At 33.5% G+C, this 144,179-nt stretch overlaps 4 protein-coding genes across 8 annotated transcripts; 2 read left to right on the plus strand and 2 right to left on the minus strand.

Annotated features, from left to right (window-relative positions):
- Nucleotides 1–4,397: 4,397 nt before the first annotated feature.
- On the plus strand, nucleotides 4,398–33,416 carry MS3_00004023 (uncharacterized protein; the record flags this gene model as incomplete). The annotated part of the gene is made up of 8 exons (XM_035733216.2): nucleotides 4,398–4,484; nucleotides 15,130–15,236; nucleotides 17,189–17,282; nucleotides 18,543–18,670; nucleotides 22,908–23,035; nucleotides 25,203–25,663; nucleotides 30,881–30,999; nucleotides 31,906–33,416. The coding sequence occupies 8 exons, from the start codon at nucleotides 4,398–4,400 to the stop codon at nucleotides 32,930–32,932; spliced, it is 2,151 nt and encodes a 716-aa protein (XP_035588393.1). The 3' UTR covers nucleotides 32,933–33,416.
- Nucleotides 25,414–85,973, minus strand: MS3_00004034 (uncharacterized protein). 5 transcript variants are annotated; one of them, XM_051211921.1, is made up of 14 exons: nucleotides 85,629–85,973; nucleotides 71,295–71,369; nucleotides 67,743–67,841; nucleotides 60,177–60,275; nucleotides 57,572–57,724; nucleotides 54,362–54,430; nucleotides 52,791–52,870; nucleotides 50,820–50,919; nucleotides 48,049–48,427; nucleotides 45,630–45,682; nucleotides 43,557–43,648; nucleotides 42,305–42,398; nucleotides 39,628–39,722; nucleotides 25,414–25,907 (listed from the first exon to the last, which is right to left on the minus strand). In XM_051211921.1, exons 1-13 carry the CDS (start codon nucleotides 85,746–85,748, stop codon nucleotides 39,717–39,719), a joined length of 1,419 nt encoding a protein of 472 aa, XP_051073295.1. In that variant the 5' UTR covers nucleotides 85,749–85,973; the 3' UTR covers nucleotides 25,414–25,907; nucleotides 39,628–39,716. The 5 variants fall into 5 exon arrangements, with proteins under 5 accessions (XP_051073295.1, XP_051073296.1, XP_051073294.1 ...); XM_051211922.1 differs by having other exon boundaries at nucleotides 39,628–39,727; XM_051211919.1 differs by lacking the exon at nucleotides 25,414–25,907 and having other exon boundaries at nucleotides 38,745–39,727.
- Nucleotides 33,683–37,930, plus strand: MS3_00004045 (uncharacterized protein). The gene has a single exon (XM_051211936.1). The coding sequence runs from the start codon at nucleotides 34,719–34,721 to the stop codon at nucleotides 35,307–35,309; it is 591 nt and encodes a 196-aa protein (XP_051073299.1). The 5' UTR covers nucleotides 33,683–34,718; the 3' UTR covers nucleotides 35,310–37,930.
- Nucleotides 85,974–99,313: 13,340 nt separating the features above from the next.
- On the minus strand, nucleotides 99,314–107,269 carry ATP6V1D (V-type proton ATPase subunit D). The gene is made up of 7 exons (XM_035733215.2): nucleotides 106,839–107,269; nucleotides 106,670–106,787; nucleotides 106,487–106,637; nucleotides 106,410–106,454; nucleotides 104,337–104,507; nucleotides 103,020–103,098; nucleotides 99,314–99,749 (listed from the first exon to the last, which is right to left on the minus strand). Exons 1-7 carry the CDS (start codon nucleotides 106,880–106,882, stop codon nucleotides 99,605–99,607), a joined length of 753 nt encoding a protein of 250 aa, XP_035588392.2. The 5' UTR covers nucleotides 106,883–107,269; the 3' UTR covers nucleotides 99,314–99,604.
- Between the last annotated feature and the right edge of the window lie 36,910 nt (nucleotides 107,270–144,179).

Below are 144,179 nucleotides of genomic sequence, written 5' to 3' on the forward strand. Positions count from 1 at the left end.
TAATCGTGTGTCCAAAAGAGATTGGTACAACTTTTTCTACTATGGTCTTAATGTCTCAAAATGTTTTTCTTCATACTCTTCTTTCTTTACAGCCGTCTACTCCCCCTTCCATCTTCTCCCTAAACCTTCTACCCCCAACTGGTTTATTTCTGTTTTTATGATCCTCCTGAATACATTTCGTCTCAATTTCAACATTTTATCTCATCATGCTATGCCACCCTTTGCCAATGATAATTTCCCTATCTATCTTTATGATGAATATTTAAGCCCCTAACAATCAAACGATTATTAGTTTCCCTGGTTAAAAGTATTTTTAATACCTTTGTTTATTCTACGTCAATGTTACCATATCTAACAGAAGTTTGATATCGTGATTCTTGTAATTATCATACTGAAAAATAAGTATATATGTTTGCGATTGTACAGCTTTGAGAATGAATTCGCTGAAAAGAGAACTCTTAGCCGAACCAATCTTTCTTATTTAATTGATAATGGAATATTATAGAATGTAATTTGTGTATTTCCTTGAATGAAATGCTTTCTAACTGAACACATCTTTTTCAATTGTTGTCAAACATTGAGCTATTTAATTAAAGTTCAGACGGCTTTTGTTTTAACGATAAGTAGCTAAATCAGTCTGTAATCATATTTTGCTTATGTCCAAAAATAATTTACGAAAAAAAAGAAACCGAGGAAACTCGTTTCATCTAAGGTGTAATTAGTGTTTTCACATTATACTAAATTAACTGTTTGATTAGTCGGAATAAATCTATAAACTGCAACTGTAGTAGTTTATTAATGAAATGAATTTCAAAACGTTTAGTAAAAGGTGATGTTTTACTGTAGATTAAGAAAGATAGTTATTTAAACCATTGATAGGAATGTAGTGGCTTTGCCTCATTAATCAACCATCTCGATAACCCTTATAATATAAATCTCAATGGTGTTTGAAATCAGAAGTTAATAAGAAGCGGTAACTACAGTTTATTAGCGGATAGCTCAGATCACAGAGCCATAAGCACACCAAGTGAATTTGAAACAGAGAGGCGAATATGTATATGTGAGCAAATACAGAGGCGAATTTATAGTCAAATTGCATAAGGGCACAGTGAGGCAAAACAAAGGCTAATAATAGGATTCTCGTACACATATACATGGAGAAGAGAATGCATCATCGAGCGATATTTAAGCCACTAACATTTTCGCTAGTCTGTCATGTGATCAAGCTACACGTTTATACAGATATGATAGTGATCATAATAGTACACAGAAATACGCAAATTGTTACTATTGTTATAGCATTGTCTGTTAAGTAAGTTAATAAAAGGACTTAACCAAAATTAACCATAATCGAAACTGGTTGTAGGATAGTTGCTATAGGAATATCATCCCAATTTGTTTGATGAGTATCTATCACCTTTGAAGTTTAAATTTATGAAATTTAGAAAGAAAATTGATTAACTAGATTCGTTATTACCTGTAGAATACAGTTAATGATCTATCTCAAGAAGCCCTAAATAACTAACCGTTGAATATTATGAGAATAAAACAATGAAGCCTTTAGTGACTATCGTTAGGACGTAATAAATAATTTATTACTGTCAATTAATGCAATTAAATCTATTGATATTGTAAATTGTATACATGTATTTAGTTATTGATCAGATTAGTAAATCATATAGAAATGAAGTGTAATTTTGAATTAGTACTCATTACTGTTTGGAATTGATTTTGTGATGTCGGTAAATTCTTATCTTCAGTCTTACTTACTTCCTTATATCAAGCCGTATCAGTACTTGTTCAGTTATATAGAATCAATGAATTAGTTGTGTCCATATTTGTTATAAGTAACAGTTTAGTGCTAGTACTAAACAATTAACTATATACGTATTTTGTTTAATTAAAAAAGTGGTCGAAGAAGTATATGATGAATATCACACAATTTCGGACAAGTAGTAATGCAGTCTTTCGTACATAAATCTGAACAAGGATAGATGTAGAACCTTTTGGAATATTATAAAAAGTCTCTCTAACATTCAAGCGTTTTAAGCTTATGAAACCAATTATTAGTAGTGATATTACAACAGTTATTACTGATATACTGTACTGTTTGTTCAAAAATACTGAAATACTCTGGTACCTTGATTTGTTTCTACACTAGTAACTAAAAATAAAGGCTACCTTCCGTAATTAAAATTTTTAAGGCATCAATCACTGTTTTACAATTAGAACTTGTTAGAACCCGAGTTATGCACAGTAGATTAATTATTGCTTGATATGATGGAAAGAAAAGTCAGTTTTCGATTGATTTGCTCATTATGAGTTTTATTCAATATTACATCCGTTTTGGTTCAACGTGAGGATCATTCAGTGTAGTATTTGGTTGTTTTACCAGTATGATATTTTCTTCTGTATAATATGAGTGTATTTTAGACTAGATTGGATTCGTCGTCGTCAGAGTGTTTTGGGGTTAGTAAATCTTCACTTATACCAGTCTTATGTTCTTACTTTCGCATCTTGGGAATTGCCGAGGTCCTTCGTTCCGAGTATAAGTGATCAGCGTTTTTCCAGCACAGCAATCAGCGACGACCAAATATAACAGAACTATATAGTACATGCAAATAAATTTACTTTAAACAGTTTCGTATTCAGAATTCTGTTTTATTGCTACTCATTAGATTTATGTAGCTGGAATTTTTTTTCACAATATATAGTTAGTGATACAGCTTTGTTGTCACTAATAAAGCAATTGAAATGTATATTCTTTCAACTTCTTATCATATGATAATACACATTAGACTAAATAAACTCAGAAAGATAACATGTTAACTTAGGATAGATTTCATTATGGACCGATAATCAGTTGATGAATCCCAGGAGTTAGGTATCAGAGACCCGTTGTACTTTAGGTTGATCAAGGACATCTAAAACGTCTAGCGTCTTATGACTGAGGTTGATCAACAGAAAACCTTAGACGTAGGTTACATTATAATGAATACTCATCAGCAAGACACCTGGAATTTTTGGAAAATCATTGCTCTCCATAGGATTTGTTACCTAGTTTTACAGTCTGTAACTCTGTCAGTGAGTGAATTGAACTTCAACTGAACTCCTACAAACGATCAACATTACACTAGATTGAACATTCAACTTTCATATCTTCCTATGAGCATAATATCACATTAAAATCATTGAGTTGAATTTCAATGCTTTAAATAAATAGCTTTACTAATCACTATGTTATTTATAATAATAAGTGAAATATACTTGGTATTGTTTTACTTGAATCTTCCCATTGATGTTTTAGAACTGAAATTGATCAGTCTCTTATTGGCATATGTGCATACTGTGCGTATGCCTCGATATTGCCTTAATTTACAAGCATTATAAGCAAAGATGGATAGTGGCTAGCAGTGGAGTGAACATCAACTGTGAGATGCAGGTACATCCAGCTGACGAGTCCCAAACAGGACGAAACACGCGTCCTGGATTCCATTGCTAAGCACTATCCATCTTTGCTTATAATAAGTGAGATAGTTGACTTATCCAGAAATTCATTTCACTATTCATTGTTCAATCATCAGTTTGTTTGTAAATAAATATTTATTTATCATACAAAAAATGAATAAATTTTTATCAATGTTCATTATAAATTCGGACATTAAAATTCATCATTATAATTGGTTTACTGATGACTGTAAACAGAATAAAATAAATGTGTGCATGCTTGTGTATGTACTTCTATATATGTGTACATATACACATAATTATGTGTACTGTATCTATATTGTAGGTAGATGAATAGTAAGTGAATTCAATAGTTGTCCATGCTGAGATGTATGATCTTTTGAAAATCCATCAATGTGCCTTTATATATATATATATATATAATCTGTAATTCACCTAAACAAATAAACAACTTACATTCGTAATTGGCTATCTGTACCATCGATGGTTGACTATATTTAATATTATTATTTGTATTATTATTATTATTACTATTACTATTCATAGTTATTCGTGTTTTTCATATGACAATTAGAACCAAATTCATAAAATCATCTCAGTTACAAAAATATTCTCCAATGTATTTCAATGATTAAAATGTACTAAATTTTTCTTCAGATATTCTCTTCGACATAATAATTTTATATAAAGTTAACCAATATCTTCAATAAATGTTAATCCAATATAGATGGACTAATTTCTTTCTTTATATTCAATGAAATCTTATTACTTCAAGACAAAACATACATCATTGAATACAAATAGTAAAATACAATTATTGATTACATATTTGTATGACTATTAGAATGTAATCAAAATGTTCACTGGGGAAAAGGAAAAATAAACTAAAAATAATTTTTTTTTAAAAAATTATGTTTTAATGTATAAAAATGTCAGATTTCAAATTTTCAAGTTATTTTCATCTATTTGTATTATATTTTATTATTCAAGCATATTGTATAGAATCTAATTCCCAAGTGAGTTCTGAGATGAGTTGTTCATGATATGTTAATCAATGTTTTAAGATTATACTGTGCTAATTGATTGATTAATTAATTAATTAATTGATTGATTGATTGGTAATAAAGCCCAATTCATTTCATTTTTAATTAGAAACTAACAAGATGTTATAATTGAATTTTAGGATTATTATTAATTACAATAGTAATAGGGAGATGTTCCATAAAATCAATGTGCTTTTTTTAAAAGTTTATAAATAAGGATTTGAACAAGATAACATGTATTTCATTTGGGTTCTAAGTAGTCAATTGCATTCTATGTAATATTTCAAAATTTCAAGAGTACATTTTGACATACTTGTAAAATGTAAATTCGATTGAAAATCATCACAAAAATATATTAACATAGTGTAGTAAACATTCAAATAAAATTAAAATGGTTTAAAGATCCCCGTCATATTAAAAGACTAGTATTTGAACGAAGAATATTCTTTTCGATAAATTCTCTTCAGGTTCTACAATTATATATCCAAATTAGTAATCCGAAAAATGGTCAAGGTAAAGGCAAAGTACATCGTTTAGAGCATGTGAATTTAGGATTGTGATAAACAATGTACTTTGCCTTTACCTTGGCCATTTTTCGGATTACTAATTTGGATATATAATTGTAGAACCTGAAGAGAATTTATCGAAAAGAATATTCTTCGTTCAAATACTAGTCTTTTAAAATTAAAATGGTTTAATAAAACGTTGTACGTATGTGAAAGATGCGAAAATTGATTCTAGAACATTGAGTATAATAGATGCATAAAGTAATGAGGACGAAATTAAGTAATTATGCAATGATGTGTTAGAATATAAGTTCATTCAGTAATGATTTTCATCACTAATTGAAGTCTATAGCAGAAAACCGACAAGTATAAGCGAGAAATGAACAATATTCACACTTAATAGGGTAATTCAATGAGTTCATAAGGGTCGATTGAAATTAGGCACCACTAGTCTACAGGTTAAGCGTTTGTGCTGAGGGTTCTGGGTTTGATTCCCGTTAGCGCGATTGTGGACTTAGATCAATGAGAAATCCCTTATTAGAACGAAACAGTTTTTCAATATTTTCATGTTGTTATCAGTTGTCTAACTAAGGTTATTATATAGTTTCACTAGATTTTTCAGGAGCGTTTATCCATAGCTTCACACGCAACTAAAACGTGAAACATTCAGTTCAGGTAGTGGCAATATTACATTTCAACTAATGGTTGAAATTACGATATTCCTTTTTAGATCTCAATCGATTCGTAGGTTCATTGAAGCTTTAGTCATGCTGAGATTTAACCTCTGCTTGCTTATCTAAAAACAGCTTATATTTTCATGAAATCAATTCTGACAATGTTGATTTAAATTTATTATCCAAGATCATGTGATGCCTGTTTTTTAATTGTCCTTGTTCTTCCTGTCTTATGTTTTTACTTCGATCTTTCGTTTCTTAATTAAACATTTTGACAACTTAATGTGTTATCAGAATGTTTCACGAGTATGACACAGTTCTGTATCTAAATCTATCCTGAATCAGTTTTATTTATTATAAAATTTCTTACAAGATATTGTTGCTAAGTGAGAAACTAATGAACATCTTATATGATTTTGATTTTTACTTTTCATAAGTCAAAAGCATGACTGTATTAACTAAGTTTATTGAATTCTAATATTTGAATAATAAATAATATTGTACTGGTGAATAAAATCTGGTGTCATATAAATTATCTGACATTTTAAGTCAATAGTATGAATAGTGATATCATAAGGCACTAATTTGGAATGGTTACTTCTACTGGTTCAAACCATATTGTTTAGAGTTTTGAATATTTAATTATCATATGATATGACACTTTGATCCCTATTGGTTGGTCACCGAATAGTAATCAGTGTTAGTTCCTTTAGGTGATAATAACTTCGGTTCAGGGTTTCTAGCTGATCGACTATAAACAATTAATGTAAAAATATAGTGCATATTTTGACAATTTAATTTGACTGGTGATCAATACAATTCCATATTCATTATGAATTAAACATCGGTTAACGCTTAAAACTAATCACTATAAGTGTATGTATTGTTACTCAAGGAGGTCAATCACGATACTAATTTGTTAGTGGTCACGTTTTTGACAGTGGTGTTAACTGATGCAGATTTCAATTCCTTTCAAATTTCAAATATTCTCTGTTGATTACTGTCAACTAGAACGTACATTAGATCGAGCGCCTCATGTCAATTGCTTCTAAACACCAAATATCAAATGTTAGAATTTATTTGATATATGTTAATCTTCTTTTCTAATTTAGCCTCATCAGTTTTCAATCATCATTTATAAGCCTGATATTTAAGATAATAATAAACTATATGAACCGTAGATAATATAAAAATGTGACGATTCACTATTATCATCAAATACACTTTTACTATGATGATTTTAGTTCATCACATCTATCCTGCTTAACCTCTCCTAATTCGACTTGGCTGATTGACCTTTTTCGTAAAGTCTATAGATAAGTATCTTTTATTATTAATTTAGTACTTTTTATAAAACTAATAGTCACCGTAATCATATTAATACAGTGTTTCATTTCATTACATAATTCCATTGTTAAGTATAAGCGTTGAATGGAATCGTATAGTATTAAGATTAAACTATTTAGCTTTGAAATCTTTATTGTACAATACTGTATCTTGATACCACTGCAATTTGAACAGTGTCCAAATTAGACATGAGTATAGGTTGCGTATATGAATCACGAATATCGACTGTAAATGCTTGATTGAAAAGCAAATACTTTCGTATTAATATCAGTAATATCACGCGGTAAAATTCATCAATTACCTACATTATTCATTCAAAAATTATATATTAGATGAAGTATAAATTACTTTGATAAAACTACAGAAACAAAATTAAAATTATCCCAATTTTTTAATATGAAACTGTTCTGATTTGCTTCGTAAATTAATATAGTGCGTTTGATCCCATATGCAGTTGTAGGTATCGACTACTGTGAAAAGTCACAAAATAAGACTAAATACCTCCTCAGTTTTATTTTGTTTTCAAGTGGGACAATCTTCACAAACTCTCTGTTTCAACGAATACGTAACATTTTCCATACACTAGTTCCCTAATATATTTGAACCTATTCGATTTCATTGCATTTAAAATTCACATAATTCATTTTGCATACTTTAAAATTTTCCATACATTTGAGTACGTTAGGTTTTTAGCTGTATTCATTCCAACCTATTTGGTCAATAAGATTAGATTTTAAAAACAAATATCACTCAATGAAAATCCATGATAGACGTGCCAGGTAGTTTAGGGCAGTCTCTGGAGAACTCTGAAATTAAGTGTTGTACTGGTTGACACTTATCAGGAGTGTATAACTTTTATTTTGACGGAAATGATGCACGTTGTGGGATTCAAATCCACAGTCGAATTAGGAGTGGTTAAATAGGATAGATGTGATAAACTAAAATCATCATAGTTGAAGTTTATATGATGATATCAGTGAATCTTCACATTTTTATTAGTTTATATGAATCATTATAAGCAATGATGGATAGTGACTAGCAGTGGAATCCAGGACGCAAGTTTCGTCCTGTTTTGGATTCGTCAGTTGGATGTACCTGCACCTCAGGGATGATGTCCACTCTGAGACTCAAACCCAATGCCGTTCGCCTCGAACACCATCGCGTCACTCACTTGGTTGCTGAGTCATGATAGCCACCTGTTGGTGCAATGGGGCGAAGTTTTAAATCCACTTGGTATTGTTTACTTGTTTCTTCCCATTGTTATTTAGGACTGCAATTGATCAATCTCTTGTTGGGAAGATACAAGTAAACAACACCAAGTGAGTTTACTTGAACCGTAGATCTCAAATGTCAGGCTTTCAAATGATGTTTAAAAACTGATGAGGCTAAATTAGAAAAGAAGATTAACATATATCAAATAAATTCTAACATTTGATATTTGGTGTTTAGAAGCAATTGACATGAGGCGCTCGATCTAATGTACGTTCTAGTTGACAGTAATCAACAGAGAATATTTGAAATTTGAAAGGAATTGAAATCTGCATCAGTTAACACCACTGTCAAAAACGTGACCACTAACAAATTAGTATCGTGATTGACCTCCTTGAGTAACAATACATACACTTATAGTGATTAGTTTTAAGCGTTAACCGATGTTTAATTCATAATGAATATGGAATTGTATTGATCACCAGTCAAATTAAATTGTCAAAATATGCACTATATTTTTACATTAAGTGTTTATAGTTAATCAATTGGGAACCCTAGACCTCGTATTTATGTTAATTGGCACCTATCAACATTTAGTATCTACAATCATAATGAAACTGACACTACGTTGTAGTATCCAGAATTGATGAGCGACAAATACTAGGCAGTTATGACATTGATTACTATTCAGTGGTTAATCAGTATAGTTCATAGTTTATTGTAAAAAAATCATTTTAGTTTCTAGTCATGAATTCATCTTTATGAGACGGTATTCATTTGAACCAGAAATTTGACACCATAATTAATGAATCTATATAGTTAACTGAAGGAATTTTGTAGAGATTTAAGTAATTTTAATAGTTGAAATCATGAGTCGATTGAAGCTAAACCACCATGCAAAACCTGTAAGCACTGAACAACCGTTTCGTCCTAGTATGGGGCTCATCAGCAGTACGCATCCATGATCCCGGCCCTCGCGATGTTTCGTGGATTAGTTGAAGTTAGACATATCTCGGGGACTTCAACTGATTCATAATTTCAACTATATAGTTAACTGTTTATAGATTGCATTACTATGGAACGAATTGAGATCGTATTTAAACTAACACTATTATTTATTTAAACTATTCGTAAACTATATTAATTACAAATGATTATTTAAATAAAACAGGTCAAGATACAATATGAAGTTTCATTAAAACAATATATGTTTATTTTAATTTTATACACGGTCAAAATATTCAATAACAGGAAATTGGAACATTAAATAAAATGAACTTCATAATAAGCATTATTAAATATTGATGAAATTCAGTGTAAGGTATTAATACATTCATAAGTTTATATATCATATTGAATATCAATAAATGAATGGTTCATTATTATTTTTTTTCTTGGCATTGTTTTTTTTGTTGTTGTTGTTGTTGTTGGTTTAATCACAAATTGACAAGAAATGAAAAACAGTTTCCATGTGACTAAACATTATAAATGCATTAAAAAGTCATCACCGATCATTAATTAAGCTCGAAATTGTGATGTTTTTCAAAAAAAAACTAAATGATCAATCAGTCAGCTATAACGTAGAACTAGGCACATATATGCATTGGTTCAAGTTGCCATACCTCATTAGCACAGCAAGATAAACACCGGATTCATGGTAATTACTTCAGTGGTAGTAATATATAAAAGAAAGATTGCATATAACGACATAATACAGGAAGAAAGATGCAAAGTAGTTTTGGTCTCACGGTTTTAGGGAAGACAGAAAGTGCATACACCTACGCTACTGTGATCGATTTTCAGCCATGTCACCCAGAGTCTCCAGCCATTGATTATGATAGTCACGCTGACGGCAACCAAGTAGTATGCATTTACCAACATGGCTAAGACTAGAAGTTAGTGATTTCAAACACTGATGCCACGTTTTGGTTCGGTAGCCGTTAACTTTCTTCCGACCATCCCCAACAACAGTTAGCATTGCGTGTCGTGGTGATCAGTGTTCACTCATACGTAACACGTGGCCCAACCATCTTAGTCGATGAAGATTCGCAACTTCATCACCTGATTTACCATCATTCCCTAACACCCTACGTCTAACCTCACTATTACTTACCCGGTGATCCCAGAAGATGCGAACAATATTTCTAAGATATCTATGATCAAATACTAGCAACTTACGAGTATCCTCTACCCTTAATGGCCACGTTTCACAGCCGTAAATTAGAACAGAATGGACTGCTGAGTACTGTACTCGTCCCTTAATTGATAGACGGATGGTGACGTAAGTTGGCAAAAGCCAAACGAGCTTTCAGAATCCGTGCTGACATTTCGTCAGACACCAACCCATTAGGGTTGATCAGACTTCCAGGATAAGTGAAGTTGTCAACGCGTTCGACTACTTCACTCGCTATCTTTAGTTCAGGTGTTGACACAAACCAGTCCTGAAGCAACAACTTTCATTTATATGGGAGAAATGCAGAGGTGTACATACGAACGTAGTACAAACATCAAACCATATTTAAAAAGTAGGACCTGGAAAAATCTAACGAGTGCCTTGACACTAATTTATTTAGAGATTTCTCGTGACTTAATATGTGTATGCTTATTATTTAAGCTCACCTTTGCTGTGAACTCAAAGTAAAACTACATGTTAGTAAATATAAATCTATATTTCAGTAGTACTATAATATTTAAGTATTAATAAGCCTATTGATGAAGGAAAATTATGTTCGATCTGCTAAGACAAAGAACTGGGATGTCAGGAGGAAGAACATTTGGATAAATGCTACATAATTATGTGGTCTGCTGAAGATATTCTACCTTCCTTGGGTAAAATTAACACAACCAACTCAGTATTTAGACACATATTCTATGTCAGGTTATGAGAGACAGTATTCAAGCTACTAACATTCAACCTTAATAAGCTGCTAAACGTTGAGTCCTGTGAATTAAAGTTCCAAGTAGATAGAAGTGAGAGGTTAGAAAGAAGGTTATAAATGAGGTGTACTCGATAATATCAGTGAAAAAAGTATATAACAAAATTAAACTTACAATGGGTAATGTAGTTTTGGTTTTATTTGTTTGCAGTGTTTCCTGAAGGGATTTTGTATATTTTGAAGGCGGTTTATTCGTCAATGAGTTAGTTTTAGTCAGAGAACTGTTGTCAAGCTGGTGATCACTAGACAGTTGTTTTGTTCTTTTAAAATCTATTATTAGTACACATCCCAAACCACATGCATAGAATCATATCAAGCTGTCACATCAACCATTATATCATTTGAAATTTCATTATCTGTTTTAATTAAACTTCAGTCAGTTTGTTATATAATGAATAATCTTCATTCGATTTGTCACCATTGTATTATTGTGTCACTTGTTGACCCACTTACCAAATTTTCTCATGTTTGCTATAAGACTAGAAGATCCTGAGTGGTCGTAAGAGACGAGATGAGATAACTATTAGAAACTCCTTGGTTTTTTAAAGTTTTGTAGTTGAATTATACTGATATTTATCAACATATGAACACATAGTGAGAAATCACACTTGTATAATCTCCGCGATTAAAATTTAAGTAATACCACACTTACATCCATCAGACTGTTCTGAACTTCTTTAGGGGAAATAGTTGAAGTCAACTGACTAATTGCCGGATGAAACGTTGGAATTATTTCAATTTCTATGATTATATAACTATTATTTTCACATTAAGGAGGAAGAATGTATGTGTAAAATCTCAGCGAATGAATTTGAAATAAATCCAACTTTTCACCTGGCTTTAAATCCATTCGCTGAGATTTTATAAATATGTTCTTCCTCATTGATGTCTTATATCAACTCGACGCCCTAATACTGTGAAACTATTCAATCAAATTTAGACGAAAGATTTATATATTATTTTTACATCTAATTTTTCATAGCTGATGTTAGTTTACGAATAACTACAATAACTCTACTAAATTATCTTTTAACATAATATCATAACCGTATGACATTGACAATATCAAAAACTCTTGATGACTAATATTCCCTTTAGATTCATCGTTTGTCAGTAAGTTGTATTCAAATTTTAAATGCTCAAATTTTGTAAGTTTGTTTTACTTCTCTTATTGATGTTACCTGTTTGCTACGTTTACTCAAAATCGATACATTTGTAGTGTCGGTTATTATGTTAAGCCCATATACCTTATTATAGCTTTCGGACAGCCCATTCTATTCATCCTACTTGAGTCACATTCTGACCTTGTTAATTATTCGGTATCAATCTTGACTGTTTTTATATGAGCGCGTAGGTGTGTGTACATTTTTTATCCCATTACTCATCATGTGTCTGTAACTTACTTTTGTGCAACTATAAATATTGATTAACGCTTCGTTAAATGGGTGTTGGCTTACTAGCCATCTCCACTGCGCGTCGTTTTGCTTCGTTCTATTCCATTCACTTTATATGCAAAATATATGTATTCAAAATCCATTCTCGTTATTTGACTTATCTAAATCTGTTATGGACTAATGCGATTAAAGTCGATGATTATATACGAGGATAGGCGACATATATATTTTGATAACAAACATTCTTACGATCTAATTGGAGTCAGATCAACGGGCCACTAAAGTGGAGAGCCCTTTCGACAACATCGTACGATTTAAATGATGACAAAATTAACGGGCCTCCACACATTCTACGACTATAATCATGTACTATAAAGATTTTCATATTAAATGAAACTTATTTTTACTCATTTATACATGTATACTTTTTCTTACCAAGTAGAACATAGACAAAATATGTATTTATAATCAGCTGTTAGTTTCCTAAAACAACTTATGGTGAAATGTTTATAATTCATATTTAAATCATAACTTTATTTTTATCCTACAATAATTTATAGAAATGATAAATAATTTCTTCATATTTTGTTGAAATTAACAAGTATAACTTTGAGTTCTGACTGATAGCTTTGCCACTTTCTTTTTATACTTAAAGTATATTTAGTATCAGAAGGTGTTGTGTGGATATTATAGTGATTTCAATAGTTGAGATCATGAGTCAGTTGAAGCTAGATCACCATGGAAAACTTGGAAGCACTGGACGGTTGTCCAGTGGTCTAGCTTCAATTGATTCATGATCTCAACTACTAAAGTATATTTTTTTCAATTTTTAAGAAAATCTAGTCTCATCTATTTATTTAGAAGCTAACCTAGTTTCATAAAGTTCATTCACTAACTATAAATCATTATCTCTGAGCTTTCAGATATTTAGACATGTAGATTCATATATTGACAGTTCAGTAAATTATGTACATGCTGTAAACAAAGGCATTTTTATATGTCAGTCATGAAATTTTGGTGAGTAACCGTTTTAAGTTAATCTAATAACAATAATAACTATTACTATGGTAAAATGGGTTTAATTGATTTAACCACTGTTCGTTTGTATATATTTTTGTATAATTTATACATCATGCATTGTTTATTTTCATTCACTTAACTAGTTAGATACACAGTATTATCATATCTAATTAAATGTACATTTATTTTATTATGCAATTGTTTTGTCGCAAATAGTGGCCATGGTAAAATAACTGATATGACGTATAGATAATTGTTATCCACATATTTTCATAATTATGTAATAATGATAGGTCATAGTAATGATGACAATTATTTGATCAGAATTGAGTCACAAAGTTTGTGACTTTATTATCAATACGCAAACAAACGATATTTATGTCTAAGCCTTTCGAAATATTGGTATATATTTGATACATACAGATGTATATAATTTAAAATCTAGTCTCATTACATCAAAATATTAGTTAGAAAGTCATTAAATATTAGCATCTATTCTCTTTTTTAAAACATCATATCAGTAGTGATTCATAAGGTTTCGTTAAGCGTACTCTTCATACATCAGAATTTTGGCACAAACATCATTTTTAACTTCGCTATCCGTCAGTAAGACTTTTACTCTCACTAAACTGATCCTATGGTATAAGTGAACCTTTCAACTAGTATATGATATTGTGAGTTCGAAGAATTCGGATTGTTATTACGAAGTAGGATAAATAAACCGATGAGATTGCGACAACTATTTAACGATTGAATGATTTTTATAGATTATTTAAAAATATCCACTCAGTACTGATGTCTTGGAAATGTCAGAATTTTCATTTAAATAACTAAACTGTAACTATTATTTAAATAAACCTAATTTCCAATTAAATGCATTTACTTCCGATTGGAAGATATTGTGTGCAATCGACAAACTTTATTAAATATACTATAAATTTCATTATTTCTACAAAAACTGAACCAATGTAAACGGTTATTAGGCAATCGTTGATACTTCTTACTTAAGAAAGTAACCTAATTATTTTAATGTGAACTTATACTTTTAGGGTACGATTGAAAGTTTACTGTAAGTGAAATTTATAACAGTGAAAAGATTACATATATATCATTTTTGAAATGATTTTATTTTGCCATTGAACTGGGAGTTATTCGTTTACTTTTCTGATTCCTGTCCATTTGTGATATAGAGAGATATTTATCTACTATCATGAGTGGCAAACTGCCTTGTCCCCGAATCGAACATTCTCATATTGCCAAGGACATCTAATGCGACTATGGGAAATTCACTTAATCCTGTATGTCATGTGTTACTTACAGTGGGTAGTTTGAAACGAGGATAAAACAACAGTTCAGTGCTGTTTGATGTTTGGTATATAGTGAATGTTTCGTTTGAATTGCACAAAACGTCTATAAATCATATTGGAAAATGAGTTTTATTTATATTGAATTCTTTTAAGTAGTTTATAGTTTTAATATTGAAAGAATAGTTAACCAATGTTTTCACTTTTTTCTTTTTTATATATTAACAGTTTCGAGCGAATGTTACACTGAAATTGGGTCTTAGCACTGATTTCAGCACAGAATGCGATGATACTGTTTACAAAGTTGTGATATGCGCTGGAGAATTTACCAATCAGTAAGTCTGTTAAAAATGTTTATTCTCTCAGTTGTGTTATTTGTTAAACTTATAGCTCTTGTTATGGACAAGAATATTTGATCGTACAGTTTGATAAACAATAAACTTTGCTACATTTTAAAATACTTCATTAGATTTTGTAAGATTATGATGTCCAGAAAGAGAAAAACAATGTGAGTTAAAAGGGTAGTTTAAGATTTACTGGAGAATTCGAAATAATGTTGTTTATTATACTTATTTAATCAAGATGTTACTGATCAATTTATATAACTTATTCCTTCTGTAGTTACTAGTCTTGTTTGAAATAGGAGAGAGGTAGGTGAAACAGTATGACTAAGAAAAACTCCAAGTAGAAATTAACTACTAAAAGCAATTTATTGTCATCCTATTCTTCCATTTTTTATACTTGTATCTCAGTGTTGATATTTACATATAGGATCGAACCCAGTACGTCTAAGCCACAACCGAAATTCAGAAAAGAATACCAATGATGGGATAATTCAAAATCTTATAGGGGACGAGAGTATAAGACTTTTTGATTGAGGTCATGAACCGATTGACGTTAGACAACCATTGGAAAACTGGAAGCACCGCTGAGCCGGCATCCAACGGTGTTAATGTCTCACTTCAACCAATCCACGGAATCGCGCGACCATCTTCCATTGTACTGAGGTAGATACCTGTCTCTACCCGACACCGATTAGGTCCACTGGTCACTGGAACTTCGAGAAATTCCTAACGAAGCCAGTCACTAGTGTGGAGATTATTAAGTTTTTGATTGAAACCATGAGCCGATTGATGTTATACCACCATTGAAAACCTGAAAGTACTGGACGGCGGTTTTGTCCTATTGTGAAACTCCTCAGCAATGTGCATCCAGTTGTTAATAAAATACGTGTTTCGGTGCATTATCATCATGAGCTAAAACAAATAATCGTTTTAGCTAATTAGTTATTAAGGTTATTAAAACCAAACAGGAATATGATTCATCAAATAAATGGCATCATTTAAACATAATGATTAGAGTTTGCCTGAAGTAAGTTTATAAATTTTTCTATATATACGATATTATAGTACATGAATGTTTCTCAAATCCTTCGACATAACGATTATCATCTATTTCATTGTGAGTTTAAAGCTAATTCAAATACTTGCAGATAATAATTTTAGACATGAGAACTATTGAAAGACATAAAGCACTGAACAAGTGTGCCATCCTAGTTTGGAATTTGTCAGCAGTGGATATTCATTGGGTGATGAATCAGTGACTTCAAGGTATAAAGTACAACACAAAGCTTGGAAGTTTTTGGTTCGACTCCGTGTGCTGATGAGATCGTTCGTACTAGAATTAAATGGTCATCCAACAGTTTTCTAGCTGAAATCAGTCCACGATAGAAACTATCTTAACAATGGAAAATTTCCTCCTTATTATTCTCAATAGATCTATAGTTTAGTTTTGAATACAGTCATATAGAGAACACTCATTTTCTAGTTCATTATCCACGTTCTGATGAAATGATGCATTACGTCAGTGTAAGGTTGTTTGGATAGATTATTTTGTTAAGTTTGATAAGATGTATATATTCTTTTTTATGAAAGAATAAATATGTTGGACAGATGGATATAATTCAATTCTTTCCCTTGAAATAAAATCCATCACTTTCAAGGTTAAAACTCTAAACTACCCAGTGATTTAGATAAAATCTTGTACTCAGAACTACGTAAGTTATAATATTTATCATTACTGAGGTCAGTTGAATATACCTGAATATAATTCAACATTTAACTTTAAGAAAACATACCCGATTAAATATACCTAATAAGTCTAATGATGATAATAAATGGTTATTCTATTAAACCAAATACGTCAATTGTTTTTTGATGCATGACAAGATAATTCGTAAAATGTATTAAATATAATGTCTAAAACACTATTCAATTCTTTTATACAGATGTCAACTAACTGGCCCGATTTCTCGTTTTACTCAAGCAACTTGTGCATTTCAAGGACCACCAGAGTCAATAAGTTTCTTAGTCTCATCTGTAGTAAGTTACTTTTTAATGAAAATAAAATAAAGAATTTTTATAGTGTTTAATTCTTTTACATAAATTACTTTTAAACTATCCGAAAAATGTAATAGTGTTGTTAGTGCAGTCGACGGAAAGGAGCGGTGGGATGTGCGATTGCTGGGCGGACATTGGATGTAGATGGAGCTATGAAGGTCAGCGCGCCACAGACTCGACATTTTGACGGAGAGCATGACACAGACTATAGGAAAGAAGAAAGTAACACTGCAAGCAGAATCATCGCAAGAATGACTGTTTAGAGGGGGGAAGAGTGTGGTGTGTGCTACTTATGTCAACATCAGTAGTATATAGTGATAGTCTGGATTAGAATGTCTGGCAGCAGAAGGTCGAGAAGGAAAGAACGGAAACAGAAAATAATTAGTATGTAAATGCAGGAACAATGAAGTCTGAGACGACTGAGTGGTATTTGCAAAGGAAACAGTCAAGTTTGAGACAATCGATTGATATTTTGTAAATTATGTATTCACTGTATGGTTCTCAAGTTTTAGTAAGTTGTTCAGTAATTTCGCGTTTGATTACTTCCGATTGTCCCCCACTTATGTTCTCTTTCATTACAATATTTGGAATATTTTACCTGTAATGACCCAAACTAATATTTCTGAAGATATTAATGACAAGTAAAATCTTCCACGAAACCTAGATTGAGGGTTTTCATTCATAGACTTCAAATATGGCAGCATCAAACAAAATAACGTACAATTTCAATTGATATAAACCACTCGCTTTCACAACTTCAACAGTAAGTGACGCACAAATCAAATATTACTTTGTAAATGGTAGGTTAAATATACAACATTAAAATAGTTATCCAAGAACGTCAGTTTAATGTAATGTACTGTGTTGTGTTCTTGGGATCTTTCCTTTTATTTTGTGTATGCTGAAACCTACTGCTGCAAAGGCTGCTGCTACACTGACTGTCTTCATTTGGATTTGTTACTGCATATAGGATAGGAGAGCTAGATCATCTGAGAAGTACAAATCCTGAGATGGCAGACAATATGTTTAGTTCAGGTGGGTGATCGTGATGGAGTTTTGTTCTCTGAGTTGGATGGTTTTCTCTAAACCAATCTATGATCTAACTTCTCTACACGACTTTTCAGTTTAGTCCGTCATAAGAGTTCTATGTAATATAATTCTAATTTGTAAATAATAAAGTTGAACTTAGTTGTTGTACTCCTGTTTATTTCATTTTCACAATTGATTTCAATTTCTACTTAGGAGAATCCAATTGAATTAAAGGTTACAGTGCAAAAAGTCGGTGAACAGGAAATTCAGCAACTTCGTAATACAGAATTTCGTTTAGCAGAAGAAAGTGAATTATCTGTCACATCATCAGATCTTTCATTGTAAGTTTTTCTTTATAATTTAGTAAAAGTATAAGCTGATGGATTTTCTAATCAGTTTAAAGCTTTTAACCCTAATTATATTAATCATGGACTTCTGTCAAAATGAAAGAGATTTGGAAGCTAGAGAATACTAAACGGGCATTTTGAATTGTTAATGATGAACGATGTTAACCACACAAGGCATTACATCTAAGGATTTATCATATCACTGTCCGAGTCTGATACTGATAAATACGCTTCCAACCAGCTAATATGTGAGAACCAATAGTGAGTTGAATGTATTTACTGGCTAATCGAAATCGACAACATATATGCACAAATAACTCATAAATATATATCTTTCACAGAAAATCAGGCCAAGTTTCCCACCAATAGTGCATATTTGTTTCCTTAGTAAGTTAAGCAAAACCCATTAGCAGCTCTCACTTTTTATTTGGACCTGAAGTGATTTGTCTGACTGTGGCTAGTAACATACAAACAGATTACACTTTTCAAATAATAGTTTGTCAGTCACTACTTATAATAATAGTACTGAGTAAGAAAACATTTACTAATAATTACTGTCAGCTGTTAATATAGCCAGGTAAACGTATTCGGTTATTCAAATATTTATAGCATTGACCGATGAAAATGACATTTCTATTGTGTATTAAAACTTTACAGTAGTAACTATAGTAGGTCATAAGGTCATGAAATTATAAATAAATATAATCAATGAACTCCCTAGTCGTAGTTCCTAATGTGATTTAATGAGGTAGTTAAAGCTTGACAATTAAATTATTATAGTCGAACAGTTCACAACTATTTAATTAGTAAGCTATTTAGTCTTTTGAGTATTGATATGATTTAATTTGAATGTTTTATAAGGCTTATAATATTTTGTACATTAATGTTTAATAAACACTGGAATGAATAAAAACAATATAAGTATATTGACACAAATAGATTTCAACAGTTGAGATCATGAGTAAACTGAAACTGGAGTTCTAGTGAGAAGCAGTGACCAGTGGAGTTCAACAGGGTCAGTTGTGAGATAGCAACTCACTGAAGACAATGGTGGATGTGTCGCTCAATTTCGTGGATTAGTTGAAGTTAGACATTAACACCGTTAAATGCCAGCTCAGTGGTCTAGTTGGTTAGGCGTTTGGTGCGAGACTGATAGGTCCTGGGTTCGAATCTCTCGGGGTACGTGGTCGTGGGTGCGCAGTGCCGAGGAGCCCCATACTAGGACCAAATGGCCGTCCAGTGCTTCCAAGTTTTCCATGGTGATCTACCTTCAATTGACTCATGATCTCAACTGTTGAAATTATTATGATATCCACAAAAACCCCTTCTGATACAAATAGATTAACCATTTTATGAGGATGCCACAAAGATTATCATAGGAGTATACATCTTATCCAGTTTTTTAAGTAACGATTTTGGAAAGGGTATTTGAAACCCAAATAAATAAATAAGTTTTCTCTCTAGTTGTATTGGAGACCGTTTTGTACAAAAGAATTGTATATATATAAACAATAAAAGTAATGACTAGTGTTCATAATAATAAGTGTAAATAAACCGTCAATTAATTGTTTATCTTTATATGGATAACGACTCTAAAATGATTAATTAGTTTTCGAACAATCAAAATAATATCCATTATAGATGGTTTGTAAAAACTCGTTCAATCTAAAGAAATAATTTAGGCCATGCACTGATTTCAGTGTTTAAGAGACATCGAAAATCCCAGAACATATTAGGTATCAGTTTAGTGGTTGTGGAGATTGTTAAATTTTTGATTGAAATCATAAGTCAATTGAAGCTAGACCACCATGGAAAACCTGGTCTAGTTGGTTAAGCGCCTGGCGCGAGACTGATAGGTCCTGGGTTCGGATCTCGCGGGGTGCGGGATCGTGGATATGCACTGCTGAGGAGTCCCATACTAGAACGAAACGGCCGTCTAGTGCTTCCAGGTTTTCACTGGTGGTCTAGCTTCAATTGACTCATGATTTCAATCAAAAACATATTAGGTAGTTGTGAAACTTTAGTCTAGAACTTTCAAGGACTACGCACTTATGATAATGCAACAGATTGAAACCTTGCTCTTGAAGTCTTATAGTGAATACAATAAATCTAGATTACTAATGTGAACTGTAACAGTCGATATCTTTAACTTTAGTTGGTCGGCGGCCTATGCTCCATTGGGAGTAACAGGCGTAAGTAAGTAAGTAAGTAAGTAAGTAAGTAAGTAAGTAAGTAAGTAAGCAAGTAGCAAGTAAGCAAGTAAGCAAGTAAGCAAGCAAGCAAGTAAGCAAGCAAGTAAAGGCAAGTAAGCAAGAAGCAAGTGGCAAGCAAGTGCAAGCAAGCAAGCAAGCAAGCAGTAGGCAAGTGCAAGTGAGCAAGGCATGAGCAAGCGCGGCAAGCAGCGGCAAGTAAGCAAGCGCAAGAAGTGAGCAAGGAGTGAAGTGCAAGGCAAGTGGCAAGCAAGTGAAGCAAGTGCAAGTGAGCAAGCAAGTGCAAGAAGCAAGCAAGTGATGAGCAAGCAAGTAAGCAAGTAAGAAGTGAAGTGAAGCAAGCAAGCAAGGAGTAGTGAGAAGTAGAGTAAGGAAGCAAGTAGCAAGCAAGTAAGGAAGTGTAAGCAAGTAGTAAGCAAGGCAAGTAAGCAAGTGAGCAAGCAAGGCAAGCAAGCAAGTGAAGGAGGCAAGTGAGTGAAGCAAGCAAGAAAGCAAGTAAGTAAGAAGTAGTAAAGTGAAGTAAGTAAGAGTAAGAGTAGTAATAAGTAAGTAGAAGTAAGTAGTAAGTAAGTAAGTAAGTAAAGTAAGTAAGTAAGTAAGTAGTAAGTAAGTAAGTAAGAAGTAAGGATGAAGAGTAAGTAAGTAAGTAAGTAAGTAAGTAAGTAAGTAAAGTAAGTAGTGAGTGTAAAGTGAGTAGTGAGTGAAGTGTAGTAAGTAGGTAGTAGTAGTGAGTAGTAGTGAGTGAGTAAGAAGGTAAGTGAGTGAGTAGTGAGTGAGGTAGTGAGTGAAGTGAGTGAGTGGGTGAGTGAGTGAGTGAGTGAGTAAGGAAAGAGTGTAAGGGTGAGTGAGTAAGAGTAAGTGAAGAGAGTAAGTAAGTAAGTAAGTAGTAGTGAAGTGAAGTGATGATGGTGAAAGTAGTAAGTGAAGTGTAAGTGTAGTGAAGTGAAGTAGTAGAGTGAGTAAGTGAGAGTGAGTAGTAGAGTGTAGTAGAGTAGTTAGTAGTGGTAGTGAATGTGATGGTAGTAGTGAGTGAGTAGTAGTAGTGTAGTAGTAAGTAGAGTGAAAGGAGTAGTAAGTGAAGTGAGTGAGTGAGTGAGTGAAGTGAGTGAGTGGTGGTGAGTGAGTAAGTAAGTGAGTGAGTAAGTAGTAAGTAGAGGTGAGTGAGTGAGTAGTAAGTGAGTGAGTGAGTGAAAGTGAGTGAGTGAGTGAGTGTAGGTAAGTGAGTAAGTAAGTGAGTAAGTGAGTGAAATGGTGAAGTGAGTAGAGTAAGTAAAGTGAGTGGTGGGGTAAGTGAGTGAGTAAGTGAAGTGAGTGAGTAAGTAGTGAAGTAAGTGAGTAAGTAAGTAAGTAAGTAGTAGTAAGTAAGTGAAAAAGTAAGTAAGTAAGTAAGTGAAGTAAAGTAAGTGAGTAAGTAAGTAAGTAAGTAAGTAAGTAAGTAAGTAAAGTAAGGTATGCTGTATATTACAATTATCGTCCACATACAGTTGAGGCATAGTAAGTTCTAACGTAGTTTTCAGTTTCTAGTGTTACACAATGACATTAATAAACTGGTGTAGAGACTTTGGTAAATTGTTTTTGAAAACGTTATATAATCTGATAAGAGTACGCAGAAGGAAGATCTGTGGGCTTTTACATTTTTTCTAATCCAATTTCTTGAACGTATATATATATATATATGTATATATATATATATATATATATATATATATATATATATATATATATATATATATATATATATATATATATATATACGTACCTGTCTCGTTTTGATAATTTTGTTGATTTTTACTGTTGGTACATCATGCACAATGTTTATTGTTCAGATTTCGGCAACTATATATTTCATTAAAGTAGGGACATTAATCTAAACGTTTTGTTCAATAGATGCTCATAGTTTACAGTGTTAAAATGTCAACGGTCTATTTTATTATTTAGGTATGAATATTCACTTTGCAAAATGGTATGTATTCAAAACTTTTTACTTGTTATTGTTTCTTTGTTATTAAAAACTAATACAGGATAGTTCGTTTTCATGTCACATATTCATGTCTACCAAATTATTTCGGGAAGTTATGCAACAAATTCTGTAATGTTGAAGCTATAGAATATCGATGTGATCATCTAGGGAATATGTTATGTAAACCAGGTTAGTTACATTTTATCTATGATATAGAAAATCCAATCTATGTTTTTCCTAATAGTACTGTTATTGAAAATATTCTTTGTATATATACATGAAAACAATCCCATTTTAAAAATGTGTATTAAATGTATTGAAATCATTCAACAGTAGTGTATACACAATTTGACTTGAAAGTTATGGTTTCAATTAATAGGGTAGTATGAGTATGCACTATGACGAAGTTATGCAATCAAATCAAGTAGCTAACCAAAGAAAGACTGAAACTTTCTGAAATAATCTATGTAATGTCAAAGTTGTAGTGTGAACATTTTAAATCACTTAATATAAGTTAGTGTACATTTCTAATATGATTTCATATTCATAATGAATCTGTCTTTTCTACACAGACAACTTAAGTCATTATTTTGTTAAATAATTTTTAGGTCAGTATGAAATAGTGCTCTTAGTTAATTATCAACTATAGTAGCTTACTAAGCATCTTTGCTCGAAGTTCCGATATGATTTATTGTTTCATATATTTTATGATGTAGTAAAGTTGTACATTTCTTTGCACAGACATAACGTGGAGAATACGGAGAAATCATCAAAGACGTGATGACATCAAGGTTTTGAATGTTTCTTGACAGACCACTGAGGAGATTTGTACATGACACAAGTGAGGTATATGCTTCTCATCATGGGCATGGTGACAATGAATCACAATCAATCGATTCAGTTTGTTGCCTACAACAATGCAGATAAACATTGGCGCACAGAGAAATATAAAATTCTCTTCCTTAATAATTTTTTATCATAAAAGGATTTAGAAAATAATAATTGCATTAACATCGTTGGATGCCGGCTCAATGGTCTAGTGGTTAAGCACTCGCGCTCGAGACTGATCGGTCCTGGGTTCGTGGGGTCGTGGGTGCGCACTGCTAAGGAGTCACACAATACTCTAGTGCTACCAGGTTTTCCATGTTGGTCTAGATTCAAATGGCTCATGAATTCGATTATTAAATTTCCATAATATCCACAAAACGTTTTCTCTGATTATATTCCTATAATCGCCAAATTCAATATTTAAAACATTGTCTGACCTTCATCACCGTAGACACGAAAATATGAAGTATTTTAGCTACCCGATAGTATAAAATAAGTTAACAGATGAGAATTTTGAACTTCTATTAGAGAGACAATCGCTTATTGGAATAGAAATATCTATTTATGTAAGGTATGAATCATTATATCAAATGTGAAAGTAATTCAAAAGAATAATGCAATAAGTGTATAAATTGATACTAATTTTAAACAGTTGAATATTGAAGAGTTAACATCTATGAGGATAAAGGATTTTTAAAGTAGAGTAAAGCGTAAAAATTCCTAAATAACCTATTGTTAAAGCAGTCACATCGAGATTTATTGATATACATAGTTCCCTTTATTATTTTGAAGAGAGCAAGAACAAAGATTGATGCAGAATAATATGAACTCATTTTATTTCGTTAGGCTCTCATCAGCTTCTTACAACCTATAATATTTTAAAATCAGCCTGGTTACAGATATTGACATGCTTATATATGTGAGGGTGATTAAAGATGAACATCTGTATCATGATGTAGCGAAGATTTCAATAAAGTTCAATAAGGTCAGTAAAAATTGTTTGTTTCGAATAAATAAAGTTTGGAAAGTAAAGTTCCAGAACACTGAAATAATGACTAGAACTCATGGGATTAAAAAACTCATTAAATGATTATGTAATGAAGTAACCATTATTATTAATCTATTTTCAGTTACTTCATTACATAATCATCTAATGAGTTTTTTAATCCCATGAGTTCTAGTCATTATTTCAGTGTTCTGGAACTTTCCCTCCCAAACTTTATTTATTCGAAATAAAATTTTATGACATCATTAACTCGATCGGAATCTTCGTTAGATCATGATACATATATACATTCTTAATCACCCACTTATGTATAAGGATGTCAATATCTGTAATCAGGCTGATTTTAAAATATTATAGGTTGTAAGCAGCTGATGAGATCCTAACGATATTTATTGATCAATTCCAGATAGAGTTATGATGTTAATTTCTGAACAGTCTCAACATTCAACTCCTCAAAGATAAAACTATCTTTTAACTTTTTTGTTTTGTTTCAAATACACTTTCTTTTTCTTCTAATTTTAGGTTACTACATGGATCAAAAATTTCAAATATGTCGTTTAGATCAATGTATTCATCATAAAAATTATTGTTTAAATAATGGATTATGTATGAATAATCCAAATGTAGATACTATTAACTTACCATTATGTATATGTTCATCTAATTATAAAGGTTTACGTTGTGAATTAAAAAATCCAGTTATTAGTAGTATATTATCAGAAAACTCAAATAATTCAATTCATCATAATAATTTATTAAATATGAATACAACTATGAATAATATAGAATATAAAACTAAAAATCAAAAATCAAAATTAATAATTCATTCTAATAATCAATCAATAATTTCAACACCATTTATTCAATATCCTTTCAATTCTATAACTACTAATAAATCATTAATCAGTAGTACAATATCACCAATTGTATCTTATTCAGAAATAGTTATACCAATAAACAATTCAAAAACTATTCATGAACAGGTTTGTATTTATTATTTATCAATATTATATCATTCATTTGCTATTCATTATTAATAATAAAGAAAAATGTCAAAGAAGTACCATTTTGAAGTTTGATTGTTGAAGTTAGTTAGTTAGTTACGATGACTTTGAATATTAAATGTATAAGAATTTGATGAGAATGTGTTATCATGATTAATGGAAGCATTATCATCTTGTAATGATGAATTATGACTTTTTTGAATATGATAAACAATAAGTGTTTCTGAAAGGATAAAAAAGAATATAATCAATATTCGTATGTAAAGAGATGCTAGTTTCATGAAAATAAAATAGTATCAAACATTACTGAAGTAGTTTGTTTTGTGCACTTCAAAGAATAATCGTAATGAAACTAATCAAAATATCATATTGTTAAAGATTGTGTAGTGAACAGAACACGAGTGTGGACAATCAAATGTGTTTAGCATAAAATTACAGGACTTGTTAATAAAATCTAACAATCATAAAGTAAATGCTTCATTTGCAAACTGCCCATCAATTGTCTCAAAATGACTCAGACTTCATTGTTCTTGTATTTTCATACAAATTGCATCCTGTTTCGATTCTTTACTGTTCGATCCTCTTGTCTCTCTGCTGCCAGACCTTCTGTTCACGACTAACATCCTATACTACTTATGTCAATATAAGTAGCACACACCACAACTGTATTATAATTTTGACGGAATTTTGTCCTTTGAGCTGGATGGTTTGGTCATTGTTCTTCTGAATGACATTATCAACATAAATTTGAAGTCTATTCGATGAATGATGAAAGCTTCACAATCAAACTATCTAGCTCAAAGAACAAAACTCTATCAAAATCATCCATATGAGCTACGAATCTTCACTATAACACAATGATTATTAACTTATTATATATTAACTTAATAAGAATCACTTGTTACTAGAAGGTAAAAAGTATTTTTCTTTTTCAATAAGCTATAATACGAATGTTCAAACTATAATTATATAAATATGTTATTCGATCGTGAATATTGTTATATTTAAATCATCAATGCTGATGGTAGAATTTTGATGAAGAAATATAACCTAGCTATAAATTTTAATCATTCAGTACCTAAATGAGGGTTGATTTTTCTTGAATATATTGTTACAAACATTGTGTATCACATATAATAGGTACAGGATTATAAGGCTTTTGAGAATAAGAACTACTAGGAAGTGAACTACTCTTTCAGAGATAATACTTTAACCATTGAGTTTTCATCGACAGTATGTAAACATTTTTCTGTACACAAAAAGTTTGTTATCTGTATTCTATAACAGTATGCTTAGATTGTTATTTGATACTCAGCTGCCTGTTTGCTATCGTAGTATAAATAAACAATGAACAATTTAACTTTTTTATTGAAATCTCAATGGTATCTTTTTTTGAACCAAGTTAATTAAATGAAGTAATGTAAGTGAGTCAGTGAGTTACAATGTACGACCAGGCACATATATGCATCGTTCCAAGTTGCCACACTTCATTAGCACAATATAAGTCAGTGTCAAAGTACAAATCATGTACTTGGCTTTTAGCCATACTTCATACAACAGATTAAACAATAACACTCAGTTATTGAAAATGAATTAGATAAAGTATTATGTTGAATGATTTATAGTTTAATTATGAAAGCATTACTAATTTAGAATTATTTACAAATAAACACTGATTGTTATCTGAGTCATAAGTTTTACTGAAAAACAAATCTAAATTATACATAATAATAAAACATATGAACGGTTATAAAATAAATAACATTGATCATCTATAAAGAACAATCAAATTATAACTTTCAATCCAATGAATTCTTCATAAAGTGTAATTTCATAATATAATACAGGTATAATGATAGTCAATTCTTGTAGAGTGATATACTAATTACAATTTGTTACTACCTGAATGATTTCATATTAGTGAATTTCACTTAATAATGTTTCTGTATATACTAATACTAAGTAAACATGATTTTCATATTCTCATCCCTTTTTCATAGGTATTATGAAAGTATATATACATATATATGCTTATATGGTTAAATCTCTCTCTCTCACTCTCTAATAAATAGGTTCCATACAGTTTCCATGTGATACATTAACGATCGATAGTAGACAATGTTTATGATGTAGCCGATTTGTGTTTAAAATAAATAAATATTCAAGATGAGAATGTTTATTGAAAATAAGTATACTGTTGTGGTTCCATGTATTATCATTCTAATTTAATATAGTTTGTAAAGATGATATTTAGTATGAATAATGAAAAGGTGTAATTAAATTATAGGTAATTTGTTATTAACTATTTGACCATATTAATTGTGTAAGTTCAATTAAACTATCAAATCACAAGTACATGTAAATGAGCATGTATGTAAATACATTTAAACCATTGAGATTAGTTACTAGTCTATTCATGATTCAAATAATAAATATATAGACATAAGCAATGTGATGTTCTACCCACTAGAAAAACAGATTTACAGTTGTGACAATTATATTTAATCTAATTATAAATTTACAGATATCATAAACCAACTCAAGTTAGATATCCATTAAAAAACCTGGAAGCACTGAATGACCGTTTCATTTTAGCATGGGACCACTCACAAATGCGCATCCACGGCAGCACACATGTTGAGTGTGGAACAATCACCCAATGAAAACATTCAAAAATAACTAAATCGAACAGTTAGTTGATTTACGTGTAAATACCATTCAGATGTTGATGTATTGGATTACGCATCAATGATTCATTCGAAAGGATCATAGATGTGCAAACCTGAGGAGTCCCTTACTGGGACGGGACAGTTTTCCACTGCTATCCGGTTTTCAAGTGATTTCTAATTAGGCTTGCTTCGTAATATACATAAAATTCAATAACCTTCAATAAACCTTGATAGTGATAATCATGAAGTATTGTGAAGCATTTGTTTACATATTCTAATTCCATATACATATAATTTAAACACGAATTAAAACAACAGTAGACCGAGTGAATAAATTATTTCTTCACTATTTACATAAAGTGATAAAGTTAAACTGGTCATCCTAACAAAATTATGAGTATAGATTAATTATTAGAAACTTAACTAGAAATATTTCGTTTTAGATAGAATCGATACTCCTATTTTAGAGTTTAGTCATATTATTCAACATTAAACTGAGTGCATAACTAAATGAAGTTTGTGTGATGTATAAAGTTAGTTTTAGTCTTATTATCTTTAACTTTCTGATCTTAATTTTCTATGTAGCTTTATGTTTCTTGTTCGTTTAAGTACATTTTTTTTATAGAAATATGCTGCCTAGTTTCATAGTTTTCTGCTGACCGGATTCTGTTGACAAAACGCTAAGATGACGTTTGTCATATTCTAAATACCAAGTTAGAGTAAACCGTTTGATCATTATACACGAAATTCGTTTTATGTTATCATTTAAACAAAATAACAAAAGGGTAACAGATTAAACAGATCTAAAGTGAATGTTAATTTGATACATTTACTCTCAGATAATTTTTGAACGAAGTAAATCAAACTTTGCAGTAAAAATAATGAATTGATTCTATCTTAAATTTTATGTTTTCAGTGGAAAACAATCTACATTTATAACGAATAATAAGACTATAGTTAAAAAGTTAAAACATTTTATTTAATGAAGTTATTTTGAGAGCACAGAGCAACATAAGTCTTGTGAGTAATGGATATTTCAGAAACTTTTATATAAAATATTCACAGTTCAATTCATGTTTCGATCTAAGCTAGACCACCATTGAAAACCTGGAAGTACTGGATGACCGTTCCGTTCTATTATGGGACTCCTTAACAGTGCACATCCACGATTCCTCACATGGGACTCGAATCCTGGGCCTTCAGTAAGAGTTTGCTGAAAATCCCAGACCTCTAACCATAAAACAGAAGTTTGTCATCTTCCTTTATTTGTTCGTGAAAGATGATAATCTATAAATAATTAGATAGAGAATAAAGGCTATAATTTCAAAGTCGCTTTTCACAAGTAGCACAACAAGCAATCATAAATACATCGGTAACTTTATGAAGTAAACATCAATCACATTTACCAATTTATTTATACTTTTAGAGTCCCATATATAAATAGAACTAGAAAGAAGACAGCTGAATCACGAGATTGGAAAGGAACAAAAATCTTGACAAGTGTAATGACCAGTCACTGGTTGTTTACGAATATGATGTTAATATAATTAAGACTTATCTAAACATTCAATAGGGCAGCGTAATGAAAGAATTCACCTAGGAAGTTTGTTGTTCTACAAAATGTTTGTCTACCGTTTTATCGCTTACCCAACTTTTTTCCACTTTGTTCAGTTTAATTTAAATTGTAATGTTTTATGATACAGTTAGTTATTTATTTGCAAGCTTAATCTCACTGATTATATAATCCTATAGTACGTTACTTTTAATTATAGTGTGTTATATCATTTTTATTTTACACCACTCACAGCTTTCTTCGTAGTTCTATCATTAAACGTAAGGAAAACTTATTTCTAGTCTTATCAATCATTATATATCTAAGTTACTTGTTGCTAATAAAATTTCTTGAAACGGATTTAATTCCATTTTTACCCCTCGAACCTTATTTTTTCTTTTTCTATTCAAAGTTCATGAAGTCTTGCAGACAAATATTACATCAGAGCACATAATTAAATTTTTTCATTAATTTGGTTGGTTCAATTTTCAAAAATCAGAAAGAAAAATGAAACAACTACTCAAAGTAAAAATTATGTTAATTGGTTGAATTGTATGTTACCTCATGAATCAAGATTTTCATGTTACTACTATTTCTGCGCACTGCTGAGGAGTCATACACTAGGACGAAACGGCCGTTCACAGCCTCCAGGTTTCAAATGGTGATCTAGCTTAGATTGACTCATGAATTTAACTATTAAAATAAAATGTGTCTACCGCAGGCATCGTGTAAACTACACACAATTTTATGTGCGTGTTTTAGTGATTAGGATTAGTCTTCTTTTCATAATCCAGCAAAAGTTTAGCTTTTAAGCTAAAAACATGGTCATTGACAATTAGTTTAGTCATAACTGTACTCAATTCTTAGATATCTCACTAATACATAGCTTGTATTATGTCATATTTTGATATTGATGAATGAGACTGATTATCTTTTTAAGTGAATTGCCTTCCACTTTCTCTTTTATTTCACTAGAACTGGAGAAAACTTATCATCATATCTTCTATTGGTTTAATTCTCATCATAACTATAAGTACAGGATGTATTGGATTAGTTTTATGCTTAATACGTCGTAAACCTAAAATGGATAAAAAGTAAGTAATCGTTAAGTTATTTGCATGGAAGATAAACTTATTAAAAAATGATTTTATCTTCACGAACCCTAAAATGTAGACTAGCGTAAACTTCTTGAAAGCGTTTCACTAGAATCCGTATTGTTTATCATATGTCAAAGAAATTATTCAGTTTCAGAGCTTAACGATATAATGACTACATCGTTCTGGATTAGAGTATCGTTTTAGGAGCAGTATATATAATGGGGGAAAGTGTATAAAAGACTAGATAACAAAAATTAAGGCCAGAACATACGTGTAAAAATCCAGACTAAATAGAGTGGTGTTAGATAATCAAGGATTAAATAACTATGATAAGTTAAATATATAAACTTGTACCGTGGGATTGAGTCGCGTTTGACTATGAACATCACTACAAGGAGGTTGCGTACCAAATATCAGAAGGCAATTGAAGGTTGTATCTAAGTATATTTGTTGGTGACCTCGTGGTATCGAAAGAATACTGAGATCGTATCAAACGAGTCCAAGCGGATTTACTGAGCAAACGTAAGTTCGTGCAAGGTCACAACCAACGGAAGGAAGAATGGAAGAATAATGGATGTCTTTAGTACAGTTAAACAAACAAGTACAGTAAAACAATCACTGGTACAAGTGGTTATAATATAATTGTTCCCATTAAACCAATCGCGTTCTCCTGATAAAAGTAGGTCACTACAAACTATTCAGAAGAATAAACTTAAGTAAACATTTATATGAAAGCCAAGAAGACTCTATTGTTATAATCGTGAAAAAGTTATGAAATATGGATAATTATTTTGTACACATATGCTTTAAATTTCATGAACAACATTATTTCTTAAACGGTGTAAAATCTTCTTTGTTACCATCTTAATGATTAATGTTTATTTTCTTAATTTTCTATGATAGATCTAATATTTCCAGTATAATTACACATGATTCAAGTTGTAATTATAAATCGGCTAGACAATGGACATCAGTTGATCAATCACCGACTGATCAAAATTATTACGATGGTTCTGATTGTAGAATAATTCCAGGAAATACAAATAATGATATTATTGAAACAGGTGCTGCTTATCCAACACCATTTAACGAATCCTTATTACAGACAAGCACAAATCTAGATAGAAATTATGGTTTGTATGACTTTTCATCTACACATAAATATTATCAAAATCAATATCCGGGACCATATCGTCAAGAAAAACAACATGAACAACAGCGCGAGCAACAACTTTATCGACATTCTTCTATTGGTACAACAGGATATCGTAGTGAATTGTTAAATGAAAATGGGTTTACTACAATTCCAAAAGATTTATATCTATCTAATCGTTATATGACATGGAACCCTACAGCAAAACAACCACCATGTTATGTAACATCAGTGAAACAATTATCATTGGACAAAAGAAATTATGCTGAAAATTTTGAAGAAGATTATAATGGTCGATCAATGATTAACTTAAACTCTTATCGTTCAAATGACCCATATAAAATAAATGAACATTCAAGATTTCCTGTAAATTTGGATAATTCTATTATTACAAATAATACTGATATTAATAATGATAATACTTCTAGATATCTGCAACCTTCATATAACCCTTTGTTATCATCAATTCATGATAGTTACATAACCAGTGGATATTTTGATCAGTTATCTAATATGGAAAATGATTACACTAACCAAAATGATAATTGTGCAATAAATGATAATAATAATAATAATAATTATCTATTATATAAAACAGTGCAAGATACAATTAATTTAAATTCTAATAATTACAATCAAATTCATATAAATTCATCCAATAAATTACCTACTATCTCAATTACATCATCATTATCAACGAAAGCTTCACCTCTAGTACAAGCTGTTCCACTTTCCCCAGCTCCACCTACACAATTTTCCGACTTAAATTATTATTAAATATTATTGGTATGACAAATGAACACAATGTTTAATGTTATAAAATGTGAAATGAATGAAATTGTACATGATAACTGTATTTATTATAATGTTATATGTCAATCAATGAGTTACATCATTTTACTACTTAGCAACTTATTGATTATTTCATTTGTTCTAACTTACGTAATCATTTTTTTTTTGTATTTTTTAAGTTGATCATATTTCTGTTCAAAAAGTTCACCGGATAGTTATTTGAACATTCATAATAATTTTGTGTATATCAGTCAACATTAGTTAGGGATATTTAATATGAAGTACTTAATACATCACAATGCTTAATAATATATGTGTTAACAATAGAATTCAATAAAAGAGTTTCTGGGTTTTTTTTTCTTATCTAAGATTCGTCATTTGAATATACTTCTTTGACAATATTGTTCTTATCTATGGGAACTTATTTAGTAAACATCAATAAAAATTTTCTATAGAATTTTAAACAAATATCGTTTAGTGATGTGATGATAGGATTTTTGGTCACAAAGTCGAAATGACTTAGCTTAAAGGTTATTTGTTATATATACCATCTTAAAACAAAATTCAGTTTATAAACTCCCATAAAAATGTAAGCAATGATGGATAGTAGCTAGCAGTGGAATCAGGATGCGTGTTTCGTCCTATTTGGGACTCGTCAGCTGGAGTCCCAAATAGGACGAAACACGCATCCTGGATTCCACTGCTAGCTACTATCCATCATTGCTTACAATTAGCCTGTGAATTAAGGTAATATCGAGGCATATGCACAGTATGCACATATGCCAATAACAGACTGATCAATTAGTTTTAAACCTCAATGGGAACATACAAGCAAAACAATACCAAGTGAATTACCATAAAAATGGTCGGTAAATATATCGCATGTATGTGTGATTCTAAAGATAGATTCCCACAAGAAGAGACAATAAATGAAGGATCATTGAAAACAAGAAAAAAAGCAGGAAAAATGTTTCTTTCTGGTTTACCACTCGTCAACCGTGTGAATTCATAAAGTTATATAGGATCTAACCATGATTATTTAGATCTTTATTTGAGTAAAATCTTTTCAGATCACTCAACCAGAATTATATCATTTGTCTTTCCAAGTGTTGTTAGTTTTTCATCAGGGACGATCATTTAATGTCGGCAAATATATCATTACTGACATACATAGTTAATTTCATAGACTATGGTTTCTCACTAAAACTTTTAAAAATTCATTTTGGTATTTGTCAGTAGTGAATATAGAGTTACTATCTACTTGAACGTTTACACTTTTATACTAGCTTTTAGATATTTGTCTTCAATGCCCATCCCTATTTTTACTCTGAATAAGTGATTTATTCAATAATTTATTGAATATAGCTAAGTAATAATGATGATCTTCTGAAGAATAAATTCACATATGATTAATAAAGCAAAAATGTGGTTAATGAAGATTCTTCTTTCATAACCTTACCAGGATTACAGATCTGAATTGTTGAGTATGTCTAATTGGTTTGCATACGAGTAAATATTGTCTTAACATAATTCATTATTGCTAGCTGTTCTATTTAATTCCTTTAATATTTACTTACGCCTGTTACTCCGAATAGAGTATAGACCGCCGATCAGTATTCTCCAACCCACTCTGTTCTAAGATTTTCTTTCTAGTTCTATCCAATTGTTGTTCATTTTACTCATATCTATCTTCATTTTCCGGCGTAATGTGGTCTTTAGTCCTACTCTTTTCCTTTGGCCTTCATGATTCCATGTGAGGGCTTGTCTTGTGATGCAGTTGTGTGCTTCCCTCAGTGTGTGTCCTATCCACTTCCAGCGACTCTTCCAGATTTCTTCCTCAGCCGGAATCTGGTTTGTTCTTTCCCATAGTAGGTTGCTGCTGATAGTGTCTGGCGAACGGACCCGAAATATTTTGTGTAGACAACTGTTAATAAACACCTGTATTTTCTGGATGATGGCTTTCGTAGTTCTCCAAGTTTCCGCCCCATACAGAAGAACTGTCTTGACATTTGTATTGAAAATTCCGACTTTGATGTTGGCAGTTGACAGTTGTTTTGAGTTACAGATGTTCTTCAGTTATAGAGATGCTGCTCTTGCTTTGCCGACCCGCCCCTTCACATCTGCATCAGATCCATCGTGTTCATCAGTGATACTGCCCAAATATGTAAAGGTCTTTACATCTTCCAAATCTCCGTCAAGTAAGAATTGGTTGGTACATGTTTTGTTGTATCGAAGAATCATGCTTTTCCCTTTGTGTGTGTTGAGACCTACTGCTGCTGAGGCTGCTGCTACACTGGTCGTCTTCTCCTGCATTTGTTGTTACGTGTGTGATAAGAAAAGCCCGATCATTTGCGAAGTCTAGATCATCCTGCTACATCCTATCTGTCCACTATATCTCATGCTTCCCCCAGATGATGACGTATTCATGATCCAATCGATCACCGGGAGAAAGAGAAAGGGTGAGAGTAAGCGACCTTGCCTGACACCGGTCTTTACCACGAACGAGTCTGTCAGCTGTCCTCTATGCACGATTTTGCAGTTTAATCCATCATAATTCTTTTAATAAGCTTACATTAATTGTCTATTTTGCTTAATATGAAAATGAGTACAGATATAAACTGTACACAGAGTGTTTAATGCTAAAATCATGGATCTTACAAATTGTGAAAATCTATTTATTTTTCAAATTCATTTGATTTCTTGTCACAAACAGTTTACAATCTCTAAAATGGGCATGAAAACTACCTCTAAAGCAATAGATACAAAATTATTTGTTATTAACAAAGGTACTAAAGATCTATATAATATGGTACCAAAATATTCATGCTTCAAGGTTTGATGAAGTTCAGTCTTACACTAAAAAGTTTATATCAAAACTAATTTCAACGTATTCCATGTAATTCATACAATCAAACGAAAAGCGTTGAATTCACTCATTTTCCACAATATAAGTCAACCTAGCTTGATATTATTTAGTTGAGTTTTGTTCTGAAGGTTAATTTAATATGAAGAAATAATATCTACTAAAGAAGCTTGAAATACGGTAAAACAGTGGATTAGTGAGCCGTTCTAGTAAAGTGTATATTCATGATTTTATAAATGGCCTAATTAAGAATTCCAGGTCTCATGTCTAGCAAGATTCAATAATCCCCATTTTTTAATCATTTCCGAGATAAAATGTGTATACCAAGGAAAGTGTATTGGAATCAAACTCATCTACACGGAATACACATTTAAACAACAATCGCAGAAGTTGGTGTGGACTATTGGTCTACTAACTATAAAATCCAGAGGCTCAAAGTTCGACTTTTCATAAGGTTTTTGTTGTGGAAATATTAAAGTAAAGAGTATAAGGATGGCTTCAACGGAAAACGATATTTATATAATATGAATTCATTAAGAATTCAGGAAATAGCTACTATCTTTGAAATATATAATGTTTATAAAACTCCTCCTTAAAGAAGAGTACTTGGGCCATCAAAATAAAAGTCATCTAGGAGTTACTACTGAACCACAGTTTCCAGCTTATAATTTAGTCAACACATGCAGCTCTAAAAACTCACTGATAGAATTTATTTTCAACTAGAATTCTTCCTAAATTTCTTCCATGTATACAAATTTAGTTATATACCTTACTAAAACAAAGTGGGTTCCATCTAAGAGGAATCTTTTAACAGCCAGTTACAAACTCTTGAACGTTTTGTTGTAATATAGACTGATATGTTGTTGGTAAGCATAGTTTATCAAACCCATTTACAGGTTTTCGAAAGAATCATAAACCGAATAACATCAGTTTATCAACACCAAGCTTATGCTTGTAGAAAAAGCAAAGTAGTTTTAGAGATTAAACTACCTTATATGTAAGGTAATGATCTAATTCGAAGGAGAACCTAGTAGACGTAATAAACTGGAAATGACCGACCTTCTAGAAGCTGGCTAGGTTCTCTACGTATCAGCTAATTAGATTCAAAAATGTAATGCTAGAACAGTAGGAAATGTTTCCTTAAGAATATATATTTCTTATCCAGTCATTTAATTGTTTTAAATTAAATATATTTTTTGAAACTAAATTTCATTACAGTATTATTAGATCGTCACTAAGTTTCAGATAGAAGTTTGTGCTGATGATGTCGTTCAGAAGAACGATGAAAGCTCCATGACCAAACCATCCAGCTCAGAGAACAAAACTCCACCAAAAAGAAGTTAACCTTAATTTTGATGTTAACTGCAACATAGGCTACCGTCGGTTATTTAAAATTATAATAAATAATGAATATCTCAAGTTACACTCTCCTAATGTATGGATTTATATGTCAATCTGATAGTTCACATTTTGAAGTTTTGCACCAAAAGTTAAATAAGTCGTTTACCGCATGTCGAAGCATTTAATTTCAATTTAAAATAATGAAAAAAACATAGATACAAGGTATCAGTTCCTAGTACTTTAATCACACACTATTTCTTCCCATACAATGATAATAGATGCCTATCTAACCAATTGACTATGATAACAGTGGCCCATATGAATATTTGGACAACTTACTTTCTAACTGTGCAAACAATACAATTAACCTACCTATTTTAGATTTGTATGAGAAGGAGTTTCGTGGATATTATAGTAATTTTAATTGTCGAGATCATGAGTTAATGAAAGCTAAACCACCATGGAAAACTTGAAAGCACTGGATGGCTGTTTTATCCTATTGTGGGACTCCTCAGCAATGCCTATCCACCATTCCGCCTCGCGAGATTTGAACCCAGGAACTATTGGTCTCGCGCGCGAACACTTAACCTGCAGACCACTGAGCCGGTATCTAACGGTGTTAATACCTACCTTCAACTAACTCACGAAATTGAGGAATCTCACAAGAAGACGAAATGGCCGTACAATGCTCCCACGTTTTCCATGATGGTTTAGCTTCAATCGGCTCATGATCTCAACTGTTAAAATTATTTTAGATTTATTTGAACAAATAAACTTTGGATGCTAAATGTATGTGCTTATAAAAGACTGAAAAATTATTGCAAAACTAAGTTTTGGCAAACTCGAACCGAAAAACTACAGTTCTTGATATTTTTTCCTAATTATCTATCATTTGATAAACAGGGACAAATACATTGTAATTCAACTATCTTATACACGATAGATTGGTAAATACCTTTAGTATTTGAAGTGGTAGAAAAGTTTAATAAGCGTCTAAAGTATGTATCAAACTATATCTTCAATGATTATATTTTAAGTTCATGCTTATATTGAACACTCAGTGCTGAACATTCTATGCTTTTAAAGAGTTTATAATACTGAATATAACTAGTATTATTATTTTCATTCATGCTATTATTTTATTATTATTATTATTTAACAGAATGTCGAAGAAACACCAAAACAGATCCTGAGGCAACTTTAACTGTCCCTAATATCAATAATAAGGAATATATATTTGATAATGTATGTAAATAGAAAATGTTCACGTTTCTTACAAGCCCAATCTTACTTTAGAATCTTTGTAAGTGAATATAAACAAAAAGATTATCTTGATCGTCTCAAATAAATCAATCATTTAATAGACGGTTACTAATAAAATTAATATCCCAATGAGTTGAAAAATTGATCTATATATATATATATATATATATATATATATATATATATATATATATATATATGTGCAAAGATGGATAGTGGCTAGCAGTGGAATCTAAGATGCGCGTTTCGTCTTATTTTGAACTCGTCAGCTAGATGTACCTACATCTCAAAGTTGATATTCACTCTGGAACTTGAACCAAATACCGTTCGCTCCTAACGTCATCACGTTATCGACTTGGCTATTAAGTCCTGATAGCCACTGCTAGCCACTATCCATTTTTGCTTATAATGCTTGTGAATTAAGATAATATCGAGGTAATACGCACAGTATCCACATATGCTAATAAGAGACTGGTCAACTGCAGTCGTAAACATCAATGGGAAGATTCAAGTAAACAATACCAAGTGAATGTATATATTGATTTGTCTACAATATTGATAAACTTTGTTCAGAAAACTAATGATTCGACTATCTAACACTACAATCAAATATGATAACCTATTTGTTAAGATATATTCATATAATTTAATTAGATTCTCTATTAGAACTTTCTTTGATTTTACTCATTTCATTTCATTAAAATTATTCAAGAAGAACTAGGATCTTTGTGAAATTTTTGAACAAAATAAAACATATAATTTTATATTTTCTGTTTGAAAGAAGAATAAAAATATACATTCGTTTATTTTTAATTTTTTTATCATTGGGATTACTGATACCTGAATACGTCAAATGAACAAACATTAACAAATACTTGCATATTTTTCTCTTCAATCAGGTTCATATTAACCTGTTTTGATAATTACTCCATAAAATCCTAAAGATATAAATTAATGTTTTTATAGTATTAAGAATATCATCTAGTTGTAATAACATATTGTATATCATTCATTATGAATGAAGATGTTCAATGTTAAATGTGAATAGTTTGTTTTGCCATTATTCTAAACATAATTCAAATATTAGCTAATGAGTTCAATGACTGTACAAAATTATTAATAATATAATAATCATCATCATAAACACATTTACAATCATAATATTGTCTATATAAACTAAACATAGTTAATAATGGAAGAAAAATTTAATCACCATCTTTAATTAATCTGTCAAATATTTGTACTCCAGGAAATGTATAAGGTAATGCTATATCAATACCATCCATTACTCGTTGAGTACTTCTATAGCTAAACTTAAAATTGAATAAAAAAACAAAACAAATAAATGATATTATCAGGAGTTTTGTGGAGATTTTAGAAATTTCACTGGTTGAAATCATGAGTCATTTGAAGCTAGACCACCATGGAAAACCTGGAAGCAATGGATGGCCGTTTCATCCTAGTATGGGACTCCTCAGCAGTGCGCATCCATGATCCCGCACCCAGCGAGATTCGAACACAGGACCTATTAGTCTCGCGCGCGAGCGCTAAACCATTAGAGCACTGAGTTGGCATCCAGCGGTGTTAATGTCTAACTTCAACCAATCCACGAAGTTGCTCCACTGCATACCATTGTCTTCAGTGAGCTGATATCTCACAATAGACCTGGTTAAATATTAAAATTGATCGTGGATGCGCACCACTGAGGAGTCCCACACTAGGACGAAACGGCCGTCCAGTGCTTCCAGGTTTTCCATGGTGGTCTAGTTTCAATTGACTCATGATTTCAACTAGTGAAATAGAAGATACTTTCTTAGATTTTTATCGAAAAACAAACAAACAAGACATTGTAATAAAATAAAAACATTTTGTATTGCTGATATGAATTATAAGTATGAAAATGAATATTTTGAAATCAGTTAGACTTGACAAATAAAACAAATCCTGATAAATAAGTATCTGATATGTTGATATGAGTAAACTAAGATTTGTTATTCCTTACATCACCGACTGATTTCAACTATGAGAGCATTGAAAACTAAAAAGCACTGGACAACGGTTTAGTCTTAGTATAGAATTCACTCAACAATGAGGATTCATGACCCTATTTAGGATCGAACTCAAAACTTTCAGTTCTCACAGTGAGTGGTTAGTCTCTAAATCACTGAGCCTGGATTCTACAATAAATATATCTAACTACGATCAGTTTAAGATATTGACCTATATGGTTGAACTTTACTGCTTCCTAGTTTTTAAATTTTGTCAAACTAAGATCAGTCCTGATGTAAACTGTGGGAATTCAAGAATATGCATAATCTCAATTTACTAATGTTTATTAGCTAAAATGAAATGATAATAGAAACATGTGAAGACGATCGGTTGGAATACAAATAATCAACAAACTGGATGACATAGTTTAAAAAAATATTTTCCTTATTTCAGAAATAGTTGAAGGTATGGTGAAAACAAGTTTAAAAGATTTAGAAATTCAAATGGCGAATTCATTAGTTTTCTAAAATATTCAACTTAGTGGAAGGGGACTGTAGCGATTTCGGAATTTACTGATAATCCTCTGCTTACTAACTTTGAAGAACTCTGGAGTTCTATTGAGAAACCGTGACCGGTGTAGTTCAATCCTTGTCGAATGTGAGATAGTATTCCATCCCAGGCAAAATATGAGAATTACACAATATCATGAATTATTTGAAGTCAGACATTAACACCGTTGGGTCCCACCCCAGTTTTCTAGAGATTGAACGTTCGAACCTAAGACAGAGGGTTATGGGTTTGATTCCCGAGTGTAAGGTTGTGGATGTGCACTACTGAAGAGTACCATAATAGGACGTTATACTTGTTTTACTTGTGACGTCACCTGTAATTGCAATAATAAATGTACATGTACCTGCAATAGCAGGTGCATAAGAAAGACAGAAATAAGGGCCTTTACAAGGTTTTCCGAATACATTCCTAGGAACCTACGGGTGAAAAGAAATAAGGTTTTAACAAGTACAATCGCCAGACATCATTTGAATGATAGATACGAAGCAGATGTAAGTAATGAATTAAAAATAATGTTCAGACAAATAAGAAACATCCTTCCTACTCCATTCGGCAGAGGCAATCGTTATCAAATGCTTCTGACCTGACTTATGTATACGAAATGAAAATGCGATTAACCTTTTCCTTCCATGGTGATTGGAGGTTCATCTTATAATCTTTATTAATTCTTACTTCTAACCCTTTTATTTCAACCCCGTCTCCAATTCTTTTATCTTTATTATTCGTTCGTCGTCTGATATTCATGTGTTACATAATCTGATAGATCTCTTCATGTCTGTTTATTTTGTCATGTTGGGTGATTACCCAGTCACTTATTAATTTCATTACCGTTACATAACCTCTGAAATACTACTTTACAGTACATAAATACACATCGATCTTAAATATGTTTATGCATATACTTTGTATCCTTATTCTATTTATTATTATGATTTCGGTGAAATTTCGCACATTATCTAAAATCCACAAACTAAAGCATGTTAAATATCAAATGATGAGGGGAGTTATTCATATCAAGTATTGGAAGTAAGGGGATATTCTTCTTATGGACTTCTGGGAACGGAAACCGATGGTCTAACATGTTCATAGAGGTCATAGTTGGTACTAAGCTGATCTTTATCCTTCCTTAGGATGCTAAACACTTATTACTAATGGTATTAATTATTGTAATTTTAGTTCCTATGATACGGACGAGAAGCTGTTATAAAGCATGAATTCATTTTCTTCTTCAAACCTTCAAATCTTTTTTCGTTTTTATTCTGATACTGTTTACAAAATTTCAGTAGATGAGCAGGATAATAAAAATAAACACACAGAAAAACTGCTCTTACTTGTCCAGATCGTGGGTGATAAAATTGAGCTCCTATTCTTGAGAGTAGTTCATCCACAAGGACCTTTGTAAGCTTTGGGTGGCTTTTAAATGTGCTAAAAGTTAACACAAAATTTATTAATCAGATAACTATAATTTATCGTCACAATTGATTGATCACTGAGTGGTGATCACTGTCATGCTTGTCTAGTCCTTATTAGTGCAGATCGAATGCTATCGATCATGTTGCAATGTGGCCACCAGTCTAGGTGACCGGACACTGCGGGCACTATATATTGAGATTTAGATGGTGGTTGGAGGTAATCAACAGGAAACCCTGGGCCCGGGTTTCGTGCTACTCGGCACTCGTCAGCAAGGTGTACCTGTAATCTTGAGGGAACTGGTGCTCCCTAGCGGATAGGTCGGATAGCTGAGTGGTAACATCTCTGACTGTGAAGATAGGTGACACGAGATCGAATCCGCCAGGGAGCACCAGTTCCCTCAAGATTACAGGTACACCTTGCTGACGAGTGCCAAGTAGCACGAAACCCGGGTTCAGGGTTTCCTGTTGACTACCTCCAACCACCATCTAAATCTCAACTATAATTTATAGTGTTCTGGATAAATATGTACATATAAGAGTAGTTTTACAACTATAGTTGACGACATGTATCAGTAATCAGTAATTAAAATTTTAAAAAGCTCTGTATACTGAGAATGTAATGGTCTGGTGACACAGATAACCTACTAGAATTCATGAACTTTCATTTTATAATCACTAATGATAATAGATTATAAGTATCTTTTTAATTGAATGTGAACTAAAAAACATCCATACAAGATCGATAGATCTTAGTTCTTCAATTTCGAAATAGTTTCCATCAGGATCTGGCATCAGCTGAAGTCAATGAAAAATACTGAGCACCGGACAATTGCCCAGTCTATGTTTTAGGTTCAGAAATTCATACATTTCAGCAAATTAATTGAAGTTGGAGATGTAAGGCACCGAGTATTGATTCGGTGGTTTAAAGGTTGGGCGCATTCTATGAGTCTTACAGGTGTCGGTTTTGATCTCTGGAATGGTTGTTGATGGAAATGACTAAAGAGTCTTATATTAGAACAAAGTAGCATCCCAATGCTTCATAACTGATTATTATTTTAACGTTTAAGAGTAAAGGTAATTATATATAATTATTGATCACAATAGTAGATTAACATAATTGGTTTAGAAAATTATATTGCATTGAAAAGGATTTAATACATAACATATCTACCTTGAATTAGTCAGATTTTTATTTGATTCATATTGCTTTCTGTGTTTTTCCACTTCAGTATTAATTTTTGTTTGCATAATATCATTCAATTTCTGGAAACGGAGTAGAAATGGAAAATATTTAACATAAATATAAAGAATATTTTGATAGATCACTTAAACCATGATAGAGGTAGGTGCATTTGTCATTTAAATGTAGGTTCTGTCAAATGATATTATAGTATACTATTCTGAACTATTAAGAAAGGAAGTAGTAAGAATGCATTTGAAGTACAAATGAATCATTCAGAGTTATCTATAATGGTGATAAGATTGTCGATGACAATGCCTATTCACTTTTTCTTCATTTCAATAATCTGCCAAAGATATTATAAATCTTTGATTACATTTGAAAATGATAATTATTTAGCTTTTTCTGTTACCGTGGTTATCATTTTTAGTTCTACAAATCAATCACCTCTTTTACGCTCTTTTAATCTGTTACCTGAAATCGGGTAGTTTCCTGTTCCTACGATCTTTCTGATTATAATATTTATTAGACTCAACCTTACATTTTATACAATCTGTTCTTTTTCGAAATACAAACCAATTTTCTTGTATTTTTGTTTCTTTGCTATTCTTTTCATCGAGTAATGGTGACGTATAATCCTGTGATAGATATTTTATTAGGAAAAACTTATTTCCAGATTCATACATTCATGAATGAAATGATCGACTAGAAATCGGTCTATAAATCATTGGGAATGAGCACAGTATCAGTTGATTGGTTTTCCCTAATCAATCATAGAATTATGTAATAACATACGCAAAGGTAATCGCCTAGACGTTTCGTAATTAAGCTAACGTAAAGTGTGTCAATTCCTTGTTTAGTTATGTCGTATAGTATGAAATGTAAAATGATAAAATATTGTTTATTAGCTAGTATAATTGTATTTTTGTACGTATAGTATCACAAATAATTAAATTGGAATCAGCTAATACTTCATTGACACTTTTCGAGGCTTTATACTAAAGTAATAACACAAACATCATTTTGACATTCAGTCAGCATTACCTTGTTACACATACTTTTAACGTTGATTAACTTTAGGTTGTAAGGTTCTTATGAGAGTGTTGAAATCAAAATAGTTACATGTAATATTACATAAATTTCCTTTTTGTGTGTTTCGAATTTAAAAACGTGAAGGAATCTTAGGAAGTATGAAACATTCCAAAATTTATGAAATGAATTGATGTACATTGACAAGCTGTCAACTAATCTTATCTTTAAATTCAACGTTTTTTATGTTATTTTCGACAAAGTTTTCTTGGTCATACAACTTTATTTCGATAAACCTATAGCTTAGTTCAATGCAAGTTAGTGCAACACTCCAAATTAAAAACATGTTTAAGAACACAGGTTATTGACTAGGTTGGCTATAACAACCTGTTCGTCACATAGTATATTTGCTAGGTAAAGTATTATAGAACTTTTCTACTTTTGCTTGCGTGCATGGATTTTAATGTAATTACGTCTCGTTCTTTCAGAAGATATACAAGGGGAAAAATATGAGTGAAGGGAATGGTTAGTATCTGATAAGATAACACCTGTCAGGAATTTGCAAGAGTTTAGATGTCTATCCACAGCCATATTAATAATAAAGATTCACCACACACCTTGCTAACTGCTTTGAACACTCTCCGCAATACAGCAAAATCTTTTCTCAAAAGCCCGGGAAAGAACAATGGAGAACAGTGATGAATAATATGTAATATGCAAGAATTGACAAATTGTAAGAGTAAATGACGAGTAATCCCAAAAGCATGAAGTCTCTTTATATAATAAGTCAGATGGAAAACTTTCTTCGATAACAGTAAAACACGAGAAGACCAAGAGAAAACAGAGGAAAAAGTAACACCAAGATAATTGACCTTCGACACCGTGTTTATCAAAGGGTCTCTAATGGCACAAGCATTATGGGATCTCAAAAAAGTTTTTGGATGCCTTTGGGTGAAATAAGCATTATATTTGGTAAGAAATAGATTAATCAAATAAATAAACAAATAACTAAATTTTGTATTACTTTCTACTTACTTTTATAAAAGTAGCATCGGCAACTATTTTTTCTAATTGATCACGATTTTCAACTACATTAAATGGTACAATTGATTATGAAAACAAAATGGAATTATAGTTTTAAGTTATGCAAATGTCAAAACAAAAATATGTTATTGATGTGTGGGCTAGAATGATAATGATTAGTTCTCTGCTTAGTCGGACATGTAGATAATCCAACAGGTGTCAGATGAATTATATATTCCCCTATCCTTATTATTATTACTCACTTATTACTGATTGTTCATTGTTGTTGGATTGTGTCGTGTTTTTGATGTGGAAATACATTGACGTTGTGGTCAGGCTAATCACGTGTTCTTGGTCTGAGTTGTGTTGAAGTCCTGTAGAATAGACACTGGGAGGGAATCTAGTGTAGATATTCGTCTAAGGTAAATTAACGTCCCATATGTGTAAATGTGGAAACCCAACCGTTATAACATTAGACGAAGTAAAACCGAGCGTTATAACAGTTATGACTTAGAGAACAAAGTAAATACATATACCTCTAAATGTATATGCATGTACTAATCAACAACCAAATTTTACACATTATGGATACTCAAATTATATTAAACAATACTTGAACATTATTTCATGATTTTTACTATAAAGAGATTTGAAGAGAAAAACGTTTCAACGAGAAATTAGTTTTTATTACAGACTAATATCAAACTGAAAATCGTTGAACATCAGGTAATCAATGAATAACTGCTTTGTACTGGTTTGTGACTATACATATGATCAACCACAGGAACTTTAAGTATTGTGGTAAAAACAAAGCCTATAGACCATTGAGATAGGATTGAATGAACATTCTGCAGCTTAAATAAAAGCTTACTTTAAAGTGAGTAATTTTAAGAAGCCCATAGTTCAGTGGTAGAAATAATCAGATACTGAGTAGTAAGTAGCTTCTAAATAGGTTCCGAAATTTCTGGTGAGCAACTGTACACTGGTTACTTATTGTCCGGCTGATATTAGTCAGGGATATAATTGAACTGGATATTATCTTTTTATCAGGATCCATATTTTATAAGCAGAATTTTAAAGAGTTAGTTGTGTGACTTAATGACCACTAACATAACAACAACATTTATTTTAGAGTGTAAACGTTTCTGAACTTCCTGTTTTTAGGCATCACTTTCAAGGTATAGATAGACATTTCAAGATTTATAATATTAGTTTCAACAAGTATCAGAATTCTAATAACAAATATACTACTTGTGATATCCCGATTAGTAGAAAACTGTATTTCTGACATTTCGTGACTTAATGTAAGCTACTTCTTTAGGGCAAAGAAATAACCGAAATCAGAAGTATAAATTTATTCTTTTATAATGTTGATATCTGATGTTAAGAACATCTTGAGTTTACTTGTAGTTTACTCTAACTAGCTTCATCAGATACTCTTGTTAAATGTAAACATTGTGTATCATGATATTGGTAGTGGTTTTTATTTTTCAATTGTAGATGTTAAGGACCGCAAATGATCAATCACTTAAAACATATATACACCGTTAGCGGACCACCTTGATGTTGACTTTTCAGTCAGTCAGTAACAGCGTAGAACTTCGTGCGTACGTACATCAGTTCGAAATGCCATACTACATTATGTTGACTTTTATTTATAATCAGAATTTGGCTAACATCTGAGTCCACGACACACTACTTAGACATTATATCTTACTCAGGCTTCATTAGTCTTTGCAAGTGCAATTTTCTTGCTTATTCTGTCATATAGGTAAACAGAAATAGATGATAAGTGAATAGTTGTGAGATTTGAACTGTAAAGAATTTTTTTAAACAAATATAATCTTGCATATGAGTGATGTGTTTGATTTTACTATAAGTCAATGAGTTGATCTGTTTTTCAAACTCTAAATAAATCAAAGAACTGACGATACTTTGGATAGTTCCCAAAAACGTTGAAAAATCGGACGTCATTTATTACAGTGATTTATGATCACACGGGTTTGTAAAAAAACGCTTCAATAAACGAAGATTTTACTCTGACATTATTAAACGACGTCATCTTATCAAGTATCAACTGTTTCTACAGAAGCAGTAAACTGTCTCCAAATAAATGAAGCAGAACCTGATCACTGGAAGTTAAATATTGTGACTCAGTTTTTCACTAAAAACTCGTTTGATTTCTAAGAAGAGAATTTTACTAATGATCTAAAGTCGGTGCGGAAAAGATTTTAACTGATATATCTTTTAATTTTTACATTCTTATATCATTTGAAGGAATCGACCATTATGTTTAGCCCTAGTGATCTAAGCTGATAAAACGAGATAGATTAGTATGATACTGTGGTATTCAAACATCAAATGTCAATAACTTCTTGGCAATAGTTATATTCGAAGACTTTATTATTCGAAATTGTACTACTCTTATTACCTGTTTTATGAGTGAACTTCCACCATTTACGCAGTTCAATGACTACATTACTTCCTTGGATTAAATTAAAGCTATTTTGCTGGCATTTATTTGAATTAAATGTTGACAACTTTGAACTGTCCATAATCACACCAGGAGGAGGTAACTGATGTAACCAGTTTCTTAACCGAGTCAATAATATTCGGATTGTATGAGGTAGTAATGCTTCTTGAGGACTTTCATAATCCAAATAGGCTGGTTGACGAGAAAATATTTTAGCATTGTTTGAAGGACGCCATCGTTTGGCTGGATCAGGTGAACGTGGAAAGTATAAGCCACAGAGAGCGCTTGAAGAAACGGGAGAATCGCTTGGTTTAAACATTGCAGGAAGTGTTGAATACTATGTATTATGGAGAGAGTTAGAAAAGAATGCTAATTAGTAAAATTGATGTTTACAACATAATTATGTTACTGAGTTTTAGACAGTTGTTTCTCTCTATCTCACACCTCAGGAAGCACAGTATCTTCACTCAGTTTCAGCAGTGAGCTTCCACATCATTTCTAAGTTGGTTGAATTCAAAGATTGTAGTTTCTCACCATAAATTCTATCTTTAAGTATATTAACAATCAGAAACACAAAAAGATATAAGGCTTGTTCCTAAAATCCATGTAGAAGTATGATGTCAATTTTACTCATCCCAATTATATTTAATTGTGGATTTACAATGTCTTTCAAATTAGGTTCCAAATAAATCTGACTAAGCTATCACAATAACACTGAACAAGTAAAAAGTGCAGTTTAATCGCAGAAGATACTTATGTATGGAGATAGAAATTTGTTTTGAGCATTGTTTTCTTTTATTTACTAATTAAATTTTAGGAATAAATCGTTTAGTCCTAACCTGAACTAATAGAAACAGTTTATTGTTCTCAATTTTCTAGTAAAAGCTGCCATATTTAGCTGACTTGAATGGATAATTTTGATTATTTAATTCAAATTATAACGATTTGAGTGTTTTTTGAGAGTATTTCATTTCTAGTCAGGTTGAGATGTTTATGGGTATCAGATATTCATCAGGAGAAATGTTTATTAAGCAATTAACAGTTTAAGAGAATGAAACTGCCTATTATCACTGATACATATCTTAAATTGAATGGTTTTTATTTGAAATGCTTGTGCAAAATGAAAGGAATATCAGAGCGACTAACAACACTACCATAATCACAAATGTTTGTTTCTTAAAATATTAAGTATCTAGTAGTATGGGCAAGGTATTGGCTGTGTATCTGAGTCTATCGTTCATGTCCAGTTATTGGGAGTTATATGCAGTGACAACATGATCTTTTTTTATCGAAAGCACGTATTAATATGTCGTTATTGATGAGTGGAGCCGATTATTTCATCGTTTGATGGAAAATCAGATAAGGAACATCCGTTCTTTACTGATTTTTAGAGTTGTAATCTTTGTCGGAATTGACTTTGTGTATACAACTGACAGGAAGAAATTCATCACGCAAGACGTCTCCAGTGTGTATGACTAAGTGTTTAAGCAATCAACATATCCATGCCTATTCAGAATTTATCACTGATCTCGCCTAATAGGTAGTTTTGCAATATATGTACCAAACATAATTAAGCTTGGGTGCAAATAGCAGACGTAACATGATAAAGTCTGTAACCTTACGTGCCACTTCATTACAAAGCTTGAATAGAGGGACTTAACTAATCGTTTTTCAAATATAAGTATTATCATTATTATTAATCAACACATGTGCTCGATAGTTATCTGTCTTAACTGTATTGCCACCTAGAATTATGCTTGATTAACAAAAACACTCAAATATTTTAGGTGAGTAGTCTAACTTACAAGCTTAATTACAATATTCCAGATGACTGAATACATAATAATAGTGTTTCAGAATTTTCATCTAATTTATCTGTTTATTCAGTTTTTCCATAAACGATCGACTGACATAGCTATTTGAGGCGAATTTCACTAGTCACTTCAAAATAATTGAACCAGACCATTTAGTTGGATACATATTTCGAAGTATTTTGCCTGTTATTGTTATACTCACAAGCCAAAGCACTTTTTATAATTAAGTAATAATTTGTAATGATTTATAATACTATAATTATTAGATCTACACTATTGCAGAGCTAAATCAAGGTGCCTTTGGGCTAAGTAAACCTTTCTGAGTGTGATTATCCTTGAAAGTGTCCTTTTGACTGATTCAACTGGGATTGTAGTCTATGGTTAAGAACCAAACACCAGAATCAATCACAGAAGTAGCTCTCATGTGGTATAGAAATTTAAAATTCGAACCATCATCCCTATTCTCTTGACACCTTGTCAAGATTTTTATTATGAAGAGGTTTGAACAATCGCGATTATGATGAACGGGTTTCGGAATGTTAAAGTAAATGCACAGAATGACATATAATAGATAAACTAAATAGTACTATGTAATCGAATGATGAATGATCATGAGACTCGATCATAGGCATGAATCTTTGGATTAACTGAGATCAAAGACAACATCACTAGCCAAAGTAATGAAATGTTCAACACAAGAATAATTATAATTTGAAGTCAATTGGAAGATAAAAATAATTTAGAAAATACTCAACGTTGAAGACACTCGAATGCTGATGAAACTAAGACTTAATTATTAAGCTTAACTTTTATCCAAAATATCACTTATTTACTTTATGAATGAGCATAGTGTTGATCGTATTGTCTCAAATTAAAAATCATGAATTTAATCTCAAAAAATGTTTTATTTCTTACACGTTTAGAATTATGTAATAATTTTGTAATACGTGAGAATAGTTGACGACGAGCACGACCATGACACATGATTAGAAATTCTTCAAATCGTTTTTGAAGTCTGTTAAATAAATAATTAAGTGAAGTTAATACTTGTCTCTGTTCTAAAATAAACATTGAGTAATCAATATGCGATTCAAACGATTAGAAAATAAATGAACTATTGATAAGTAGTGATAGTTCTAAAATATAGGATATAAAGGAATGACTACAGGTTTCTACTTCTATAAAATAGTTGAATATTTTATGTTTAACTATAGTAGCTTCAACATATACCAAACTAGCCATATTTTTTTATGAATGTAATACTCTTAGGAAAAGCAGGTTTTATGAAAAAAGTCCAAAAGTGATATCATTTTCTTCGAAAGGGAGGTCAATAGTTGACTTTTATTTGTTTATGAGTATCGTTACTCAAGGCGGTCTTCTTGAATATCTGGGCTACCTATTCCTCCGATCTAGATATTACATCAAGTTATCTGTTTTCTTGTTTGTTTTAGCACATCATTATGTCTATTGTGCACACAATCTATTCAGGCGCGTTTATGAAAAGTTTACAACCTTTCGCTATACGGGATACAAAAAGGTACAATCAGCGACATCATGGTGGCCGGCAATATGCATTGAAACGAATGAACATTAATCAAATGTGGATTACCGAACTCCTAACATCTAACTGGTCATCATTCAAAATTTATCGTCACAATCGATCAAGTTATAAGAAAAGGAAACTTGTTGAAATACTTTATGCTGAGAATTCTATGTTGTACCAAAAATATAATGTTGAATAAAGCTTCTAATAATAATGATGATAATAATAATAATAATAATACTAAGTTGATGTGAAGAAAAATATCAACTTTTGAGTACCACAGACAAAACCAAACCGTCACGAAACGACAACTGCGACCACATATTACTATGTGAACATTCTAGTTACGTGTTCTTAAGGTAGACTACAAAAAATATAAGTTCTAGGATCTTTATATTATTTAAAGAAGAACCAATTTCTCATTTTATTGCTTTTAAAATAAAATAGATTTCAACAAAAGTATATTGGAAGGCCATTAGGTTCAAACCCATCAATGTAATTTATATTAATATGTGGGAAACTTGCTGTTTTGTTATCATAACATGCTACCATCACCTTGTTACAACCATTATGAGTTATTTGCCATTAAAACAGAAATTACATCATAATATTGAGTTACTAAGTCATAATGTCCACGATGTCTTGTTCAAATGGTAGAGTTGCTTATACTACGATGTTTACAACTCAGTTATCACTCTGCGTGTTATTTTATACTTTGTTTGAATGTTTAATACTCATATAACATTTCACTCAGAGTTTAAAAAATGTCCTACTCAGTAGGACTTCATTGATCTACAAGAGAGAATTTAGCGATTCTTTATTTTTTACCCAAATACCCTTAAATGATTCTTTATAGGACATAACAACTCAACAAATAAAGAATTATTTGCCTCTTTTTATATTTTGTGACACATTCATTTAAATCCTCAATAATTAAATGCACCGTTGAACACCTAAGCCTAAATGATGTTTTTAATTTAGAAATTTAGTAGTTTAAACAAGTCAAATGGTAAAAAGGTATTTATAAATCGACAGTTGACATTCACTTTAGTACCAGTCGTTAGTATTACTAAGTTAAACTGTAATCTATGGTCTATGCTTTGATGTATGAATGCTTTGAATTGTAATGTTTGGTGTTTAGTGAGTCAAATTATTGGGAAATGTTCTAAGAATTTTCTCTATGTAATTTAAAAAGGCAACAAGGAGGAAATGCCAGTCTTTCCCACTTGATAACTGTTGATCTAAAGTTTCATACATTCAGCTCTACAATTACTGATGTTACAATCAAAACTCCTTGGGACAAATTTATAAGATATCTATTTGATGACAAATTTATAACTTACTGTTTAAGAATTAGTTTTTCACCAAACTCAGTAGAAACATCGAGGAATAGTGACGGAATTGCATGTCCGGGATTACTTATCTTTGTACATAAAAAATGAAACATTAAAATAATTGTATTCGGTATAATTCTGAAACTTTAACGGTTAAACCAAATGGTTATCGACTTCTATAATTTTAGAAGTACATTGTAAATAAAAGTAGATGAAGCTGAGCTCGTATGATCAGAAACATTTTCTTAGTATTCTAGTAGCAACGGTTGACTCAATTACAAAGACCTGTCTGGTTGCGTAGTGAACGAACATTCATATGTGGAAGGCTAATTTATTGTTTAATGCACAGTCTCACAGTAGTTTAATAATATGTGAAAATCATATATCAAATACATCATTAGCACATCTTCTTAGATTGTCTCTTACAAGCTTCAATGTTAGTTCATTCCTGTTGTTATCATGGGTGTTTTCAGTTTCCTTCTCTTTTCTATTCATCTAAATCTTCTCAACCTTCTGCTTGCAGACATTCCACCTACGACTGATGTGCATACTACATATCTGCAAATATGAGTAGTACACACAACCGTAGTAATTTCAACTTAAATATCAGTATACCTACATTCCTCTTAGCATTCATGCTTACCAATCCCCCTCGTATATACTAACCGCCTATTTTATTTTGTGCTATGAGAACATTTAAATAAAGATTGCACCGTCATAAACAATAACCTAGAAAACATTTTGAGTTCTCTTTTAATATTATTTATTTATTTACTAAAAGTAGTATCTAAAAGAAGTTGAATTTTCTGTGAAGTGCAGTTAAACGACAGGGATAATAGTAAACATTTTATATAAACCATCAGAGACTGATATCACCTGTACTACTATCTCAAACAGGAAAGAATTCAAGGCGTGCATAGTGTTTATTCGTTACACTATACCACTGTACGATCACAAGCTCACAGAAAATTGTGACCAAGTCCTTTAAGCTTTACAGTAGACTCTACACAACTTGAGTACTTAGTCAAAATACCAATGGTCATCATTGTCTAGCCTAATTAATAAGTGCTGTGGTATCTTGAAGCTTTTCGAGCTTTTGATTAAAGTCTTACCCTGTTAAAATTACTGCTTCGGTTGTTAGGCAATTATGCACCGATTATATTATCTTTTGACAGATTTTCATTTCTATGCTGTAAATCATCAAGAAATTTATTCTAAGTAATTCCTAACAAACCGCCTCACTCTAATCAGTCACAAAATAAATAGTGAATTGTAAATTCTGCTAAAAGCCTTCTAAACTTAGCAACTAATCATATTCTCTTTAATCAGAAGAGATTGTCCCATTAACAAATCGACAAAGACCATAGGAACTGATTGGGAGTTTTCAACTGACATATATACTTACATTAAAAAACTTCATTTCATTAATCTGACAGAAACAAAACTAATGGCATCAATAGAAATAAGTTAGGCCAATCAAATCACAATTAATATCTGATTCCATGTCATCTTAATATGTTTTGTAATATTAGGGACAAACTAATGTATAAATATCGTTGCGTATGAATGCATAAATTTACCTGCCATGCATGAGGATTTTGATTGGATGTGATCCTATAAAAGTGATTCATATGTAGCTTGCATTTCATCTGTATAAAGAAAAGAAAATTTATTAAAAAAAGACATACATCAGTTATACGTGAATAATTAAATGACTAATGTAAATTATAGTTAGTAAATTGTAAGTATTTCATTTTGATCTAGTTTAAGGGGTATAATAAAGTTTTGCAAAAGTTTAAACAACTTTCTTTATGTAATTAAAATGTTTTTCTTCTATCTCATGTACTATAACTTGTTTTATTATTCTAAATGAAACTGCTTGAATGAGTGTACTTGGAGACATCTGTGTCAGACGTTAATAACTATAATGTTTGTAGTGAATAAGAACACCAGTGGGGACAATCGAATGTATTTAACACAAAATTATAGGACTTGTAAATAAAATCTAACAATCATAAAGTAAATGCTTCATTTGCAAACTGCCCATCAATTGTCTCAAAATGACTCAGACTTCATTGTTCTTGTATTTTCATACAAATTGCATCCTGTTTCCATTCTTTACTATTTGATCCTCTTGTCTCTCTGCTGCCAGACCTTCTGTTCACGACTAACATCATATACTACTTATGTCAATATAAGTAGCACACACCACATGTTCATTTAAGGAATGTCCTAGTAAGCGATCTAAAGACACAATTCTCATTAGTCTTGATTAGAAAATCCTGGGTTTTATTACACCAATCATTTTAGGTATATGATGGTACAGATAGACGTAACAGATCTTCAGTGATCCCTAGATTTTATTTTATTTAACCCTACTAGGTAATATGGCTGAACTTTATTCCATGTTATTTGGTAGTATCAATAGACATCACATCCAATACATAGATAGCTCGAAGATGAACATGTAGACTTTCATTTGGTTATTGCATAATATTAATAATAATTAAAAATTACACTTTCTATAAATATACTGTATTTTGCTAGAACAAAATTTTCAAATGCATGCATTCTTACATTCTTGTAAAATTTATCTCTCTCACTTTCTCTCTCTCCCTCGACAACTGTAAATGAGCATTAGAATTAACAGATGAAATCATCACATGAATTCACTTGTCATATATGATATGGTGTACTTAATTACACAACACCATACATTACTTATTGTGAAATGTTCAACCGGGTTACTTGTGAAGTAGTAACTCACTGATGATAATGGTGGATGTGTCGCTTAATTTTGTGGATTAGTTGAAGTTAGACGTTAACATTGTTGGATACTGGCCGGCTCAGTGGTCTAATGGTTAGGCGCCTAGAGAGAGACTGATGAGTCCTGGGTTCGAATCCCGCGGGGCGGGGTCGAGCATGCGCACTGCTCAGGAGTCCCACAATAGGACGAAACGGCCGTCCAGTGCTTCCAGGTTCTCCATGGTGGTCTAGTTTCAATTGACTCATGATCTCAACTGTTGAAATTACTACAATCTCCACAAAACCTCTTCTGATTCTTAAAATAAGTTTTGTGTTCATATGAATGAAGATTGTTTATTTTGATGTTAAAAAATTCATGAAGTAATTTTCAAGTACACTCTTATGTTTTTAATTAACTAAAATTTATGAAATTCGGTGTTTCAGTGAAACATAAGATTGTACTTCAAGTGTGTTTTAGCCACAGTTATCTTAAACAAAAGCATTTTTCTTTATGATTTATTCATATTTATGACTGTTCAATAAATGAAAGGCGAAATGAATAGAATACAGTTAAATGACTTTCCATCCGGTATCGAATTACCATTGTAATATGCCAGTTCTGATGATAGTGATCATAATTTCGATTACTTCACTTGTTTAGTTCGATGTTCATCTCGTATTGGATGAATAGACGTATGTTTATGAGTTTGATGACCGATGATCATATGAATAATTTATGTATGTACACTCGATTGACTGAAACAGAACTTTAGAATGTTGATAAAAGTTTTAGTTAAACGTGGGTTACAATATGATGTTCTGAGAATTCTATGTTGTACCGAAAATATAATACTGAATAAAGCCATCAATAATAATAAACAGGGTTGTTCGACTTAATTGCTTCTTATTCAGTTACGGTTACTCATGAACCACTAAGTGCTGTAACTAGGGTTCATTTGAATGGCAAGTATACAGCTAACTAATCAGGGCATTTCTGTCACGAGCACTAAAAAATTAACTAGAATAGATATTAATGAATGATTCGTTCCTTTCTTTCGTAATGGTTGCGGTTACTATACTGACCTATGTATACGGAGATTACTTACAGAGTTTTCCTGATGTTCCATCACTCACTAATTTTAACTAACTTTATTTTTGTTGATTTTGTAAAACCTGGTTAGGTAACTGATTGAAAATGTGAAAATGTCACTGTCAGGTGTAAAAGTAGTCAGCGACTGAAATGTTATTCAATCTCATTGGATAGCCAAACAGAAAAACTGACAGTAAAGTGCGAGTTTTGATTCAAATTCTAGTCTTATTTCAACATCAATCAGAATATCTGTTGTTGAGGACGTTAGATCCCCAGAACTCACTTGGAAAAGGTCCTAATTTTGTAATTTTATTCTGAAAATTTGAGTGTTATGTTTTCGCTCCAAAAGACGTTCAGTTGACCTACAGCTTACATTTCCCACTCGGAAATCCTTGACTGTCATTGGCTGACGGATTTTTCAGTACGTTATTTTGTGGCTCTTCCAAGGGCGTTTCTATCATTGTATAAACAAGCTTGATTTGTGTGTTTAGTGACCTCGTATTTTCTAGGTACTTGTAGAATACATTCTCTACGCCTGATCAAAACTTCTTGATCTAGTTAGCAGGGCCGAGGACAACGGATCTGTATCTTTGACCTTCGTTCCGTTTACCGAGTAAGGTGAACTCGTAATAACATCCAAGCATATCATCTGTATGTTACAGACTGATAATTATCATGATTTAAATATTATATGAAAACATAAACCCTCTGTTCTTTAATGTGCTTCACAGACAGAATTATTTGATTGAGTTTTGAATACTGAGTCATAAAATTCTCAAACACAAGTATGTTGTTCCTTAACTTTATGATTACAGTGAACCAGAGAAAAAGAGGTTTCCTTCAGTGAAATGCCATTTGTATTAACTTTTAATATTTAAGTCGACTCGAAATAAGATTACTCATATTAAATATTCAACTTGCCTTTAAAATTAATAAAAAATATGCATAAAATTACCTGTTTTGATTCAAAATCTGTTAAAGCTCTAGCTAGAATAGTTTGTCCTTTTTTTAAAGGACGTACACGATGATAAATTGAACCGAGATTATCCAATAAACGATCACATAACTTAAGTGCTTTTAAATGATCTGCCAATGTTTCTTCAAAATGCTGTTCTAAGAAATAATAAAACATAATATGTATTTATGTGAAAAAATCCTTACAAATATAATAATAATGACGTATTGAAAATCGTATAGCATAAGGTCATAATGAGTTTGGAACTTCAATTGTATGTTACAAAAATGAAGTTTGTAAGAACTATGTTTGATCGTAAAGTGCCGACAATTTTCATAAACAAAGTCGAACGAATAACCAGAAGGATATTATCTTCATACAAATATTCAACAATATTTGAACGATTAATTTGACAATAATTATACACCAATTATATAAATGACATTATTTGTGCTATTGGAAATAATCTCAGCGATTCCAACGTTTCGTCCAACAAACGTGTCTAGACTTCTTCAAACTCATAATTAAAATCAAAATGACCAGAGTATATAAATATGGCTAGGTAGGCTTTTAATATAGATTTGATTGTCGAACGTCCTTTATTATCTGATTATTTTAGTTATAATTGCTTTGAAGAAATATAGACAAGATTGTTGGACGAAACGGTGGAATTATTCAGATGTCAGTCGCTGAGATTATTTAAAGTGTGACATTTATACGTAACACTATCTTTAGTAATTCAATGCAGTTCTACAAATATCTGGACTAGTAAAAAAAGACAATTACTAGATCTAAGCATGCTTATCTAAACAAATGCCATTAAAATGAATTATTTTCAAGTTCAGTAGAAAAACAATTGACTGTAAAGACTTTGTAAAGAAAGTAGCAAACAGTGGATATAAAATAGGGGCCAACAGTGAATAACCGATAGAAGGTATATAAAGTTAAACAGATTATACATTTTAATAGCATCATCATTGTTCAAGTATATTAGAGTCAATGAAAGGACACAAAAAGATTATTTTTGTCTGATCATAAAAGAATGAACTAAACATCGATGGAAGTAAACGTCTAATTATTCGATGAATTCACTTTTTGTGTTGTATATGTCGAGGAGACAGCTAGACAATTAAAATTATTCAATTTAGGTTGTTTGAACTTGCCTAATTTATGTATCGGTTCAAGTTAACAAACTACACAACAACTGTTGACAATCTAAAAGAATCTAATGGAATAAACAAAAATGCATTCGGAAAGAAACGAAGGGAATTGGCAATGTTATATCATTACTCGAAAGGTTTTAAATAGTTGTCCCCGAGAAGTTGCTCACTTAAGTTTCAGAAAATATTGAACTATTACGTAACATAAATTATCCTCAAAAAATTTCAAATAGATGACATTATTTCCAAGCAATTAATCCCTTTGATAAATTTTAATAATGTAATATGAAGATGAAGATTAACAGGACTAGTCTAGTTGACGTTTTATTTTGGTATATAAATGTTCTTAAGAAGTGTATTAGGTGTGATCAAATTGTTCGAAATGGATTGCGCTAATATATCACCACATAGGTCTGATAATCTTCGTCTTCATATTACATTATCGACATTATTTCAGTTTAATAAGTTTTCAGATACATTGCTAAATATTACAACTTCTGTTATATCCCGATAAGAATAATGAATGGTAGTTTTTGAGATCCATTTATGGACCAATACTATTGTGGTGTGTGCTACTTATATTGATATAAGTAGTATATGTCGCGAGTTAAAACGTAATATCTGGCAGCAGAAGATGAGGTGAAGATCAAGAAATGAAGAGCTAGAGCACAATGGAATTTGTAAGAAAACGCATGTACAATGGAATGGGAGACAATGGAATAGTGTTTGCAACGGAAACAGTCCAGTTTGATATGATGCATTGATATTTTGCAAATTGACGATTGACTTTATGGTATTCAGATTTTATTGAGATAGTCTGTAGTTTTTGTGTTAATTACATTCGATCGTCCCCACTCGTGTTCTGTTCACTACGCTATGAGTATATTTTTATCGTATATTTGTTATGTAACTAAACTGTTCATATTCATGTCGCTCTTATTATCAGTTTTAATTTGACTCATAGACTATTACTATACGATTTACCATTCTTGAGTTATGGCCTGTCTGTTAATTACTATCTCCCTCATTCACAACCACTTTTGACCAAATATTGTACAAATGTTATTTTCTATTTTATAGTACGTTGTGGTCTGTTTGATTGGTATATAAACCGAGTATGTTTGAAATAGATGATTCATATTGCAGAAGCTGAGATTGGTGTTCTGGGCTTAACTGGCTGGGCTAGACAGGAGGCGAGACCAATCAGGACTCTGAGCTACTCTCACGTGTTTTATGCGTCACTGGTTCGATTGATAATTCACTGCTCTCTGATCGGCGATATCGTTGCGTTAGACAATAAACAGGGCACACAGGCGCACAGGTTACAACAACTTTATAGATGAAACTGTCCTATCAATGTATTCTGTTAGTATGTACTTTTTAGTTAGTAAATCATATCAACATTCAAAGAATTTATGTATTATTGTCAATAGATGTGAACTTACATTTAATTGTGAATTCATTTCATATATTGATAATATTCTTGAGGCATGATTTTCTGTTGCATCTAGCCAATCCATAACTGTGCGAATGGAATGAATTACCTAAAATGTAATGATCAGAAACAAACATCAAATAAACCTTCAATGTAAATAATTTCAAGGATAGATCATTATATGTAACTTAAAAATGTATACTTACCATTTACTATTGTACAATGAGTTTTGAAATTTTGTTCGGAGTCAAACTTTGTTCATTGATTCACTGAATACCGCTAATAATTTTGATTAAATTGGTCGGTTTGTATAGCGTGTACAAGACGCTATGCAATAAAATAAACTTATTTTATTCTATCCATGCTTTCTTCAGAAACTATATCTAGACTTAAACCTCAATATATTGAATATTAGGCAGCAGTATTTATAGTGACATATCATAATTCTCTTGAGAACATCCTCTTCTTCAAAATGGAATATAATTCTGAACAAAATGACCCACCGTGAACTTTACACAATCTGGTAGATGTTAGTAAACTACAGTAAGAGCGTGTCAAATGACTCACCTACTCAATTCATATATAAGTCTACATTACCAGTGTAGGCAGTCTCTAGCATTGTTATGCAGTCAAAACACATATGACTGAAATATATTCTAGAGTAGTGACTTCAAACTCAAAAAATGAGTAAGTTACTTTTTCATCTTACTATCAAATGTACCATTTAAAGTAACACATAGATGTTTCTAGATATTTATGTTTGTAATTATATTAAGATGAGATGAACTTTGGTCTTAGTCTCATATTCATTTTATCAATGTTTAGTATGTTTAACATTTTAGTAAATAACTTATGAAATCAATAGTCACAAATGAAACATTGAAATATACATAGAAAAAGCACATTAAAATAAAACCTGTAATTTGATAAATGATATTTGACACTAACAGTGAATATTGAAAATTATCAGAAGTCTTAATTCATTAAAACAACGAAAAAAAAACGAGAACAAACATTCATGGATTGTCTGAATAGAAATTTTTTTAAAAATTAAGTACAGAGTAATGAGAATACTCAGTTGTGTATTTTTTAAAAATTGATTATGGTAGTTTTCAAACCAAAAGTTTTTTATGGCGAGACTCTAATTTATGAACGAGACAATCAGAAGTGTTTGAGAGATTTCAAGGTCATGGCGCCAACTTCAGTGCTTAATGCTAACGTACGGTCGGTTCCCAAGGAATTTGGTACAAAACGTGATAACTGAAGGGTTGTAACAAATAAAACGGCGAGACTATATTTTGTGGACGAATCAATCAGGTATAACTTAACAGGTCTCGGATTTTGGCGCGAAAGCCTACCATCCATTTGGCTAAATAGATTTTTGGCATTAGAGCTGATTTCAGTTCGTGATGAAAACCCTATATATAATTCCTAACTAAGGCGAATTATGACAATTATTGCGAACTGGATAATAAAAGCACCAGTAACACTGGTTGCAGCCAGGTATTACAATATATACGGATGATTGGAGAGCCAGCAAACTCCTACATAGGCTTGGTTCTGTGCATCGTGTCGTTATCCACAAGCGGTATTTTGTGTACTCAACAACCGGAGTACACACAAGCAATATTGAAGATATGTGGTCCAGGCTGAAAGAGTTTTCGAGACTTTATCATGGATCCAGAGGCCGACTATTCTGTAGCCATTTGGATGATTTCCTCTACTGCATGCATTACGATTTTAGAACCTGTGAACATTTTTCTAAAGTTGACAAGTTTTTGAACCACGTATAAGAAGTGTATCCACTTTATTTCTTTGGTTTTGTGTAATATATTTTTACCCTTTACTTACTGTTTGCTGATTGACTAATATTTATCAATGTCACTTAAGATTCGTTCAAAGGTCGTTCATAAATTATAGTCTCGCCGTTTTTATTTGATATCTGCCAGTATTTGAATGTTCTACATTTTTTCAATGGACAGGTTTGACTTTGTTTATGGAAAAAACAACATCTTAATAAACTATACTGTTTATTAATTTAAAGTAGATAACAAAGTTATCCTTTGAGAGGAAATCTTTTCAATCTCTGTTGACTATGGTTAAGGTTTAATTTCTTTAATGTTTATCAAGATCGTACAAACGCATAATACAAATACAAAGTTGTTTTGTTAGTAATATCGAACGACTAGATTAAAAACAGTATGGGAACACTGTTAACTAATCAGAACATACAAACAAGAAAAATATATATGTGTAAAACTAATAATAACTAGCAATTAGCATTGTTATGAAGTTATACAACAAAATACTTTAATACAAACTTGATTTTATTTAACGTCTTCTACATAAAATAACTTTTGTTATTTATTTACACATATCTTTAAGCTAATCTAATATCACAGATTGAAATCATGAGTCAATTGAAGCTAGACCACCATGGAAAACCTGGAAGCACTGAACGGTCATTTCATCTTAGTATGGGAATCCTCAGCGGTGCTAACTGACGATCCCGCCCGCCGCGAGATTCGAACACGGGACCTATCAATCTCGCGCGCGAGCACTTAACCATTAGACCACTGAGTCGGCCAGTATCCAACAATGTTAATATCTAATTTCAACTAATCCACGAAATTGAGCCACCGTACACCATTGTCTTCAGTGAAGTAGGCGCTTTATGAAATGAATATATATTTTATGAATGACAGCATACATTAAATCTAACATATTAATGGTTTAGAAACTAAAACGAACTAGTAAAAAACATTAGATATAATTTCTTGTCAGAAGAAAATCAATAAGATGGCGAGATAAGTTTGTATCTGGTGTCGTAACCGCAACTTGTTCTGTTACAGTTAATAACAGCTGAGCAGATATATGTAAATTAAAGATAATAGTTCTAACATTTATGTAAGTGTTTTTGCAATAATTATGGCTTTTTAGAAATTATGTGTATGTGTGTGATGTAGATTATTCCTGTCAGTTTGTTAAAATGGATAGAATTTTAATTAACAGTGAAAATATTCATCAGAAAACTAATTAGTTGATACATGAAAGAATTGGTTACATCTTGACAAAGCAAGGGATGAATATCATTATGATGGGTGTTGGTCATAAGAAAACGAAAAAGAGGTTAAATGTTTCGAATAAATATTTCCAATTGTAATTGTTTCGTCATATGAGATACGATCTTGTGATTTCATAACAGACTTAAAAGATAAGTTTTTGGAGTTGAGATTTTAGTCATTTCAGTTGTTGAGATCATGAGTCAATCCTGCGAGGCGGGATCATGGATGCGCACTGCTGATGAGTCCCACAATATGACGAAACGGTCTTCCAGTGCTTCCAGATTTTTCATGGTGGTCTAGCTTCAATTGACTTATGATCTCAACAATTGAAATTTTTAAATTCTCCTAGTTCACATCACATATATGATCTTAGTTAAATAACTATTGAAAACCAACAAGCACAAACAGATGTTTCGTTTAGGTATGTGCTCCTCAACAGTCTCTATACACATCATGTACACCACTGGATAGAGAATCATTGGTTTGAAAGTTAAGCACTCGTTGCAAAACTTTAGATTATAGTCTCGAGCCCTAGTAAAATTGTGATTATTTAATGCTTTATAGTTTCTAATAAATAATTAACAAAGACCCACTCGTAATGTAAACTATGAGAGTTAAAACACTTGAAGTAAAACTGTAAAACTCGATAACTCATTATTGTTTATACCATTACACTTTATACCAATGTCACATCTTAATTTAAATGATTTATATATATAATAACATATATAATAAAAATGAAGGTATAGGTCCGATGTAAAGCATATAAATCAAAATATCACATCTAGGTAATCAAAAGTGTATTGATTATTACTTATGTCTAATAGCATACGGAGCTCTCGTATATTTGAATGTTTTTGTATTTTGTGCTTTTTTCATTGTAAAATTCAAGAGGTTTCTGTGGCATAATTGACTTCATAGTTCTTTATTTGATTTATGTATATTGTCTGAATATCAATGTGTTTACTAAAACAATGAAATCTAACTCTCTACACTAAGTAATATATATACAATATATAATACAAACATGATAGATTTTAAAAGTCATTCATTATTCCCACATTTAAGAACTTAGAAGATATTCAAATAATTCCATCATGAAAACTAATAGAAGAATAGTTATGAATTAATATGACTCTCATTCATTCATATTAATAAAGACAGTTTATTCTATTTAATCCAATTTTTATGACACCAATTTTCTTTCTTTTTTTTTCTTTTCTTTCTCTTTTCTTTTTTTGGTATTCACAGTTAATAAAATTAATATTTAAACATTCATAATATAAAACTATTCAATTTTAAGGTCACATTTATGTACAATATACAATGTAACACATTATACACTTGTTTAAATGTATCATCTTATAAATGCCTTAATCATTTGAAAGTATAATAGAGGGTAATATGAATTCAGGATTTTAGTGAGTTCTATGTCAAAAAAAGAAATTGTTGAAGAATACAATATAAAATTTAGAAATTTATTGAATCATTTAAAGTTCCAATGATTATTATATATGAGTGTTAAATGTTCAATATATCAATAAACTTTTAAGAAGAATATCTTATGTGAAAAGAAAGTTTGTTTATTTATTTAATGGTCACTTGTTTTTCTATTGTCCTTAAATGATACAATTTACTAATTGATTAGCACAAATATGATAGTTACATTGTTTAAAATTAATTCATAAGAGATAAAAATGTATGATAATAGAATAAGTGAAATGTGATCAGATATGTAATATAGGACTTATGTTTTTGTCTATTTTAGAACTCATTAAATGGATGTACTTATATCCCAATGTTTCTGTTTATATGAGTACTCAATTTCAATAATTTAGATTTTGAATGCTTAACAAGTTATTCACTGAATTGATAAGTCGAAATAGACAGAAGTTTATGCAATGGATATGATGGTTAATTATCATATAGGACACATTTTACAGTCTGAATTCCGTTGCAAGCCACATTCTATCTACTCTAGATAAATATGTAACAGTGTGAATGTATCAGCGCGATTCCCACAGTGTTCATATGTCAATTACGACAGATTAAACTTCAGTCAAGAACAATAACAAAAAGATCATTTAAAATAGCGCAAATTGAATATCTATTAATACTTTTCTTGTAGATATCCTTGTTTTTTTACCTATAGTTAATAACCATGATAATGATTTAACACTTATATATTATTGGATTCTGTGTCTAATAAAGAAAGGACTAGATAATGAATAGATTAGACGACACCATGGTCTATTTCACAACAAATTATCAAAATACTAGGTTTACCTCTATACCATCTTTTGTTACTATTCTAAACCTAGTTTATTCTTATGGATTAGTTACTAAATGTTTCGGTTACTGATTAAATAACTTTTTCATTACTAGTTATTGTACATTGGTGATATTCAAACCTGAACTTTCTCAATAATGTAGGTATATATTTTGTCCATTAGTCATCATAGAAGTGAAATCTAATTGGTAGATTTCTTTGCAATTGCATATAACTATCGAGTTATGAGTTCTCGAACATTGATCATGACATGAAATACATCGACACTTCTTGAAAATAATCGTTTGAAATAAGGTCTCAATTATCCACAAATACAGTTTACAGGTTATTCATAAAAGATAGTTTTTATAGTTGAATAATCATGATTCGTATCATCATAATTCAGTTTGTAAAAACTTTTACAAATGTAAAATTAAGTTCCATTATAAATCGGCATCACTAATTTCTTGGTTTTCTCATTGAAGTCAGTTTATATGAAAATGTATCTTTAGATTATTATTCAATATTCGACAGAAATCTTATTTGAATTTTGGACTTTAAATGGCTGGCTCAGTCAAAACATGTATAATCTAATAGATGATAAAATATTAAGATTAGTGGTTAACTATAAGTAATAATTAACTCCGCCTGGAGTCCCTCCGGGGGCTACTGCCGGTCCCAAGCCCGGATAAAGGAGGAGGGTTGGGCATGGGGTTAGCGTCCCCATCCCGTAGAAAACCAACTCGCTAAAAAAACGCTAACCAGAAAAAAAAACTACAAGTAATAATTTGTTTTAACTGAGAAAGTTGACGATCAATTCAAGTATCACAACTATTTTTGTCATCCATCGTATATTAAGTTCATGAACCTCAATATAGTTATTTTTTGTTATTTTCAAAATGTGGACAGGAAGGAGAAAATTTCAATAAGTTCAATGTTTCAATTTGAGATCTTCAGTATTTATTATCACGACAGGTTGTAAGCCTATCATGATATCTCATGCACCCACAAAATTAGAATTCATAATAATTGTTCGATCTAAACGAATGTATAACAAGAACATCTGTCGAAGCCAAGATGATATGATTATTAATACGTCCTAGTAACGGCTTCTAGCGAGAAGTTTTTCATCTATGTGATAAACCAAGTCAAAAGTGGAACATCTGAATTTTTATTGAATCATAATTCATGTTTTATTCGAGCAATATAACATGAAAGTAGGGGAGTTTCTATGTAAACATGATTGCTAGGTCGTTTCAAAAACTTACTTGTAAATGAATATGAACACCGAATGTATTAGTCAGTACATAACAATTAAATTAAACCATTATTTATTTTACCATTGATTTAAGAAAACCATTGCGAAAAATATACTTTATAATGACATAAATGAAATGTAAACTAGTAAGCACCAATACTTTTATGAATGTTTCCAATTTTATCGATCAAGTAAAAATAACAATCATCACAAAACAATACAAAATCAATTAATTTCCTCAAAGATTGTTTTTACTGTTTTGATACAGATACCTCTACTATTTAATTTCAAACTATCCATTCATTACTCACTAGAAACTAAGAAGTGACACTTTGAGACAAATGCATTTTATTGGTATCGCTTGTCTAAGAATAAAGTTAATTGTCATTTCATCGAAAAAAATGCTCTACGATCAGACCATTAATACCGGGCAGATTTATTTGTATCTAAGTTGATTCTCATTCCGGAACTTAAACACGGGACCTTTTGTTTCAAACAACCAGTGTTATCCACTTAACTACTGAATCCAGACACCTATTTACTTTTAAAATGAGTATGAGTTTTTAATGAAGTTTTAGTAGGTCTTTTGAACTATCCCAATTTTAACATTTCTGACTAAATTTTGATAAGTCTCGGTGGATAATACATTTGCAGCTTGATGCGAAACGTACTGAGTTCGAATCATGGAGACGTTTACTCTGAAATTCAGGCATAACCAGATGACGAGTCCCAATTGAAACAACATGGGAGTTCCGTATTTCACTCCTTCCTATATTTCATTTATGATAAAAATTCTTGTGGTCTAATGGCTACATTAAACAAATTCACAAAGATCCACTATATGATAATTAAGACTAATCAAAATTCACTCCAAAATACCAACAATGAAATAACCCAATAAACCACCATAAACTAAATTGATATCTGTTGAAAAAAACAGTATAATGTTTTCTTATATTATAATTGACCAGACTCTGAACTCACTTTACTCATGGCGAATAAATTTTCCAGTTGATAGTAAAATGCATAAAGAATATTTACTGGTATTGGTTGCCCATAGAAGAGTATTCCACATTTGGCTAACTAAAATTTATTAAACCAAGCAAAAAGAAATGGAAACAGTAATACTATAGGTGATACCATAATCAGTAGTTATGTAATGTAATCACCCAAAAGTGTTTCATTGAATAAAAGTTCCAATATTTTGTAATTTTTAACTCATGAAACCTTTCATTTCACTTAATAAGATACGAAACTTATAAATTTTGTAACAGAATAGCCAATAACAGGGAACTGTCATACCGAAATCTAATAGTCAGTAATCGGCTGTCTATAGTATGATGTAATCAACTTGTAATGTTGTTGACAAAGCCCCGTTATCGCTCTTAATATGATCGATATCATAGTCAAATTACTTTTTACATACTTGTAAATTACGTATATTTCAAAAAGATATTAACAAGTGACTGACTTTTACCGAATTAGATTATGTTTTACCATAAAAACCTTTCTTTTTATAACATCTATGTCTTTTGAAATGATCTTTATTATAAAATGTTGGACATTAACACCGTTAGATGCCGGCTCAGTGGTCTAGAAGTTAATCGTTCATGCGCTAGACTGATAGGTCATGGGTTGTAATCTTGCGAGGCGGGATCACGGATGCGCACTGCTGAAGAGTCCCACAATAGGACGAAACGGCCATCCGGTGCTTCCAGGTTTTCCACGGTGGTCTAACTTCAATTGACTCATGATCCCAACTGGTGAAACTACTATGATATCCACAAAAACCCCTTATGGTATAACAAGTACTCAAAACATTTCCAAGCACCTTACAAAGGTAACATTTGGTCATTGATGATAAAAAAACTCAAAGTTGTGATGTCATTGATTGTGCTTTTATCTTTACAGACTACTATACAAAGCTATCATGAGTGGTGACGATTTTTATTTAAATCTAAGTGAATGGTTTGAAAGTTGAATAGTATTATGAATATTTTCATCATGAAATTCATGAAGTTAAGCAACATCAAATAGTCACACATTTTATGAATCTTGAACCAAGTAATCAACTTTGAGTAATATCGGAGAAAAGTATAGTTGTTGTATACTAACTAGTTATCAGAATACGTCAGGGGGACGTCTCCAGAATAAACATTAGATAATACAGGTTAAGTTGCCACTGAAACACTAGTTTCATCAAGGCTAAATATAAATAGACAAAATGCTAAAAATCTACACGTCCAAGTCCACATTATATCTTTAAATGTGTCAGTGAACAAGGATTCTAATGATTTTGTTAGTGTTTCCCAATAATTAAAATACATTCTACTATGCAAAAATCATATGTAAATGTCAAGTTGTATATCATCTCATCAAATAATGAACCTTATTTTAAAGGGTTGACCTCTGAAACTGTAAATACTGTTCACTATCTATTCACAAGTGTACAGTTATGGAAACTAAATTTCCATCACAAGCTGACTACATTTAAACATACTGCAAAATCGTAAAATAATTAAGATGACTTCACTGTTGTCGAAGTACATCCACTTTTGATAAATGTCATAGCCTTTTACTCTGACAACTTATGAATCTGGGGAAAAGTTAACATTAAAATATTTCAACCATCATCATTTTGAAAGATTACAAAGTAGTGTCATATTTGAATTCATTTGGTATTCTTTTGCTTGTATCTTCCCATTGTTGTTTCGAACTCCAGTTGATCAGTCTCTTGTTGGCATATGTGCATCCTTTGCGAACTATCTTGATGTTGCTTTAAGTCACAAGCTTTATAAGCAAGTATGGATGATGGCTAGCAGGTAAATACAGCTGACGAGTACTAAGTAGGGCGAAACGTGCGTCCTGAATTCAACTGCTAGCCACTATCCATCTTTGATTATATTGTCATATTTGTTTAAAAGATTCAACGTATTAGAAAAATAATGAATAATATCATCTGGTCATATCTGGCATGTATATTAATCATTTCATTTAGGAATGGTATTTGTTATACTTAAGAAGAACTTGTAATGTCCAAATCAAATAATCAATTGAATTCATTACAATGATACTTTAAACTATTAATTTACATCGGTTGGTTAATGAATAATCGATTGAAATCGTAATACAGTTCATTGTTCATGAATTTACAATTTACATTTAGTATATTGTTTACATGGTTACATAATGTTCGAATGAAAATGGATTTATAGAATCTCTAACACTTGATATCTAGAATCTTGTCTTATCAAATCCAATTTAAATATACTTTATCAAGTGATAAATTATCATTGAACAATATAGTACATTTATTTGTTGACAGTAAACATTAAACAACAATAAAAACCAATGCAGAACATTTATATGAATCAAATGGTGATTTTTAAACACATCAGCATACACCACTACTATATGAAGTGTATATCTATGTAAGTTGATATGTAGTTGACCATTAACGTGCTTTTTTTAAGTGATTTAGTTACATAACTTGACAATTGTTTTTTTCAATAATTTTAACCAGAATCAGACACCATTTTGTGTTAGTATCATTTAACTATTGAATATTAAGAAGAGGTTTTGTAGAGATTTTAGTAATTTCAATAGTTGAAATCATGAGTCAATTAAAGCCAGACCACCATGGGAAACCTGGAAGCACGGGACGACCGTCTCATCCTAGTATGGGACTCCTCAGCAGTGCGTATCCACGATCCCGCCCCCCGCGAGATTCGAACCCATGACCTATCAGTCTCGCGCACGAACGCTTAACCACTAGACCACTGAGCTGGCACCCAACGGTGTTAATGTCTAACTTCAACTAATCCACGAAATCACGCCACCCTACACCATTGTCTTCAGTGAGCTGATATCTCACAACGGACCTGGTTAAATATTAACATTGATCATTCAATTTACTTTGTATAAACTTAAAGCTACATTAATGATGAATAAAAGAATCAGAGCATAGATATAAATAAATTCAACATGAAATCAATATTAAATGGTAACTCTTCGAACAGAATTTTAGATTAATTAGCAGAATTTACAAATTCTAACCATCCGTAAATATTCGAATAAGAAACAATAATCTATTGGGTAATAATTTTGTCTACCGATATTCGTAAATATGAAAAGGCATTCAGAATAAATGATAAACCTTTATCCTATTATCAGTGTGTTTATCATATGATTAAATGAGTTCATTGTAGATAATTCAACATTTGGTTAAATCACTGGAGTAGATTTTATATATAACTTCGAACCATTAACAATCAGTCAACTTTCGAAGTACTACAATGATATAAACAATAAAAATACAGAACAAAGTATTACCAACTACATGTGTTTGCCTTGTATTAGAACATATGGATTTGGCCTTTTATTCGATGTTTTGCTGAATAGTCTCGTTTGCATTAAGGATAACTACCTATTATCGTTAAGGCTTATTGATGCTAGAATAAATAAGATTCTTAAATGAATATCAACTATAATAACTGATGTACAAAGTAGCGATTATTAATGTAATTTAACACTTACAATTTCTTCATGAGTCGGACGTTTGTATTCTAATCCAGAGTACCAAAGGCTTTCACAATACTGTCTCAATGCATCCTATTAGACATAATGCAAATAAAAGTTGAATATAACAATGTATGAAATATATTATGAAAATTAGTACAATATGGTTGGCGGTTTACTGATATAATCAGATTAGTAAAAATTATTATGTAATAATATTGCAATAACACTGTGATAAAAGACCTGAGTTTAAACTTTCGGAAAAAGATAATTTCTACATTGATTCTAAAATAATCATTTTGAGATGGTGGAGAAGATGTGTAGCTCAGGTGGATGATTTTGATGGAGTTTTGTTTTTGTTGAGGTGGATGGTTTGGTCGTACAGCTTTCACCGTTTTTCTGAACGACATCATCAGCACAAACAATGACAAATTTAAGGTCAATAAGAACCAATCAACATCGAGGTGTACAGAACAAGCTGTGAAACTCATATGGAGAAATTCGAAAACTTCACTTCTATCTGAAGTTTGTGCTGATGATGTCGTTCAGAAGAACGATGAAAGCTCCACGATCACACCATCCAGCTCAGAGAACAAAACTCCACCAAAATAACCATTTTCCACAAAACTAATACGAATATGAACTAATGAAAATCATAGATTATGAAAAAGTCCTAGTGAAATGGTTTTGCACTATAGAATTAGTTATTGTATATACTCCAGCAAAAAGAATAGATCCAAATGAGCACAGAGTTGTCATTAATATACAAACTGATAATAAATACTGAAATGGCAAAAATATACCATGAACAAATCATAAATTGAGTTTTGATATAATAAACATAACGTATTTGCCATAGACGGCACATATAACCGTTTGAGTACAGAAATGCACCTTTTAACTATAATAATGATGTATATTACTTTCATAAAAATCAAAGTTAGATAATGTAGAGTACATTTCTATTTACTTATATATGTATTATAAACCGAATAAACCAATAGTGATAAAAATATACAGTAAAAACCTTTAATTAAGTTGCACACATTTGTACTTGTCATTGTAACAATCATAGAATCCAAATACATTTTACAGTTGCCTATTGTGGAAAATGACTTTGTAAATAAGACATCTAACCAACATCAAATACTCATATATACTCATATATATAGGGACAATTTAACCATTTTTCACAACTGACAAACTCACTAAATCAACAATCGTATTATTGAGTCACACGTGACCATGTCTTTTAATCAAGTTAATTCTAGTAATGTGTTGCTTAGATTTAAACGAAAAGTATGCGATCTTTAAAAAATACAAAATAATTCTCACTATAATTTCAAGTATAAAAACCTTTATTGTTTTTATACACTAAATAGTTTATAAGTGAAATAAAATACAATAACTGTAAACGTCGAATATGTTCTATATTGTATTCAGAAGTTAATTGTTATCATTGATATAATGGAAAGAAAAGTCAATTTTCGATTGATTTCCTCATTATGAGTTTTGGTTCAAGATTACTTCCGTTTTGATTCAATATGATGGTCATTCAGTGTAGTAGTTGTTTTGTTTTCTTGTATAATATACGATATTCTTGTATTCAGTTGACATGAACTATGCTCATTATGTGATTTGTTATAACTGAGTATATGATGTAATCCTAATTATTAATCAAAATGGGTGTACAATCAATATATAAATGAGTGTATTTTCGACTAGAGTCGTCGTCGTGTTTTGCGGTTAATAAATCTTCTTGATGGATTTTTGTTGTCTGAGCTGGATGGTTCGGTCATGTAGCTTTCATCGTTCTTCTGAACGACATCATCGGCACAAACTTCAGATAGAAGTGAAGTTTTCGAATTTCTCCATATGAGTTTCACAGCTTGTTCTGTACACCTCGATGTTGATTGGTTCTTATTGACCTTAAATTTGTCATTGTTTACTTCTTTGTTTTGGTTGTGTCTCCCATTGGTTTGATTTTTGTTCCTACATTTGTGTATGATTTTCCTGATTGGTTGATAAATTGGATTGATTTCAATATGCTTGTTGATTGCTGATTGACCTAAGTGCCAGGCTTCTAAAAATTCTCTGGTGTTTTTGGAATTTCCTCTGTCTAAGATTTCCACATTTTCCCAATCGAATGAGTGTCCGCAGATGTCCACGTGTATTGATATAAGTGGGGATATATCATGGCGTTTGACTGCTAATCGATGTTCATGTAGGCGAAGTTGAAGGGGATGTCTGCTTTGTCCGATGTGGTGTTTTTCGCAGTTGGCACAATTTATTTTGTAGATGATGTTTGATTTGTTTTCCTTTGTTATTTCATCCTTTGGTTTGCATAGGATTGATTGTAGTGATTTTGTCTGTTTGTGTGCCACACCTATCCCGAAGGTTTTCAGCAGTCTCGTTGTGGTTTCTAATATGCCTTTTATGTATGGTAGGGCGATCCTTCTGTTGATTTCTGTGCTTGACTTGGGTTCTGATGCTACGCGCGGTCGGTATTTTTTGATGAAGTTGATTGGGTAGCCGTTCTTTTGAAATACGTCTTTCAGGTGTTGCTCATTTTTTCGTGCTGTCACTGTGCTGCAGTGTGTCCTCGCCCTCTTGAACAAAGTGTGTACGCAGTTGATTTTGTAAGCTCGTGGGTTGTTGCGATTGTAGTTGAGAATTTGATCCGTATGGGTCGGTTTCCTATACACTTGGGTTTCCAGTTTTCCTGTGTCGGTCCTACTGACCAATATATCCAAGAATGATAGTCTGTTGTTTGACTCCCGTTCCATTGTGAACTTGATGTCATCGAAAACGCTGTTGATCAGTTTGTAAGTGTTTTCCAGCTCATTATTTTGACGATGACGAATGTGTCGTCTACATAGCGAATCCAAATTTTTGGCTTGATCACTGGTAATATCGCGGCTTCTAGTCTCTGCATCACTGCTTCTGCGATCAGTCCTGATATTGGTGATCTCATTGGTGTCCCTTTCGTTTGTTCGTAGATTTTGTTGTTGAACTGAAGATATGTTGTTAGGCATAATTCGATGAGTTCTCGTAGACTTTGGGTTGGAAGAAACTATATCCCTGCTCCTCACCAACGACACAAATCTCACTAAATACACGAAGCTTCAAGTAGCATTCAATTGACAAGTTATAACAATCATCTTTTATAATATTACATAATTGAATCATAATCTTCAATATCTTGTTGTTATAACGCTTATTATTTATCAACAAAATACAATAAAACGTTAATTTTAATTTAATTTGTTAACAAAATAAATTAATATCTAAACTGTTCGTTGATAAACAATTCATATGTTCGTATATTCTGAAGTAGTTAAACTTCATACTGATAAATCTTTTAATTGAACGCTTGATTCAGTTTCCTAAACTCTCCTAGTAACCCCCAGGCTAAATCCACACGGTAACTTGAATACGAAAGAAAAGTCATAAAATATGGGAAGAACTTTTTGCTCCAATGTTAGATCATGTGCAAAAAATCAAGAGTATTTCTAGCATTTCAGATGACTTTGGGCTTCTGGAAAGTTCTGAAACCTTTCTAAACATATTAGCAGAATAGATAATCATCGAATCAGAAAGTTGACAAGTGAATTTTCACTTTCTAGATGTTTCTGAGAAACGTCTATTGAATGTTTCTCAGCGCTTTTTTTTGGGACCCCTTTGAGCATTTTGTCTTTTTGAGAAATTTCCTGGGTCAGCTTAACACATCTTGTTTGTAACTGATAAGAAAGCAGAGAATTACAATCTTACTCTGAAAATATTATTTTTCTTTGTTTAAATTTATGAAAAATCATTCAAATGAAAATACTTTTTTTCTTGGTTTGTAGTGGCTGTGCTTCGTTGACCAATCACCCTCGTAACCGTTATCATATAACCCTCAACAGTGTTGAAATCAGAAGGCAAAGAGAAGCAGCGACTACAGTTTTATTAACAATGATGCGAATGAGTGAGTGAGCGAACTGAGTGTCGAGTGTTAAATATATATAGGAAAATGAATGGATCATTGAATCAATTAAGCAGCTAATAATAAAGCTAGCAGAATGAATATATGCGTAGGCGGTAAGCAATGTTCAAGCATACATATTTCATACAAGCGCAACAATAATCAAGATACAATAAGTTGTTATAGTACGGATGTCTTTGTCCGCTAAATAAGTTAACAAAAGGGCTTAACCGAGTTAAATGAGAACGAACTCAATTGAGCGTGTATTGCAATATGTTTCTAGATGAAAATTACTAAATGTTTGCAAATTATTTATTTTTTTTTGTGATAAAAATACAAATCAATAACTTATTTTTACATAACATTCCATAAATGTCACATTGAAGATAGGAGAAATGTAGAAGACCAACATGATCACTTTTTTCAAATACACGGGTATTTTTTTCTACTTGAATTACCTTTTTTTCCAGTGACTAATGATAAAAAATGATACTCATAGTCTCCTTACAAAAACGTTTATTCAATCTCTTCTAATAAAATGCTTAAAGCTATGAGTTCAATGGTTATTTTATAAGTATATTGATTAAGTAATATAGAGTGAATTGATTAAAAACATAATTATAGGTTGGTGTAATCAATGTTTTGTTATGTAAAAAACGTTTGATAAACAAATGAAGAATTTTCACAGATTGAAATCATGAGTCAATTGAAGCTAGACCACCATGGAAAACCTGAAAGCACTGCATGGCCGTTTCGTTCTACTATGGGACTCCTCAGCAGTGCTCCGCGAAATTCGAACACAGGACCTATCAATCTCGCACCAGGAGCTTAACCACTAGACTACTGAGCCGGCCGGTATCCAATGGTATTAATGTTTAACTTCAACTGATCCACAAAATTGCACCACCGTACACCATTGTCTTCAGTGAGTTGATATCTCACAACAGACCTGGTTGAACTCCACTGGGAACGGCTTGTGTAGTATAGACAAACTATCAGTTATATTTTTTTCAGAATAGTTTATATAAAACCTTTGATTTTGATTCATTGATATTTATCCACAAAAGTATTTATCAATGATAGATAAAAATCAAATAAATAATAGAATGAAATACAAATATACTATTGATCAAATCCTTAGATTTATAGATCATGATCACAAATTGATATTAATTCAAATTCGGTGAACGGATTCTATAATCAATAGTTATGAATGGTTCAGTTTAGTGATGAATAAAGATTAAGCTATTCTGAACAAGAACAAGAACAGCCTGAACCGAAAAGATGGTATTCAGCTTACGACTACCTGGCAACTTTCGTTATGACAAGTAATTTGAACCCTCTCTTTTTTCAACCTGTTTAATTCACATGCATCGTTATTTTTGACTGATTTCAATGAGTTTTTAGCAATACAATTTAGGTATTTGTTTGACATGTACATCGATTATTCATTAACAATTTTATCAACATTGAACTTGTACTTTTTATTTATTCCTTCATATATAACATATCAACACAGAACATCAATAATTAATCTCACACATACATACCTACACACTCACACACATACAATTTATTACTCAGTTAATTATTTCCATGTAGTTGAATTTTCTCACATGAACTGTAGTTAACTGACTCATATTAACCTACTTTACAAAAATCAACATCCAAATTTGACTGGTGTAACACAGTATAGTTATGATTGTTAAAAAGCTATACATTTCTTTGATGATTTTGATTTTGATTATTATTCTGAAGAAGTCCAGATAAGTTAGCTGGATGAAACGTTGGAATTATTTAAATTTCAATCGCTGAGATTATTTCAAATAAAATGACTCCTCTTTACTCGGCGCCCAATTTCTGTCAAACTATTCGTTCTAATGTTGACGAATATTCGTATATATTCTGATATTTGTTAAACTCTAGATTTATATAAAACTGATTTTACTCGAATGCTAATAAATGTTAAGCAATTTTCTCTATTGTTCAGAACTACTCAATTTACAACCCGAAATGACGCTTTATTTAGAAGTATATGATATTGAACTAAGTACAGTAGTGTTCAATTATTGAGATGCATTTTCCAATTTCATTCATTTTGTAACTAGGTATAGTTGTCAATCAAAGTCGTTGACTAATATCAATCTATATTCATAGTTCCACATTTCAGGAAATCTATTAGACGGTTATTCAATGAAGATGTATGTGGAAATCTAACTAGTCAGATAATTACTTGTAAATACGAAACTATGGCAGCTGGATTAACTCAAGAAATTATAGTTATTCAATAGTTCATGATCTTAGACATTTAAGTGATGTATCCCATGTAATTAAGATTATTTTCATTCAATAACTACCCAGTTATATCCAATGGTAAAATTGAATGACTGTGTAAACATCATAACACATGTAAGCGAACAATCGTTATCAGGCTTTACTCTAATATACATGAATATTTATATGAAAATGTTAAACCCATCAAGGCAATATGGGTCAATAATCACAATAAAATAGAATAGGTCACCACACATAATAGGTAGAAATACAAGTTGATAGTAGGAAGACATCTACCAGCTTGGTTTATAAAGGGCCAGATAAAAACAATACACAGTTCTATCTTGGCACATCTTATCGATAGCGGTCATACTGTAGATAAATCGGAAGCATTTCAAGTGACCTGTCGTATAGCCCCATCATTTCCCAACGGAGTTCGTTCCCGCCTCCTACATATGGCTGAAGCCATAGGAATCTGTACATGTAGCCCCAATTTACGTGTAGATAAGAAATTCGTAACCTCCCTATCCCTTCCATGGCCAGTTATAACTTAACAAACGATTTTTTAAAATTTTTATTATTATTTATTTGTTTTATTCTATTTTTGCTATCATTAGTCTTATTTTCACATCCATGGATGTGCACTGCTGAGGAGTCCCATACTACGACGAAACGGCCGTCCAGTGCTTCTACGTTTTCCATGGTGGTCTAGATTCAATTGACTCATGATTTCAATCTGTGAACTTTCTTAAATCTCCACAAACCCCTTCTGATAACATTCATTATTTGTCTGTAATTTTCCGCCTCTTTCCGTTTGTATTCTTCACCATCCAATTATTTACACACTTCTTATTACGTAATGATTTTACTGTTTTGTGATGACTATTCCAAGTCCATTTAACCACGTTTGACCTATTTCCAACGTTCAACTATTGATAAGACTTTTGTTATCGTATTTTATTTCTCTTACTACTATCAGTACACCTGTCTTCCTACTACCAACTTGTATTTTTACCTATTATGTGTGGTGATTATTGACGCAAATTGCCTTGATTGGTTTAACATTTTCATATAAATATTCATGTATATTAGAGTAAAGCCTGATAACGATCTAATTGAAAACAATTGTTCGCTTATATGTGTTGTTCTAATTTTCACAATGGGAATCTTTAATATTCAAACATCATAACGTTTAAAATAATAATAATCGTCTTACGAATGCTACCACAGACTGTTTGTAAAACTATTCACTAACTCAAATACTACTATTTATTTACAATGTACAATGAATAGAAAACGATTATACGCTTGTTATAAGACCGTAGGTCCTGGTAAAAATAAACCCAGCTATTCAATGCTTCCTAACTTCCAATGATTATCTAATTAAAATCAGTCCATGATATAAACTATAAAAAGTAAATAAGTTTCATAAATCCCCCATATAAATCTAAAACTTTTTCGATAATGCAATGAGAAGACGAAGTTTATCAGAATTATGTGATATATTTGCGCAATACATTTCGAACAATCTGATCACATCCCATTGCGTCTATCAATTTACATGTATGTGTGGAAACACGTACATAGGGAGGAGCAATCGTGATTTGCAATTAAAGGGTAGGTGGACACATACCAATGTATTGCGCGAATATATCACATAATTCTGATAAGCTTCGTCTTCTCATTGCATTATCGAAATTTATCAACGAGACCAATTGAAATCATGAGTCAATTGAAGCTAGACCACCATAGAAAACCTGGAAGCACTGGAGCCGTCCAGACTGGCACGAGACTGACAGGTCGTGGGTTCGGACCTCGCGGGAGGCGGGATCGTGGATACACACTGCTGAGGACTCCCATACTAGGACGAAACGGCCCTCCATTGCTCCCAAGTGTTCCATGGTAGTCTAGCTTCAATTGACTCATGATTTCAACTAGTGAAATTTCTAAAAATCTCCACAAAACCCATTCTGATAAAGGGACTAATTGTTCTAAAACTTTTTGATGTTTATCAATCTACGGTTATTTACCAAGCTTATTTTATTAAAAATGAACTCATTCTTAACATCATAAAAATTCCAATCTTTCACTTGTAAACCTTTTAAATAAATAAAAAAATCAAGTTTTATTAAGTAGTTTATAAACAAAAAATGATTGATTTAAAAATCTATTACATTATCAAGTGGATAAAATTAATTGAAGAATAGTTAAATGTAGATAAACATTTCAATGTAGATTCACTTAATATTGTTTGTTTGAATCTTCTCATTGATGTTTAGGACTATAATTGATCAGTCTCTTATTGTAGTATGTACATACTATGCGTATTGCTTCGATATAGCCCTTAATTCATAAGCATTATATGCAAAGATGGATTTATTATAATTTAAAACTAATTGTCAGCAACTACTCTAAAGAAACCATGATGATAACATTTCTAGATCTTATTAAATGAATATTAATCTTTCATAAACTAACTTTCTTTTTTAAAAACTTAATTCAATGGCTTTATAGAGTTTTATACATTCTTAATGACGATTTATAACATTAGTTGACACCTTATATCAAATCGTTGATAATATACTTCACACTTATGTGTTCATATTTTTGAAGAGTTTCAATCTCTATTGAAACAACTATCCAGCTATGAAAGCGAAAGAATGTATTTGTAAAATCTCAACGAATGAATTTGAAGTAAATCCAACGTTTTGCCTGGCAATTTTAGTCCAATCTTTTTCAAGGAAATATAATCAAACATCAAAATTATCGATAATTTTGATTATATTTTCTTAAAAAACAAGCTTGGATCACATTACTAGGTGAAATGTTGAATTTATATCAAATTCATTCGCGCCCAAATGAAACTATGAAACTATTCGATCAAATTTAGACGAAATTTCTTATTTAACTATCCAGCTACTATCTGGTTTACTTTTTATTCTACAACTCATAGCAAAATGGCATAAAAGTTAGATTTAACCAATTTGTAAATGAAAACAATCTTTAAATAAATCTTTTGTACACGTTTTTCCAACAAATTATATATATATATATATATATATATATATATATATATATATATGTCACTTTTCATAATCTATCACTATGACTATATACGTTTTGTGTATAAAGTAATTAATCAATCTCTTGAGTAGTCAATTTACTCACGTGTATTTTACACATAAATTTGTATGCGATCAATATATTTTACATGAATAAGCAGTGGTGTACTTTATCAATTCGTTTTCTTTTTTTGTATTGATATCGAATTAAATAGAGAATTCATAGTGATGTGAGACTATGTTCTTTTGAGAAAATAAACACTACTGAACTAATAACTGTTTAAATAGTTGAGATCATGAGTCAATTGAAACTGAACCACCATGGAAAATCTGGAAGCGTTGGATGGCCGTTTCGTCCTATTGTGGGACTCCTCAGTAGTGCGTATCCACAATTCCACCTCGCGAGATTCGAACCCAGGACCTATAAGTTTCACAAGCGAACCCTTAACCTCTAGACCACTGAACTGGCATCCAATAGTGTTAACGTCTAACTTCAATTAATAATTATTTGATAATTTATACTACATAGAACCAATAATCAGAACTTAAATTACTTTATTCTATTGTCTGTTGAAGATACAACGTTTTGAGTTGATTAAACGTATATTTTAATAATTTCTGTAATTAACAAAGAATTATTCAATCACATTTCAAATCCTAACTTTATAGACCGATTTAAAATTATCTTATATGTGTGTCAGAAGTTTTTTTTTTTACTTCGAAATGTTTGAGATCATGTAAATCAAGATTTGAACTTGACGGATGCCTAGATTACATCTCTTCTTTCATGTTATTGATTGATTAACCAATTTTATTCATTTTAGACTAGGTATCTAGTTCTTTTTGGTATTCGATTATGCCATTATTTATTGAGAAGCAATCATTTATAGTTTTCAGTTTTCTAAAATGAATCTAATATTTCCAATGAAATATACTTTAATAAGTGTTTTCAGTGTCTTGATTGTCTTTAATGTTCAAAGATTTAGATTTATCGAATTAACAAATGACTGAAATTAAGTGAGCATTAAATATTAGATAAGTATACTTAAATCTTCACTCACAAAACGTTTTCGAAAAACAACAACCATAGAAATTAGTGAATGATAAAAAAGGGTGAAAAAGTAATCTTTAGAAAGGGAGCTTCATTAAGTCCATGTGAGATATCTACACTAAACATTCTACTAAATTCATTTTTAAATGTGGAGTATTGATTCGACAAACAATTAACAAATCATACATGAATCTGAGCAAACAGGGGTATAACAGTAGAAAAAGTGTTTTGTATACTGGTAGGTTATTTGATAATATCATAGTAAGCGGTTTCTACATATATTTTTAATCTAATAACCGAAGTGAAGTTGATGTTTTCAACAGACGATATTGATTACTTTTATTTAAAAGAGATTCAAGGGAATTTGTGGAGACTTCATATATTATGGAGGTAGTCTTCATGCATATTGATAGATGTAGAATCATTGAAGAATAGAAAGCAGTAGGCAAGTATTTCAATCTAGCAGGAGACTCTTCAATTGTGTGCTACCACAATACGATGTGGGATTGAACCTAAGACTTCCTGAGGTGGACATAATATCCTTAGCTAATTGAGTCAGAATTCAAAGATCCGCACTGCTAAATAATCATTTTCTTTTTAAGACTCTGTTTGGATTTTTATTATCAAGCTACTTCATAGATTCATGACACCACTATCCAGTGATCACAGATATTTAAATTTCGTTCAACTTATGTCAGTTGTAACAAAAACCACATTCGAAAGATCCGTATGAACATAAACAGTTTTTCTTCACTATAATGTAGAAAATTTTAACCAAACTAATTTGTCTATAAATGATGTTATTCCGATATAAGATCGAATATACCTCTGGTTTTGTTTAATTATAATTAGAGGCGAAGCAATATATAAGCGCCTCTTACAGTCTGTTTTGGATAATGTTTCTTTGCGTAGTTATATCATTTCATATAATTAACTGTTCTGATAAATTCATAGTAGAACATAAAACAATCTATCATTCATGTACTAATATTTGCTTTCTACAAAAATGACTGACATACATATTTTTTATTGAAGAAAATACCATATGAAATAAATATCATGCCAAATAATTGTCTTATATAGACAGGGGAATGATGTTAAGTACTCATACATTATTTTTTCTATTTCAAGTATACTCTGCCAAAACCGAATTTCATTTGAAAGGGTGAGATGTTATGAAATGATTGTAGAAAAGTTTGTTAGAATCTATCGCTTAAAACTTATGTTGTTTTTAAGAGGTTAACATCAATTGAATATAACCATAGAGTTGAAATGATAAACAGTCTAGGTAGCTTTAAATAGTTTTTGTGAATGAAATCAGAATAAGGTTCACCAGGAAAAATCACAAGTAGGCTGTTTTTAAGCACAAACTTCGTACTAGTCGTAACTCAACAGTAAGGTTACTCTCACGTCCTTTAGAAAATCGGTTTATACTTGATGCATAAGTTTGAAATGGTACATCTTGAAACAATGGAGTGATAGCTGGTATCTTAAGTTAAAATCTTTTATTTGGGGAATTAACCGGTTTAGGTAAAACTTTGGCAAGTTGACCAGCAGAAATGAGTAAACAAAAATTTTAAAATAAAACAACAATAATGCTACTCATCGATCACTTCTGTTATTCAGTCTAGTTCTGAAAGTGCCTGAATGTAATTTGAATAAATAAAAACGGCCCCGACAAAATCGCTGAATGATCGAGATAAGAATCTGAGAAATAAAGATGGTTTCCAAAATGTGATAGATAAGTTTTTCAGATTTGTACTAGGATACATCTAAGTTGCTGCACTTAGACAAAACACGAAAAACGATTTTATTTATCTTTTATTTTATTTATTCTTTGGGACTATATTTTCTGTGAACAACCATTTTTTTTGGAAATTTCATTATAACGCTTTCGATCATGACTAATTAGTTAGGTAACTTGTTAGGATTTATGTCAATTTTATGATGATGATGGTGTCCTAAAGTGTCTTCTCTTCAATATATTTCGAAAGTGACTTCTATCAAGAACTGAGTAATGCCACATGACAAGTGTGGAAGATTGACGCTTTTATATCCAGTTATATTTATTCACTTTTAAATCTGACAATAATCGACAAAGAAAATGGTTTTTATCCATAGTTACTCGATGGTGTTATGTTCTTTCATGTCTAGAAAGATAACAAAAGCTTCACGACCCGACTATCGAGCTCAGCTCTAAAATCTTCATCCTTCAGTACGTATTAAAGCTACAATGAATAACTTAACTATTACGTCCACATTGCAAATTAACAACATAAATCATGGAGCAATGGCGAAAATGATTAAAATTATAGCCAACCATTCAAATGATTAAATCTCCACACTACTGAGGAGTCCTATACTAGGACGAAACGGCCGTCTGGTGCTTCTAAGTCTTCAGTGGTGGTCTAACATTGATTGATTCATGGTCTCAATCACAAACCCATACTAAATTTTATTAATTAAATTCCATTTAAGCATCCTATTTTAATTTTTTGCAGTTGAAGTCAGTATTTAGGAAGTTTTAAACCTAGATTTCTTGCTAATTGTTACTAGACAGCAATACAGAATTGGGATATCAATAGAGTAAATACTCACTCAGCTATCTAAATCAATGTCACAAAAATGATCAATGAAAACTGCACAGAAACCTTGTTAGTAGGTGATAATTATTTTTCTAGTTATTTAATCTCTTATTTACCGTCGACTAACTTAGATAAAAATAGAAGCAGATGTGAAAAGGATAAATAACAACTGGAAAGAGCTGGAAAGGATTTCACAGGACAGGGTTAGATGGGCAGTGCTGGTTGGCGGCCTAAGCCCCTCAACGACGAGTAACAGGCGTAAGTAAGTAAGTAACTTACATAAAAATACTGAAAGGTAGGAAATGACAAAAGGTTGTAGACTTCAAAATGGTAAAATAATGCTTACTAACGATTGTGATTGAAATCACCACAATAAATTGATTATTTTTGTGTGGATAAACTCATGTAAAAGTTTTCTTTAAAACATGTAAATTCACCCTAGAAGTATGATATTGATATTTTCAGTTTAATCGAAACACTCTGTGAATGATGTAGATTTTTATGAGTAGCTTAACAAATAAGTAAATGAATACCATAAAGACTGAATGTGCAAATTCAACTATGAATCAGTTTCGCTTTTATTTAAAATCACGTTAAACACATATTGGTTCAACTGACTAACTCTATTCTAAATATTGTTTGTTTGATCAATCATTAGAGAATGTAAGTCCTTGAAAGATTTACAAGCTTTCTTTGATCCCAACGCATTAAAATAAATCAAATCAGAATACATTTCATTCTGTCTTTATAATGATCACGATTATATACTAGTTTTTAACATATAAATTCATTAAAAATCATACTTTTCGAAGCATAGTAAAATGTCTTATTGTTATTAACTAAGTGCTTCAATCATTCGTTTTGTTTTGCCTGTAACCCTAATATCAATATTTCTATAAGACTATTGAATGCATATTCGTTAAATAAACATAAATACCAAGATGTTACCAATCGTCTGTAAATCTTCATAAGATAACTGACTAGTGTTTTACAGTTTGTAGTTATTGTCTAAAATAATTAAGTTATTCAACATTTTTGACTATAAGTTCTATTGATATATCTAACTCAGTTAAGAATGAAAAGGATCTAGAAGCTTCATAATGTGAAAAGAAAGTAATGAATACTTTAAGTGTTTATAAAGCTATATAAACCAATTATTAAAGAGTTATAGTCAATAGAGCTCTCTGTTTTGAATGTTTATTTATACTTTTAGAGAAAATAATTATCAGTAGTTAAGAGTAATTTACTTATCTACCATTTAATGCCCTATTAATATAATTATCAAGAATCTTAAGAATTCATCATCTGCTCAATAATCATATCTATTCAACCAACTATCATCATTTCTTTTTAAAAATATTACCAGAATATATGCAATATAAAATATATCAAATATAATTTATTGCAATAACTTACAGAGCAAGCATGGATAAGACCCGCATGTTCACCAAATATAACTCCATACATCTCTGGCATTGCAATTGGAGTCCAATGACAATGAGTACACATTTCTTTAAATTTATAAATAAATTTCATTCATTCTTTTTTTCTCTCTCTTCAATTGATTATAGACAAACAAAATCAACACCAATGACAGTAAATCAACTGAATAACCTATCACGTAATTTATCAACCACTATTATAATGAATTGACATGATGTATATTTCTATGATTAACTATATATAAAAGAGATTTATCGGTTGTATTCTAATATGTTGTAGTAAAATAAAAGAGTAATTCATTGTATTTTATGTGCAAATGAAAATAATCAATTAATACTTAGTAAAGAAGAAAAAAAACACTTTCCATTGTGATAGTCATTGATATAGTAACAGGATACTTAAACAACCAATCATAAGTGAATGAAATCAATGTGATCGATCACGTGTGTTTTATGAAATTCACATGTATATTTGTATGTATCTAAGTTACTTTACATATTACTTATTATTAAAAGAAAAGAAGGAACAACTGAAACTTTTTGATGTGAATACAATTATTGATGAGTTTTATTAATATGAATGAAAAATCTGTTTGTTTGTTTGTTTTTTATTGATAAAATGGAGTCCCTCCAGGAGCTACTACCGGTCTCATGCCCGAGTAAAGAAGGAGGGTTGGGCATGGGCTTAGCGACCCCATCCCGTAGAAAAATAACTCGCTAAAAAAACGCTAACCGGAAAAAATTATTCAAACCTATCATATATATAATACTACTTATTAATAATATGTATTCACAACTTTCACTATACTACTGATCCATATAATATTTTCAGTTATATTAACAGGAGATTTCTTAAAACACATTACAGTCAAATTATTTGGTTGGAAAGTTTAAGATAAATTGTCTATCAATTTATACTGTATGTATGAAGGAAATAAAATTTACGAGATAATGTGAACAGAGAAACAAGAAGCCTTAACAAACTACGGACGTTATTTCATTTAATTCAAAGCTTGTAAAACAGTAACATTTATTTTTGTCTTTTAGTCTATTCTAAAGATCATAAGCTTTCGTTTTATGTATAATTCACTGACATAGCCCTTTTTGTTTCAAAGCTATTGTAATTTAAACGTATTATTTTATACTCTATTTTCTACGCTAATCCCCAGTTTTGGATATAATTGGATTTTCCTAATTATTGTACGTTGTTGTCGGGTTAGTCATCTATGTATTCATGTAACTTTTTACACTGATCGGAATCGGTAATAAGTCAAGTAGTTATCTAGTTAACTTGTCATCTTCTCACTCGCGTGCTTGCAGATAATTAGGTGATAGAATAGTTTTCTTCTCCCTACCCCGTTTCGAACTCACACTTACTAGCCTCAAGGTTATGCCAGTCAGCCTATCGCGTCAAGGTCTTAATCTAGATTAGACAAGTATCCTCTGCATAAAAGTGAGTAGACAGATCAAGGACGTAACACGAGATATTTATATTTTCACTGAATGGAAAAATTAAATTAATGGTATGTTTACTTATTCTATATCAAAGACAACTTAATTATTTGATAATTTTCATCATTGACTGATATCACATCTGGAAAATCACAAAACATTTCATAGGAGTTTTGTTCTAACTGGAAACTTTCCAGTTGTACTGGTTTAATATCAAACATGACATATCAAACAAGATGATATTGTTACCTTTAGTCTATTATGAATCCATTTATTCGATCATATTTTAATACTTTTTCATACTCATTTTATATAATGCTCCTTTTAGAAAAATTGATAATATTTGTTTTAATTCTTATTCTGAAGTTGATACAGTTCAAAGTACTATTTTACTCCCCCAATCCACTTGTCACGCATATATTCGACTAAAAGTTGTCAAAAAATTAGATGCTGTGTATTCTGGTATAGTCTAAGGTGCTATTTTGAATAATGTCAACGATTAGATTTTGTTGAGAATGTCAAACTTAGTAAATCTTTACGATTACATATAAACAGTTGATTTCTGAGTAATATCTAAACATTTTAAACTTAAGAAGTGATAATTCATTGATTGATGTGTGTCTCAATGTTTCTTACGTAAACAAATGTATTAGAAAATTGAGATTTCGAACCTAATTCTACTTAGTTTGGTTCAGTCAATTATATAGTAAATGACGTTTCCATTCATCTGTCACTTCAGGTTTACTGCACAACCTTAATTACTGATTGGATACGGATATTCACGATCCTAGTTAGGTTTCACCGAGTGCAATTCAATCAAACGCTCAGTGATACCACTATTTGGAATAGAGTCTATCATCATTATCATCATCTTCTGTGGCAGTACGATATATTCTTAAGAGAAATATTTGTTTTTCATATATGATTCTGTTAAGATTCGAACAATTTATATATGGTTTTCATTCAGTGTGACTGTTAAGTGACTGTCACCATCAACATTTGTTTCATAGAACATGTATCCACTCCCCATAACACGAATAAACTTTGGTTACAAATGGTAATCATTAGAATTTGAATCAGTAGTCGTGCTCACAGTCAAACTCAAAGATTTAATGTCCAAAAAAGTTTGTTTATCATAGATGAATCCCAAATGATCACTATAGTGGTCAGCAACCCATGCTGTTATCCGTCGGTGAAGAAAATCACCTTAGAAATATCTATCTGTAAATTATATTTAATAATATGTCTTTCAGGTGAAGATAATTTTAAATCGTCATCTTTCAAACTGTGTGTAAAACTACTAAGATTAGGCAAAAATACATTTAACTCCGCCTGTAGCTCGTCTAGAGTTACTGCCAGTCCCATGCCCGAGTAAAGAAGGAGGGTTGGGCATGGGGTTAGCGACCCCATCCCGCAGAAAATCAAGTCGCTAAAAAACGCTAACCAGTAAAAATAATTCAAACCATTTAAACTCCGCCCTGGGAGTTAGGTCTTCATTTGGAAGTACTATGACGTCTCATGGTGAAAGCCGAGTTCCTTTGAAACCCACGAGGCCGACGCCCTTTCTAACGACCAGAGCAACAATTTTTATAGGTACATGGAACGGCCGGACAATGTGGGAGACCGGGAAGACCAGTCAAATAACGACGGAAATGAGGAGATACAACATGGCAGTACTGGGAATCAGCGAAACCGATTGGACCCAAGCTGGACAACAATGGCTAAATACGGGAGACATGATACTATACTCCGGTCACGAGGAGGAAAATGCTCCACACACTTAGGGATTTGCTCTAATGCTGTCCAAAGTAGTGCGAAATGCACTTGTAGAATGGGAATCTCACGGATTCAGAATCATCAAAGCATCATTCAAAACAAAGAAAGAGGGGATCACAATGAATATTATCCAATGTTATGCACCCATCAATGATAGCAATGACGACATTAAAGATCAATTCTATGAGAGGCTGCAATCAACCATAGAGAAGTGCCCAAGAAAGGACCTCACCATTCTGATGGGAGATCTAAACGCCAAAGTCGGAATAGACAACACCGAATATGGAGATATCATGGGACGACATGGACTGACTGGAAGAGAGAAACGAAGATGGGGAAAGATTTGCAAATCTGTGTGCATTCAACAAATTGGTCACAGGCGGCGCAGTATTTCCACACAAACGTATATACAAAGCTACATGGACCTCACCGGACCACACCACAGAGAACCAGATAGATCATATTTGCATCAATAAAAAGTTCCGAAGGACAATGGAAGATGTGAGAACCAGGAGAGGAGTTGACATAGCTTCAGATCACCACCTAGTTGTGGTCAATTTAAAACTGAAGCTAAAGAAGAACTGGACAAGTGGACAAACAGAACTACAAAGGTTCAATACAGCCTTCCTTCGAGATACTGACAAACTCAATGAATTCAAGATAGCACTCAACAACAGGTTCCAAGCCTTACACAATCTACTGAAGGAAGAAGAAACTATTATAGAGGACAACTGGAAAGGTATCAAGGAAGCATTAACTTCAACGTGTCAAGAGGTTCTGGGCCTCACGAAGCATCATCATAAGGAATGGATCTCTATAGAAACACTGGACAAGATCAAAGAAAGGAAGAACAAGAAGACAGCAATTAACAACAGCCGAACACGAACAGAGAAAGTCCAAGCACAAGCTAAGTACATAGAAGCAAACAAGCAAGTGAAGAGGAGCATTAGAGCCGACAAGAAGAAATACGTGGAAGAACTAGCAACAATGGCGGGAAAAGCTGCAAGAGAAGGAAATATGAAACAGCTTCACGATACAACGAAGAAACTATCAGGGAAATACAGTAAACCAGAGAGACTGATCAAGGACAAAGAAGGCAGGCCAATCACTGAAATTCAATAACAGCGGAACAGATGGGTAGAATACTTCGAGGAAATCCTGAATAGGCCAGCTCCAATGAATCCACCAGACATCGAAGCAGCGCACACAGATCTTCCTATATATGTCAATCCACCAACGACGAAAGAAATCAGAATGGGCATCAGACAAATCAAGAACGGGAAAGCAGCAGGACCCGACAACATACCAGCCGAAGCACTGAAGCCAGACATCGAAGTAACTATAAACATGCTTTACCTTCTATTCAAAAAGATTTGGGGGGAGGAACAAGTGCTGATGGACTGGAAAGAAGGACACCTCGTCAAGATTCCAAAGAAAGGAGATCTGAGCAAATGTGAAAACTACAGAGGCATTACACTACTGTCAGTACCTGGGAACGTCCTTAACAGAGTGTTGCTGAACCGGATGAAAGATTCAGTAGACGCCAAACTTCGAGATCAACAAGCTGGATTCCGTAAGGATCGGTCGTGCACAGACCAAATTGCGACACTACGGATCATCGTCGAACAATCAGTTGAGTGGAACTCGTCACTGTACATCAACTTCATTGATTATGAGAAGGCATTTGACAGTGTAGATAGGAGGACGTTATGGAAACTTCTTCGACACTACGGAGTTCCTGAGAAGATTGTCAATATTATCCAGAACTCATACGACGGACTACAGTGCAAGGTCGTGCATAGAGGACAGCTGTCAGATGCATTCCGATAAGGACCAGATTCAGACAAGGTTGCCTACTCTCTCCCTTCCTCTTTCTTCTGGTGGTCGACTGGATTATGAAGACCTCGACATCTGAAGGAAAACACGGAATACAATGGACAGCTCAGAATCAATTAGACGATTTGGACTACGCAGATGACCTAGCCCTCCTATCACGTACACACGAACAGATGCAGATGAAGACAGCCAGTGTAGCAGCAGTCTCTGCATCAGTAGGCCTCAGCATACACAAAGAGAAAACCAAGGTCCTCCAATTCAAAGCGGAGAACAGCAATCCAATCACTCTTGATGGCGAAACTCTGGAAGATGTAGAATCCTTCACATATCTGGGAAGCATCATCGATGAACAAGGAGGTTCAGATGCAGACGTAAAGGCGAGGATTGGCAAAGCAAGGGCCGCATTCCTACAATTGAAGAACATATGGAACTCAAAACAACTTTCAACCAATATCAAAGTGAGAATCTTCAATACGAACGTCAAGGCAATTCTACTGTATGGAGCTGAAACTTGGAGAACTACAACAACCACAATCAAGAAAGTACAAGTATTTATAAATAACTGTCTACGCAAGATACTCAACATCCATTGGCCGGATACCATCAGCAATAGCCTTCTGTGGGAGAGAACAAACCAGCTCCCAGCTGAAGAGGAAATTAGGAAAAGACCATGGAAATGGATAGGACATACACTACGCAAATCGTCAAACTGCATCACGAGACAAGCCCTAACTTGGAATCCTGAAGGAAGGCGGAAAAGAGGAAGGCCAAAGAACACACTACGTCGGGAAGCAGATATGAAAAGGATGAATAACAACTGGGAAGGATTGTCCAGGACAGGCTTGGATAGAGAGTGCCGGTAGGCGGCCTACGCTCCTCCACGATGAGTAACAGGCGTAAAGGAAGTGAAGTGAAAAATACATTTACATATCCTACGTTCACTTACAAAATTGTTAATATTTACTCTAACTCATTTTTACTCATCTCAGGCACATCATTAATTGTATATCATTTTTAAAACTCAATGATACATCCGTCATAAAAATAGATCATTGTAAAACTGAGTAACAAAATTTAATAAGACTGACGACATGAGTTTACTTTTCAAAGCTGATACAAAACTATCTACTACCCTAAAGCTTCTAAAGTTTATTCATAATTGTAATTTTTAACAATTTCAACTTCAAACTATAAATGAAAGAAGCTTTACAAATTTGTTTAGTATCTTATCATTATAAACATTGAAACATATCTACTTGTTTAATCTTTTGGTAAGTTTAATTAACAACTAACTAATCAAACCAATGTTATTATTTTTGATTATTAATAAACCCGAAAGAAAGAAAGAAAACAATATGAAAATTTGACATTCACTGAATATTGAGAAATACAAGTAACTATGCAATCATTTACATGTAGCTCTTACTTATAGCCAATGATTATATGTGATTAATGCACAGCTTCTTATGTGGTTTAAAAATGACCGAAAATCATTGATATACTTTGATAAATCAGAATTGTTTATTGTTAATGATGATTTATTGTATTTTGATATTTCATTTCTTTTTGACAGATTAATTTTATGTTAATGGAATCTTTATGTAATAACTGTTTACCTGGATTGATATTCAACACTTGATACCAATTCTCTAATGTTAGTGAACTGAAATATAAGATATGAAACAAGGTACTAGCAATGAGTATATTTTACACTGATTGTACCAGGTTATATCATTAATGAGCTTACTTATAGTAATCTTATTGACTTCTACCTGCAAACAAATACATTCTTGTGATATTAACCTGTCAATTAATGATAAACATTTTTTTTGCTCTGATGAATTATTGGAAAGCAAAAACGTTATAAGCTTTTTATCTGCTATCGTATGAATTCACCAAAATCGTCATAAAAAACAGTAGAAATGATCGCAATAAATCAAACACATTTTCATGAATTTTAAGATTTTCTAACTGCTATAACTTTGTCCATTCGTAATTTCTTGAAAATGAAGATGAGTTTGTAGTTTAAATCACACTGTATAGTTTATGACATGTGATATATTACCAAACAAAAAAGGAATTTAAAGTCAAAAGGAAGTGTTGTATACTCTTTTTGGATGTCATTACTGTGGCAAGTACAAGTTTGTACACTCAGCATTGAACAATGAATTGTATGAGCCTCGTTGATAATGCCAAGCTGACCAAACAGAGGTTTACAGAGTGAGATTTAAGCCACTGAAGGCAAAGCGTCTGAAATCAATAATCGGTTACTACCTTAATTATAAGCATGCCTTCACCAGAAAATCTAAGTTTGGTTTGCGAGAGGTAGAAGATTTAATTCTATTTAGCTAACAAAACAAAAACCACTCTCATATACAGTCCAGTTTTTCATAAAATAGGACTTTACTTAGATTTGACAATTAAGAAATCATTACCGACAAACTACAGCAAGCAATTATTTCGAAAATACATAAGGGTAGTTTGTGGATAAACGAATGATCCTGCATTCCTGATGTAAAAATAAGATGTACGAAAATCCATCGACAATGAGCATCACTCAGGGTTTTAAACTTGAGTTGAATTCGGAAGTGCAATTGTAGAAGTACTAAATTTCCACTACCTAATAGGGTGTCTTATCCTAAATCCAGATTGCTAAGAAGCCATTGCAAAAGACCTCGCCAGGTATCTAAACCAGAACTTCCAAGCCTTGTGTAGAAGCTAGACTCCGACTAGATAAATCCTCGCTAAACTCCCACGTGATAACTACAATATTGAGCCTACTAATTATTCATTTACAGATGAGTTCCTGAAGTTTTATTGGAAAGTAGAGACAGGTCGAGTTCAACCATACAGTACAGTGAAACAGTAGTCACTAATAGCTCTAAATGTATTGTGAATCGCGAGTTGGCTACTCTAATTTTACAGATTGACAAGCTTCAGATATCCCAGTTCGACCCCAATACTGTTCCCAATCTCCAATATATCAGAACACGAACCGTAGATGAAAAATCGTTTATGGGGTCAGGAGTAGCAGAATAATGATTGACAAACAGATGCATATTTATACAGTTAGGATTACTATAAATATTGACCAACAGAAAGATGACACGTTAAATAATATTGACCAATAGGAAAATGACACGCGAAATAAATATTGATCAGTAGGGAAACGACCAATAGGGAAATGACACCATTTAACGTTCAAGAGTAGCGTTAGACTTAACCGGAAAATTGTTTTTGGGATATTCTTCTGAGTATCCCAACACCTCCTCTTTGGAAAAGTTAATAGCGACGTACCCGAGGGTTTACTTGAGGTTTCTTTGGGTGTCTTCTTTTGCGATCCGACCACCGAGGCAACCACACAGAACCAGAAGGATGTTCTACTTGAGTAGATGACTTAGTCGTCTCTGTTGGAAGTATTGGCGGAAGTTGAAACGTATCCAACAGCAAGTCGAGTGGGACGCGTTTTGTAATTGCTTCTTTCTCCTTCGCTTCCCTTGACCTGAGTTGATTGTGGTGCCTGGTCCAGATTTCTTGGTTCACCTTGACATCATACATGACATCCCCATGTTTTTGTGTGATTTCACCCTCTACCCATCTATCGCATCCGTGTCTATAATCTCGCGCATACACTTTTGTACCAACTTCGTAGGGGATTCGAGTATTCTTCATCTGGGGGCTTTGCTGGGCCACTTGCTTGGGTTTCATCGCACCATGAACTGTCCGTAGCCTTCGCCCCATAAGCATCTCAGCAGGGGATTTGGAGTTTGGCAATAAGTCACGCGGGGTCGTCCGGTACGCAACTAGGAATCGTTCTATGATATCTTCTGTGGTCCCCTCCCCTCGTGCTTTAAGCATGGCTCGTTTAAATGTATCAACGAACCTTTCAGCTTGCCCATTAGATTGTGGGTGATATGGCGGAGAGCGAACATGGTTGATCGAATTTTGCAGGCAAAATTCTCGGAATTGGCTAGGTGTGAATTGTGAACCATTATGTTACTATTGTTTCTGGAAGACCATGCTGAGCGAAGATCTGATTAAGGAGTTTGATGGTTCGAGTTGTAGAGGGTGGCGCAATCGGCAATATCTCCGGCCATTTGGAGTATGAGTCAACCAGTATCAGATATGTGGTACCATCTAGGGGTCCGGTGAAGTCAATATGCACTCGCGACCAGGGTTTTTCTCACTTTGGCCAGGGTACTGGAGGCAACTTAGGAGGATTTTTCGCAGCTTTTTGGCAATGTGAACATGTTTTGACGAAGTCGACAATCTGCTTGTCCATATTTGGCCAATATGCATAGCTGCGAGCGATGGATTTCATACGGTTTATCCCTGGGTGTCCAGAGTGGAATTGGCGTAGGACTTTGGGAAGTAGGGTTGTTGGAATTACTACGCGATCACCGAACATCAGACAATCGTTAACAATACAGAGAGCGCTGAGACGATTCGCTAATTGTTGCATATCACCACTCAGTTGCTTAACTGGCTATCTGCTCTGAACATAACTGATCGCTTCTTGGATAATCGGGTCTTCTCTGGTAGCTTCCCGAACATCTTCAGCGGTAACAGGCATTGCTCGAACGGCATTCGCCAATAGTGTAGCACCGGAATCCTCTTCGGTTGGTACTATGGCTATGAGTGTGTCCTCATCAGTGGTAGAATGGTTACTCATAAGTCTGGACAGTGCATCCGCTTGACCAAAATCTTCGGAACGTCGATACTGGATGTCGAAGTCGTACCCTAATAACGCCAACGCCCAACGTTGAAGACGATTAGCTGAATGGGCAGGAATGCCTTTCTTTGATCCAAAGATTGATAACAACGGCTTGTGGTCTGTGAGCAAGGTGAAACGGCGCCCATAAATGAATTTGTGGAATCGCCGGACAGCAAAAATTAGGGCTAACGCTTCCTTCTCTATCTGGCCGTAGCGTTTCTCAGCAGGTGTTAGTGTTCTCGAAGCGTGCATCACCGCTTTCTCTGACCCGTCGGGAGACATGTGAGATTACGGCACCCAGTCCATGTGTTGAAGCGTCAGCAGCAACCACAATGGGTAGTTTCGGATTGTAGTGGGTTAGCAGAAGATTGGAACTTAGCATGGCTTTAAGTTTTGAAAAGGCTGATTCACATTGCGTTGACCAATTCCAAGTAGCATTCTTTTCTAGCAGACGATTTAATGGATATCGTACGTCATGCAGTGATGGAAGGAATGCTGAATAGTAGCTAATCATTCCCAAAAATGATCGCAGTGAGGAGACATCAGTGGGAGCAGGCATTTGTTGGATTGCGTAAGTATTTTGAGGATCAGGGTGTCGTCCGAAAGCATCAAAGATAAACCCCAGGTACTTAACGAAACGTAAGAAGAATTGGCATTTCTCTGGGCGCAGGCGAAAACCATTATCCTGGAGGCGTTGCAGAACTAAGTGGGTTCTGGTATGTAATTCATCAGCAGTTGCGCCGACAATGAGCACATCGTCAAGGTATGTAGCAACACCAGGAACATCTGCCAGAATAGTGTCCATGATCTGCTGGAAGATCGCTGGAGCAGTTTTGATACCGAAGGGTAACCGGGTGTACTGAAAAAGTCCTCGGTGAGTGTTGATTGTCAACAACTCTATCGATTCGAGAGCGACTGGAATTTGAAGGTAAGGATCTGCCAGATCCAGCTTAGCAAAGTAGGTGCCACCATTTAAAATAGTAAATAAGTCATCTGGGATCGGCAGCGGATAGTGATGCTGTTGTAGAGCCGCGTTGAGTCCTGTGGAAAAGTCTGCACAGATGCGTATGGAACCATTGGATTTTTTTACAACCACAATTGGTGCAGCCCATGATGAATAAGAAACAGGTACTAGGACACCCTCAGTTTCCAAACGTTGAAGTTCAGCGTCAACCAGAGGTAAAGATGCGTATGGGACTGGACGCTTTGGGCGAAAAACTGGCGTAGCTTCTGACTGCAGTCTTAAAACAGCTTCAGTTGTGGAACAAAATCCGAGACCAGGCTTAAATAGTTCAATAAATCGTTTTCGAAGGTCTTCAGCATGCTGTTGTGTAGAAGCAGTAGTTTGGACTTGATTGCAGATAGCGCTAATAGGAAGATCAGCGAGACCAAGTTCTTCGAACCAATCTTAACCTAAAAGGTTGAGCGGAGAATTGGTGATGTAGCATGTCCCATTGAAGGTCGTACCTCTGAATGAAATGCAGCAATAGAGTTCACCATGAAGGCGGAGATGACCCCCACAGGCACTGACGGCTGTTTGAGAGGATGGTTTGATGGGAGGTTGACCCAAGGTTCGCCATGTCTTTTTCGACAGAATGGTGATATCTGATGCAGTGCCCAACTGCAAACGAACTGGCTGACCATTGATTGAGAGGGTCAGAAATTTGCGTCGAGTCGCGGCATGAGTATGGAAGACTGCTGCTAAACTCCTTGATGAGGTAATCGGCTTTTTGTGAAAACGACGCTGCGTCTGTGCATTTCGACGGTTATTGGATCGGTTGGATTTGCAAAGGCCGCTTTTGTGACCAACTTTCTGACAGCGATCGCACACATGCTGTTTGAATGGACAGAACTTCACATAATGCCAGGCTCCACAGTGCCAACATGGCGAGGGGGGCTTCTTCTGAGCCGGTTTAGAGTGATTAGAGATAGAAACAGTGCTGGCGTTCGAAGGACTCGAGTTTGTCGTTCTCGAAGATTTTTTCTGGTGCTGAACAGCATGAACTTCGGAACCACCCTGGCCCCCAGATTGAACCAAAGTGGTGTCACGCTGCAGATTGGTGATACGCTGGTATTCGTCTATGATCGCATTAAGTGTCAGTGTTGGATCTTGTTCAAGGCGGTTAAGCAACCGAGTTCTGATGTCGGAGAATTTGGGTGACTGAAGACTGCATATGAGTACTAGGGACTTGAATTGGTCTTCAGTGAGGGATCTGAGCTTGAACCGTTCGCACTCACGGTTAACAACGCCGACGTGGGTCAGGAAGTCATCGGACTCATTCATGACTAGTTTTAAGCAGCGATATCGGGTACTGAAGAGTGAGTGATGATCACCAAAAAGTTGGCTAAGGGACTGAATAGTGGCGTCGAAGGAACGGTCGCGTGGGTTCTGCGGTAGAATGAAGTTACAATACTTATCCAGCTCGGATGGACCAAGTTTACGAAGAAGAAGACGCACCTTCCACGAATCATCTCTGTCAGCAAAGTCAACTTTGAAAAGGTCTTCATAACGTCTGAACCAGGTATCAAATGTAATGTTGGCATCAGGATCATAAAGAAATTCTGAAATACCACTGGTAATACCATCAACTGATTCAGGAATTGTCGGTGCAGTTGGGACTCGAGAAGATATGTGCGTCTGAGTAATCATCTCCATCAGCTTCAGCTGCTGTTCGAACAATTTTTCTAATTTGGCTGGATCCATAGTTAATCACCAACTTGTTGCCAAATTATTGTGAATCGCGAGTTGGCTACTCTAATTTTACAGATTGACAAGCTTCAGATATCCCAGTTCGACCCCAATACTGTTCCCAATCTCCAATATACCAGAACACGAACCGTAGATGAAAAATCGTTTATGGGGTCAGGAGTAGCAGAATAATGATTGACAAACAGATGCATATTTATACAGTTAGGATTACTATAAATATTGACCAACAGAAAGATGACACGTTAAATAATATTGACCAATAGGAAAATGACACGCGAAATAAATATTGATCAGTAGGGAAACGACCAATAGGGAAATGACACCATTTAACGTTCAAGAGTAGCGTTAGACTTAACCGGAAAATTGTTTTTGGGATATTTTTCTGAGTATCCCAACAAAATGGTTAACGGGCTTATCAAAATTGGGAATGTATATTGTAATCCAGATCAGTAGCAGATCTAAAGAGCGTTGGTTCGATCCAAGGTGTGGTGCGCACTACTGAAGTCCTAATTTAGGGCGTAACAACTGTCTAGTTAAGATCTACATGAAGACAACTAGTTGGCACTTATACAATCTCACTATAGAATTAAAGATAACATTGGATCCAGAGACTATTACCATCAATTATTGGTCGACAACACGATGTTCTCACTAAATGTCATTGGAACAGATCGGGAAAGACTATGACTACTTCTGGAGCTCATATTTGAATTCCGATCATGGTCTTATACTAACATTTTTATTTTGAGCTTGAATGTGATATTCGTCACTAAACAGTATGGTACGCTGTTAATTTTGTTGTGAAACCAGAATTAACGACTAATAGTAAGCTTTAAAAAGAATTTAATCGATAACAGTGAATTTCCAGTTTCTCCCAAAAAGATGGATACTTGGAACTTCGTACAGGTGGACTGCGAACACAATGCGTAAAGACCAAGAAGTAGATCAACAATATGTAGTTACTTCTTACTTAACAATTCCGTTAGAAATGATCTCGCCTTGACTTGTCGACTAGCCTGATATAAAGGTAATTACGGATTTTTGCTATTAGTTAAAGGCCTAACAGCAATGTCCCATTCAATGCATTAGTATATAAGAGGCTTACGTATACATAACTCCTAGCAGGAAAGTACTTGAAATTGTAGTAGAATACCCCACTTATGAAAAAAACAAAACATTAATTAAGTGTTTATTTGATTACGTCACTGTTCACTCAAAAAATACTATTGCTTGAAACAAACCAAATTATATTCATCATAAATCATCAAAATTATAAACAATAAAGTAATATGTTAATACAACTAATTCAAGAGAAAACATGTGTAGATGCATACGATGAGAAGTTAGCTACTTCTTAAAGTATACAAATTATATTATGCAATATTTAGTCGGAATCAACCGATTGTAAATATATATATATAACCCGTCGGCTTCAATAATGTAACAAAATATGTTACATAAATTAAAAGAGAATTTGTCCTTCATTTTCATCTTCGTTCAAAATATTTGGAGCATGGTCAGCTGAGGCTAGTTCAAATCCTTTAGATTTCAATTCTAATTCTTTAAGGGCACGATTACGTTTTTTCTTCTCTTGAACTTTTTTCAATCTAGTATGCAATACACGTGTGAATTAAAAAAAATACATTCACTTCATTGAATAAAAGGTAAACGAATCTACTCAAGTGATCAATTTTAAACATACAAATGAAGTGTACTGGAAACTAATGAAACAATGTTAATTCAGAAAGACACTGTAAAAGGAAATATCATTATTACTGCAACAAATATTACCTTAGTGTTTTACATTCTCTACAACAATATTTCTACACTCTCTATTTACATGCAATTTTCAGTTACATATTGATTTGTATAACTAACAACCACAATATATTCAGTACAATCACTATGAACAGATTCCTAGGGACCATTTTATTGTTAATTAATAATTGCTGAAAATAACACTGGTTCCTTTAGTGCTCAAAATGTTTTCTAGTCACTTGCCTACTAGTAATAATAAAAATATGGTTAAATAGTCTGATCACATCGGAATTTTCGCATGAATCTGTTGTGCAAACCAAGACTCGTTTTACTACTCATAAGGAATGAAATTCGGAGTTCTTTAGGAGCATGTAGTGGGAGAACAAGGACTTAAGTTAGGGGGGAAAGTAAATTTACTGTTTAGTAACATAAACAAGGGTTTGGGAAAAGTCGGCCAGTACCAAAGATATCGACGAGAAAAACGTAACATTTAGATGACTTAATATTTTTAACTTTTTAACTAGTACTAGGTTTAATAATATAGACAAGCCTAATTTCAGTCAATGAACAACTTTAACAGACTATGTATAGCTGGATCTAAACGTTTTTTGTATCATATACAATCGCTTTAAGTACTTTTGATTGTGCCAGTCTATAAGAAAGGAAAAAAGTCCTCTTGTGAAAACCACAGAAGAATCAGTTTGACTAAAATAGTGTCTAAAATATTAGCTTCAGTAATACATCGACGTCTAACTAAAGCTCGTGAAGAGCAGACTAGAGAAACTCAGGCTGGTCTTCGACCTGCACATGGTTGTATAGACTAGATATTTACACTACGTCAGGTCCTAGAACATAGACACACATTCAGACGCCCCACAATCGTAGTATTTCTTGACCTTAAAGCGGCATTCGACTCTGTTGATCATGAGGTTCTATGGCAGTGTTTGTCACTGAAAGGAGTACCAAAGAAGTACATTAACCTTATACCGGCTCTCTACTTCAACACAAGTGGCCGAGCGAGAGCTTATGGCGAACTGTCATCAGAATTGACTACCTCAAATGGTGTTCGTCAGGGCTGTCCACTCTCTCCATTCTTGTCTAACTTTGTCGTTGACGTACTTTTATAGATAACACTTTCCTCATGTAAATTTCCAGGGGTTGGACTTTTACCGGGAGATTCACTTGTTGACTTACAATATACCGATGACATATTTCTATTTGGTGAAGACGCTGACAAAATGCAGAGTCTTCTGACAACTTTAAGCAACAATGCAAACATGTTCGGGATGCGATTCTCCCCCTCGAAATGCAAAATTTTGCTTCAGGATTGGGTTGCATCGACAACCGAACTAATGATAGGGAGTGAAATAGTTCAGCGTGTCGACCGTTTCACTTATCTTGGGAGTTCCATCAGCCCCTGTGGTCTGGTTTGTGACGAAATTTCAGCACGGATACAGAAGGCTCGTTTAGCTTTTGCCAAATGACGTCATTTGTAACGTAGGTGAGATATCCGTCGAACAACCAAAGGACATGTTTACTGCGCAGCAGTTCGTTCTGTCCTACTTTATGGCTGTGAAACATGGCCGGAAAGAGTAGAGGATATTCGTACGTTACAAGTTTTCGATCATAGGTGTCTTCGAAGCATTGCTTGTATATCCTGGGACCACCGAGTAATGCAGATGTTAGGAAACGGGTACTAGGTAGTGATGGCAAATCAACTGATGAAGTTTCACTACTTCATCAGTTGAGATGGCTGGAACACGTATTACGTATGCCCAACCACCGACTGCCTCGACGTGCGATGTCCAGTGGTATAGGAGTAGGTTGGAAGAAAGCTAGGGGCGGCCAGACAAAACATGGTACAAGTCCATGAAGTCACTGACAAGTGGTCTGAGTCATGTCGGTAGGTGTAGACTACCTGGTTGGGGACTGCGAGATGATAGCAACCGATAGTTAGAGACCCTGAATGACATGGCTCAAAATCGTTTGCAATGGTGCAGGTGCATCCACTCTTTGTGTCCTTCCAAATTCTAATCTTCTGAATTCTTCATGTCCCTTTTTTTCTCCTTCCAAGCTTATTTCACTAGATTATACTCCTTGACTAACATCTTCAAACCCTAATATTTCCGATTACTGCTTATACTTTTACTAGCTCTACCACTATGGGATTTGAATCGACGATTGTATCTGTGTGCTAATATGGTACGAAAACTCGGACTGATGTACGAACGCACGAAGTTTTACGTTCTTGCAGGCTGACTAACTTATGATTTTACGTTTACAACACAATACTACATTTTTTTGAGAATATATGGTTTTTTTTCCTGATACAGAGTAAAAAATCTATCGTATGCCAGGTTGAAATAAGTTAGGCTTGTATAGATTATTTTAATTGCAATCAATCAAATTTTTTGATATATGTCTAGCTGACACTTGAGGATTACACTATTGAATTGAGCATCATTAACAGAAAAAAAAATGACTAATTTATTCTACTTCGAGCCATGCTGTAGTGTGACAGCCATCGATTGTATGCTGTGGCTCGAACCGAAGAAGGTTGATAGGAGTTTGAACTTGCTAACTGTTAAAAGTGGAGTGTTTTTACCACTGCTCAAACACATGTATCAATACGTGATAATCCTATCTAACTAAATTGAATAGATGATCATTCACGACGGAATGTACAATGCTCGAAATCGATTATAACAGCCAATATACATTCATTTTTTCAAAAGTTACCTTTAAATTTGGCATTATTTCATTTATTTCTCCATAGACTTCGATAGTTTAAGCCAGCATCTTGCTTAGTTATACCCTTTTCCTGTCCCATTACGTAGTGTGCATATTTGTGAGATTATATCGTCTCTCAAAGTAGGATATGTAAAAGTGAAATTCACTATTTTGCATACAAAATATATCAAATAAGTTAAACACAACTACTGAGTATTAGAAGATATATCAGGATGATTATTTTGGGCTAACAAACTTATTTACTCAGCTTACATATTCATCAATAACTTAAAACCTTAAACAAGCATCGACAAACGCATAAGTACAACACAAAGTTCAAAATATGTAATTCAAATATGAACTGTAATGATAGGTCTGATGAAGCTAACCTAAAAAATTCTTCTCTTTCGCGTTCATCCAGTTCTTGTGTGATATAGTTCAGTGTACGTTCAATTTTCGGTATGATAACTAAAATAGATGTCAAAATACTAAATATAAGGGAAAATACTGAATTAATTCCATAACTACATACATTTTAGCGAAAAATACATGCAACAAAATATATAGTGATCGTAATATGATAGAGCTGTGATCAATATTACAAAGAATTATCGAAAGTATGAGCAATTATCTAGTTTGTCTGTTAAAGCTCAGGTTTTTGATGAATAAATCACTCAACTGCATTAGATCTAGACGATAACACATAGTCTACTAAACCTAAACGGGATGTTAGTTCCATGTTAACGAAGACAAAATGACTGTTCATAACAAAATATCTCAAGGAACTTAATATATTCAGAGCTAAAAACTGAAGAAAGAAATATGGGGACTACTTACAAGTATTTCGAACTTCTCAATGCCAATGTCTGTTGCCTACAGAAGCTGAGATTTGAATTTCTAGATGCAACTTACTGAAAGAAACTTTAAGAATATCTCGAACTTCGTAATTTGATTGTGTACGATTTTGCGCTAAATAGTTAGTACGTAATTGCTATTCTGGAAAAAAATGTTTTGCCATGTTTTTAAACACTTATTTTTTATCTTTGGGTCATTAAGTTGATTCCAGTCAGTAATCTACACCCAGTATATATATAGTTTAATATACAATAATACTTTTCGCAGAAATAAACGTGTATACAAACGTGAGTTACAGTAGAAGAATAATCAGTATATGTTGATTAAGAGTTCTTAGTGTATGCTGGAATGTAAAAGATGAGATACACAACAAATAGGTGCGTGTAATATCGTTCTATCCTTAATAAAAATGTTTCTACCCAACTGACTGATTATCAGGCGGTTTGTAATTGTTTTAAATGTGACACATCAAGCGCACGCAAACTGAACACTTTGCTGACAACTCAGAAACAACTAATGCGCCAAAAAGCAATTACCAATCCTGAGAATTCCTCAACCTCTAAATACAAAGCTGAGAGGACGAAAACCAAAGAGTAATAGACGCTTTCTGATGCATCTTCCGTGTAGCACTCTCCATCTTCCCGACTGCTACTAATATACTACAATTTTTTGTGTTTTTGTGATTAAAATGATATGGACTCATTTTCTGATTAATGTAACGATCCTTGTTTTTAGTTAAACGATAAATAAACCATTCAACTACACCTCGAAAAGTAATTTTACGACGAAACATCAATGTGTAACAAATATGACTCAAACATAGGAAAATCTGACGAGCAAAATGTGTTTACCAAATTCAATAGCATTCACTCGACGATTAGTTGCTTTTATGATATCGTCTAGAGTAATGAAAGACGTTTGAAGAGATGCTAAGTCAACTAATAAATCAACAGCTTTGCTGTAGTTCTTTTTTAGTCGGTCGATTTGTTGACCACCACCAGCTAAACCTGTCAGTTCATATGCTACAGGACAGTGGAAAAAACAAACAAATTAGTAAATAAGCACTACATATCAAACGTATTTGATATAAAATATTTAGATTTCTCAAAAAAAGAACACTACGGTTAAACCTAATTTAAGTACACAGTTCACGCCAAAGGATAAGTAAAATATACCATCATAGGACTGCTTTGACAAAAGCGGACTAAGACAATAGTGTTTTCAGACTATATGAGGTATAGATAGACTTATAACCTATAGTCTTTGTGATGAAACCTAGGTAAAACCTACATTATATTCTAATGCTCGAATGAATCAATGATCAAACAACAGTAGTCAACAAATATCCCTTGTTCTCAATGGTTGTTTCATATCCACAAACCAGAACAGAGAGAACTGCTGCGCAGTATACTTGTCCTTTGATTGGTAGACGTATACATCGCCTACGTCACCAGTAACACAAGTTAGTAAAAGTCTGGGTCAATATCGAGGTTTCATCAGGCACCAGTCAACCAAGGTTAGCGAGAATTCAAGGATAAGTGGAGTGGATTAGTAAACTAATCTGCTTCACTCCTTATCATTAGTTTAGGCAATGAGGCAAATTAGTCATGAAGCGAAATTTGCATTTAAGTGAAAAGAAATTCATTGTTTATTAGAGTGGTTAAAAGATTGAATTTCTTCAGCATTTTTATCAAGCAGAACAATTTCGCCTACGTACTGTAAGTCACCGGACAAATCAAATAAATCAATTCCTGAAAAGTTATAGTACAAAAGAATTATATCTGAAAGAATATCTATGACGAAGTTCAATGAAAATGAACTGGGTAACTGAAGAACACCCTCTATGTAGTTGGCACTTCTTACGACAGTTTGCCATGAGCCTTAACTCGACCGGAAATGTTTGAGCAGAGATGCTGTACAACATTGATATACTTTACTTTAGTGTACTTTTTGATAGCAAACACTGTCGCAGAACCTCTGAATCAACAGAGTCCAACGATGTCTTAAGGTCAAGGAATATATAACTACAGTTGGACATCATGAAGTATGTCCATGTTTCGTAGAGTATCGAAGGATTAATGTTTGGTCGACATACTGATACGATGTCCAAAGATTAGGGCTATCAGTCAGGCCTTAATTGATTGGGGGAATGACTGACCTGGAAACTAATTTTCTCCAAACTTCTAGATTTTTTATTATGCTCATATACTTTAGATGAGCGTGTTATTTTATTGCATGAGAAACTATTCATTCGGTTAGCGGTCTTATCATGATTTCTAATCGTTTAGTGGCTCAAATCAATCATAGGTTCATCACTCGTCCATACAATATTATATGGGTTTAACTATCGATTAACATTCTATTAATTGGTTCTCATAATCTAACATCTCGTGGTGTCCAATCACAGAAAACATTTGTGCCACATTCATGTCCAATTTAGAAACCAAGCTCGCTTTTCCGGGTTAACTCTTTACGAGTCATAGTTAGAAGTCTGATGGCCATCGAAGCTAAAACTTTTGATATGTTGGTCATACCGACCCATCTATAGTCATTATAAAAGGATTTTTGTCCTTCTTTATGGGACGGGAAGATCAGGAGTTGAGACAAGTTAGGTGGTATTACGTGCAGTTCCAGATACCAGCTAAGATCCCAGTCAACTCAATTACTAAGACTAGACTACTATCCACTATCTTACCATGTCCATAGAAACCGAAACATTTAAGCTATCATGGGACACAATATACTTACAAATGTACATATAAGCTTGTACAATCACGTTAAAACTAATCAATGTGTGTGATAATATCAACTCAGTATTGGAGAACATTAATATATAATGGTATCAAAACCACAAACTTTGCGATTGCAAGACCTAGTTTATCAGTACGAAGATTCACACAATTTCGCACAAAGTTCAAACTTACTGTCAGATCCCTCCACAACGACTTTGAATACCGGCAACTGCACACCTGGAAAGTAAAGTGGTTTTTAATGTTCCAACCTGCAACATTTTCCTTATCTGTCTTGACTTTTCTTTGGGCCTTAGTTACGTTCTGCAGTACTAGGCTGTTAATATTTGCTGCTGTTGTGAACTTAACACTAGCAAGTGAGAAATTAGCCTCTTTCATAACTTCGCCCATTGCTTGTTTCGCCTATACCTTTTAGTAAACAATTGATGAATTACCTGTATTATTTGCCTCAATATACTACGGAAACGAACGGTTAAAGCATCTGCTTTTCGTTTTAGCAGTCTATGGCCTTTCTGAGCACCTTTAAGTCTTCCTTTCATGGCTGTTTGCGCCCTATTTTATTATGGGGAGAGAAAATTGTGTCGGGCAAATAAAAGAACTAACATCCGAGATGGAAATATGTTAAAACGATCTCCCTGTCCAGACATGTTGAAACTGAAGCTTAAGTGTGACTAATAAGTTGCAACAACTTCTAATATAACATAAATCCTAATGCGGAGAAATACTCAAATAACCCGCCCCTTTGTTGGTCGCAAATTGATGATTTCAATATCTTACTCTCAAAATACATGACTTCATATCTTAAAACGAGCTATATATAGAACTGATACTGTCAACATTTGTAAAATATTGCGTGCAAATATCGTTAAGCGTAAAGTCTATAGTTTTGAAACTCTAACACGGACGTCAGTTCTAATACCAGTGTAGCGGTAAATAAATCCCCAAAATAAATAGTTTCAAACGTCCTCAACACTGATCATGATCTCATTAATTTTTGTTGTACACCCTAGCTGAATGTGCTCGGTCACAGATTAGCATTAGATCACGATTGAGTACTGCGTGTTACGCATCCCCAGTTAGATCAGATGAGTCTCAATATGTCAGTAACTTTCCAAATAAACCTTCGAATACACTCATTATTTACTTCCGACTTGGCTGTTATCCTTGGATCATAAAGGTGTTACGTGTAAGAGTGTTGTCAATATTCGAATACCAGTGGTATCTGTATGTGTACATTCTAGTACATGTCTGTCGAAAATGATGGGGCTCTTCGTGTATTCATTAGTTGCTGATTGGGCTATTACAACCGCTTATTTGAACTACGTCTAGCTGGCTGGATTGTTAGTTCCTTTATGTTAATGGATGATTGAATTCACACTGTGGAAAGCTTCAAAATTAACAAGATATTTCTTAGATTCACTGACTTGACAGTCCTTATTACTATAGTTCTCAGCGGTTTAAAATTTCTAGAATGCTAAACAAAGCCGTGGCAACCGACTGTCTCAAAACAAGTAACTGACACGCACACACTGAGAGAGACGAGTTAATTAATGTTGTTAACAAGCCATAAAGAGCATGTGAGTGGGACATTGAGCTTTTCAAGCAAGTAAAATTCGGACAAGTAAGACAAATAAATACATAGGTTGTCGCATTTAACCATACGTACTCATATGTTCCTGCATAGAGACATTTATATAATGCAATGATCTACTTTTTATAGACTGAAACAGCACAACCATTCTGTCGAACTGGTTTATAGGAGCGCTTAAATATTTTGATCATTTCCAGAGGGTATTGCATAACCCCTTGAACTACTGGGCTGCGGGATCCAAGAGTTGTCATGTTGTGACGCGGTTTCCGATTTCGCTTCAAGTATTTCGTGTATGCCCATAAAATCATGTGGAAGAATCTTGTCTTCGCAATGTTTGTGAGAACTAATGAAGGTAGGTGGATCGAAAAGCGAAAAAACGAGAGAGGAGTGTGCAACAACTATAAGAACAGGCCTGGTGATCATAACGCTCGTTTCTTGTCTGCCTGTCCACCAAATGAAGACAATCTGCATATTGCCAAATGTTCAATATCATTGTGAAAAAGTCTGATGATTTTCCAATTGCCTGAATTTTGTAACTTCGTCAACATTGGTACAAGCTTTTAGCGGATGCACATGGAATGACTCAGGCGATTCGAGTATTCGATCCCTGGATTCTATTCTCTTCAGATGTTACTAATACCATTCTCTGAGGGAATGTTTATGAATCAAATTTTCATGTATTCAAATTTTATCTTGCCAACCCCCCCCTACGATTTCTCAATTAATACCCCTGTGCAAAAGTCAACAGGAAATTTTACTTCTCATTTCTTTGTTCATCCGGTGATATAATTATCATAAAATTGATAAAAGACTTTATGATGATTTCGTTTCATATGTTGAGTTTTTTTAATAAGATTTGCGAGAAGCTTAGGGTGCATTCACTTTCAGAAGAAGAATTTAAATGCTTTTGCTTTGTAAGCGTATTGCAATCATTGTCAGACTCAGACATTCCTACCAGAATTTTAACTGTAAAATAGTCAGAAATCAGTCTTACCTTGTAAGGTATCACAAATGAACGTTGTCGTGTTAATAATCTTAAGAACTATACTAAACTGATCGAATATTCGAATTTTGGTCACATACCCTCCATTCATTCTTATTCATTTGATTTGATGAGATTTTCTGGTCAAGATCGTATTACTAATGTCTCAAAGCATGAATCATGAGAATTTTCTCGCCCAGCATGACTATTTATCATCCTGAGCTCTAATCCATGTCCCCTTTCAAGACCTCCCACTAGTTACTGAAATTGTGCGGCTTGACATTTCATCCGTCTCTGCCCACTCAGTAGTCACAAATGCGCAATCTGTAGAGTGGCTGACAATAACTGGGGTTTTGCAAACGAAAACTCTTATCGCTGTAGAATCCAAACGACGGTTTGTACTGAAGAATAGCCGTTTAGGTAGGTTAGACACGCGCCCTTGCCCGTCAAAATCAAAACAAGTAATCGGGTAAATGACGGTTCTATAATTCATCATAAAATTAAATGTACATCGTTACCTAAATAAATATTACCACCCGGCTATTCAACCAATAATTGTTCAATCAATCAAATCTAAATTACAATAAATAAAGTTGATTAAAGATGCGGGAAAAATTACCAGTCACAACAAATGAACGCTATTCTATTCTGACTGGATAGAACACGCACAAGAGGAGGAGAAAATCAATAAGGCTGCCTCCAAGAACAAGTATCAAGCAAAACAACACAGATGCAGTTCGGGAAGAAACACGAAAACTTAGTGAAGGCGTAAGAAAAATAAAAACTTTAATAAAAAAATACAAATATTAACAATTCAAATGTAATCAAAAAAACTAACAATGTAAAACTAAGGGGATCAATAGGAACAAAGTGCAAGTGTATATATGGAGGGATTTTCACACATACCAAACATTCAAAACGGATCTTACAGTCGCATTGTCGAGTGTCAGAAAGAATAAGTTTTGTACATGTTTTACTAAAGTTTAACCCTCAGTGCTTACGCAAATATGTATCCATTTGTGCTAATAATCATATTACCACATTGCAGTTCGATACAATATCTGATGTTACTTTGATATCTCGCAAAAGGTGGAATAAACTTGATAGGTCAAGCATTCGTCCTACTACCCATTGCACGAAGAATGCATCGGATATTCTAATCAAGATCTCTGGAATTATCAAATGTACTGTCAAATTTAATGATCCCATAATCAAATACAATCTAATCTTATATGTAATCAGGTATCTCTTTCAACTATCCATAAAAAATTGTATTTTCATATGATTGACCAACTGAAGCAGAAGTTTTTCAGTATTTGTCAAAACGATCTTGGCTGCTGTACTGAGGTAAAAGCTAAACTACATTGTAAACCAGATGCTAAACCTGTTTTCCGATCAGAAGGCTTAGTTCTCTATGAAGAACACTATTTATCAGACATAAGACTGGACATAATGGAAGCTTTGAGTGTTCTTGAGCTAGTTTATTATTCTTCATGGGCAGCACCAATTATGGTGGCAAAAAATGTTGTGATTCATTTGGAACATGTGCTGATTTTTTAACTGAACTAAATGAGTCCCCAGGGAACAAATCAGTTTCTACTTCCCACTCCAGATGATCTTCTCCTACAAATGAACGAAGGCATATTTTTTGCAAAGATTGATGTGGTACTCATACTAACTGATAATTCCTTTGCACCTGATTACGCTCTCATTACGAATTCCGAATGCAATCTATTCATTTGCGCTCATTTAGTTCTACCTGCATTAGAAAGCACTACTTCGGGTATTCTTGGTTAGCACAATATTTCAAATACTTCCAGTTATCATACTGACCTCGCTGATGCACATCCACAGTTAAAAGTTGATGAAGCCTAAAAAGCATTGATTACCATCAATTCACACCCAGCCCCCTATCACTATACTCGTCCCACGTTTGAAGTAAAGTCAACCTCGCCCACACCCCATCAACTAATGGATGCAATACATACAGACCTCCAGAGTGTTTTGACCCACATCAACAATATATTCATTTTTCGTACAATCGCAGGAAAATTATTTCAGCGTTTGCATATGGTTTTCGTGAGTATTAAAGATTATGGGTTTGAATTAAAAACAGCAAAATATAGCTTCTTTACGACTTTAACCAAGTTTCTTAGATTAATCATCGATCGTTACAGAAAACTTTGTGATCTGAAGAATCTTAAAGCCATATAGCGAATCTCACTACCATATGACGTCATCTTTCTAGGATCATTCTTGGAGGTAGTAAATCACCGTATCCAGTTTCTTCCATTTATGCATCAACATCATGCGGCTCTCAATGAACCTCTGAGTAGAGAAGTAAATTGATACTGGTGTCCTCAATGACAAATGAGCTCTGTTAACAACTAGAAAATGCTGTCTTCATGTACGCTGCTAACATATTATGATCCTAATCTCGAAACAATCACTACGTCTGATGCTTCAAACTAGAGACTTAAGGCAGCTATTTTACATATTTAATTAAATGATTCTCAGATTATTGTAATTGCGTTCAAAGCACTATCATATTCCGTAAAAATATTACGGTTAAATGGAATAAGAAGCACTAGTAAATATTTTTCTGGTAAAAAATTTCATGACATGATCTATGAACGACGTTTCACACTATTAACATTTCATAAACCTCTATAAATTTGTGAACTCAACGAAAAGCATTCCAATATCTGATGCGAATCGCGTTCACGGGTGGTCGTGATTTTACTATCAAATACATGTTAACAACCAGTCTTGAACAAACTGATGCGTTATCGAGATTAATCAACTCAAACTGGCCAATCAGTGAGGATTATGTCGTTAAAGCAATAGCAATCGAAGGAGAAGAGAAATTAGTTATGTTGGGTTCGATTAACGCCTTTCCAGTCACTGTATATATGGTTCAGGACTCTAAGAAGTTGGGCTATGGACTTAAGCAGGTTGCGAAGTATGTGCATGACGGTTGGCAAAACGAACCCCATAATGGTTTAATAGAGTATTTACGTCAACGTGGTATAGTTCCTATCAACAACTAATCTGTGTTGTCTGGGGAACGCTCACTTGTTCTCACAACCCAAAATCCCTAATACTAAGACAACTACTCTCAGGTAACCCTGGGGTGAGGCTTTTGAATTCATTGGCACACAGATATGTATATTGGCCACTAATGGATAAAGACATCGAAAGCATGAAAAAGAAATAATCACAATGTGCTGAAGTTGCAAAACTACCACTGAAAATACAGATGTTCCCATGATCACGTTCAGGAAAGTCATGGTCTCGTGTTCATGTTGATTCCGCTTGGCCGGTAAATTGTCAACACTTTCTCATCATAATCGACTCGTCTACAGAATGGCCAGAGATTTATTTAGTGCTTCAGACCTCATGTCCAACAACAGCGGTGCTGAATAGGCATTTCGGACGATTTGGTTCACGCGAAACACTAGTTACGGACAATGGACCTCAGTTCACGAAGAAAATATTCTCGGACTTTTGTTGGAAGAACGCGAACACATGCATTCGGTCACTGCTCTACCATCCTCAGTTAGACGGTCAAGCTGAGGGTTTGTCGATAATTTCAAACAAGCTCTCATCAAGTTAAAAGGTAAAAAATCATTCAGAAGTTCATGTGAGCATACAGAATAGCCCTGAACCCAGCATCACTTAAGTATATCACTCCAGCTGAATCAGTGCTCAGACTTTATCCTACAGCGTGTATCAACAGAGAGGAAAATGAGATTATAAGCCCAGGGAAAGATCTAAACGTCAGTTACCTAAAGGGTTGTTACCGTATTTAACAAAGACTCAACAGAAGAGGTTTGTTTTGGTAGCAGCCATCGTATGAAGAGTAAGTAACGTGGTCTACAGAAACGAACTTAGAGGGAAATGGCTGACATGTAACGTAAACCATGTCCGTGATGGATGACTGATGTTGAATAAGGAACCTCAAAGTCGAACTTGCCTTCAGGTAGCTCAGTCGTTATAGTTGGTTCAAACCAATAACATCAGCGCAAAAGTGACAGCGAGATCCCGAGAAAATGGTAGCCCCCTTAACGCCTTCAGTTAGATTCGAGGTGCACGACATTTTCAGGAGGAAGTGGTGATATAGTGGGCCATTTAGAAGTATTCAAGTGAGAAAAACACTAAAGACGAGCACAAACGACCAGAAAGACAATTGCGTGCCATTGGCCAGGAAATGTATTCATTTTCTAGGGCTAGGGACGTATATATGTAAATGGATATTTCTCTGTAATATTCGGTAGCTCAACACACTTTCTCTTCCAGTTTTTTCTTCTTGTTCACGAAGCCAGTTCTGGGGTTAGCGCGTAGCACGTTGTGCACAAGTATCAATTCCCGGACTCCGTCTATCATAAAGGATCCCCCACATTGTTCTACTTGATATCATCGCTATCTTCTCTTTCGTGTTTTCTTCTTTCCACTACGTCTTAGAGTTTATCTGGGACTTGTATAACTACATTTTAGTAATCTTTGACAAATCTCAAACTACTTTGCTTGGGTTGAAAATCGTCGTTGTGTTCAAATTTTTCCCAATTCCGTTACTGAAGCATGGTTGACTGACCCAATAGTAGGTAACGACTCAAATGACAACGAAACCGAATACTGGTTCAGGTACCAAAAGCTGTTCGTAGATTACAAGTAATCAACCCAAATATATTGTGACAAATATAACAATTATACAACAAAACGTCTGCTTTTAAATTTTCGGAGCAAAAATTCCAAAATTGTAAACTAAGACAGCAAAAATACCCGTGATGATAATCACTCGTGGACTGATAGTAATATAACTACACTGTCTCACCGAACCAAACTAAACAAGGACACTTGCAATGATAAACCAATTCATCCATACGAGTAAAATACACAAAACTGAATGTTGTGGTGCCCAGTACTATATCAAGTCCTTATGGGTTATTCTAGCTTCCTTACAGACGAACTTATTTTTTATGAGTCACATCTTGACCTTGTTAGTTAATGGCTCGGCATGCTTTCCTTCTACGCCTTGCCTGGCTCTCCCGCTTTCCATTCTTAATGTCTGTCTGAATAAACGAGTGCCCGAAATAAATTTGCCCAACTCAACTCGTTTCTGGCTTCTTATTACCAAGGTTGCACAAACAGGGTTAACCTAGGTGTAATATATGGAATCAAATGGAAGGTTTATATTTATGGAATATTCTTACGTTTAGCCAACTCGGAGTCAGATCAACAGGTTACTAAACTGTTAAGCCCCAATTCAATATTAACGCAACCTGTAAATTAAGTGGACGAAGAACGTTTCAAACTCTGAGTACTTGATGAACGAACTCAACGTAAGCAACTTAGATGACTCAGTCTCTTGAGTCCGATGCAAGCAGCAAGCCAGTACAGCAATGACATGCATGCACAAATAGTGTCGTCTTATCAGTATATTGTTCAGAACGCCGAGTCTAGAGCCAGTTTCTCAAGGCCACATTCATGCTCGTTACATTCAAGTCGGTTTTATTCGTCCATCCTGCATAGTCCTACGAATATTAGTGCTTTTTTAATGCCTTAGTACGTTTTCTCAATAAACGAGGTCAGGCGCACCTCCCTCCGACGACATTAACCCCGCTACGCTTCACGACCAAAAATGAATACGACTCTGAGTATCTCGTCTCCGCAGTCACTATTCTGTTCTCCTGATCATTCGATTAGTATATATTCAACGATAACTCGATGCATGACGTCATAATAACAAGGAAAACGTATATTGACTTCGTATCTTGTAAACAGTACCAATTACAGTTAAACAATGAATATCATCCACAAAAGCACTTAGCATTTTACGGCTTCATTATGATCATCCTATACATGGAAACCCTATGATATGTAAATCCAAAACCACAGATTGTTAGTCAATGTTATTTACTCTGTCATGTTTTGTTAGCATGTGTTCATACCTAGCTATTTGTGATGATTGGAAGCATTTGAACTATTATGCGAACTAGTAATCCTAGAAATACTTCAACTTAGATCAAGAAGAACTAGATGAGCACGAACGAACGTATTGTATTCGGAAATCGAGATCAGGCAGTCATTAAGTACAAAGGAATCATTAGTTCATACGAAGATCACACAATTATTTACATCAATTTACATATTTTTATTCGAATGAATTAAAAATTAATGTTTTACTTAAGAAGTCGATATTCAGTATTTTTCCGTTATCATGGTTGATCCTCTGTCACTTTATTTGTCCCTTTATTTTTTATCTCTCTTCTCCTTCTACATAAATTTTATTGCAAGACGTCCAAAAATTGTAGTTAAGACATTACATATAGTATTATACCTAACAAAAATTAATTTTACAGGTTTATGTCATCTTCACTACGTATATATGACGCAAAAATTGATATTTAACGATTATTCTCTTCAATTAATTAAAACTTTTATATCATCATTATAAACTGTTACTGAACAAACTCTTATTCTACCATCAAATCCTACTTCATTAGCTACTTATTTTCATATTTCTTTCTTTTTTTGATTCATTTTGCAATGCATATTTTATCGTTTATTCTCATTCTGTTACACAAACTCACTTATTAAATTATTTACATATTTCACGTTTTTTCCTTCATTTTTTCCCTTTTCCTTAAGGTCAACTCAATATTCTTTTAAATTCCAAAAGAGCTTGTTCAAATATGGCGAATATTATACAAACATTATTGAAACTCGTGTATAACTGCATTTCAGGAAGAAACTCGAAATGGTTTCTCTACAGCACATGTAATAATATGCTGTTTATGAATAATAATAATAATAATACTTATATTCTGTGGACACTACAGATCAAATTTTGTTATATTCCCTCCTATTTATTTTCACGACTAAGTCCACCTCCATAGTCATGAACGATAAACGATATACTACTTTATTTTCTCCGTATTTTGAATAATCTAAACAAACGTGTTATTTTATTGCCTAGACAGTCACGATACAAATGTGTTAATTTGTTTTATGCTTATTAATTTGATCATTACCTTGTAGCGTGGCGTCGAGTTGAGATTAACTGTGAACACCGCTACCAAGAAACACGTGCCAGATAAATTAGAAGGCGAGGATCGAACGTAACCAGATTTATTTCGTTGGCGATCTCGTGGTATTGAACGAATACCGAGATCGTGCCAAGGAATGGTACAAGCGAAAGCAGAAGAAAGGAGTACGTGCGAACAGTACCAAAAACCGCGGAACAATAATGGAAGGTAACGGAAGCACAAAATGGCTATAATTAGCACAGTTAAACAAAAGCACATTAAAACACACACCGGTACAGTTGGTTATAATAATAATTGTTTTTATTAAACCAGTTGTGTTCTCGTGATAAACGTGAGTCACTACAGGAGCCCCCCGCTAGAAAGGGTTTACACTTTCGATAAATAGCGGTTTGAATCGTGGGACTGATCGGCTGACGAGCGATTGTAGGACGGAAGAATTGGCGAACAGGAAAGTGATCGTTGATCGTCGAGTTGCCAACGAAGGTCGTTTTCGGAGAACAGTACCAGGAGCGATGTGTTGTATTTATTGCTCGAATTGGCATGCTACACCAGAGTGGTTTGTATCTAGAATCTGAAGAGGGCGTTCGTAGAGGTGCGCACCAGAAACGCTGCAGACGTAGGACGAAACCACGTTGAGCCAAAAGACCAGAAGCGACCGTAACGACCAAGTTCGAGACCAAGCGTATGCCAAGCATTCGAAACCAATATATCGACTGAGTGCGTTGACAAGAGCATGGGTGATCAGGCCAGCTTTCGCCAAAGTTGACTGAAGTCGACGGAACCAAGCGGAGATGGTCGAAGGCGTGGGCTCAGGAAACAAAAAGAAAATCAAAAAAAGAAGAGTGTAGCATACGTGTAGTATAGGAATAATTCTACACCGTATCGGTTGTTGACTGTGCGACTATTCGCGGAAGCGTACGGGTAACCGTACTCGGCGACCGGAACGTGAGACGACAGTCTCGTTCGCGTCGTGTGAGCCTGCAATCTCATCCGAAGTCACGGGCGGCGTGGTCTGCTGATCTGGACGTGAGACTGTCGTCTCGTCCGTAGACGGTGCAGATGACGCGTGCTGTTGACTGGGACGTGAGAGTGAGGTCTCAGGTGTATCTAGCGTGGGACCTGAAGATGGTTTGAGGATCCCGCTAGTAGGTTTGCTTGGTCTAGCATTGAATCTCAGGTTATCAGATAGGGCACTGTCATCGACGTGTGCTGGTTTGAGACGATCAACGCTGACGATCTCGACGCATCCATATCGATCAACCTTGAAGGTCTTTTCGTGACGAGCGATCACGTGAAAAGGGCCTTCGTAAGGTTGTTGCCAAGGTTTGCGTACCGAATCTACTCGTACAAAAACATGTGAACAGGTAGATAACTCTCGAGGGAGAGCGACCTGTCGATGTTGTATTCGAGTTGACACCGGAGACAGCGTTCACATAAATGCAGACAGTCGACGGACGTTGTCTGATTTACCGAAATTAGGTCTGCTCCGTTGTGTGAAGAATTCTCCGGGCAGACGCAATGTCGTGCCGTATACCATTTCAGCGGCGGAACATTGTATATCTGCCTTCAAGCTCGTTCGAATACCTAAGAGGACGAGCGATAAGGTTTCGTACCAGTTGTCGTTCTCGTGTGCTCGTAGAGCACTTTTAAGTTGGCAATGAAACCGTTCAACTTAACCATTTGATGCTGGGAGGTAGACGTTAATGCGTATGCGAATGCATTCCGTACCAAGCAGCCGGGTCAGCGAGGAGAATAGTTAATAGGGGAAAATTTCTCGAATAAAGCGTGGAATTCATCGTCACGCGAATAAAAAGTAACAAGAGTTCGGTACACATAAATGGGAGTCTATTATATTAATACTATTCTTATCGTTATCCGTCATGTCGAGTATATTATATATTAAATATGAAAATATACGACAGACGTGGATAGATAAATCATAGACTCACCGAATTGGCTTCTTTGGAAGATTTGACCAGAAGCAGAGGCGTGTTCCAAAATACGGGTCACCAATTGTCGCGTGTCCCAAACTTTGGGATCACCAATTGTAGCGTGGCGTCGAGTTGAGATTAACTGTGAACACCGCTACCAAGAAACACGTGCCAGATAAATCAGAAGGCGAGGATCGAACGTAACCAGATTTATCTCGTTGGCGATCTCGTGGTATTGAACGAATACCGAGATCGTGCCAAGGAATGGTACAAGCGAAAGCAGAAGAAAGGAGTACGTGCGAACAGTACCAAAAACCGCGGAACAATAATGGAAGGTAATGGAAGCACAAAATGGCTATAATTAGCACAGTTAAACAAAAGCACATTAAAACACACACCGGTACAGTTGGTTATAATAATAATTGTTTTTATTAAACCAGTCGTGTTCTCGTGATAAACGTGAGTCACTACAGGAGCCCCCCGCTAGAAAGGGTTTACACTTTCGATAAATAGCGGTTTGAATCGTGGGACTGATCGGCTGACGAGCGATTGTAGGACGGAAGAATTGGCGAACAGGAAAGCGATCGTTGATCGTCGAGTTGCCAACGAAGGTCGTTTTCGGAGAACAGTACCAGGAGCGATGTGTTGTATTTATTGCTCGAATTGGCATGCTACACCAGAGTGGTTTGTATCCAGAATCTGAAGAGGGCGTTCGTAGAGGTGCGCACCAGAAACGCTGCAGACGTAGGACGAAACCACGTTGAGCCAAAAGACCAGAAGCGACCGTAACGACCAAGTTCGAGACCAAGCGTATGCCAAGCATTCGAAACCAATATATCGACTGAGTGCGTTGACAAGAGCATGGGTGATCAGGCCAGCTTTCGCCAAAGTTGACTGAAGTCGACGGAACCAAGCGGAGATGGTCGAAGGCGTGGGCTCAGGAAACAAAAAGAAAATCAAAAAAAGAAGAGTGTAGCATACGTGTAGTATAGGAATAATTCTACACCGTATCGGTTGTTGACTGTGCGACTATTCGCGGAAGCGTACGGGTAACCGTACTCGGCGACCGGAACGTGAGACGACAGTCTCGTTCGCGTCGTGTGAGCCTGCAATCTCATCCGAAGTCACGGGCGGCGTGGTCTGCTGATCTGGACGTGAGACTGTCGTCTCGTCCGTAGACGGTGCAGATGACGCGTGCTGTTGACTGGGACGTGAGAGTGAGGTCTCAGGTGTATCTAGCGTGGGACCTGAAGATGGTTTGAGGATCCCGCTAGTAGGTTTGCTTGGTCTAGCATTGAATCTCAGGTTATCAGATAGGGCACTGTCATCGACGTGTGCTGGTTTGAGACGATCAACGCTGACGATCTCGACGCATCCATATCGATCAACCTTGAAGGTCTTTTCGTGACGAGCGATCACGTGAAAAGGGCCTTCGTAAGGTTGTTGCCAAGGTTTGCGTACCGAATCTACTCGTACAAAAACATGTGAACAGGTAGATAACTCTCGAGGGAGAGCGACCTGTCGATGTTGTATTCGAGTTGACACCGGAGACAGCGTTCACATAAATGCAGACAGTCGACGGACGTTGTCTGATTTACCGAAATTAGGTCTGCTCCGTTGTGTGAAGAATTCTCCGGGCAGACGCAATGTCGTGCCGTATACCATTTCAGCGGCGGAACATTGTATATCTGCCTTCAAGCTCGTTCGAATACCTAAGAGGACGAGCGATAAGGTTTCGTACCAGTTGTCGTTCTCGTGTGCTCGTAGAGCACTTTTAAGTTGGCAATGAAACCGTTCAACTTAACCATTTGATGCTGGGAGGTAGACGTTAATGCGTATGCGAATGCATTCCGTACCAAGCAGCCGGGTCAGCGGGGAGAATAGTTAATAGGGAAAATTTCTCGAATAAAGCGTGGAATTCATCGTCACGCGAATAAAAAGTAACAAGAGTTCGGTACACATAAATGGGAGTCTATTATATTAATACTATTCTTATCGTTATCCGTCATGTCGAGTATATTATATATTAAATATGAAAATATACGACAGACGTGGATAGATAAATCATAGACTCACCGAATTGGCTTCTTTGGAAGATTTGACCAGAAGCTGAGGCGTGTTCCAAAATACGGGTCACCAATTGTCGCGTGTCCCAAACTTTGGGATCACCAATTGTAGCGTGGTGTCGAGTTGAGATTAACTGTGAACACCGCTACCAAGAAACACGTGCCAGATAAATCAGAAGGCGAGGATCGAACGTAACCAGATTTATCTCGTTGGCGATCTCGTGGTATTGAACGAATACCGAGATCGTGCCAAGGAATGGTACAAGCGAAAGCAGAAGAAAGGAGTACGTGCGAACAGTACCAAAAACCGCGGAACAATAATGGAAGGTAATGGAAGCACAAAATGGCTATAATTAGCACAGTTAAACAAAAGCACATTAAAACACACACCGGTACAGTTGGTTATAATAATAATTGTTTTTATTAAACCAGTTGTGTTCTCGTGATAAACGTGAGTCACTACAACCTAATGCTAATATCTTCATTTTTTGTTCGCATCTGAACTACATTCATGTTTTTTTTAAAGTAAGTATAACATCTTTGTATTATACAAACCCCCAGTACATCGCTCTACTTTATCAAAAATAATGCAGTTTTTTCGCCCTTTATTGTTAACGTTAACTGTAAACAGACGTTTTTTCAGATCAATGTACAGTTTTTTTTACAGTTTTTGTACAATTTTGCAAGGGAGATTTGCAGTGTCTAATACGTTATCAAGAACTCCGCCTGCAGCTCTTCTAGAGTTACTGCCGGTCCCAAGCCCGGGTAAAGGAGGAGGGTTGGGCATGGGGTTAGCGTCCCCATCCCGTAGAAAACTAACTCGCTAAAAAAACGCTTACCAGAAAAAATAATTCAAACCATTTTAACTCTGCCCTGAGAGTTAGAAGGTCTTCATTTAGAAGAATTATGACGCTTCATGGTGAAAGCCGAATTCCTTCGGAAGCCACGAGGCCGATGCCCCTTCTAACAACCAGAGCAAAAATTTTTATAGGTACATGGAACGTTAGAACAATGTGGGAAACCGGGAAGACCAGCCAAATAGCAACGGAAATGAGGAGATACAACTTGGCAGTACTGGGAATCAGCGAAACCCACTGGACTCAAGCTGGACAGAAAAGGCTAGCTACGGGAGAGATGCTGCTATACTCCGGTCACGAAGAGGAAAATGCTCCACACACACAGGGAGTTGCTCTAATGCTGTCCAAAGTAGCACGAAATGCACTTGTAGGATGGGAATCCCACGGATCCAGAATCATCAAAGCATCATTCAAAACAAAGAAGGAGGGGATCTTAATGAATATTATCCAATGTTATGCACCCACCAATGATAGCAACGACGACATTAAAGATCAATTCTACGAGCGGCTGCAGTCAATCATAGAGAAATGCTCAAGAAAGGACCTCACCATTCTGATGGGAGATCTAAATGCCAAGGTCGGAATAGACAACACTGGATATGAAGATATTATGGGACGACATGGACTGGGAGAGAGGAACGAAAATGGAGAAAGATTTGCAAATTTGTGTGCATTCAACAAATTAGTCATAGGAGGCACAATATTTCCACACAAACGTATAGACAAGGCTACATGGATCTCACCGGACTACACTACAGAGAACCAAATAGACCATATTTGCATCAACAAAAAATTCCGAAGGACAATGGAAGATGTGAGAACCAGGAAAGGAGCTGACGTAGCTTCAGATCACCACCTAGTTGTAGCCAATTTAAAACTGAAGCTAAAGAAGAACTGGACAACTGGACAAACAGCAATACAAAGGTTCAATACAGCCTTCCTTCGAGATACTGACAAACTCAATGAATTCAAGATAGCTCTCAACAACAGATTCCAAGCCTTTCAAGATCTACTGAAGGAAGAAGAAACTACCATGGAGGACAACTGGAAAGGCATCAAAGAAACATTGACTTCAACGTGTCAAGAGGTTCTGGGCCTAAAGAAACACCATCATAAGAAATGGATCTCTATAGAAACACTGGACAAGATCAAAGAAAGGAAGAACAAGAAGACAGCAATTAACAACAGCCGAACACGAGCAGAGAAAGTCCAAGCACAAGCTAAGTACATAGAAGCAAACAAGCAAGTGAAGAGGAGCATTAGAGCCGACAGGAAGAAATACGTGGAAGAATTAGCAACGACGGCAGAAAAAGCTGCTAGAGAAGGAAATATGAAACAGCTTCACGATACAACGAAGAAACTATCAGGGAAATACAGTAAACCAGAGAGGCCGGTCAAAGACAAAGAAGGCAAGCCAATCACTGAAATTCAACAACAGCGAAACAGATGGGTAGAATACTTCGAGGAACTCCTGAATAGGCCGGCTCCAATGAATCCACTGAACATCGAAGCAGCACACACAGATCTTCCTATAGATGTCAGCCCACCAACGACGGAAGAAATTAGAATGGCCGTCAGACAAATCAAGAACGGAAAAGCAGCAGGACCCGACAACATACCAGCTGAAGCACTGAAATCAGACGTCGAAGTAACCACAAGCATGCTTTACCCTCTATTCAAAAAGATTTGGGAGGAGGAACAAGTGCCGATGGACTGGAAAGAAGGACACCTCATCAAGATTCCAAAGAAAGGAGATCTGAGCAAATGTGAAAACTACAGAGGCATTACACTACTGTCAATACCAGGGAAAGTCTTCAACAGGGTGTTGCTGAACCGGATGAAGGATGCAGTAGATGCCCAACTTCGAGATCAACAAGCTGGATTCCGAAAGGATCGGTCGTGCACAGACCAAATTGCAACACTACGGATCATCGTCGAACAATCAGTTGAGTGGAACTCGTCACTATACATCAACTTCATTGATTATGAAAAGGCATTCGACAGTGTAGATAGGAGGACATTATGGAAACTTCTTCGACACTACGGAGTTCCTGAGAAGATTGTCAATATTATCCGGAACTCATACGACGGACTACAGTGCAAAGTAGTGCATGGAGGACAGCTGACAGATGCATTCCAAGTAAGGACCGGAGTCAGACAAGGCTGTTTACTCTCTCCCTTCCTCTTTCTTCTGGTGGTCGACTGGATTATGAAGACCTCGACATCTGAAGGAAAACACGGAATACAATGGACAGCTCAGAACCAATTAGACGATCTGGACTTCGCAGATGACCTAGCCCTCCTATCACGTACACGTGAACAGATTCAGATAAAGACAGCCAATGTAGCAGGAGTCTCTGCATCAGTAGGCCTCAGCATACACAAAGGGAAAACCAAGGTCCTCCAATTCAAAGCGGAGAACAGCAATCCAATCACCCTTGATGGCGAAACTCTGGAAGATGTAGAATCCTTCACATATCTGGGAAGCATCGTCGATAGACATGGAGGTTCAGATGCAGACGTAAAGGCGAGGATTGGCAAAGCAAGGGCCGCATTCCTACAATTGAAGAACATATGGAACTCAAAACAACTTTCAACCAATATCAAAGTGAGAATCTTCAATACGAACGTCAAGGCAATTCTACTGTATGGAGCTGAAACTTGGAGAACTACAACAACCACAATCAAGAAAGTACAAGTATTTATAAATAACTGTCTACGCAAGATACTCAACATCCATTGGCCGGATACCATCAGCAATAGCCTTGTGTGGGAGAGAACAAACCAACTTCCAGCTGAAGAGGAAATTAGGAAAAGACGATGGAAATGGATAGGACATACATTACGCAAATCGTCAAACTGCATCACGAGGAAAGCTCTAACTTGGAATCCTGAAGGGAAACGGAAAAGAGGAAGGCCAAAGAACACATTACGTCGGATAATAGAAGCAGATATGAAAAGGATGAATTACAACTGGAAGGAGCTGGAAAGGATTGCCCAGGACAGGGTTGGATGGAGAATGCTGGTGAGCGACCTATGCTCCTTCACGAGGAGTAACAGGTGTAAGTAAGTAAGTAAGTAAGTACGTTATCAAGGCCGGTGAGACGAATTTATTTATTCCTCTTGAGTCACGTTTTGGCCTTGCCTATTAATTGCTTTTTAACCTTGACTGTTTTTATATGAGTGTGCGTCTATCATTTACCCTATTCATTACATGTCTTTACTTCATTTTTGTTTGGCTGTAAATATTATGTCACGCTTTATTATGTTGAATTGGCATAGTTACCTTCTCTGATTTTTTTCTCCAGCCTTGTTTCACTGATCTTTTATCTGGGGCAATGAACAGATGAAATATGCATATCCAAAGTTTATTTCTTCTGTTTGACTCATTTTACCTCGTTATTCTCTAAAGCGAACTAAGTCGATCGTTATATACGAGGTCAGGAGGAATGAATATTTTGTTAACATCGTCAGTTGATCAAACCGAAGTCAGATCAAGGGGACATTAAAACAAAATATCAAGACATCTTAAGAAAATGATGTCTGTTAACGAAAGTATATGATAAGCTTATTAAAGAAAGTTTATATTATGTCTAGTTGTTTTCTTCTATACCATCGAAAAATAACCACGATCAACTACTATAAAATAATGTTTTTTCAACCAACGGAATCGAATACGGACAAACGTTCAAGGTTGTCAGCAATAGTAGGAATAAAAAAATAAACATTGGGACCCACGGTGGAAAAACTGATACCTTAGCTGGATGCAGAAGTAATGGACATAATTTTATGACTTTTCCTCCTTAATACCTATTTCGTTGCATGTCCCCAAACATTTCCGAAGAGACTTGCATTTCGACACTAGGCAAAGTTTGCAAGATTATTTACCAAAATGAGAAGTGAAACTCCTAAAACAGCAAGTAGCGATTGTATTCATTACCTCGGCCGTTTTGTCAATAACGTGGTTTTACTAGAGTTGGCTTCATGAATAGTTCTTTTCATAATTTCCCAATGGTCGCTATTGCTTATTACGAATAATCTTAAAGCCACGGGGAAGTACCTTCTCATAGCCTGATAATTCACTTGGTTGTAGCAAAGAATTGAAGAGTTCCAGCTTCTCTGAAATATCTCTCTGTTTACCACATGAATTGTCACTCTTCATAGGCACTTTGCAATATATAGCTGATTTTTTCTCAACAACCTCGAAGACATCCTTCAGTGTTTCTTTAGGAAGACTAATCATAAACATGAGATGAGACTGACGTCATGTCAGTTTAAAAACACCAAATGAGTAAGTAAATTTATAGCCTGTGACTTAGGCTGAAAATACACTTAAATATTTCCTCATTCCTGAGCCAAAAGGAGGCATTATATCTAGAAGTTGCAGTTCCTTACTTCCTTATTTTATGTGTGGAATTAAACTTGCTACTTCTTTCCATTAAATGATGAAAGATTCATCTGTCTAAATTTCGTTTCCATTAGTGTGATTCGACTATGAGCGTAACAATTCAAACCAGTTTTAGTTTTAGTTCGAGCCCATTGCTTTGCTAAACCTTCCGGCATTAACGACTCTGTACAATTGGTTTTGTTGAGAAATGTTATTCAAACACCTAGCAACAAGGGGGACTAAAAAAGGCTCACAAAGTGCGAAATTTGAGAGGAATATATATAAAAGTGGTTTCCAACTTTGGCACCGACAAACAAAGAATCAAAATGTATAGCATACAGAAATTGAGTCTAATTTTATAGGGCACATAAAATGGCGCTCCCGAAAACTTAATCACAGCACTCTTAAGCACATCCCTTAATTTATGGTCATTTTATTTTGTCCTATAAGCCTTTTACTTACAATTTAAAAACTTTCCCAAAATACCATAATCAGTTACCGTTATTGTATAATACACCGAAAATGACATTGTGTACAAATAATGTCGAACTCTCTAGTCTGTTACAAAATCCTGAAAATAGAAACTTTTGCATCCCTGTTATCATCTGCTTATTCCAAAGGATGATCTACATTTTTAATCAAACAGGAAGTAGTTGTCAAAAGAGAATTTGTCAGTAAATAAAGAGGTTTCGAAGTAAATCGAAACAAATTACATCACATTTTTTGACAACTGACATCTTAAAATGATATTACATAACTATTTAAATGCTTTAAGGAGTGAGTATGAAATAATCAATAAGTTTCAGTAGTACTACAAAATAAAACAATTTTCTCAACTCGTTTATCATTATCAAAGTATACTACTTACTCAGGATTTAGTAACTAGAATACAGGAGCAAATAAATTCCAAGTCGAAACAAGCGTTATATCAAAAGGGGTTTTTGTGGATATTATAGTAATTTCAGTAGTGGATATCATGAGTCAATTGAAGCTAAACCACTATGGAAAACCTGGAATCACTGGACATCCAGCTCACTAGTTTAGATGTTAAGCGTTTGCGCGAGAGACTGATAGCTTCTGGGTTAGAATCTCGCAAGGCGGGATCGTGGATGCTCACTGCTAAGGAGTCTCAAAATAAGCATTTTAGTTTCTTTTAGTAATAGTTAATTTATGTATAGCCAAAGAAGTTTAGCCTGGGATATAAACAAATTTTCATACAGTTTTCGTCCAAATTTACCTGAACTACATTGGTGAAATGATATTTGATAAGATACAGAACATTACCGATACACCAGGTCCAATAATAGAGTAAAACCCTGGTGATCGTGATCGAACCTTTGTTTAAACTATATTATGTATTACCTATTATTGATGGAGTTATTTAAGGTAACGAATTTGCCAATTTATATGATCGAAATAAAAACAAAATACAGTGAATAGTGAAATTTTGGTTTGCTGCAAAAAAAAACTGAATGGTTAACGATATGCATTAGTTTTAAATTATTTGATAATATACATCAATATGTAAAATCAAAATACATCAATATCTAATTCTTTAAAAACGTTCAGATAATTGAATGTAAGTTTGAAGGAACACAAACAATGTTTGAAAAGTGTTCCCAAATCCTCGGTTGACCTAAATAAAACTTGAGAATAAGTCGGCTATAACGTTATATGCGTTGGAAACAGGACACAAGATTAATTTTGAAGGGACCGAAATACTTCAGAAAGGTTTTAGCACTCATAACGAAAGATTGACAGCAGAAACTCTGTATAGATGGGCGAACAATAACATCCTGAACCAAAAGGATGGTATTCAACTAGCGACCACTTGGCAAATATTCGTTGACAAGTAATTGGACCCTTTCTTTATTCAACTTGTTTATTTCAAATGCGTCCTTATTCTGACTGAAATAAATGTAGGTTATTCTTAGCAATACAATTATGTATTTGATGATTCTCATTTTACATGCACATCAATAATTCAGAAACAATTTTTCAATCTTCAGCTTGCACTTTAATTTTTTCCTTCATATATAAAAACATATTAACACCGAATACCAATTATTAATAACAGAAGGAGTTTTGTGGAGATTTTTAGAAAGTTCACTAGTTGAAATTATTAATAACTCAATCGGCGAGACTATAATTTATGGACGAACCAATCAGATATAAGATAACAAGTCACGAAATTGGGCGCGGAATTCACCCATACATTTGGCTAAATAGAGTTTTGGTATTGTAGCTGATGTCACTTCGTTATGAAAACCCTTAAATCTAATTGTCAACCCTAACTATCAACTGTAAATGAGAATTCTAACTGCTTTATAACCCTCATTTATTCCTAATTAGTAGTTGTCCACTCTCAAGGTCACTTCAGCGACGCTGAAATTAGTCCGTAAATTATAGTCTCACCACTCAATCACACACATACATACTTACATACACACAATTCGTTCAGTCATTTATTTTCACATCGTGAACTATTCACATGATTCGCATTTGACTGACTCATGTTATTCTATTTACTAAAAATCAACATCCAAATATGATTGGGTTAGCACAGTATAGATTTGATTGTTATATATTTCTTTGATGATTTTGATTATGACCCTGAAGAAATCCAAACAACTTTACTGGAAGAAACGTCGGAATTATTTTAAATTTTAGTCTCTGAGATTATTTCAAATATAATTTTCATATATAATGACTTCTCTATACTCGGCGACCAATTATTGTCAAACTAGTCGTTCAAATATTGACGAATATTTGTATAAAGTCCACTTTGTATATTGAAATAATTATTTCATCCATATTAGTTGAACGATTTCATTAAGTTTTGTAAATAGAAATAAAAACTCCGCCTGTAGCCTTTCTAGAGTTACTGCCGGTCCCAAGCCCGGGTAAAGGAGGAGGGTTGGGCATGGGGTTAGCGTCCCCATCCCGTAGAAAACTAGCTCTCTAAAAAAAACGCTTACCAGAAAAAATGAAAATAATTGAATAAATAGAAATAAAAGGAAAAACCTTTCAAATCTAAACCTGTGTAGAAAATTGAAGAAACTAAATCGTTTAACTTGTATGTGTATTTGTTCTTCCTGAATGAAATGTAAAACATTATCAAAGACAGAGTTGGGATTATTTGGAAAACTGATAAAATATGTTGAGATGAGTGCTGTTTAATGTCAAACTAACTATAGCAAAAGTATATCATCAATATTTGTGGTTACAGTATAATAAACATTTGAGATACCAATGGAATGACTAGTAATAATAGTTAAAGAGTATGGTTATATTTATTCTAATAATTTCACAATTGTCATTGATGAATGGATTGATATAAGATTAAAGTTGAAATATCAGATGTGAATAAACACATTTTCCAAAGTTTAATGAACACTAAAAAGGTGATGAATTGCTTTCATATGCACACTTGACACTGTTATTATTCCTTCAATCGTATTTCACAAATAATTTTAATGTATTTTAGAAAATAAATCTAATTAATTTGTTACCTTTCACATTAAATGGGTTACATTTTGTTTTAAAATCTGTCATTTTGTTTTCTGTCAAAGTACTTGTCCATATCGTTCATTAGTATCAATTATTTATAGCTTTTACCTACTTATAATTATTAATTCAGTAATTAACTTCATAGTCCTTCAGTATTTGATATGAAATTAGAGAAGTAGGTCAATGAAATGTTGACTATGAGTTAACTCTTGATGCATTATAAGTATAATTTTGTTCATTGTATAACCAATCTAAAAAGGATTACATTTATTGAGCTTAATCATCTTAACACTTTCCCTAGAATGGTAAAAGTTTGTAAGTTTATGACATATTTCTAAAGCTTATGGCTGCTAAAATATTGTTACTTGGCATATCTAAAAACTATAGGAATTAGACAAATAAGATAGTCGACAGGATTTAATAAGATACATTAAGAAATTCAATAGGTTTTGAAAATTCACCATAAATATAACACGTTCAAGAAAATAGCTTGCTTCAAGTGGATCAAGCGTCTCAATGAAGAATATCAAAACTTAGGAATGATTAGGTTTATTGACCTTCTGTGCTAATAAACAAGCTTATTCTGTTAGATTTATTGTTCTTAATGATTTCTGATTCCCTATCCAGGTGGTTAATAAAGAAATAAATGTGAGGAACAAGTCTAAGTACATGATTCTAGTATGATGAGAAAGGATGAACCTGAAGAACCTAACTTTCCATAATTTCCAGAGATGTTTTGAGCAATAAAAGAAAGGGTGACTCAAATGAATTGCTGAAAACGGAAATCTCTTTGAAAAAAATACAAATAACATATCATAAATTTTGTGAGATAAGGTTTTTTATAATTTACTTCTATGTAGTTATTTTTAGAAAATCTATTATATACATTAATCCCTGCTATAGTTGAATTTACGTTGAGGACGAAAATCTCAAAACCCAATATTTTCGATGCTGGTATCAACTTGGAAAAATGAAAAAAAAAAACACAACAACAAAATTTCCTCTTTTAAAATTTTGTTTAATACTACTCTAAATGCCTAGAACACTTAAGTGAATTCCATATAAAATTATTAGAATTCAAGAGAAATCATTTACTTATCCTTAAAGGAAACAATAAGTTAGTGCATTCTACCATGATCAGCTCAAAACGCAATCAAGTTTCTAGGTAGTCTCTTTATTTATTTATTTTTAAATATCGATTTAGACTGTGTTTTTGTTTTTTAGATAAACATTTCACTCATAGCTATCTGGGATTTTTTCTTCACTTTTTACAATCCAGGTAATCAGTATTAGAGTTTCACATAATATTTCCATTCTTCTAATTAGTTTTAAATGAGTTTTTACATTGAATTAAATTGAACTCATCATCAACATAATAAAAATGTGATCAAACAAAATATTTTTATTTACATGGTTCACTGAGTAAAAGGTTTTTATTATATTGGATGTTTTCCTTTTTTCAACAACAACAACAAAAAAGAAGCACAACACGCACACACACACACACAAAACAAAAACAAAATGACATTGATACATTGAACTCATCAAAATGAATCTTATCGCCTAATATAAATTGTTTGAATGTTTATGATTTCAGGTTAAAAGGAAAATGGATTTTTTTGTTTTTCCAAAATATTTCACATTTCCAGAATAATTCGATATTATTTTTTAAAGAAAAAGTAATGAACAAGGGGGGGGGCGGGAAGGTAAAAAAAATGATTATTATTATTTTTTTTCCTTTCAATAAATGATGTAACATTTTTAGCTTGAATATTTTCATAAATAGTTTTTGAGATTCAGTAAAATGTGTGTGTTGTGTTTTGTTTTTTCAAGAAAGTAAATAATGAAATAATCATTATGTAACTTATTGTTTTTAATCTTCATATGGTGAGTTATAGGAGTTAGGGCGAGACTCTAATTAATGAACGAGCCAATTAGAGACGTTTGAAGGATTTCAAGGTTACGGCTCCAAATTTCAATGCTTAATGCTAATGTACGATAGGTACACAAGGAATTTTGTACATAACGTGATAATTGAGCAGCTATAAGAAATAAACTATAATTTGTGGACGAATCAATCAGGTATAATTTAACAGGTCTTGAATTTGGGCACGAAAGTCTTACATCCATTTGGTTAAATAGATTTCTGGCATTAAAGCTGATGTCAGTTCGTGATGAAAACCCTATATATAATTCCTAAGGCAAATTATGACAATTATTGCGAACTGGATAATAAAAGAGCGAACGGACTCCTACAAAGGCTTGGTTATGTGCATCGTGTCGTTATCCACAAGTGGCATTTTGTGTACTCAACAATCGGAGTGCACACAAGCAATATTGAAGATATGTGGTCGAGGCCGAAAGAGTTTTCGAGACTTTATCATGGATCCAGAGGCCGACTATTCTGTAGCCATTTGGATGATTTCCTCTACTGCATGCATTACGATTTTAGAACCTCTGAACATTTTTCTAAAGTTGACAATTTTTTGAACCACGTATAAGAAGTGTATCCACTTTATTTCTTTGGTTTTGTATATCATATTTTTACTCTATACTTACTGTTTGCTGATTGACTAATATTTATCAATGTCACTTAAGATTCGTTCAAAGGTCGTCCATAAATTACAGTCTCACCGAAATTGGATAAAAACATAATGGTATAATTTAACATGTTATCTGCCAATACGTTTCAGTTGCAAAAAAAGAAGAAAAACAAAAGAAAAATGAAAATAAGATAAATAAATCGTTTTAACTGATGATAATTGATCGTAATAGATTGATTTTCATATTCTATTTTTTCCCATTTTTTATATCTATGGTATGCAATTTTATTATATTATGATAAGATAGAAGTTAATTTTTAATGATGAAACAATGAACAATCATATTGCATGTATGATTTAAGAAACCAAAAAAGTGTGTTTATTGCTTAGAAGAGGTTAAAAACTATTTTTCACTGAACATTCATGATAGCGGTAGACAGTAAGATGTGGGGAACTGTTGGGATTTTAATTTTTGTGGAATATAACTGAACATATTGTACTTTTTTTGTACACAAATATTGCTAAATCTCTTACATGATAACTCATTCACCTTTTCTTTTCTTGTTTCCTCCTTCTACTTTAAATATTTTTAATAAAGACGAGTTTATTCTAAGTGTACTAGTAAGTTCTTTTGCTTTTGTTCATTTTTTTCCAAAAATCTTCCCAGGTAACATTAAATGATGGTTGTTGTTTAATTGTCCTACAACTCATCCATCTACATTTCCTCAGATAAAATAAGGAATTTTATAGTCAGATAGATTAGCATAACGTCTGTATCATTGACGATAAAGTTAAAAAAATTACGATGGATGAAATTAATCTTGGTGTATATGTTTATTTCTAAGCCATACTAGTGTTATCGCGTTTTGCAAATGTCACGGAACATGTTTTTATTCATCTTGTTGCATAAAGAGATGATATGACTTTGGTATTATCTAAGACTACTCTTCCTAGTTCGACAATTCATTTAAATTTTATTCTTTTACGCTATTACTCATTACTCCTTCTTGAACCTTAGAGAAGAAATTCCACTGTGTTGCATAAAAAACTGAAAAGAAAAAAGAAACTTTCAGTATAAAATAAATTTATCCTAGCTCAAGACTTCTCATTAGCTAGAAGTAGAATAAAATTACAAAAAACAATGTAAATCTAAACAAAATGTTATTTTAGCGAAGTTTACATAGATGTTCTCAACGAAACAGATGATCATATTAAAGGAGATATTACACAACTTTCTAATTCTCACTATAACTTTACATAAACTGAAGTATTTTTTTCAGCTTACCAATAAAATTTAAGTACAAAGTGATTATTTGTCGATGTGTTTGAGTTATAAGAGTGAACATTAACCAAAGAAACAGAAAAGAGTTTTGTTACATGAACCATGAATCGCATGATCTTATGCAAAAAAACAAACAAACAAAGGAGTTGGTAGTTTTCTTGTCAATTAATCAACTATTCCTCATTATATACAATTTTTATCATGGTCAGAATATAAACAACAAGGCGTGGGTGATTACAAGACTTGGAAACATCTTAATAAAAAATTACAGAAAATCACATGTGTCTAGAGTTTACTTAATTTTGAATAATTTAAGAACGGTAACGTTATATTATGTGAATAGTAATACCAATTTAGGGGAAAAGATATGCAAAGCAATCAAATTTTAGATTTAGGAAAAATTGAAATTTAGAGACAATGTACCACGCTTAATTATCTGTTGATAAATAATTTATTTCAACTAGTAAAATTTGTAAAATCTCCACAAAGCCCCTTCTGATAATAATCACCTGCTCACTAGTGACTGACTTCAAGAAGCATCTCTTGGAGTTCTAGTGAGAAGCCGTTACCTGTCGAGTTCAACCAGGTCTGTTGTGAGATATCAGTCCACTGAAGACAATGGTGTACGATGGTGCAATCTCGTGGATTAGTTGAAGTTAGACGTTAACACTGTTGGATACCGGCCGGCTCAGTGGCATAATGGTTAGGCGCACGCGCGCGAGACCGATAAGTCTTGTGTTCGAATCTCACGGGGGGCGTGATCGTGGATGAGCACTGCTGAGGATTCCAATACTGGGACGAAACGGCCGTCCAGTGCTTCTAGGTTTTCCATGGTGATTTAGCTTCAATTGACTCATGATTACAACTATTGAAATTTCTAAAATCTCGACAAAACTCATTCTAAAAATAATTTATTTGTATGATGAAAACTTACGAAATTGATCGTTGACAGAGTATATGTATGAAATTAATTGTTGGTACGTTCATAAAAACAGAACCCATAACAATGCACCACTTACCCTCATTGGTGATGATCGAGAAAGAAATGAATTGGATTATTGTAAATGATTAATGTGATGAAAATTGGTATTAATCCCAAATTTATTGACTTAACGTATGTTGTACCCATTTCTAATTTATGTTGAACATATGTAATGACAGTTTAAGCAGTAATAATAGGTTTATTTATGTCAATCATTTAGACAATAATCAGAATATGGTAGTAATAATAATAAATTTATGATAGATAACTCAGGATTATTTCTGTTTTCAGAACTTTGGTAGGCATTCCAGAGAGATCTTGTAATTTACTTCGATTACGAAAAAAACAACAACAATTTTTAAAACAAACAGTAAAAGTGATCTAATTCGTTCATTTTAGAACAGATAAAATATTTAGATGAAAGTAGTATCTTTAATTGAGACAGCACTATTTAAAAAAAGTGATTTATATCCAGCTTAGTTTTGAGAACAATAAAATATTTCCTCAACTATTTAAACAAAGCTTAGAAAAATATTTCAAAATAAGACATCCAAAGTGACTGATCAATTGCAGTTCTAAACATCAATAACAAGATTCAAGTAAACAATACTAAGTGAATTGAGGTCATTCAATGCTTCAAAACTGATAATATTGATTAAGCGTAGTTTGATCACTTCACTGAACAGTGAGTTGACGATAATCAGAACTGAAATTTTGTAAGTGATTTTATAAACACATGATGAGTAGTAGTTATAAAATCAATATCTTATTGATATAATAAATATCCAAGAATATAATTGATAAACCCAACATATTTAAAAACTAATGACCAGTATAGGGGTTGTGGAGATTAGTAAGTTTTGATTGAGAACATGAACTGATTGATGCTAGACCACCGTTGGAAACCTGGAAGCACTGGACGGCCGTTTCGTCCTATTGTGGGACTCCTCAGCAATGCGCATCCGCGATTCTGCTCTCGGGGTTCGGACCCATGTCCTTCAGTCTCGCGTGCGAACGCGAGAAGCCGTAACCAGTGAAGCTAATCTGTGTCGGGTAGAGACAGGCATCTACCTCAGTATGATGGAAGATGGTCGCGCAGTTTCGTGGATTGGTTAATGTTAGACACTAACACCATTGTATGCCGGCTCAGTGGTCCAGTAGGCTAAGCGTTTGCACGCGAGACCGATATGTCTATGGTTCGAATCTCGTGGAGCGGGATCGTGAATGAGCACTGATGAAGAGTTCCACAATAGGACGAAACGGTCATGCAGTGCTCCCAGGTTTTCAACGGTGGTTTAACATTAATCGGTTCATGATCTCAATTAAAAACTAATTGATAAATTCCATATTATCACTAAGCGTATTTTGTTACAATTTACCAACGAATACAACTTAATAAAAAATTATTGTACATAAATCTTCTTTCAATGTCCAACCGTTAAATATTTATAAAAATTTATTAGGCATCATATTGATATTTATAACTCCGTCTGGAGCCCCTCTGGGGCTACTGCCGGTATCTAGCCTGGATGAAGGAGGGAGATTGGACATGGGGTTAGCGATCCTATTCCGTAGAAAACCAACATGCTCAAAAACGCTAACCAAGATGGCATTTATAAATTTATAAGGTTGCTTTTAACCGAAAGTTAAATCAACTGAAGAACTGTTGAAAATAAGAAAGTAATGAGTGTGTATAGAGTCTTGCTTTAGGCATTCAACGTCACTATACACTTGCGATAAAACATGAGACCAAACAATCAAATAGTAAATCCGTCGTTATTAGTGATTAGCTTTAATATGGATTAAATAGAATTCAAATAGGAAACAGTGGTCTGTGGAGTCAAATAACTGGGCAAAAAAGGAACTAACCAGTGACTTTTAGATGGCTGTAGTGTTTAATTACAGATTGATTGAATCTGACGTTTCCATTAAATAGACATATTATAATCAAATGAAGGACTATAAACTAATAGAATAATAACCTTAACGGTTATTGGGCATCTTACGACGTTACTTTTTAAGTCGCAACGAGACATCATTCTCACAGTTAGTTTATGTTTAAAAGTGAAACATTCTCCAATCCAGACAAGATCCTGTTAGTTTGTTATATGGCATGAATTTTAAGTTTTGACAAAATTTTACTGTAAAATATGCTTACTTAAAAACTTAGACACTTATAAATCTTTGTTAACTATATGGTAAAGTAAAAAACTGATGATTTATGCATGAGTATTCGATAATATAAATATCTTGAAATTATTATCCGACCATGTTTTATGAACATGTTGGACATAAGTATTTTATAGAAGAAACCCTGGGCCCGGGTTTCGTGCTACTTGGCAGGTACACCTTGCTGACGAGTGCCAAGTAGCACGAAACCCGGGCCCAGGGTTTCCTGTCGACTACCTCCAACCACCATCTAATCTCACAATAGTGCACACAGTGCCGAGTCACCTAGGCTGGTGGCCACATTGAAACATGGTCGATAGCATTCGATCTGCACTAAATAAGAACTTGACACACATGACATTGATCACCACCCAGTGATCAATCAATTGTGAATATTTTAAAAGCATGATTATGCATAAGAGTTAACATACCTATAAAATGAAGTTCGTTAAAAGTATGCATCATTATGGTAGAAGAAAGAATCAAATAAAATGAACTAATTTGAGATTTTGTAAAATGTGTAACACTATGTCTGTATTAAGCCAGTCTTTACAAGATGCACTTATACTAAAGTTGATCAAAATTCAATCAAGAATATTAAAAACAGGATGATAAAAAAATTCTAACAAAATAAGATAAAATCCATACTCATTCTACAAGTCAATGGATATCTGGATTCAATGAGTCAATGGATAATGTGTTAAGGGTTTGAGTAGAAACAAAGTGAGTTCATACCTCACACTGAACATCAACACTGAGGCAATGATGCACACAGCTGATAAGTCTCAAAGTGAGTATATTTGTTTTTATTACAATCCGTAATCCATTTATGTTTGCAAATGATTGCAATATGATAGTGAAAACTTTAGAAACCAAAACTTAATAACAAAATGTCATTGATAAAAATAATATATTTGAAATATCAAAGTATGTAGAAAAATTAAGTCTTTAAATTTTTCGACGTCTCGTAACTTAGTGTAAGCCACTTCATCAGATAATTGATTTGAAATAATCAAAATGTCATTGAACTAACAACTCATTGATTCAGTAATGAAAAAAACCAAACACAGGTTAGTGTTGACCAGAATAACATGAGTCGAAATCAGTCAGTTAAAAATAGATAAGGTTGTGAATTTAAAGGAATTGGAAGTAATGTGATTGATATAAGAGCGTAAACAGAAAACATCCAATGGAAAATTGAGAGTAATGTGATCATCGTGAGGAAAAGTTTGCAGTCGACTTTTTCAAATACGTGTTTGTTTGCTACAGCTTCATCAAGTTTTAATAGATTAAAGTTATTTGTCTAATAATCAGCTTGAATGATGAGCTGTATTAAAAAAAATGTCATGTAAAAGCACTACTGAAATCCTTTAATTCATTTGATCTCTGACGTTTTGAAATATATTCTTAGAGTAGAACGTAGCTCTATCTTCTTTACTATCAAACTAACTATTTTAACAGATGCATGTAGACACATAGTACCATGAAAGTAATACCCATTCAGTTTCCATGTAGTTAAGAAACAGTATGAAATAATGTGAACTATTGTTAGTTTTTTTTAATAAAATATATTGTCAGAAATTTACACGGTTGTAAAAGTTAAACGAAAATCTAAGTAGCTTTGCGGTACCCTGTCATTTTGAGTAAACTTTAAAGAGCTATGATGACCTTTTTAGTATTTTTTTAGTGGTAACCTTAAACTGGTTTCAATTAAAAGTTTATACTACTTCGAACGTAAACTTTTGAGTACAGTTTGACATTTATTTTGTTCAGTGTAACATAAAACATCTACTTTATTTACCGATGGAAATAATCATCTTACATCATTACTTTCAAGTAGAGTTTTCGTAAATAAACACAACATTTTTGCATCACTATGTAATTGGATCTTATTTGTGACTACACAGCAATATATATTTAAGTGTTCATAAAAAATTGATCCCGTTATTATCTATTTCCTTGATAAGATGATACCTCCAGACTAGGGAGTTGAAATCCAGCAGCACTTGATAGAACTACATTATCATTTAATCATTTACTCATTATTTCATATTCTATATTTTTAAATATACTCAATTTTATTCAAGTTGTAATAAGGACCTAACTCTACTACTGATAAGTTGTCTGACTCCAAACAATAATTTACTAACAATAAATTGACTTTTTTTGAAATTTTATTATCCAGTTCGTTACTAATAAAAATATGATTGTTACCTAATCAGAACGTTTTGTAAGAAAGTGCATAGAATCGAAAATTAATTCATTAATCATTACATATCAGAATAGAATTGTGGCGATAGTTGGGTTTATTATTAAAATCATGAACCGATTAATGTTATACCTCACCACCACCACCACCACTGAAAATCCGAAAGTACTGAACAATTATTTTGTTCTAATATAGGACTGTTCAATAATGCATATCCATGTTATTATATGCAGAGAATTGAACCCAAAATCTTCAATCTCACATGTAAATACTTAACCTCTAAATTATTCTAGCGGACATTCAACGATGTGTATGTCTAAATTCAATCAATTCACAATATTACTCAATCATATATAGTTTCTCAAATAAAAAACTTATCATCATGTCAAATACTTTACAAATAATAATTGTCAGAAGTGGTTTGTGGAGATCTTAGAAATTTCAGATTGAAATCATGAGTCAATTGAAGCTAGACCACCATTGAAAACCTAGAAGCACTGGACGGCCGTTTCGTCCCAGTATGGGAATCCTCAGCAGTGCGCATCCACGATCCCGCACCCCGTGAGACTCGAACCATGTACCTATCAGTCTCGCGCCGGGCGCTTAACCAACTAGACCACTAAGCCGACATCCAATAGTGTTAATGTCTAATCTAAACCAATCCGCGAAGTTGCGCTACCGTATACCATTGTCTTCAGTGAGTTGATAGCTCACAATAGACCTTGTTGAACTGCACTGGTAACGGCTTCTCACTAGAACTCCAGGTGTATCTCTTGAAGTCAGTCACTAGTGAGCAGATGATTATTATCAGAAGGGGTTTTGTGAAGATTTTAGAAATTTCACTGATTGAAATCATGAGTCAATTGAAGCTAGACCACCATGGAAAACCTGGAATAATAATTATGTTCTTCTTTTTTTTATCTCTTTCAATTGAATAGTTTATTATCATAACTATGACTTATATTATAGTGAATATCAATCTAACTAGTTATGTAACTATGTATCATCTAAAATTTATTTTGTCAAACCCCCTTTTTTTATTTGTTTTTCATTAATCAGTTTATATAGACAATTATCATGTGATAAACATAATGACATGTGATAAGCCCTTTTTTTACTTTTTTTCTCGAATGTTCAGAAAAAAAATTTTTTTCTAAAAAAAATGTCTAAAAATTTATTTTTAAAAAACTATATCGTTTTAATTATTATTAAAAATTTTTAATGCTTATATTATACCTATGGGAAAAGGAAAATAAACCTTTATAATATAAAAAAAATATTCTGAAAAAAGATTAAGGTAAAAACTTTGAACAGTTGAGATCATGAGTCCATTGAAGCTAGACCACTATGGGAAACGTGGAGGCACTGGACGGCCGTTTCGTCCCATAGTGGGACTCTTCAGCAGTGCGCATTCGTGTCAGTTGAGCGATAGTAACTCACTGATGACAGTGGTGAATGTGTCACTCAATTTCGTGGACTAGTTGAAGTTGGACATTAATACTATTGGATACCGACCGGCTCAGTGGTCTAGTTGGTTAAGCGCCTGGTGCGAAACTGATAGATCCTGTGTTCAAATCTCGCGAGGTGCGGGATCGCGAGTGCGCACTTCTGAGGAGTCTCATACTACGACGAAACGGCCGTTCAGTGTTTCTAGGTTTTCCATGGTGATCTAGCTCCAATTGACTCATGATCTCAGCTGTTGAAATTGCTACAATCTCTACAAAACCCCTTCTGATAGAAACTTTTTTTCTGGAAGATGTGGAATTTTTCATGTACTTGAAAAGTATCATCGATGAACAAGATGGATTAGATGCAGATGTAAAAGCGAGGATCGGCAAAGTAAAGGCTGCTAAAGAACATATGAAACTCAAAACGACTTTCAACCAATATCAAAGTCGCAATCTTTAATACGAACATCAAGATAGTTCTACTGTATGGTGCTAAAACGTGAAGAACTAATACAAACATTATCAAGAAGGTACGAGTATTTATAAATAGTTGTCTATGAAAGATACTCAACATCTATTTACCCGGATACCATGAGCACCAGACTTCTGTAGGATAGGACAAAACAACCTCCAACTGAGGAGGAAATTAAGCAAAGACATTGTAATTGGAAAGGATATACTTTATGGGAATTATCAAACTGCATCATGAAACGAGCTCTAACTTGGAATCCTGAAGGGAAGCGGAAGAGAAAAAAGCCAAAATCACATTACGTTGGGAAATAGAAGCAGATATGAAAAAAGATGAATAACAACTGGAAAGAGTTGCCCAGGACAGTATGGGAACGTATGTGACTAAACATCAATAAGGGGAACTAATAGTTATTTTAAAAAAAAAAGAAGCGGACATAATTATAAGTAACATAAAGGATAAGACATTGGAAATAAATTACATTATCAATTATTATGTTTAATATTATTTTCTCCACCAAATACAAAAGATTCATACACATTTACATTGAATTTCTTTCAAAAATAACAACTAAAAACTAATTTATCCCTATTCAAATCTTTCATCAAAGTCATGTTTATTCAATACTTAATTAATTTGAGTAGGCGCATGATTATTTTCATCCCGTTTCTTTTTTTTTTCTTCCTTTAACAATTTCATTATTCACAACTAATTAGACAATTATTTTAATAGGATGTTATGATGTTTTGAATAGAAAACAATCACTAGTGATAATTGGATTCATTTTGAAAGAAAAACAAACGAAAAAAGAGAGATAACTTGTCATTTGTCTCATTTATTACAACGATTTATTTAACAATGGATATAACAATATATATATTCTCTTTTTAGAATTGTGAAGGGAAAAAGAAGGACGTGGTTATATACATACTACTTTTCTTCAGATGGATATGTTAAAATATCTCATCAAAAAAACGAAAACAAACTGAAGGGTACTTCTTTTTTGAATTATTTGTTTTAGGGTAAGGCTACAATTTTTAACAACTTTTCGGAAGATTGTATACATTCTAGTATTTATACATTTGCAATTCGTTTCCTACAATATAGTGCTGAAAGAAATAACTTTCAATTTTGATTTGATTGACTTAGATCATAAAGCTTAAAGTTAATGATGATAAGTCGTGAGAGAAGAATTTATTTAACATTTATGCTAAATATTTGGTTAAATACAAAACACATTCTTTATATAATCCTTTGAAAATTCACTCAAAATGCTCTTGGCGCGAAACTGATATATCCTGGGTTCGAATCTCGCGGTGTGCGGGATCGTGGTTGCTAACTGCTGATGAGTCCCGGACTGGGACGAAACGGCCGACCAGTGCTTCCAGATTTTCCATGGTGGTCTAGCTTCAATTGACTCATGATTTCAATCTTACTTTTAATGAAAAAAGGTTTATATGATCATATTAATGTGTGAATTATGTAATTTGCCGGTTGGAAAATGTATGTTGTATGTTTATTCCTTTTTATTAACTACAATTTACATGAAATTTTATAAATAGTATTTCAAATGTATCGTTTGCTTGCATCTTCCGATTGTTGTTTAGAACTACATTTGATCAGTCTCTGTTGTTGACATATGTGCATCCTATGCGGATTGTCTCGATGTTGCCTTAAGTCACAAGCAAAATATTTGAAATGCAGGTAAAAAAATTGAAGATATTTATTAGAATTAAAAATGGAACATCGAGAAAGAACATTGCAAATATTTGCTTTTTTTTAATGTATTGAAATTTAGTTTTTAGCATAAATACTAAATTAACTGTGGTGCATGCTACTGATGTCAACAGATATAAATAGTATATATCATCAATTGAAAGTGAAATACCTGTAGGCTAAAGGTTAAGAAAATTGAAGAGAACAAGAATAGAAAGTGATTGGCGTAAAAACAAGAATCATTCAAGCCTAAGACGATTGGTCGACATTTTGCAAATTAGGTATTTACTACATGGTTCCCAGATTTTACTAAAATATTCTATAATTTCATGTTCAATTACATTCGATTAGTCCTCACTTGTGTTCTCATTCACTACTGCAGGTAATTGATTTCAGTAGATTATTTAATTTACAGAAAAAAAACAATGTCAGCCAAAATATGCACATTTTTAAGACAAATAGAAATAGATTCAAATAAGGAAAGAATATGTATATTTAGCAAGTACGTTAGTTACGTTACTCTTGTATACATAACGGAACTTAATGAATTAATATTGAACATTCAGTAATTTAGTTTTTAAACCAGTGTTTTACAATAATCTTTATTTCAATCAACTGTAAAAGGGATATAATCAACATTTAGCTTTATCGGAAGAAATTTTAGTTATATTCACTTGGTGTTATTTTACCTGTATCTTCCCACTGTTATTTAGGACTGCGATTGATCGGTCTCATGTTGACATATGTGCATCCTATGCGGATCGCCTCAATAAAACAACATCAAGTGAATTCAAACTTCACTCCATTGTACAATCAGGTGACTATAAGGACTCGGTAGCTAAGTCGATAACGCGATGGTGTTTGAAGCGAGCGGTAGTTGGGTTCGAGTCCCGAAGTGAACATCAACTCTGAGATCCAGGTACATCCAGCTGACGATTCCCAAATAAGACAAAAAGCGCGTTTTGGATTTCACTGTTCTATTTTTCTTATAGTTCAAAATTAGTGAATTTTTCAAGTTATGACTAATTAAGTAGCTCTACTTCATTTGATATGTAATTGGTAATATTAATTAGAAACGACATCTTCAAATACATCTTTGGTTTGTAACAGTTCTAAAGCCAATATGAATTTATGATAAAATACTGTTTTTAAATTAATTAGATTCCAGAAATAAGTAAGTAAACGTTTTACTTTTTACATACTGATCTAGATTTAAGCGAATTTTTAATTGTTTATTCTTGTATTTTTTTAAGTACCACCAAACTTGTTTTATGATATGTAGTGCGATCACAAAATTTTGGATATACGTAGTGATATCAGTTGATAAGAAAGAAAAATTGTTCAGTGTTGATGTGCTACCTTCAATTACAGAGTGAAAAATACTCAAATTTATATATAACTTATGTAAAAGCCAGATTCCATTCAGTATGTAATGCTTACTACTTAAATTGTTCTGAGGTATTCAATCAGATTTCTCAAAATACGATATTTTTTTACTTCAGAAAGAGAGAAAATATCAGTTTCATATATATCTATATATAGAAAGTACGTGTTGGATCAATTATATAATTGATCATTAAAATGTAATCATTATTAGAGCTAGATAGAAAATTCTGTTGATAAAATTATGTTTTCTACCAAATTTTCTTCAAGATTTTTTTCTTTTGAATATGTTTAATCAAATAGAGAAAACATGTCTACTGGAATTAAGTTATAGTCCTTCATGTATAATGAAACTTTTAAAAAATATCCATTCAGTTCATGCTTCATCTGTAATACTATAAATTAACTCTACGAATAACAAATGATGTTTACATCTTTGGTGTTTGTAAACTGGTTGATATTTTGCATTTCTTGTATAAAATTGAAATACTGATGTGAATTATACTATGATAATTAACAGTTTGCACATTGCCTCCGAATGCCATGGTACGACCGAGAGTGGGGAGAGTTCGCTCTCCCTCTCGAAATGCTCTCACATGGCCACGCGTATGTAGCCTCTCCCAGGGAAGTCCTACTCACTGCCTTCCCGTGGCGGGGGTGTTGTCTACGAAATCGAGAGGACGAAAAGCGAATGTCCGGCGCCTTAACCATGTTAGTGGATACGGAGTGTCCACCTAGGGGAGTTGTAAAACCCTGATTCCAAATCAATGGTGCACATGGGCTCCAGTATCCTGACGGAACAAATTTTGTATGAACCAATCGTTGGTTGTTGTAGTTCTCCAAGTTTCAGCTCCATACAGTAGAACTGCCTTGACGTTCGTATTGAAGATTCTCACTTTGATATTGGTTGAAAGTTGTTTTGAGTTCCATATGTTCTTCAATTGTAGGAATGCGGCCCTTGCTTTGCCAATCCTCGCCTTTACGTCTGCATCTGAACCTCCATGTTTATCGACGATGCTTCCCAGATATGTGAAGGATTCTACATCTTCCAGAGTTTCGCCATCAAGGGTGATTGGATTGCTGTTCTCCGCTTTGAATTTGAGGACCTTGGTTTTCCCTTTGTGTATGCTGAGGCCTACTGATGCAGAGACACCTGCTACATTGGCTGTCTTTATCTGAATCTGTTCACGTGTACGTGATAGGAGGGCTAGGTCATCTGCGAAGTCCAGATCGTCTAATTGGTTCTGAGCTGTCCATTGTATTCCGTGTTTTCCTTCAGATGTCGAGGTCTTCATAATCCAGTCGACCACCAGAAGAAAGAGGAAGGGAGAGAGTAAACAGCCTTGTCTGACTCCGGTCCTTACTTGGAA

This window comes from Schistosoma haematobium, chromosome 1 (assembly GCF_000699445.3).
Source record: "Schistosoma haematobium chromosome 1, whole genome shotgun sequence".
NCBI classification, from domain to species: Eukaryota; Metazoa; Platyhelminthes; class Trematoda; order Strigeidida; family Schistosomatidae; genus Schistosoma; species Schistosoma haematobium.

Coding starts and splice junctions, on each gene's coding strand:
- MS3_00004045 (XM_051211936.1), top strand. CDS start 34,719: ATGCAGTTGTGTGCTTCCCTCAGTGTGTGTCCTATCCACTTCCAGCGA.
- MS3_00004034 (XM_051211922.1), bottom strand. CDS start 85,748: ATGAAATTTATTTATAAATTTAAAGAAATGTGTACTCATTGTCATTGG. Junction 71,370..85,628: donor GTCTTATCCATGCTTGCTCT/GTAAGTTATTGC, acceptor TATGTCTAATAG/GATGCATTGAGACAGTATTG. Junction 43,649..45,629: donor CCGATGCTACTTTTATAAAA/GTAAGTAGAAAG, acceptor CTCCGTTTCCAG/AAATTGAATGATATTATGCA.
- ATP6V1D (XM_035733215.2), bottom strand. CDS start 106,882: ATGTCTGGACAGGGAGATCGTTTTAACATATTTCCATCTCGGAT. Junction 106,638..106,669: donor TATTGAGGCAAATAATACAG/GTAATTCATCAA, acceptor TAAAAGGTATAG/GCGAAACAAGCAATGGGCGA. Junction 103,099..104,336: donor AGTGAATGCTATTGAATTTG/GTAAACACATTT, acceptor CATCTATTTTAG/TTATCATACCGAAAATTGAA.